This window comes from Condylostylus longicornis, unplaced genomic scaffold (genome assembly GCF_029603195.1).
Source record: "Condylostylus longicornis isolate FDR11 unplaced genomic scaffold, ASM2960319v2 ptg000091l, whole genome shotgun sequence".
In the NCBI taxonomy this organism is placed as follows: Eukaryota; Metazoa; Arthropoda; class Insecta; order Diptera; family Dolichopodidae; genus Condylostylus; species Condylostylus longicornis.
Window position 1 is genome coordinate 798,375 of NW_026578059.1, and position 144,179 is coordinate 942,553.

At 26.1% G+C, this 144,179-nt stretch overlaps 6 protein-coding genes across 13 annotated transcripts; 2 read left to right on the top strand and 4 right to left on the bottom strand.

The window, feature by feature from the left end:
• Nucleotides 1–11,462: 11,462 nt before the first annotated feature.
• LOC129613717 (transcriptional activator protein Pur-alpha) lies at nt 11,463–22,988 on the bottom strand. Of its 7 annotated transcripts, XM_055527897.1 has the most exons (10): nt 17,163–17,180; nt 17,002–17,053; nt 14,104–14,223; nt 13,964–14,017; nt 13,710–13,828; nt 13,542–13,644; nt 12,714–12,832; nt 12,517–12,638; nt 12,344–12,449; nt 11,463–11,744 (listed from the first exon to the last, which is right to left on the bottom strand). In XM_055527897.1, exons 3-10 carry the CDS (start codon nt 14,144–14,146, stop codon nt 11,586–11,588), a joined length of 825 nt encoding a protein of 274 aa, XP_055383872.1. In that variant the 5' UTR covers nt 14,147–14,223; nt 17,002–17,053; nt 17,163–17,180; the 3' UTR covers nt 11,463–11,585. The 7 variants fall into 7 exon arrangements, with proteins under 7 accessions (XP_055383872.1, XP_055383874.1, XP_055383877.1 ...); XM_055527899.1 differs by lacking the exons at nt 17,002–17,053; nt 17,163–17,180 and adding an exon at nt 22,736–22,988; XM_055527902.1 differs by lacking the exons at nt 17,002–17,053; nt 17,163–17,180 and adding an exon at nt 22,736–22,753 and having other exon boundaries at nt 14,104–14,213.
• Nucleotides 22,989–31,965: 8,977 nt separating this feature from the next.
• On the bottom strand, nt 31,966–48,268 carry LOC129613724 (protein PF3D7_1417600). Its single transcript, XM_055527911.1, has 7 exons — nt 48,126–48,268; nt 46,780–46,954; nt 43,507–46,495; nt 34,468–43,079; nt 32,863–34,200; nt 32,268–32,349; nt 31,966–32,105 (listed from the first exon to the last, which is right to left on the bottom strand). Exons 3-7 carry the CDS (start codon nt 46,475–46,477, stop codon nt 31,966–31,968), a joined length of 13,143 nt encoding a protein of 4,380 aa, XP_055383886.1. The 5' UTR covers nt 46,478–46,495; nt 46,780–46,954; nt 48,126–48,268.
• Nucleotides 48,269–54,967: 6,699 nt separating this feature from the next.
• On the top strand, nt 54,968–69,650 carry LOC129613772 (putative uncharacterized protein DDB_G0282133). Of its 2 annotated transcripts, XM_055527985.1 has the most exons (9): nt 54,968–55,263; nt 55,334–55,616; nt 56,351–56,452; nt 59,551–61,113; nt 61,206–62,742; nt 62,835–63,678; nt 63,937–64,199; nt 64,346–65,505; nt 65,747–69,650. In XM_055527985.1, the coding sequence occupies exons 3-9, from the start codon at nt 56,416–56,418 to the stop codon at nt 66,685–66,687; spliced, it is 6,345 nt and encodes a 2,114-aa protein (XP_055383960.1). In that variant the 5' UTR covers nt 54,968–55,263; nt 55,334–55,616; nt 56,351–56,415; the 3' UTR covers nt 66,688–69,650. The 2 variants fall into 2 exon arrangements, with proteins under 2 accessions (XP_055383960.1, XP_055383959.1); XM_055527984.1 differs by having other exon boundaries at nt 54,968–55,616.
• Nucleotides 69,651–69,789: 139 nt separating this feature from the next.
• Nucleotides 69,790–76,591, bottom strand: LOC129613773 (ubiquitin carboxyl-terminal hydrolase 7). The gene is made up of 9 exons (XM_055527986.1): nt 75,093–76,591; nt 74,349–75,031; nt 73,462–74,228; nt 73,297–73,404; nt 73,055–73,217; nt 72,653–72,842; nt 72,287–72,537; nt 72,115–72,211; nt 69,790–72,035 (listed from the first exon to the last, which is right to left on the bottom strand). The coding sequence occupies exons 1-9, from the start codon at nt 76,198–76,200 to the stop codon at nt 71,932–71,934; spliced, it is 3,471 nt and encodes a 1,156-aa protein (XP_055383961.1). The 5' UTR covers nt 76,201–76,591; the 3' UTR covers nt 69,790–71,931.
• A 5,762-nt stretch (nt 76,592–82,353) lies between these two features.
• Nucleotides 82,354–83,913, bottom strand: LOC129613761 (mitochondrial thiamine pyrophosphate carrier-like). Its single transcript, XM_055527974.1, has 2 exons — nt 83,113–83,913; nt 82,354–83,040 (listed from the first exon to the last, which is right to left on the bottom strand). Exons 1-2 carry the CDS (start codon nt 83,757–83,759, stop codon nt 82,740–82,742), a joined length of 948 nt encoding a protein of 315 aa, XP_055383949.1. The 5' UTR covers nt 83,760–83,913; the 3' UTR covers nt 82,354–82,739.
• Nucleotides 83,914–84,180: 267 nt separating this feature from the next.
• On the top strand, nt 84,181–114,459 carry LOC129613725 (mucin-2). The gene is made up of 6 exons (XM_055527912.1): nt 84,181–84,336; nt 104,829–105,046; nt 105,366–105,851; nt 105,958–106,289; nt 106,419–113,794; nt 113,909–114,459. Exons 1-6 carry the CDS (start codon nt 84,181–84,183, stop codon nt 114,422–114,424), a joined length of 9,084 nt encoding a protein of 3,027 aa, XP_055383887.1. The 3' UTR covers nt 114,425–114,459.
• Nucleotides 114,460–144,179: the final 29,720 nt, after the last annotated feature.

Here is a 144,179-nt window from a genome sequence, read left to right on the forward strand (position 1 = left end):
TTCAGAGAAATATTGTTTTAATTTTTAATTATTTTTTTTTAATTAAATATTTGCATAATTCCAGACCGTATATAATTTTTTTTTTGTTTTGTTATAATTTTCGAATTATTTATATATTAATTATAATTATTAAATTTAATAAAAATAATTATTGAAAGAAAATAATAACGAATACAATCGAAAGCGGCATTAATTGCAACCCCATTTAAAAAAAAAATACAACGCGATTAAAATTATGTAAACAATTTTGTTCCAGTTTTCTCAATTTTAAGATCAAGCAATTCCAACAAAGCGAGAATAATTGCAAAATTGCATTAAACGCAAATAATAATTTTAATTGCAAAGTACATGTTAATAACTAATATATATATATACATATATGTATTGAGTAAAAAATATGAGATAAGAACATAAAAATACAACCCGATTAATTGTCAATTCACAATGTAAAAAGAGTTCACATTTGAAAAAATCGGAACATCTATACGTATATTTATATTTTAAAATACCAAACTATTGTAATTTAATAACTATTGTAATAAGCTGCATGAGTATAAAATTAAAAATCGCGTACCTATTTAACGCAATTATATTGTAATTATAAATTGAGAAATGCAAAAAATTTTGCGAAATCATCCCTAGTGCCCTTTAATATATTGGCAAAAACCCGCTTAACTGCAGGAATTATTCTTGTTTTTATTTAGTTTTGCAATTATCCGGATTTCGACTGTATATGCATATAAATAAACTTTTGGTTTTTCACTGTGTATTCATTTACATATATAAATAATCAATTATTTTTAAATCTGTTAAGTAAAACGCTATCATTACTTAAATAAAAAATTTTACTTTTTTTATTAATTTTATAATTTTTTAAAATAAGATTCCCTGACTTCAAAAGTCGCATTAATATACCAGTGACATCCATTACAAATAAAGCACTTACAACAAGCATAATGCTTATATAAAACAATTTTGTTGCGTTTTTGTACAAAAATTTGTAATATACGAATTGCTTACAATTTGCATTTTTGGATCATAATTTTGAACTTTTCATATAAACGCCATAAAATTATTGTCAAATATAATTTTTATAATTTCAACAAAACAAATAAAATTCAAGTGGGTTTGATTTGAATAAAATTCAATCAAACACCTTGACACTTTAACAGTGTTGAAAGTGCAAATGAAAACACAAAAAATTTATTGTGCTGTGTATATTTTTTTTGCGTAAGCTACAAAACGTATAAACTTTACAACTTGAATGATATTCATGGCATTATTAAAAATAATTTGGTTCGCAACTTTAATCATGTAACATTGCTATGTACAGTTTGATGCTTTATTTGAAAAATGGATGTCACGGACGGATACTATTTTGTATTGATTACAAGATTCAGCAATTACATGTTATGTATATAAACCAGAAATTGTGTATTTAATACAGTAGTAGTTAGTGTTACTGCCAATTTGGAAGTCATGGATTATATTTTTTTTTTCAATATCTCTATATATAATTTAATTATATATTTCTCTAATTTATATATATAATTTGTAATTTGATATCTACATATACATAATATTTTTTTGTTATATTACATTTTTTTATTGATTAATTTTTAAACACGTTGAATTGACTAAACATTGTTTTTTTTTATATTTTATATATATATATTTATATATATATATGTATATGTATATTATTTTTATTGTGTGTTCTTCTTCTATCATTTTTGGATTTCAAACTTCATTCTGTGTAATTTTTTTTTTGCTTCTAACAATATTTATTTTTGTACACAAAATACATGGTAGGGGGGACGAGGGACTCGCACCTCTAGCGATTGTTAAAGAAAATCTGTTTGCAAAAATTTACTATAATCTGACAAATATTCATAATATATAGATTTGAAGTGGTTGCAACTCCTTTTTCTCAGTTAATATACACCTATATACGATTATATATACGATATAACTAACCATTGCGATTATGGTATTTTTGTTGACCGTTTTCGAGAAATAGCATAAGATTACTTACATATTTTATTTTAATTCTCTTTAACTGTTTAATTTTTTCAAAAAATTTTAAACTACGCTTACATTCAAATACGCATTTTTAAGTAATCTTAAATCACTTTAAACTATACTCTCAAAATTAATACACGGCTTCAATATATAGGGCATTTTTGCTTTATTCAGTTCTTCAGCTCTATCATGGATTCCACTCGTAGAATCGTGCGAATTACTAACATAACTACAACGTAGACTTTTGAATGATCACAAATTCCTTTCGCGAAGATTATTAATCACCAATGGCAGTATGATTTTTCGGAGTGTCAAAATTAGTATTTTATTTCAATTGTCAAGTGTAAATTAATATTTTGTTGTTGATATTTGAGTAAACAACTTTCATACAAAAGAATAGTTTTTATGAAAGTTTTGCAGTTTTTTTTTAGTTTTTTGTAAAGTAGGGAAAAAAATTTTGTACAATATGAACTCATTTAGTTTCATGGTAGCTGTGTTAGAGTAACTCAAACTCAAACAAAAAAATTTAAAACTTGAAAATTAAATACGACCATTCTCTTGTTCACAATTGCTTATTACGAACGTAATTTATGATAACTCCATTTCGAATATTCGGAGCAAAATTTTAGTAATTCGTAATTGACAATATGATATTCGTAATTTTCCGAATTTCAGAGCTATATACGAACGAAATTCGTGATAGGGTTGCATAATATTGTAATTATATCGAAGAAAAATATTATAATACTTTTGTGTATTGGTAATGATTAAAAAGACAGAGAGAGAAAGGGATAAAAAATTTTTTCTAGCTATAAGCATCTGAATTATAAAACTGCAAAAATCTGTTCTAAAAAAGTTTGCGACTCCGGTTCAAAAAACACCGACTTCAATAATCAAAAATTTTCCATTTGCGCGCAGCCCCAATTTAAGAATTTTCTTGAATTTTCTTGAATTAATGATTTTCTTTAAAAAATAAAATGCACTATGTATAGTTTCATGTATAGTATCAATTCACTTTTAAGCATATATGCTTGCAACACAAATAAAAACGTGAAAAATAAAAGTTAACTACAACCAAAAATAAAATATTAATATTAAATTTAATATTTATTGTATTTATTTTGATTTATTTAAATATGAAATTTCCTCAAAAATATATGTTGCTGACATCATTCGAATATCGAATACACATCAGAAATACTCTGACGTCGAAAAATTTCGTGGCTACAAAATAGTTGCTGTAACAATTAATTTACGGAACACGACACATTCAGAAAAATTTCCATTCAATAAGTTGCCAATTATTAACCGCAATTATAATTGCATAATTTTTAAGTTGGAGATTGTGTATATATATAATAATACTGGTCCTCCTGCATATTTTTTTGCTTATACATTGCGCTAGTTATTGAAATATTTAGTAATAAAAATATTACCACAATTCTAATAATTAGAATAAATTACAAGAGCTGAGAATTGCTTAAAAATATTATTTGATTTTTTTTATATATACACAAAAATATTGCATACTGTTGGGGATGAAAAAAAGAAAAAATATGTAAAAAGCGTTTATACCGAAATGAGTTGAATTGGACGGTTAAGTTAGTAAGTTTATTAAAATAATTATAGTTTTCAAAGGTATGATATTTATTGTTACCTTTTCGCTATTATAGAAATTTGGAAAAGCTTACGCAGTTTTGGAAATTGAACATTTTTTTGCTTATGCATGCATTAGTTACTGAAATAAGTATATAGTAATACAAATATTACTATATTTCTAATATTATTGGAATACTATATTTGTATTACAAGGGCTAATAATTGTTCATGTAGTAATTAACAAAATTAATATACGTAATTCTATATAACACGGTTTGGAAAAAATTATTTTTTATCTAAATAAGGACATTCTTGTGAGGTTTATTTTTTTTTTACTTTTTCTTTTTTTTTTTATTATCTTAATAATTAGTTAATTCATATCCATATACACAATAAATTAAAATTTAATTTAAACTAAAAATTAAAACAAAAAATAATTAATAATAATCATTAATAATAATAATAGAGATTTTCATAAACGCAATACTACAAAACAATAATTGCGAAACTCAATACTGCAGCAAACAAAATATAGTTCATGTATGATTTAACTGCGCTATACTCATACTATAATTAAGCTATTTTTGCAAAAAATTAGCCATGAATGTTTATAAATAAAATGCGCGAATTAAATGCGCGTATTGAATTCTTTTCTTGCATCTTAATTGTATATTTTAAGTTAATAGAAGCGCGTTGTAACTTTTAATGTTGTCAACATTATATACCAGATGTCTACATTTGTATTACTGAAGCATAGTATTGTCAACCGCAATTAAATGCAAAAGTTTGTATACGAAAGTTGATAAACAAAAAAGTTTTTTTTAGCAAAAATTTTTTGGTTGCCGGTATATTGATGACTATCATTAGATACAATTATTGTTTTCGACCACCATTATTATTATTATCGAATGCACTTGAACATAAATAAAGCGCAATTTTCGCTAAATATATCGCGATATATACTGCGCTTATGAAAAGACCTAATATAATAATAAGTAATGCAATTTTAATAATAATAACTTAATTATGGGGTTAGTATACTAAAATAAAATTTGTTCAAATATTTTAACGGATAACATTTTTTTTTTATATTTTATAATTACACGTTGGTTTCTTTAATTTATTTTCAACATAATTATACGAACCAATATAACTTTATACATTATAGAATAAACTACTTATATACACATATACATAGAAACTATATATTTTTATTCAATGAACTGTATAAATGAAATATTATATAAACAAAACAAAAACCATAATAAATTATTACAAAAAAAAATTAAAATATAAAATAGCAAAAAATAATATTCAAATCACCCATAGGGTGTCTGTACCAAAAAAAAAGAAAAATGCAGACCGAATATCAATTCGATTTATTAATCACAAATTAATATTAGATCTGCATTTTTTGGTAGATGCGCCCCCATTCTTTCTCTCTTTTATATCTACTTGTATATATATATATATATATATATTTATAAAACTTAATTTCATAGATATTAAAATTAAAAATAAAATAAGAAACAGTGAAATTTTTATGCATTTTTTAAAAAATTTCATTATATTTTGTTTAATAAATTTACAATATAAGAATAATCATTTTGGACTACATACATATATTTGTAACTTCCTCTTTTCCCTTTTAGTTTCTTCACATGTGCAGAACACTCTATTCCACCTAAACACAATATCTCCGTATTATAATACCCTATATATGCAGACAGGGTGGATACAGTATATTAACATGTATATAAATTAACATTATATAATGTACTATCGTTTTGGGAGGGCACATCAGAAATGGATAAAATTTTTGTTGTGGAACTATAATAATTATCAAATCTCAGCGTTTTCCGAGATAAATACATATTGATGATGCTAACAAATTTTTACGAAATTTCTACTTTTCCAAATTTTAAATTAAAATTCCCGTGGAGAGGGAAACCGGCCTCTTTCTTAGGTATAATTATCCGTATTTCAATACTTATATGTATTAATACGAATCAACGAGGCAGATATGGGAGGATCTATCATATTCTGCTGGCGAAAAAAAAAAAATAATCGCTAAATATAAAACGATGTTTTCAATGTTTATAAAATCTATATGCCCGAAAAAATTTTGATTGTACCTAATATCATTTATTTTGGCTATGTTACAAGTAGAAAATTTCTTACTATACTTTTAGGGATGAACAAAAGAAAATAAATTTAATAGAAACGTTAACATAATTAGGATTAAATTGGTCAGTTAAGCCAGTGAGTTAAGACAAGTAATTATGGTTTTCGATGTCATGGTATTTACCGTTATCCTTCCGCTTTTATAGAAGTTTGGAAAGACTTACAGTTTTGGAAATATTAAAGCGCCGTAAATTTAAAAAAATTGGGAAAAAATGCGTAAGGTGGGAAAAAATTTTTTCTAATGAATTGGAGCTTAAAAGTTGCTAAAAATTTCGAATCACCTACAAGTTGCCATCTATAAGAAAATGTCAGATATCAATATAGCAGAAGCATAAAAAAATAAATAATAAAAATAAGAAAAGTTTGAAAAAAGTGGGTTTTGAGTAACGGTTAATTTAACAACCACTTTGTATCCTTAATGTTCGAATGTGGTGTGTCGCGGTAATAGATAGATAAGTCGCTACCTTTCTGGGTTTGCGAAATTTAAAAAATGCTTGTTGTTTCGTTATAATGAATGCTAAAATTTACACAAATTTTAATTTTTGCTCTTTCGTGAAAATTACCAATAATCTATTTGTTTGACGATTATTGCTTTTTGCCACACATAAAATATTGTTAATCAAAAATATGAAATGTGATTTTTTAATCAAAAACTTATTCCACTAGATGAATAATAATTTTCTTTTTTATAAGTTTTCGCCCTTAAAAAGCAGAAGCTCAAAGTAATTATATAATAAACGACTACATCATTTTTTTTAACATATATATATATAAGTACATAACATTAAACAAAAATGTACAAAAACAAAAAAAAACGAAAAAAAATCTACGCACTTATCAATAAAGTAAACACATATACAAATTTTGTATGTAATTTCGTTCTTATATAAAAAAATATCAAACATTTTATTATTTAGAGACTTTAATTTGTTTAAAAATATTTGACATATAGAATTATTATAGTTAGCAAAGCGAATGTCATTATTCTCGGATCCACCTAAATTATATTTTCGCGAAGCGAAAAACTAATTTGGAGCTGTTCCAAAAATTTGTAGAACTACAAATCTTGTAATGTATGTGGTGGTATGAAGTTCGGACTCAATGTAAAAAAATATATTAAAGGAAATGTAGGTAAACTTTTTGTTATGGAGTTAAACTGCTTTCTTGGGACCTCCAATTGCGAAAAGGAAACGAGGTGAAACAAGGTACTATACTCCAAAATTATACCAAAAAATATGAAGAAGCAATCATAACTTGAATTTACACAATCCCCACCTTTTTCTTGCACAATCCTGACAAATCCCAACAATATATACAATAATAACACGAACCATATAATCCAATAGTAAAACAGTCCCCAAATAGTCCCATATAAACAATATGTATTCAATATATCAATCCCGACAATGAATTTATTATTATAACGTACATGTATATACACATTATTCACTTTTGCTTTACTTTTTTAATAAATTCAAAAATTGTCATTTTATATTAAAAATTTCGATAGCATAACGACATTTTCCTATATAAAATAAATTTAATATTTCATAAACCATAAAATATTGAATTTGGTGAATATTGGAAGCAAATTATTTTCACTTCGAATGCTTATTCGCTTCGCGAAATATAATAACCCTATAAAAATAATTAACATTTTGCAAACATAATAATTAACAGCAAATTTGCACAATTTCCATATACATATATATATATATATTTTAGTAATTTTACCAGGCGTTTAAATATATGTACATATATGTTATTTGTTGGCTGTTTTAATAATGTTAATTTGTGTGTCTTGTAAAAAATATTTTGTTTTGAAAATTTGGAAGTAAGTTCAATTTCTGTTTGCAATTTATATTTCTTTTTTTTTTGGTATTTTCCATAAGCAATCAAACATAATAATTAATTAATTAGTTTTATATATGTAAATAAAAATAGGATGCTTTCAAAATATTTTGTTATATACAGTGGGTGTGGATTTAGTATAATCAGTGTCTTAAAATATATATATGTGTATATATATACACTATCATTTACGAATTAAAAATGAGTAAAATTTTTGTTGTTCAGAGAACTAGGATGTCTCTGTATCTCAATTGAATTCCGTGACGCATTTGGATTTTACATACGAGAATTTTCATGAAACGTCTATACTTGCTCAAATATTTTTGTTTTTTTTTTTATTACATATTGTTTTTTGTTATTTAAACAAGCAAACGGGTATAAGTAGTAGAAGTACTTGTATATTTTGTATTTTATGCATACTTTCGGGAATTTAGCCAAACACTTTTTTTTTTAGAAGAATTCAAAAGAAAAGTTTTTCCTTTTTTTGGATTTCAAGTCCATATTTCATGCGAAATAGAAAATTTATTTAAATTCTTGATGTCTACACGTAAAGTTCTCTAAAAAAAAAAACAAAAATTTAACTCATTTTTGATGCCCTATAACTAAACGAAATGGTATGTGTGTATGTTAAGGCACTGATTATACTGAATTCACACCATATATATAAATATACATAAAAAGTGTTCATATAAATTTTAAATACATTTCTATTATGTAGTAAGTTTTTGATATATATTGATACATTTAGTATATAGATATATATATATAGATATAGATGTATATATTTAATATTTTCAATATTTTTTATAAAAAATAAATAGATTTTAATAAAGATTTCATAATATTTTTTCTGTTTTTTTTCCTGCTTTTATACTAACATCATTTTTACTTAAACAAAAAAAAAATTATTCTATTACAAATTATTTTCGTATTTCCTTACTTTTTCTAAATATTTTTTTTTAATTTTTTGATTTTTTTTGTTCTTTTTAATTTATACCCGATTTTTTTTCTTTTTTTAATTTTTGTTTGTGTGTAATGAGAATGAAGAGAGAAAAAAGTATATATATATTTATACACATATATACACATATATATACATTTATATACTGTATAATAACTATGCAAAATATGCATAAAACATAATGCAAGATATACAAATATATATACACATATATATTCATATATATATATATATATATATATATATATATATATATATATATATATATATATATATATATTGTATATATATATGATACGTCGTAAATATATGAGATATACGGTGTATATATGTCTCATAAATTTTAATATTTACACATATATGTATTTAATACATCTTATATTATTAATAAGTATCACATAAGTTTTTATTTATTTTTTTTCCAAATATATATAAATTATAAACAACAGATATATATCACATATATATGTATATATATAATATAAATGATGATATATATGATATATATACCAGAATAATAATATAAATTGAATATATATATATATATATATATATATATACATGTACATACCTATAGGATATGTCGTATCTTAGTTGCACTGCTACATACATCTTTATACTCTTTCATGAGTACACAAAACTTTTGTATGGCGGACATTGTTAACGTATAGCCCAAAAAGGTGTTTGGAGTTACAAGGAACTTGAAGCTTTTCTCGAATGATTTTATTCATAAATTATTCCTGAAATTAAAATTGAATTCGGGATTTTCTTTTTTTGCAAATATAAGAAAAATGCGCTTGTTTAGTATAACATATATTTGCACAAGACGAAGAAAGACACTATAGTAAACGGTTGCTATATATATCTTTAGTCATTGAGCAAAAAAAAATTGCTATAAATTAATATTTACAGCATACTTTAATTTTGTCAATAAGTGCTGCACGATATAACAGGTAGGGACTCATGTACCAAATGAAAGCTCAGTTCACAGCGTTGCCAACAGTGCTTAAATTTGAGAAAGCTACAACACTATACATTACGGTAAAAAATTAATCTTTTTTTTAAATGAAAAGATTTGAAAATTTTTCCGAACTTTAATGTTTTATAAGACTCCGAAATCTGAAAAAACTACAAATAATTTATAAATTATAATGAAGCAAGCCTTTTCGTGATCTGAGATTTTAATTCAAATTATATTTAATAGTGAGTCTATCAGACACAAGGAATCACAGGGTCATACATAAAATTTCAAAAAAAGGTATCAGTCGAGACTTTGATTTAAAGCATTTGCAGAAGTCGGAACGTACGTTGAACTATGTGAACTTCATCTTTATATACAAAAGCTTTGTCTAATTATGAGGTATACAACAGTATATAACAGTTCACTTAAATACTACACATTCTGTATATAAATATATATATAAATATATATACGAACCCACAAATATACAAATAGATACATGTATATATATTCATATACATATTCATATATAGAATGAGATTAAAATTACATATTATGTATTTTGGGTTTATTTTATATTTATATTATTGAGAGAAAAGCAATCACTTATCCTTTCATTATATTTAAAGTGATATTATACATATGTATATGTATGTATATATAAGTAGTTGAATTGATTTTTTATTTCGTTTATTTCTTTATATAGAATTCTTAAAACATAAGCATATATAATATATCGCTTTACGTTTTGTTGAAAAAAGATAAATGATTGGTTTTTAATAAAATTTTAAAGATATATATATATATATACATATATATATATATATATATATATTCATATATATATATATATATATATATATATATATATATTTCTTCAGTTTTGTATTTTCTTCCTTTTTTTGTAATTTTATCAGTTTTTTTTTGTTTTAAGAGCTCTTACTTAAGAACATTTATACCTTAGATATTCATCTTTGTATCTATGATGGTGTTTAATTATTATTTTTTTTTTATTCTTATACATATATATACATATATATATATATTATATATATTTATATTTTTTATATGATATATATACCTTTGTGTATATATATGAATGTGTTTTATGTTTGAATTTTGTAATCATTTTTTTTATTTATTTATTTTATTTTATTTGAATTTCATTTAATTTTTTTACATTAACCTAAATTTATATATTTAATTTTCATACATTTATATACATTTATATACATATATAGTGTATATGTACATATATGCATATATATAAGTAAATATAATTTTTTTATATATATTTTAAGAACTTTTTTCTACATACATCAAATTGAATTGAAAACATTTCTGCTCGAATTTTTTTTGTTTTTTGTTTTTTTTACTTCATTTTTTTTAATAATTTTTGTTCTATCAATTTATATTATATATATATAAATGTATATATATATATATATAATCCTTAAATTAAAAATGTTTTTTTTTTATTTTTCTTTCTCATTAATCAATTTTAAATTTAAAGTAAAATTTATTCATGTATTTAATTTTCATTTTTTTTTTTGTTAAACCATTTATTTTTTTACTTCTTTGCTTATTTTCTTTTTAATTTTTTATATATTTTTTATATACGTAATTGTAAGAATTTTAAAATTTCTATATATATATATATATTAATATATATGCAAATATATATGTATATTTATTTATTTATTTATTTATACATTTTTTTCTTCTCAACTTATTTACTTCTTTTTTTCCTTTTTATTTTTGTGAATTTTACATATAACTACAATACATGTATAAGTTTATATATATATATATATATATCATTTAAATATATTATATATATTTAAATTATGTATATATATATTATTTATAAATATATATATTATTTATATATATATATTGTTCATGTACATATACATACATATATATTTATTCTTTTTTTGTTTTCTTTAAATTATTTTAATTTATTTATATATATATAAATATATTTATATATATATATTATTTTTATTATTTTATATTATTTGAAGATGTTTGAATATTATTTTCGGCAGTGATTGACGAATCGGACGATTTTTTCATTTTCTCACAATAATCAGTTAATATATCACGAAAACGTGTCCAACATTTTTCTGGTACTGTTATTGCTGTACGAAAATTACTTTTAACCTACAAATAATAAATATAACAAAAAGAAAATGTAAAAAGTTTAAATAAAAAAGGAATTGTGTGTAAATCTTAACTTAAACCTATATCAAGAGATTTTTTAAAATATTCGTCGACGTGGGTAGTTATTTTAAGAACTCTCAATCTCTTTTTATGGGTTTCAAAATTAACACTGAGTAGTGCTGAACATGAAATAGTATGAAGGTACAGTGAGAGAGTATGAGAGTGTGAGAAAACAATGATAAAGAAATAATTACGAAATATTTATAAAATCTACATGCGCAAATCTGATGGAAATGACTCCATATATTTCGAAGAAAAATGTCTTATACATTTTAAATTAAAAAAAATCAGTTTTTAAAAAATATTCGATTTATTAATATTATGTATTTTTCATTAACACCTTTTTGGGCGGCGAGATGTCACCTGATTTATATAACAACAGTACCGTATCGAAAACACTTTCCCCTTTTTTATAATTAAAAATTTTAATTATAAATTTATTTTAAAATTGTACACTCTCAAGTCTAAATAAGTCGATTTGATATTTTTATACAAAGGCCGCTTAAAATAGCTGTTGCTAAAATACAAAAATTATTTACCTCACTAATTCGCATATAAATGCCTCTATTATTTTGTCCAATATCAAAATAAAAATTTTTATTATCAACTTTCATATGACGTTCTTCCGGTAGTTCACCTTTAAAACTAAAAATACCAAATATATAAATTGCATTTTATTTATAATTAAAGAAAAAAAAATTATAAATTTTACCCGCCATCACTGGTACCAAATTCTTCTAATAAATCTGTTAATGCATCTCTAAATTCAATCATACCTTGAGCAGGAATAGCAATTTGGGATCTGGGACCACCTCTAGTAATTGTTTGTGATACCTATGTTTGCAATTTTTATTTTTTATAACCGAAATGTTGCAATTTTTGGGATAAAATTTTTGTTAAAGCACTTACCCTTAAAAATCTACCCCTTGCATTCTCTTTCAAGTCTAAATAATACCTTCGGTTATCTTTTATCATCATCTCTGACTTTAGCTTTCCATCTTCTGGAACATTATCAGGATTCGGTGGTCCTATTAAATTTTTTATAATAAAATAAACATTTTGATTTTATTTAGTGTATTCTAAGAATGAAACTACGAAAAACATTTGCAAAATGAAGCAAAAGACAATCAGGTATCAGAAAGATATTGGCAGAAATTCTAAGCCTTGAAAGACCTCAAAAATAAATCGGTCTCGGGATGATAAAAAACATGCTCCTGGGAGCAAGAAATTAAAGATTATCAAGCTAGAGAAAAGCCAAACCTACGACATCAGGGCACTGGCAGAGAACGATGAACTAAGTTGTCCGCCACCATCTTCGACTTCGGGTTTTAAACATTTCTTTGCGATCGAAGGAAGGAATGTACTTAGTTTCGATTCTTTTGAAGTAGTCAGGAGGTGGTAGCGGATAATCAAATGCCAGAACCAGCTCTCGGGAGATTAAGTTTTTAGAAATCTCAGGAGATTTCATAAAAACACCGATTTGTATTTGAATAATGAAGGAGGACGGTAAACTTCTGAAAGTATTGAAGATAGCGGTTCCGGAGAGTGACTGGAAAGTCAGCAAAAAGCAGCAATACAGTCAAGTTACATCTTGCATTTAGTATAAGGTTTCGTACTAGTATAAGGTAAAAGTATAAGGTTTTATACTATGCTACATGTACTTTATCAAAATATAACACTATCATCAATACTGAGTAAAATTAGTATAGCAAACAAGAAAAAAAAAAATTCATTTACCTAGTGAAGCATAATAATCACTGAATGTTGATAAATGATCTCTAAACTCTGCTGCAGTTGATAACGCCAAATACACTTGACTCCGACGTCCATCTGCTCCGATCTAAATTTAAAAAAAAAATCTCTTTCTTACTTAATTTCTATTTAAAAATAAAGAAATTTCCTTACCTCTGCAACTTTTATAAATCGTCCTCTTCGGTTTTGCTTAACATCAAGATAAAATCTTTTTGATTGAATTTGAAGCATTTTAGTAGCTAGTTCTTGCTCTGTCTGCTGGCCCTGCTGACCTTAAGAGTATAAATCAAATTATTTTGAAAAATATTTTTCTTTGAAAAATAACTTTAATTTTGAATTTAAATTTTTTTTAAATTTATCAATTATAATAATATTATTATATGTAGTAATCAAAAAAATATATTTACTCTTGCCAGATTCGAATTCACCACCGCCTCCATCCATTCCTTGAACATTATATTCTATAAAATTAAAATTAATAATATAATAATGGCTTAAGTCGATTATTGAAAAAAATAATTATTTTGTATATTTTATGTAAACATACTTTGTCCGGAAACTCCTTCGTCACCGCTGCCGATATCGGACATCGCACCTCCAACCTACACTAAGCCACTTGCACCGTAGCTCCGCGCGTAACTCAATTTTTTGATTTTTCTATAATTTCCTTTTTGTATTGTATTTATATATGTATAGGTGCAATTATATTTACGTCAATTTTTTTTTTAGCAATTTGATTTTTCAATTTTATTAATTTTAAAAAAGTTAATTTTATTTTTTTTTAATTTATCATATTTATTATATTAGCGGCCGTGTTAACAAAGATTTCCAAAAAAGAGAAAAACAGATAAATAAATATTTATTAATTAAATACTAAAATTTTTTAAAAAGTATATAAATATATTTAAATATTAAGTAAAACCAAGCACATGAAGTTCGATTATGCCTTTTTTTACTATTTTTTAAAGGAACAACCTTTTATTCTTCTAACTTTCCTAAATAAACGACTATTTATTTGGACTATTGTTACTATTACTATCGAACCTGTGGGTTGATAACTGTTGCCATTACTGGCAGCTACTGGTATTTTAGAATTAGAAACTATATAGCTCTTGTAGAGTTGACAAATATGCTGTCGATAGGGCCGAAAATGTTATTGGTACTTTACGGCAACAGTAAGAATACATTAATCTCGATATTTTTTTTTTATTATATACGTATTTTAAAGGTATACTTCATAAAAATTCAAGGATATAATTAGAAAAATCGAGATTTTCAAGGCGAAAATCGAGATGGTGGAAAATTGTTAAAATCTATAACTGAAACCGAGATATCTGGCAATCGTATAAATAATGCTTCAACTTATAAAAAAGCTAATAAAAATTTCAATTTTTTTTATCCTTTTTCAATTTGATTTTTTTGTAGATAATTAGATATTTCTCTTGTAGAATTTCAGCAACACTTAGAGTCTATTTTGTATAAAATTCTTAGAGCTACTACATTGTTTGTTGAACCATAAAAATTTTGATTATGGTTTGTAAAGAAGCCTACTACATTATCGTTTAAATAACTTTTATTATTATACCAAAATTTATTGCATACTTTTAGGAAAGAGCAAAAAAAAAAAATTTGACGCGTTAACAAAATGAGTTACGAATGAATTGGACGGTTTAGTTAGTGAGTTAGTAAATTACACTATTTAGTGGCAAGACATTTACCGTTACCTGTTCGCTTTTAAAAAAAATTTGGAAAAGCTTACAGTTTCGGATATATAAAGTGCCGGAATTTCAAATGCTTTAAATTTCGTTAAGCGTCAACTTGAAAGGGAGGGTGGAGGAGAGGTTGAAAACAAATTTCTTCTAAAGAACTTAGACTTTATTTATTAGTGTCTAAAAGTTGGTAAAATTTCAAACTTCTACAAATTACCATATTTAAGATTCTAAAAAGAAAAGTGTTTTACTTTATTTAAGGAGATTTAAGCCTTTTAATGATTAATTTTGTTGACCCGTAAGCAGAACACTATCTTCTTCTGCTCATGGAATTTAAAAAATGTTTGTAGTTTCGTTACAATAAATAGTAAAAAAATAATATTTTTAGGATTTGAAAGTATGTATCTTTTGTAAAGAAAAATTTTCTTCTAGAAAAATAATTTTTGTACTAGAAAAATAAGTAATAACTAGATAAATCTATATTTTGCATATAAAATTTAAGTTTTGCATCCTAAAAGTTTTGTAAAGAGACACACATACGTATACAGACGGAGAGTCAAAGTGAAACTTTATTAGTTAGCACTTTTTTTTCTAATATTTGTTTTGCAAAAGTGCTCTAAAAAGAATATAAATTTTATGTCTGCATTTCTGTTAACATACACATATACATACAGCATGTACGTTTTAAAATATGAAAAAATTATTTTAAATATTATAAAAATTTTAAAATTTAAAATTATGCAAAAATATTAATCAAATGGGTAGATATAACACTCTTATATATTTTAATATTTTTGGTCAGGTAAATTAATTTATATACATAATATGTACATATATGAACAAAGGTAATAAAAAAAGTGCATACATTATGCTTATATGCATAATATATGTATATATGCATGCAATATATTTAATATACATTTATCAAGTAAAAATTCTCAAAATATGGTTAGGTACCTAATGTTATAGTTAAATATCTACATAATAAATGTATGTAGGTATACCTACAAACATGACCTAAAACAACACTATATATATATATATATATATATATTACAGAATTATATACACTATGTTGACTACAAAAAAAAAAATTCTTTTATTATCCTTGCAAATTATTGTCTCAATAATTTCAATTAAAAATATGGGTAATTAAGAGCACATTGTTATATATATGGATATGGCACTAAAAATATATATAGATTCTTCGTTAACACACTCTAACAATAAGGTTCAAAAAATAAAGAAGTTTTTCTTTAAATTTCAAAATTACATATATATACATATAAATGTATGTATGAGCATATTATCATGTTTTTTTAACTTTATTAAATCTATACCATTATCATTCTATACTCTAGTTAATTTTTTTAATAAAAAAATGGTATTATGTATACTTGGTAATTATTCAGAATCAAATATCACATCATTTTAGAATCACCTTTGTTTTTTTTTTTTAATAATGTGTACATATGTACATACAATACATATATTTTACTATAAACCAAAAAAAAATTAATATTATAATTTTTTCTCTTTTTATAATCACGATTTCAATACCATAGGGATATTGTATACGAAAACATATTGTATGTATGTATGTATGTATGTACATATGTACCACATATGATAATTTTTTTTTCTGCTATGTTACAATTAAATATTAAAAAATTTTTAATCGAAAATATTATATACTGAATATTGTATAAATTTTAATTAATAATATATTGTCTTACTATATATATGTATTTAAATTTATTTACTCATTTGAAGAATTGTGTAAATTTTCTATAAAACACAAAAAAAAATAAGAGAATATAACAATAAAATTTACAAAATAAAAATAAATTATATTTTATTAAAAATGAAAAACACAAATTTTTGTAAAATTACACACATTATGCACGCAAACATTTTATGCATATGTATATTTTTTTTTTAAATCCACTTAAATGACATTTGTTAAAATTTTGACAGATACATAGGAGTCTAATCCAATATATATACAAACATTTGCGTGTATGTACATATGTGTAGTTTACACATGGCGATTTTGAATCTTTTTTTTTGCTTGTTAATTATTATGGTATATGTGTGAATGCATAGGCATATTTTATGTTTGTATATACATATATAAATGCGCCTTCTATAAATATATATAGATATGTAAATTTTATTTTAAAACAAATATAAACTAAACATTTTCTTTATTTTTGTACTTTTTACATATGTACTTTCCTTTTTTTTTTTTGTTTTTTTAGATGATAACACACTCACTTTTTAACTGATATACATACTTGTACATATATATTAAAAACTTATACTATTCATATAACAGTGTAATTGTATATTATATATACATATATATATATATATATATATATATATATATATATATATATATATATATATAAATATACAAATTTATTAATAAAATACTTTAATTTTTTGTTATAATTATAAATTTATTTAAAAATTTATTAGACTTTAAACATAATATTAATAAAAAAAAATAACAAAAGAAAATAATTTTGTAGCAAAATTTACCTTGCCCTATTTGTTATATATATGTATACTAATATGCTAGTCATGTCAGCCAGTGTAATATTTATATGTCATGTAAAAAAAAAAATATATAAAAAAAAAATTTTTTCTTCCAACTATATTAAAATCTATTCTAGTAGTTGTGTGTAATTTTAATCTCTTTTTTTTTTACATTTGTTTTTGTCTTTTTTGTTTTTGGCTTTTTATAACATTTATAGCTGTCAAAAGCAATGTGTTATATTTATGTATAACACATAATATGTAACGCGCGCGCTCTGTCTTTACAAAATTATGCAAGTTAAAAGTTTTTTTGTTGTCATTTCAAGTTCTGCCATTAGTATGACAGTAGTACAATATATGCATTCATGACATTACAAGAATCATGACAGTCCATAACCATTATTTTATTTTATAATAAAGCAAAAGCAACAAACATATTATGTATTTCTCTTTTAATAGTGGACAAAATGCATTTTATATAAGTAAATAATATGTATGTATATACACGTACCTAAATCTCAAAAATATTTATTATGACTGTTATATATTATACTGTTATATGAAATGAAAAAGCAACGTTAATGTGTGTATACAGGTTGATTCGATATAGAGAACAATATTACATTATCATTGTTTAGGGCATGAAAAATTGTTAAAATTATTTTTTGGAACTTGAATTGCCAAATCTCAACGGTTTCTGAGATACAGGGATTTTAATGAATTTTCACGAAATTTTTACTTGCTTTATTGCTTATTATTCGAAAAGAGATAGGAGGTTCATAAAATCAATTCTTCGAAAAGGTGGTACAAAATTTGTAAGCAAGATATTACTTACCAAAAAAATCCTACGAAATTTTTTTTTAAAGAATTTAGGCCAGCTGCTTAAATCTTAAATTAAATCATTATATGACTTTTTTTAAAACTCGAATGTTTGGTATTCCGAAAATATCTTGTTTTCAAGCCCCTTGCTGAATTTTTTTTACATTTTCAAGAACTGTTTATATGAACCTTCTATCTTTTTCAGAATGGAAGTTATAAGCAAAAAAGCTGGACAACTAGAAATTTTATGAAAGTTCGCTAAAATCCTTGTATGTCGGAAAACGTTGATAACTAATTCACATCAAAAATTTTATCCATTATTGATGCTCTAAAACCATGTCTTATAATATTGTACTCTTTGCTGAATCACTCCGTATATATATGTTCATATACTAGTTTTAAAAAAAATTGAAGCTTTTTTAATATCTGATTTTATCATTATATAGCGTCAAATATCATTTTATAGCATAACTACACACACACACATGTTTTTTTCACATCAAAGATAGCATTTTTTGTATAAATGTGTATTTTAAAAAGATATAAATTCAATTTAGAATCAGAATCAGATACTTCGGTTGTGGAATTCGAGAGACAAAGAGTAATTGAAAAAAAATATTTTTTGAGGTAACTCTCTCAAAAAAAAGTATTGCGAAGTGAAACGAACAATTGAACTTGAGAGGTTAGAGCAGCAATCACTTATTGGAAAAAAATTAAATGTAAAAATTAATGTTAGGTGTGTGTATATTGTAAATACATACATCTCATATAATATAAAAATTGGTACTTGGAAAATTACTTGAAAATACTTGGTGACTAAAAAATTGAAGTACACCACAATGGAAATGCTCTGATTGTAGTATGTATACTCCTACTTGGTGTCTTACCCATTACCAGTACTCGTATTCGTTTTTCTTTTGTTTTATGTTTGCTTTCCTTTCATATTGTCTAATATAAACCAATATATTTAGCGCGCTAATTGTGCTTTGCTACGAAAGCTACGAAATGCAATTTCCAAAAGAGCATGGTTTATGGTACATTGATTGTATAACGATCATATACTCAATCTTACGATTTTTTCAATAATATACCAAATTATCACATTTGCCAAAATTTCATATGGCGAATTCTTGATACGTAATAAAAAGCCTTGCATATTAAATTTTTTGTTTTAATTCCCTTCGCTCTCCGCCTTTTTTCCTAGTTTCTCATAAGCAAGCCGTGCAGTAATAGATTGTAACATATGGTGTATTGAATAATATGTATATAGATGCCTATAATATAAATTTTCTGTAACAACATGCATGTATTGATATACATACATACACACATAGGTATTTAATATTATCATAAAATATTATACGTATATATAATTAAAATTATTATAGAATTTTTTAAGATTTCATAAAAACTTTTATTAATGGAAACTGCTAGTTTATGTATATTGTGAAAATTATACCCGATCCTTTATGATTTTTTTATTTTCTCTTGAGTCTCATTTCATAGTTCTCGACTTATATCAATACATTTCAAAAGTGTGTATGCGAACATATAGTAGCGAACTGCAGTTGTACCGCATTCTCTGCATAATTTCTGAAATCAGCGCATTATGCAAAAAATTTGATAGGCATCATCAGGTGTAATAAATATATCGAAGATCCTTACTCTCTTACAATAATTGTTGTTATACATAACAAATTTAAAAAAAAGGAATGAAATCTAATTTTTAACCCCTTTTTAACTACAGGAATTATTGCAGTACAGATGATTGTGCCAAAAAAAAATTGAAATTTGATTTTTGTAAGCAACTCTCTTAGACTGAAATTTACTTTATTAACAAATTATATACAGTTTAAATTCTCTTCTTTATTTCTTAATATGTGTTCTCATAATCTCATCACATATGGCTAGGTGATAACTGCGCGATGGCAAGGCAATGATGATGACGGTAACAATACTAAGAGTAAGACAACGACAAAATGACATTACATTTTGCTAATATAATATCAAAAGAGAGAGAATTTGCTTATTATACATATGTGTATGTATTCATAAAAGAAAATTGTTATTGTATAAAGGCGATGGTTATTCTGTAAATTCTACATTATATTTACAAATACAATTATTAACAGCGGTACCAAAATCAGAAATTTATCTTCAAAATAAAATGTTTTTTTGTAATAAGTTTTTTGTGCGGTAATGGACATGATACGTTAGTAACACTATTCCATCCATAACAAACCAAAATTTTTGATATTCTCCGATGTAATTAATTCTACATGTTATATTAAACGTTTTGGCGGCGCAATTAACTAAATGCATATGTACACGACTAATAACATCATATTATATGTATGCCATTTTGTGCATGTCATTAGTTTTTCTTTTTGGTTGAACTGATTTGAATTGAAATCTGGACATTTTTTTTAACGAACTATCTAAAATGGGCGCGTAGTGCTTATGTGAAAATCTTGTTATACCCGTTTACACATTTTAAATCAAGTGACTAAAATGACCTGTACTCCAATTGGAATTCGATCCCGCATTGGAATTGTTGATTTTGATAACGTACCGCATTTTTTTTTCTAATTTTTTGGTTGCTTTATTTTCTAATCAAATTTCAATTTTTATTCATTTATTTCTCACAAAATGTAATTTCACGAATTTAAAAATTTAACAAATATAAAGTTCTTTTAGGTGGAATAATTGAAAATGTAATTTCTACTCTCGATATATGGTTGGTGGTCAGTTAAAGCTTCTCACAATATAATCTGAATCTTATTAAATTAAGTAATAATATGTTGAACTCCTCCAGAGTATTCAGTTTGGTTTTCTAGATTTATAAACTGTTGTCAACTGTTTTAAGAAACCCAAAAGTTTCACAAGAAACAGATATAAGTCTCATTTTTTTTCTTCTTCCTTCAATAAGGATGGGCAATATCAACAAATCTTTCGCAATATCCACTTATTAAAATTCTTTATCCATATAAAATCCACAGTTTAATTTTTTCGTTACATGTAGTAAAAAAAATTATGCCCACATTATATATATATATATAAATATATATATATATACATATACATTTAACAAATTTTTGACAATTCGTAGTCTGTCAAATACGATATATGTTTGTTCAATTCACCGTTACCTTATGCATATACATATATACATATATGCCTACCTATACGTATATTCTACGTTCTATATGCGCGACGTAACGTATTGAATTATACAGCCTCATTATATGTGAAGATATCGAAGGGTTCATGAAAATTCGTTATATTTTTCTTTTTTTTTTTTGGTTATTAAATCTTCGAAAAGTAGGTATTTTTTTTTTGGGTTAATCTAATTTGGCAGCACTATATTTGGTACTATATGTAATATTATGATATTAATATAATTTATACACACTATATATAATATATTTTATTTGTATTATATACATATTGATACTAATATACATATGTAAACATATATACTTAATATATGTATGTTTACATATTATATATATGTATATATAATATGTATATATTTATTATCATATATATATTTTGTATATATATATATATATATACAAAATTAGCACATATATGCATATCACAGATTGTTTTTTTTTTTTTTAAATTCCAATATAACTAATGTTTTGGGTGGAATATTTGAAATAATATAGGAAAACAAAAAGAAATTAAAAAAAAAAAACAGAACAATATTATTATTACTCAAAGGTCACACTATTCTTATGTATGTGCTTTTATATACTAGTATATTTAGAAACATTTACTTTTACTATGTTTTTTTTCTTGTGTTTTTTTTTCTTTTGTTTGATTTTTTTTTCATACAATTATTAATTTCGACTTATTTTTTCGATTTTTTTCGAATTTAGAAATTTCGATTCTGTAATTTTTTTTTTTGTGTTTTCTTTTTTCTCAATTTCTTTTATAATTTTAAATGAAAAGAAATTATTATTTAAGAATTAAAAAAAAAAAAAAGATTTTTTTCTGAAGGTATAACAGTTTTCTCGTCTTATTCCTTTTTCTCTTTTTTAACTGTGTTAACCAAAAATAATAAATTCGAATATTTTAAATAGCCTTTTTTTTTGTTTGAACCTTTTGTGTGAAAATTGAATTTTGTTTTTTTTTTTACATTTTTGACTTAATATTTTTTGCTTTTTATTTTTAATTTGGATTACTTAATTTTTATTCCTCTTGTAATTAAATTTTAAATAAAAAATTTTATTTATCGTTGTATTTCATATTTTGTTATTTTCTTGTTTTTATTCTTGTATATAATAAATAAATATATTATTTCTTATTATTTTTATTATTTTTTTTTTCTTTTAGTTTTTTACACCATTATTATGTTCTGTCAATTTTTCATTTTTTTTTATTATATTTTTATCCTTGACAGATAAATATTTAAAAAAAATTTTTGAAATATGTATTTTTCATATATATTGTACACATACAAACACTAACTAAATCGCGTTTTGTATCTCGTCGTATTGTATGGATATTTACATACATTCATACATATTTTTTTCTATTCGTTCATATTTTATTATTGTACGAAATGTGCATTAATACAGCGAGCTCCGCGCTCGTATTTTAGATTTGTATGTGTATGTGTGTGTGTGTATTCATTTGTGAAGCTATATTGAGTATATATATTGATAAAAATAAAAAATAACAGTTTATATGACGGATGACAGAAATGCAGGCCTGGACATTAAAGAGAGAGTGACAGTTCACAGCTGACAAATTTAAACGTATTCTTATGGGATTGGGAATTATAGAGGGCTCTTTTTAACATTGTTAATCTCCTGCTAAAGTTGATCTTTCTTCAAATTTTCAATTTGTTAAAAATGTTAAAATTCAATCTTTTTCTACTTTACTTACATTCTTAAAGTTCTGTGTTATTAAAACATTAAAAAATTGATTTAAAAAAAAAATACCTTCCCGATTCTGTTCAATTTTTAAGATTTCAATGAATACTACACTATACAAGGAAAAAAACTAGTGTAATTTTTTTTCTCGATGTATTAAGTTGATTTTTGTGCATTTTTTCAAATTTGATAAAATGTACATTTGATAATAACAAGCTTGCTATTATTCATACCGCTTATATATAATTGCATATATAGTGGCTCCCATTCGTATTCGTACAGCGAAGCAAAATGTACAATTTGAAATTTTTTTGCAAATGAATTCGTACAATTTTTTCTTAATTTCATTTTTTTTTACAAAATTGGTTATTTATCATTAAAATTAAATCAAAACAAAGAAAAAAAAAAATTATTTTTGTTAAATGTAATTTAATTTTTAATTTTGTTTACTACTATTATTAAATAATAAAGCTTGATTAAAATATTTACAAAATATATTTCACATTTTCTGTTTTATTAAGTAGAATAAAAATATGATTGCTGTACGAATACGAGTGGGAGCCACTGTATATCTATATATTTTTAATGTGATTAAATTAATATGCTTCATAATTCATAAAAATGATTGCATGTGTGTATTTTTATTATATTAAAAGTCCACATAATTCTTATTATGTATGTACATATGTGATTTTAGCTATATTAGGAACTATTTTGTTTATTGAACATTTTTAGTAAGTCTAACACTTATTTACCTAAACTACCGTATTATGAACATCAAAAATACAAGTTTCTTTATAATATTTTTATTGTGTTTTTTTTAATATAGGGGACGCTTTTTTATAATGATTATAAAATTATAAAAGCGCTGTCCTAATTATAAAACTTAAAATGAAAATAGGCAAAAATTATAATTTTTCCAAAAAAACAAAAAAAAAAAAATGATTCTTCAGAAATGTCATTTTACCAAAAATTCATATGCAATTTTAACAAATGCATTCATAGAAAAAGCAGTGTCCAGGTCTTGATTTTTTATAGTGTCAAGATTTATATTCACGTAATATATACATTCATGTGTGTGAGTGCAAAGAGTATACGCACACATACACGCAGCCCAATGGATATTTGGATACAAAATATGCAAAAATACAAAAAATATATACTTATTATGTAATTAAAAAAAAAATTAAATTTTTTCGGTGACCAAAGAATTAATAAAAAAAATTATTGTTTTCTTTTAACAAGCGCCTCTTGTTAACATTTAAATGTTGTTCGCTTTTATATATACATATATGTATATATACATGCATATATGTATGCACACACATTACACATAAAAGACCAAAAGACAGTTTAAAAGTAGTGATAATAGAGAGGATGACAGTTTGCAAAGATAGTTCACACGCGTTTATAGCACTTTTCCAAAAAATTTTTTAAAAAAAAAGTGCTTATTAGTTTTACTCTGTCCGTCCAATCGTCTGTCCCTCCGTCTGTTCGTGTGTCTGTTTATAAAACTTCTACACCTTTGAAGATAGAAAGCTGAAATTTTATATGTGCTAGAAACTTATTTTCGTGGAATAAAATTTTTACCTATCTCCCTCCCGTTAAAAGTTATCCACCTACCCCCCCCCCCCCCCCAAATCCCTAAAAACACAATTTTTCAACTATTTATTTTAGTATTTTTTAAATTTTTCAAACGCTGGCTTGCTTTACTGCGGCATACTATACTTGAACTTTAAAAAAACAAAATGGCCGCTAAAATTGACCGTTATCTAAAATTTACCGTTTATTTACCATTTATTTTTTTCAAATTTCTGATCACGTTTTTCTTCTACACCGTACGTTGTAGTAGTGTAAAATCTATTCACATCTATTAGACACTAATAAATAGTTCATTTCATTAGAAGAATATTTTTTTCCACCTCCAAGTCATCGAATCTCGAAATTTGTAAGGAATTTTTGCAGGAAGGTAAAGGTAAACTCCATGCCATTAAAAAATATAAATATTTTTCTTAACTCACACAATTAACCCTTAAAATCGAGCATTATGTTAACCCTAATTAAATTAATTTTTGCTTTATTTCAAAGACTGCATATTTGCATCATCCTAAATATATGCAATCCTAGAAATAGTTTCGCATATGTATGAAAATAATTTTAATAGACTATTTAAAAGAAGTACTTTCACTTGTTGAAGGGAAAATATAACCTATCTGTAAAGTAAGTTCATAAAATTCTACAAATTATTGTAAAAAATATTTATTGTTTAATATTAATTTATGAGTGAAATAAACGAAACAAAAACAATTGGAGCATTACTAAAGGGATAGGAAAATTCAATTATTTTTGCAAAAAAACAAAAATGATGCACATATGTGTTGTGTTAACCTCATTATTTTCAGTAGGTTCTAAGATGTCTTGCGGTAGTAACATTCTGGATCTGGCAAATGAAAGCATTCGCCGATCATAATTTAAAATGTCATTCGATTAACCTAGCCATTCGCTTCACCAATCATAATAAATGTATAAATTATCGACTTATTTTCAAAAAACCCGAACTTAAATGCACTGAAATGCAGTGCGCATTTCACAAATGTCGTATTCTTGTAATATAGAAGATTTAAGTATAAAATACTTAAATACTTAAGATTGTATAGTCAAGCGTAATAGTATTGCAGTTATGACACAATGTGTTACACAGGGAACTAAATATTGACCAGTAAAACAATATTTGACGCGATTGTTAATTTATTGCAGTTCGACGACTACTTAAATTTACAAAAAAACCCAAACGCACGAATGAGCACTTTATGTAATATTTTATATGTTTTAAATATTTTTTCATAGTCATAACAGGATTGGTGGGTATATGTAGATTTCAGGTTATAGTGCAACAAAAAAGTCCTAATTTTTAAAATATTATGTGATAACGGTATATGAAATAAAAGAAAGTCACTTTTTTCAGGTTAAATTTTGTACCTTATTTTTGTTTTTATATTTTATTACATTCATACACAGAAACATTCACAAATATTTTTTTTGTTTTCTTTTTATAATTTTTAATTTTTAAAAAATATATAATTCAAATATTTTCTCTTTTTTTGCCATTAAATTGCAACCGGCAAATTTTATTCTTTTTTTTTTTTATTTTTTAACTTAGTTTTTATAAACATGTATTTATATATGAATATATATACGTATATATATAAGGTTATGAATATGTTTTACTTAATCATATCTTGAAATTTGGTGTTTTAGTTTTTGTTTTTTTTTTCTATATATTTTTACTTTTAATTCTTAGAAAATCCTTATAATTTAAAAACGTTTAAGTTATATATAATTTCATATTACTGATATATATATATACATATATATATATATATATATGTATATATATATATATATATATATATCATATATATATATATTATATGGATGCACATAATAATACTATATGTTTAAGAGCACATTTACGTAACATACATAGTTTTGTAAAATACGCTTATTTGCAAAACACATATGTATAAGCAAAAGTCCTTTATATATGCATTTTCCTATTTTGCCTACATGTGATTTTTCTAATCAAATAGGAAATGAATAACTTGCACAATACCGGATATATATGCACAAAAACCTTCTACCGAAGATAGGATACATATTATAAGTATGTTCGACTGTATATGCATTATATAGCGCTTTAGAACAGCAATAAAAAAAATTAATGTTTAAACTGCAAAGTTGCAATCATAAATATAAAACGTATATGTTTTGTATTCAATTTAAAAAAATGGGAGCCAAATCACAACATTTACATGGAAAAAAATAAACTTCAAGTACGTTGGCGGGATAATTGCTAAATTTTCAAAAATTATTTCTTTGACATAGTTCTTTTAGTACTCGTACTCTCATTAGTATGAGTTTTCTGCAAATTTAGTACTATAGAGAAGAACTGATGTATTATCAAAAATAATTATGTATATAATAGTTAAAACTGCGCTGTATTCATTATTTAAAAGGATGTACTACATACTAGTTTTACAACTAAATGCGATGTCAGAATTAAATTACAAAATTTGTTATTTTAGTAATATTCTCATCTTAATATACAAAATTCAATTGCTATACTCGTATTTACTTATTTATATGTATATATATATAGCTATTATTTTATATTGATAATTAATTAATATATTGATTATACTACATACATTAGTACTGCACAAGTTATTTTTACCATTACACATTAAATTTTATATTCATTATGTACATACATACGAATATATAGTAAATATAAAATATATAAAATAAAAACTAAAATTAACGAGTTAAATTAATAATTAGCAAAAATCGGAGGCTGATTTTCTAATTATTAATTAAGTCGTACAACTTGTCATACATAAAATATTTTAAGGTGTAATCGATAGTGTAAAATACCCGCGTTCAATCCTTTTCTTGCAATCTTTATATTCCAGGTTAACAAAAGCGCATTGTAACTTTTCATTTTCCAAACAACTGATGTGTATAATATCTTGTTTGATTAATGTTGAAAAAAAACCAATAATTCAAAAAAATCTAAATGTCACATTATAAACAATACCAATTGCTTGTCTAAAATATTTTTAAAATTTTTTGGAATTGTATTAAAAAAAAATCTTTGTTTAAATTGGAAAATTTTTGAAGAGAACAACTACCTAATTTTATTTGTCGATGCAACATGTATTGTTATCGAACGGCATTTTTGACATTATCGATTACAACTTCAAATTTTTTATAATATAAAATGTGTTCACGTACATAATATACAATTATGCGTACCTTACATTTTTTTTTCAATTTTAAATTGTTTAATTTGAATTTGATTTGAATTGGCTTTTGAATTTTTTTTTATTCTAAATATTTTGGCTAAATTTTAATAAAGAAAACAGAAAAATTCATCATTTTTGAATTATGCATGAGAAAATTTATTTGAAAAACCATAATTTTCATATAATTGGTAAAATTGTGTATATTTTTTTTACAGTTTTACACACATCTAAAATTATATAGTTTTAAGCATATGGTTGTATTTTATATATATGTATATTTGTAATTTTTAATATTTAACACATCACATGAAATATAACATTCAAAATTTATACAACCATAAGTAATGTATAAACCCACACTTTAGATCAAACCAATAATGAATAGTTTGTAAAGAAACAATTAATTTTTTTCTCTTAAACAATTAAAAATACTGCGTTTAATAACAGTCCACTGTACAATATATTTAAATTATACTTTTATTCATATACCAAAATATATTGCATACTTTTAGGAATGAGCAAGTAAAATTAAAAATTCAATTGTATCGTTATTATTGGATTGAATTTAACGATTTAGTTAGAGACAATAAATTATACTTTTTGATGGCATAACGTTTACCGTTATAATGTAAATGTTATAAATTTTTGTACAGTTAATATTGTGCAGTTCCGCGAAAGCGGAAGCATGACTTAACTATAACTTTCTGTGTTTACGGCATTCGAAAAATGTTTGTGTTTCGTTAAAATAATTAATGAAAAAATGGAACTTTTGAAAGACTTTGTGTGGTTAAAACTTTTAGTTGAGGGGTGGGGTCAATTTGTTGTAGAATAATTTTTTAAATTATTAAAACTTTTTATATTGCAACCAATTTTAATTATATATTTTACCAATAACATTTATATATTGTTTAAGAATTCATGGCAATAATTTGTTTATAAACAATAACAATTATTTTATTTATCGATTTTTCAATTAAAATTCAAATTTTCAATTGAAAAAATTAAGTATTAATTAAATTTGTACTTTAGAACTGTAAATTTCATATTAATTAAAATTTCTTTAACAAATAAAAAAAATGCAGGCAGCCCTTTATCATGAATTTCATTCGTTGAACCATTTTTTGAATTACGGACTTAGTTATGACGTATGTGTATAGATTCTTGAATGATTACAAATTCCACTCGCAGAGTTTATGAATCAGCAATGACGCAGTACCATTTTTCGGATTGTCAACATCAGTATTTTTATTTCAATAGTCAATATAAATATTTAGTATTCGGAATTGACAATATGACATTCACGATTTTCCGAACTTCAGGGCTGTGAACGGTCCGTGAAGGGTCTTACTATCTATTTGGATTTTTGTCTTTGTAAAAACGGAAATGTACTACATTAAAAATTGGTTGGTTTCTACCTTACCATTCTTTCGAATACGAAAGTCGTTTCACGAAAATCGAATTGCATAGTAGGGCCCCAAAATAGGGCTTTCATTCTTTCGTATAATATATAATAATTCTATTACGAATATTCGAACTAGAATTTTAGTAATCTGGCATTCACAATATGACATTCATATAACTTTCAGAATTTCAGTGTGACGAACGGAATTCATGAATAGAGCTCATAATGGTGAATTAATTGGTAAAAAAAAATATATATTAATAATATTAAAATTTTTTGGTTGACTTGAAATTTACAATCAATCCATATTAGGAGATTTTTTAAGAAAACTTTATTGTTTTTTCTTTAAAACTATATAAATTACGAAATTAATACCTTAATAATTATTACATATAGTTAAATATTTAATACTTTTTTCTTTTCTTCATTTAATTTTTACAATATAAATTTTTTAGAATTTTATCATTTTTCCAAAACATTAATAATATATAGAGAGTTTAGTTTTTTTGGTTTAATATTTTTTTATTTATATATATTTTTAACGATTTATATAATTTCAGAATTTTTGGAAAACAAAAATAATATGTATACGTACATATATAAACATTTTTTCATTTTCCAGATTTTTTCTTATATAAAAATAATTCCTTATAAAAAATTTTTGTTTTTGTACATTTAAAACAATAGTGTTAACAACTTTTTCACATAAAAAAAAAATTTATAAGAGCCAAAAATGCATAGTAGGATTTTTCATAAAAAAAATCTCAAATTTAAAAAAAAAAAAAATTATATTAAAAACATGTGATTCAATTTTTCAAAAAAATTCATTAATTTTCCATTAACATTGGAGAAAATATCATAATATGAAAGAAAATAGTCAAGAAAATTGAATTGTAATTAATTTATTTGATAATAATTATAACAGCCAACAAAATTTTTAAGTTTTGGGAGTCGAAAATTTTCACAATACAGTAACAAAATTCTCTCGGAAAACCTTCATACATAAATTTATACACACATCTTTATTTATACAAACAACTACATATATACATAGCTATCTTAAATTTTATTAAAATTAAGAACAAATTAACTAAATTAATTTAATAGTATTAAAAAAAATGTTATGATTATAAATATGTATATGTACAAGTGAATTTGAAAAATATTCATTATGAAATTTAATTTAAACATTCGACAAATTATCGTTATCGAATTTTATTTTACAAAGTTAGGTAATGTTATAATTAAACAAATTTATTGGTTAATTACACTATCATTTGTAATTAACGCAGAATACCTTATAAATGCAATATATATATATATATATATATATATATAAATATATGACTAATGGCAAAAAAGAAAACTAATCAAGGAGAACGAGTGCCTGCAGACCAGAGGTCCATATACGAGCTATCAATAATCCGAATGACCCTTTATAGCAAGATTCCAATTACAAAAGCTGCACTGGCAGAATTACAAAAAACGACAGAGATGTTAAACTTCCCGGCAGCAGAATGTGACAAAAATGCAGCTAAATACTAAATTCCAGATATATATCGCAAAATTAAAGCGTAAGATGCCGTTAATAAAATTAACTGATCCCAAATATAAGAGTTATAAGTCTTTCAGGTTCAGACATCATCATCTCACCAGAGCACCACAGACTCTATATATGTTACTGAATGTGAGCTCACTAAAAACATTACACACACACACAGAAAGATACACATCCGAAAAACAAAAAACCAAACACCATAAAACTCAAAAAGTCATACATTATAGGAAAAAAAAACTTCTAAACATTCAAGTTAACACACAACAAAAAACAGACAAACTTTACACACAGAAACCAAATACTAAAATAAATAAATATTGTCTAAAAACCAGGATTATTATCTGATAAAACGGTTGGGCAACAATTTTAAGCTATATACAATAACGTTTGCGTGGCTCGATGGGACTAGGTTTACGCGTCCGGATATCATTACAACTAATCCGAATGTCGTTAATAATAAAAAAAATCCAAATATGTGCAACAAAGCTCAATTATGACAAATTGTGAGCGCTGTTTGATCAACATTTTAAATATTTAAGATTTTAATTTGGAAATTTCTGAGATTGCAGTCTTTTTTTCTGAAATGAGTTCATATTTGTGTATATATGCGCATGATGTATATACCATGTGTAAGTATATATATAGATGTATGTATTTTATTCTTTCTTATTTAATATTATCCTTTTTTCTTAGATTTTTGAGTTTTCTAAACGTTTCAAATATAAACATAAAGCTCTATGTATCAATTCATATTGTTCAGAATTCTGAACCATACCACCACGTTGTAAGCGTAAATTACATACAATACCTAATACATCAACATTTATATCTAATAAATTTTTAATAATATTATTAGATTTTTTTATATTATTAATTATTGATAAATTATTAAATTTTTTATAATTAATTATATTTAATTTTTTTTTATTCACATCATTATTTTCATCATCATTACTATTAATAATAATTTTATATAAATTTGATGTTTTACGCATTTGCCTAATACCATTTAGTATTGCAATTAAACAACCGGTACGACCGATACCAGCTGAGCAATGTATTATTGGTAATGGCTGATATTCAAAATTTAAGTAATTATAATATGATATAATATCAATATTATTATCATTTATATAATTAATATTATTTCTATTATTATTATTATTATTATTATTATTATTATTATTATTATTATTGAATTCAATATCACAATCATTATCTAATAAATGTGTAGACATATTTAATAATACATCAATATTTGTTGGTGATTTATGATCTGGCCATTCCTTATACCAATAATGATAGCATATAAATTTATTAAATATTTTTATGCTATTACAATTATTATTATTATTAATATTATTATTATCATTATTATTACTATTATTACTACTATTATTATTGTTATTATTATTATTCATTATATTTTGTACATATAAACAATTTAATTTTCTAATTGTATAACCATCTTTTAGAATTTCTTTTGAATTTTTAATAACAAAAAAATTTGTTTTTGGTATATTATTAATAATACTATCATTATTAATTTTTATTATAAATTTTTGTGTTTTACTATAATCATTATTATTATCATCATTATTACTTACTAATTTTATATCATTATCAATTATAATATTATTATGATTTGTGCATAAATTATTATATGAATAATTGGTGTCATTAATAAAATTGAATTTATTCTCATCATTGATATTATTAGTATTATCATTATAATTATCATCATCATCATCATTATGAGTATTATTTTTTAATTCACTTGATATTGTTGTTAATTGTAATGTGTCATTTGATATTGCATTTGATGACGATGGATTTGATGATCCAATTGCTGATGATATTAATGGTAATATTAATGATGATGATGATGATGATTTTAATAATTTTTGATTATTTTCAATGAATAGCTCATTTGCTGAACTGTTATCATTTATTTCTGATGAAATTTTATTTAAATTTAATTTTTCAATAGAATTACTACTATCATTATCATTTATATTAATAATTTGTTTAGGTGTTGTTGCTAAAGCTGTAGTTGTTGTTGTTTCTATTGTTAAATCATTTACAGGTTTTGGTACATGATTTTCTAATACTTTATTTTCATCAATATCAATTATTATATTATTATCATCACTAATTATAATACTATTATTATTATTATTATTAGTATTATTATTATTATTTAAATTGATTAAATTAAAATTTAAATATTTTTCAAAAAATATTCTACAATCATCTGTTATATTATCAATGTAATCATTATGTAATGTTATAAAAATAATTTCATTTAATTTAGTTGGAAAATATTGGCTACATTTTGGACGTTTTGATTCAACAAAATCAGTTAACATAATTATTTTTTGACTATAATTTAAAAGTGAATTAAAATTACTTGATGACATTGATGATGATTCATTTAAAATTTCATTTTTATGATCTAAAACTATATTATCATTGATTTTTAATATACTAGAATTAGTTTTTGTAGTATTTTTTGTATTAGTTGTGATTAATGTGGAATCAATAGGAATATTAATATTAGTTGAATTAGAAGTAGTTGTAATTGTGGTATTTTTATCATTAATAATATTAGAATATATTATATCATTTGATTTAGAATTATCATTTTGTACTGATTTTATATCTGTTATCATTTGATGTTGGTTTAATTCATCATCATCATTATATTTCTCTTGTCGTTGTTGTTGTTCTTGTTGTTGTTGTTTATTTTGTTCTTTACAAATTGTTGATTGATATTGTTGTTTTTCTTTTATTTGAAATTGTTCCATTAAAATTGTTTCATTATATTTAATAATATTTTGATAAATCATTAACCAATGCTCATATAATGTATTCGATAGTGGGCCTTGTGCTGCTATATAATTATTTCGATTATAGTCCGGGCCCTAAAGGGATAAAAAATATTATATTTATTTATTAAATAAGGAAGCAATGAATAAAATTAAATATTATTAATATATTACGTATTTAAGTATATGTGTTTTTGTGAAATTTTAATTTTAAATTTACTCTCAATACTTCATAAAAATTAATAAAATGTAAATAAATACGAATGATTTGCTTTTCTCACCATTAAAACGGGAAAAGTATTTTAGTATAATGCATATATCAATGAATGACTATATATATAAATATATCAAAATTATACTCACTTTAATATAATTTGCATTGATATATGGTTCCCCTAATACATTATTATCGTTTTTCAATATAACTCTCGAATGTTCATTTGGTAGTATAGTGCGATATCGATTTTTACTTTGCGATCCAAATACAAAAGGTTTCTCTTGAAAATTTGTTGGTAGATCCCAAAATTCTTGGTGTAATTTACAAATTAACATTTTCTTTTCAATATCATCAGGTATATCAAAATTTATTGTTATATCTAATATTTCAGTTGATTCATCATCATTTATATTATCTATGACATTATTATGATTATCGTTATCATTCAAATTTAATATGTTATCATTTTCCAAATTTAGATTATTTGATTCATCATTAACATTTTCATCTGCTATTTTAATTTCTTTAGAACAATCTCCAGTTGATTTATTACTGTTGCTATTATTATCATTAGTATTGTTAATATTATTGTTATTATTATGTTTATAATGAGATTGTTGTAGTTTTAATGATGAATTATTATTTTCATTATTATTTGATGATGAATTTTTATGTAACACTTCAATATATGTTTCCGTAATACTGATACGTCTATTTGGTAATAACATTGAATTTGACAATACAGGATGTGCGATATCATTTGTTAAATCAGTCGATGTTGTTGGTGTTATTATTGATGTTGTAGATAATAATGGAATTAAAACGGTTTCTTTTAATATGGAATTATTATCATCATTACATATTTTAGATTTTGTGTTATTTTCATTAATAATAATAGTTGATGGTTGATCTTGATCATGTTTTATGGTTTGCTGTTCTTCCTCTTGAACTTGTTTTGGTTGTTCTTCTTGATGATTTCGATCTTGCTTCTGAAAATCTTCTTCTTCTTGTTTTGTTTTTTGAATGTCATTTGATCTTTCTTGTTGACTTTGTTTCATTTTAATTTGATCAACATTATTATCAAATTGATGTGCTAATTGTAAATCATCACTTTCATTAAAACTACTATCAAATATGTAATTGAGTTTTCTTAATTGTTGTATATTTAATATATTTGATGCATTTTGTAATAACTGTATATTAGCCAAATATATTTTAAAATCTTCAGAAGTTGATTGTGGTGACAATGGCCTTGTTGTTATATTTCGAACACCAGTACATGAACATAAATTACTTTCGCCAATAAATAATGGCATTTTTGATGAATCGTTTAATGCTGAAAAGTGCTGCTGCGTTTGTTGTTGATGATTTTGAGAATTAATCAATAATGTATTTTGATATTGTTGTGCAATTGGTGCCATATTACTATTATACACTTTACCTAATAAAATATTATTTGTAGTGAAATTTTGTTGCGGATATAGTGAAAATTCTGATTGCTGCTGTTGTTGTTGTTGTTGCATTGTTGAATTATAATACAAATTTTTATATGGTTTTAAATCTGAGACAGAACCAAAACATGTTTTTGATATATTTCTTAAATGAGTTTGATTAATTTTTGAATATTGTGAATAATTATTTAAATTTTCTGAACTTAAAAATTTTCTTTGATATTGTGCTGCTGTACCCATTGTAGTACTATTTATTACATCACAATTATTTTTCAAGACATCATCGTCATCGTTTATATTATCTTTATTTTGTTCATAATTGATATTTTGTGTATGTTGTTGTTGCTGTTGTTGTAATAATAAATTCTCATAACTATTTTTATCTCTATAATTTGTGTTGATACTATTTAAACTGCATGCTGATGATCTTAAATTAATATTTGATATACTCAAACAATTATCAATATTAAAATCATTTTCAGTACTATTCATATGCGTATTAGTATTATTAATATTATAAGTACTATTATTAGTACTATTACCATATATATTTAATGTTAACGATGCATTTGAATTTCGTCTTTCTAATAAACCTTTTTTACTACCCATATTATTATTCAATTTTATCACATTTTTACCATTTGTGGGCGAATTTTTATTATTGCTATTAAAAATGGCATATGTACTATTACTATTACATATACCTGATGATAAATTAATTGATGATGATGTTATATGTTTTAAATTGTGATGCTGATGGTGATTTTGATTATGTAACTGATTTGTATTTATAATATTTAATGAACTATGACTATTAAAACGATTTAAATTCATACATGATAAAGCATTATTACTATTATTTCCACCATGTATATTTAAAGTTAAACTTGTATTAGAACCACGACGTTGTAATAAATTTTTTGTTGTCGTTGTGGTTGTTGTTGTTGTCGATGACGCTTTTACTGTCGTTACCCCAATCATACTTGTAGATATATCAGCTGTTGGATTATAATTTTGTTGTTGCGTAAATGAAAATGATGATGATGATGATGGTACATTATTGTAACCAGTAATTAATAAATTACTACCAGAAATTGAATTACTAAATTTACATTTAATATCATTGTCAGCATAATTACTGATATTATTATAGTTATTATAACAATATAAAGATGAAGATTGATTTTGATTATCATTACAATTGTTTTTGTTGTTATTATATTGTAAATTATTATTTGATTTTGACAAATTATATTGTGAATTACTATTATTTAAATAATAGTTAGATATACTTAATGTATTCGCTAAATTACCTAATGAACCTGTACTATTAAGATTAAGCGTTAAACTTTGATTTGAACCACGTCTTTGTAATAAACTATTAGTACGTTGCTCATAATTATATTTAATAATATTCTTATTATTATGATTTATATTATCATTATTATAACCAATATCACTGTTGTTACAATCAATATTAATACCAATAATATCGGTAGCATTACTATTATTAGTTTTGCCATTATAATTTATGCCATGAATTTGCGAATATTGATGTTGAAATTGTTGTTGTTGTTGCTGTTGTTGAAAATTTAAATTACTACAACTACTTGTTACTGATATTTTACAATTATTCTTTTTATTGAATGAATTTTTAATCGAATTACTGCCATAATTTTTATTATTTTCGACATTATTTAAATCAAATTGTGTAGTAAAGTCACTTAATGGCATAACTTCTGGTAACGTTTTTAAATTATTATTTGACAAACTTAATGCTGTATATTTTTGTAATTGTAATGTATTACCAAAAATGCTATTATAATATGAGCTATTATATTGTACGGACATTGAACGTACTTGTTGCTGTTGTTGATATTGATAATTTAGTTGCTGTTGTGATTGTTGATGTATTTGTGATTGTTGTTGCTGTGACACACATTCTTTATTTTGTTGTGCTTTACTTTTGTGTTCTTCTTTATTATTTTCCTGTTGTTGTGTAACAGGAGTATTTGTTATTGATTTTATATTTTTGTTGAATGTTGTCGTAGTTGTTTTTGATGATGCTCCTGTTGTTGTTGTCGTTGTTGAAACTCCTTCTGTTAATGCTGCTGCAGTTGTTTTTGCACTTACTGATTCTATAGGTGATTTATTTTCTTTGGCGTAATCAACATTTTCTTCATATGGTGTCATCATCATATCAGCTGATGATTGTACATTATAACAATGATGATTAATTTTTTTTCTCTTCTTTTTATTTAAAGATGTTAATGATGATGATGATGATGAAAATGTTTTGTTGATATTTGAATTACATTTTTTCTTGCATATATGACATACATTATTTTCATAGTTTTTATTTACATAACTATTAAATTGCATTTTATTATTGATACAATTACAATAAATTATTTTATTATCATCTAAAACATCAATGATATCATCTTCACTGTTATATGATGTGTTAGCAATACTATTACAATATAAATTACTATCGGATATTGTATTCGGTTTCGCAATTATAACATTTAAATACAAATGATCGCTATTATGCTCATCATCATCGTCATCATTATTCTCGTTATCTTCAATTAATTGTTCAATATTACAATCAACTTCATAATCGTCATCTAATGTATTTTCATTGAAACTACTTAATTTTGATTGAAAACTAGAATGTCGATCAGTCGTTGTTGTTGTTGTTGCTGAGCTACGACTACTATGATCGAGTGATGTTGATGGTGATAACATTCCATTCAAATATTTATTTGTTATTGGTAATGTTGTTGTAGATATTGGTGTCGCAGTTGTTGCTATTGTTGTTGTTGTTATCGTACTATTTGGATAACACGTTACACCACAATTAATTATTGATTTATTTGAAGTACTTATGTAATTACCATCACATACAGTTAATAAATTACTCTTTGATGATGGTATTATTTTATTATGGAAAGTTTTATGTTTCATATTAGAGTTGTTATTATTTTTATAACATTGATTATGATAATTTATTTTGAAATTATTATCATTGTGTATGCTGTTATCGCAATTATCCAACATTATTTCAATGTTATCATCTTCATTACCACCACCATCATCATCATCATCATCATCATCATTAACATCTTCATTATCATCCATATCGTCATCATCATCATCTATAAAATTTGGTTCTTCACTATTTCGTTGTGACCGTCGCTGCTGCTGATTATGAAAATAATTATGATGATGATGACTATTATTATTAGAGTGTATTTTATGATAAAAATGATTATAATGATAGTTATTATGGTGTAATTTTTGTAATTGTATCATTGAACTTGATGATTTCTTCTTAGTAATTAATTTTTTATTTCTAATTTCTGGTGATAAATAATTATAAGATGTTATTTGTGAACTATCATTATCATCATCGTCAAACTGATCATTATTTTGATTATGATGATGATGATCGTCATCGTTTTTCAAGTAAAAATTATCTGATGAATCTAATGATATAGCTTTTGGTTTTGACCATAATGTTGGTGTTTTTTGTTGTATGAATGTTGATGATGATGCGTTATGCATTTTGTCAATCTTTGGTAAAATTTCTTGATACTCAATATCAGTTACTTTTCCTCCAGCTGCAGTATTTTTTGCTATTTTGGTTACTTCTTTTTCAATTTCATTTAAAGCATAATTAAATTGATGATTATATTCTACTGAATTATCTAAATTTTGATTACTGTTATATGATTTTAATGATTTTTCATTTAGCATTGATTTAAATTTTTTATTTAATTTATCATAATAAATATTTGTTGATATTTGATTTATTTTATAGGATATTTGATTAGTTTCATCATTAATATCCTCACAATTATTATCATAATTATTTATTAACAATGATGACGACGATGATGATGATGATGGTGACAAATTTGTTTTTATATTATTTTTTTTATGCACTAATAACTTTGTTTTATTATAATCATTATCAGAATTATTGAAGTACTTAATATCAGGTTGATTAGCAATTTCAATTAGTTCTTCAACTGGTACACCTAAATTATCTTCAACTAAACGTGCACCATCTGAATCCAATGATATTGATTTTAATCTTGCTCTTCTAATAGCTGATGATGGTGGTTGTGATTGTATTTGCAATTCTTGTTTTTGTACTTGTTCTTCATTTACATCCAAGTTCGTCGTTGACATTTGTGTCTCAATTGGTTCATATAAATTATCGATACAATCAATAGAAAAATTAAATATACTATCATTTTTCATTAACGATTTCTCAACTGATTTTATAGAATTTTTCCCATTTTTATATGGTTCATTAATTAATTTTGTTTGAATTCTAGATAAATTTTGTTTTGTGTTTTGTGCGTTTTCCGGAATTATTTGTTGCGTTTCAAGATTATCATCATTAAGATTTACATTTGGTAATTCAATTATTGACACAAAATTTTCATAATTTTTTTCCTCATAACAAGAATTATTATCATTTTCACTTTTTTGTTGTAATAATTGTAATTGTAGTTGTAACTGATCTTGTTTTGATTGTTTTATTTCTAATTGTTGTTGTTCTTCTTCCAGTAATCGATTCCCTTGTTGCAATTCGGGGTGCAATTGTAAGTTTATTTTATTTTGTTGGTGGTGTAGTATTGACTTTTGTGAAGTTCGTATTGGAAGTTGTTCTTCTAGTTGCTGTTCTTTCTTTTGTTTCTTTTCATCTATTAATGTTAGTTTTGATGGTGATAAGATATCTTCTTCTGACACTTTTATACTTTGTGCATTCTCATTATTATATTTGTGAAATACGTCGATTTTGGGTTCGATTATTATTTTTAATTTATTTTCATTAATTTGTGATTGTGAATTTAATGAAGATATACAATCAACTTCTGGAAATTTGAAATAATTACCATAACTGTATGTGGCAGGGCTATATTCAAAATTTTTATTATTTAGAAATGGTGATATTGTTGCCGTTGTTCCTCCAAAGCTTGTTGTTGTTACCGTTGTTGTAGCTAAAGCGGTATTTCCTACTGTTGTTATTTTTGTTATTTCTTCTTTTTCTAAAAATTCTGATGATAAGGGAACCTCAATATTATATTTTAATTTACAATTTTCAATCATAATATTTTCAGTTTCAGTTTCTGGTATATTTAATATAATGGCAGAATTATTATCAAGTAAATTAATTTGTTCATGATAATTATTTCTAGTATCTAACAGTAAATCATTTTTATTATGTTCATTATAATTTGTTTCATTTTTTTCAAATGTTTGATTATCAATTATTAAATTGTTACATTCCCTACAATAAAATTGATTTAAATTATTATTACCATTATTATGAAGTAAATTATTTGAACAGCTAAGATTGTCATCAATTTTAATTATGAATTTTGTATTTTCACTATTATTATGATCATTTTTTGAATCTGTATCATTATTTGTATTACTATTATTATTATTAAAAATTGTGTTATCGTCATTAATAATATAATAATTAGAATTATTCAATTTATCATTATTAATTAAAATATTTCCGCTTACTGCATTCATGGATTTAGTATGGATATCAGTTTGATTGGTGTTTGATTTTAATTTAATATTATTTGGATTTATATTGTTAAATGAATTTTGTTGTAATAATTCTTCATAATTATTAAATTTAAATATATTTTTACTATTAGAGCATTTACTACAATATTTATTCATATTATTAGATGATATTGTTATTGGTTTTGGTGTTAAACTTGGCATTGCTGTCATTGTTACATTTGTGTTTGTAGTTTTTGTTGTTTGATTTGATGAAGTTGATGATATTGTTATTGCTGTTGAATTTATTGTTGGTGCTTCCTCTGTTGTTTTAAATATTGATGATGAAGGACATGATAATACTTGTGTTGTTGATAAAGACGATAATAATGAATTTGTTGTTTCTGATTTCGGTGTAATCAAATTTGATGAATAAAATAATGATGTGAGTGTTGCTTGCGGTGATGATGATGGTAATGATATTTGTGATGGTAATAATAATGATTTTGTTTCTAATTTCGATTGTGTTGGTATTGTTTTTTCTGTTGTTTTTTCTATTACTGATGTTGCTTTTATTAAATCATCATTAATATAATAACTTTTTAAATCATTAGATATTGATTTTGATTTGTTGGAGTTTACAGATATTCTTGGTGAATATTTTGGTACAAAACAAGTTGTTATTTTAGAATTACTTAATGTATCAATATTTTCAAATGTAAATTTTAATATGTCATCATTTTTATTAGATAGTAAGCTTTTATTTGATGACAATATTGATGATGATGATTGTGTTGATGTTGTTATATGTTTATCATCAATATTTGTGTTAGATAGTTTAATTTTTTCTAATTCTTTTATATTGAAATCTTTTATTAAATCATTATTTTTATTTGATTTACACGGCAAATCGCAATTAGTAGATGGACAACTATAACGTCTTACTTTATTTTTACTATAACTATTATTTTTTTCATTAAATTGTTTATGTTTATCTAAACTATAATAAATTTGGTTATTCGAATTATATTGATTCGATATTTGTTTATTATTTAATTGCTTTTCTTTATTCATATATGAAGATTTTGTTGTTGAAGACATTGATGACATTGATGACAATGAATTGAAGAATAAGATTTGTTGCTGTGACTGTTGTTGTAATTGTTGTGATGATAACGATTCTGATGATTTATAATAAATATTAGCACTTGATGGCGGCGGCGGTGGTGGAGATATCATTTTATTAATTGAATAATTATTTATTTGATCATTATCAGATGATATTGATTTTATTAATAAAGATTTAATTTTTTTTGGTTTCTTTTTTGTAATATTATTAGTGTTCTGATTTATTTTTATTATACTATTATGATCATATTCATTATTATAATTACCATTGTCATTATTGCCAATATTAAGTTTATTATCCTTATTTTTATTTATTATAGCGTTACTTGATTTATTATTATCTATAGCTATACCAATTGATGATGACAATGGTAGTGTTGGTGATTTCGGAATAAAATTCAATAATTCACTATCATAAGATCTGCGTATTAATTTATAATCAATATTTCTATATAATGAATCATCATTTTCAGGTAATATTGTTTCTTGTTTTTCTAATCGATTTCTTATTGCTAATGATGATGACATTGATAACGACGATTGTGAACGTTCTATTGATGCTGTTGTTGATGTTACGGCGGTTGTTGTTGCATCGATTCCGGTTATTGTTTCAATATTGTTATCACTAATTTTTGACTCTATAACTATAGTTTTAATATAAAAAAAAAGGAAAATAAAATTTAAATTAATCAATTATACTTAAAGTAGATTTAAAAAAAAACAAGTAAATTAAAACAATACTACCCTAAAAAAAATTTAATTGAATTCGAACAATTTTAAAACTGGTAATTATTAAAATGAAACAGGCGTTTCCTCCAGTCTTTAGAGTTATTAGAAAGACATAATAATAATTTTATTTCAAAGTCTTTAAGTTAATATTGGTTGGTTGGTTGACGAGGCCGATGGTGCAGCATGTCTACCGCACTCCAATAAATACCAATGTACAATTTGGCTACCACCATCATCCCACGAATACCATTGCCGTTATTTGCCCGAAACCACAAATTTATATAGTTATTTATAGGTAGTTTTGTTTTATTATCATAAAAAATTTATTTTATATTTACTTACCTGGAATTTTATTTATTTTATGAGACCGATTTTTATATTTTTTATTTTTACACCCAATTTTTATTTCATTATCATTCATATTTTTATCGTTTTGCATATTCCTTACCCCTTCTCCTTTTACAATTTCTTTTTTTGTTGTTCCATTAATATTTTTAGTTGAAACTTTATTTGTTATTGAATTATCTTTAATTTTAGAAATATCATTATTGATTAAAAAATTACTTTTATTTTCATAATTATTTATTAATTTATTACAAATAGTTTGATTAATAGAATTACTACAACTAGGAATAAATTTAGTAGTAGTAGTAGTATTAGTAGTGATAGTACTAGTAGCATTAGTAGTACTAGTACTAGTAGTAGTAGTGGTAGTAGAACTACTGCAAGTAGTATTAGTAATTATAGTATTAAATTTATTATTAGTATTTTCCATAATACTTCTTGTTATTGGTTTCTCATTATCATTATTATTAATTTTTGTTGTATTATTATGTGATGATGATGATGACGCTGATAATAATATTTCACTTTTATCATTTTTATTATCGTTGTCATTAATATTATTACTATTATTATTATTGTTATTATTGTTATGTAGTGATATATCAGTTAATTTTGTTATTAATGAATTTGTTTTGAAATTTGATATTAAATTTACTTTTAAATTAAATAATTTAAAATTGTTATTAATATTTTTATTGCTATTATTATTATTCTTTTCTTTATTTTTATCAATTGTTTTTTGTAGTTGTTGATTTTGTACTTCCTGCTGATGTTGTTGCTGCTGTTGTTGTTGATCCTTTTTAGAATTAGAAATGTCTTTTTGATTTAAATTTTTTATTTTTGTATTATTTGATAAATATTTAATCAAATAAAATATTAATATAAAAATAAATATCAAACTAGTTAATGCTACTGTTACTAAAACACTTGAAAATTGTATTAATGATTTTGATACATCATTTTCTAATGATACAACATTAATATGATCAAATTGTGTTATTGATTGTTCCTGTTGATGATTAATATGTTGTTGTTGCTGTTGTTGTAGTTGTTGTTGCTGTTGGTGAAGATTATGTTGTTTATATAAATAATGATGTGGTTGTTTTTTTAATAAATTTTTGTTATCAAAATTATTTTTCATATCATTTACAACATTCGGATAAAAATTATTTGAAAATTGTTGATAATTAATTAATGAATCACCAACATCAAAAGGCGATGATGGTGAAGGTGATAAAACTGATAAAGCGTTATTTGTTTTTAATATATTATTATTATTATTATTATTATTTAATTTTATTTTTTGTTGTCTTTTAATGAATTTTTCATTATTATGTCTAATATGTAATTTATTTTTATTAATATTTTTTAATTTATCATCATCACTATTATTAATATTTAATAATTTATATTGATTATGATTTTCATTTTCTTTATTACTACTATCAAATAAATTATAATTATTATCTTTATTATTTATTTGTTTTTGTAGTTCTTGTGCCTTAATTGTTGAGAAAATAGAAGGCGAAAAAGAAAAAGAAGAAGATGATGAAATTTCTTTATTATTATTAGATTTAGATGATTGTGATGATATTTCAAGATCTGGTGATGGTAACTGTGAGTTTTTTAGCGTTTGCTTGCGATTAATTGGTTCAATTTGTAGAACAGCTGGTAATTTTACTTTTGTAGATTTATATAATCTTTCTGATGATGCAATTGATGCTAATGATGATGATGATGGTAGTGATAATGATGACAATGATGATATGAAACCGTTATTAATCGATGTTTTTGAATTTATATCATCGTTTTTATTTAAATCATCTTTTACTTCAAAATTTTGTTGTTTTTGAAACAAATTCTGTTTGTGTTGTTGTTGTTGTTTATCAATTGGGTTCTTATTTAATTTAATATTATTACTAGCTGAACTTCTTAAATTTAATTTTTTAAATGTATTAGTCCTTCTTTCTTCTAAAGATGGTAGTACTTTTCTCTGATTATTCTGTTGATAATTATTTTGTTGTTGTTGTTGTTGAATATGATATTGATTGAAATGATGATTAAGATAATGATAATGTGGTGGTGCAGGTTGATTTTGAGAAGAAGATTCTAGTGATAAACGATTTTCGAAATTTTTTTTTTGTTGTTGTTGCTGTTGTTGAACTAATTGAGATTCTATTTCTATATAATTTTGTTTTTGATCTTCTTGTTGCTGTTTTTCTAATAATTGTTGAGTTTCTAATTGTTTTATTTGATTGTTTTCTTGTTGACTGTTTCTGAAATTTTGGTTTTTTTGTTGCCATTGTAAATTTGAATTTCGTTCTTGTGTTGGCGATAATGATGATAAAAAATTTGATGAAGATAATAATGATGATGTTGATGGTTGATCGTTTAATTGTTGCTGTTGTTGTTGTTGAATTGAATCAATTAATTTTGAATTAATAAAAGAGTTATACGATGATGGTAATGATAAAGAAAATTGTAATGTTGAAGTTGGTGATATTTTTGAAATTGATTCACGTCTTATATTATTATTATTATTTAAATAATGATCCTGATGATATGATCCTGAGAATCTTGTATAAATTGCTGGAAATAAATTTTGTTGTTGTAACTGTTCTTTTTGTAATAATTGATTTTCTTGTAGTTTTTCTTTATTTTCCTGTTCATTAGATGTTATTTCTTTAATTTTTTCAATAAAATCTTCTTTTTCTAATATTTTTTCATTATTTTCACCTTTATTATTTATTAATTCAATATTTTCTTGGTTACTATCAATTTTATCATTATCAATATCATCTTTTATTTCATCTTTATCCTCATAATTACTATTATATATTGATATATCATCTTCATAATTATTTTTATCATTTATTAGTTGTTCTTCTTCATATTTGCCATTATTATCGTCATCATCATGTTCTATAGATTTTTCATCGTCTTCACTACTTTGTAATTTTGATGCCATAATAATTTACTCGATTACCTAAATTTTATATAGATCTATTTTAAATAAAATCTATTTTATATAACAGGATAATATAAATTATGATTTGGATTTAAGGAAAGTAAAATTTCGTTAATCTCGCGTTATTCCGAAGCTTTCAAAATATTTGTTTCTTTTCTCTATACGTATACATATTTTTCTATACCCCTCTCCTATACACTTATTATAGTTAAGGTATAGGGTGGATATTTTGAGCCTACCACAACCTATTTATTTTACAAACGAAATTTTACTTTAGATTACATATTCTAAAATTAACTTACATTTTATAACATTTATTTTGTTTTTGCCTTTTTTTCTTCAACAATTAAAATTTTTGAATTTTCTAAAAAAAATTGAATAGGAGAAGGGGATGTCAATATATAGTTTCTTTACTTTTTTTTGCTTTACTTTTTTTTTCTTTATATGACTTGGATTTTAAAAGATGTGTGACTATATCTGTAAATTAATATAAAATATATATGTATAGGTACAATATGTAAATATAATTAAAAAAATGTAACGCGAATTTTTAGTTTATGCGAATGAATTTTTCGTGTTATAATTTTGTTTTTATGTTAAATATGTTGTTGATTTGTTTCACAAATTATTTTTTTTTTATTATTTTTATATTTTACTATATGTATTTTGTAATTCAACTAGGATTTAGTATTGAATACAATCAAAACATATGAAATATACAATTGGAATCGGAATTTAGATAATAAATTCATTAAAAGATACAAAATATTAAAAAAGAAAATATAAAAATTCAAAATTCAAAATTGAGGAAACATAAATTCACATTATCCAAAATTATATGAATTAATAAAATAATTGCATGTAGTAATTTTTAATATTTTTAAATAAGAATACTCAACAGTTCATTTGACTACGGAATAGTCAAAGTTAAAAAGCCACAATTTAATATTTTTGAGGAACCCACATCTTAGAGTCTGAGTTCTAACTGTAAACGGTTATTTATTAAAAAATCGCGGAATGGAGAATGATTGACATATGCTTATTATTTCCTTAACAATATTTAAATATTTTTTTTTAATTCTGAAATTTTGTAAACGCAGTTAAATACATTATACATAGTGAATTGTTTACTTCTGCAAGTACTGCGAAATATTGCATACTTTTCCATAAAAAACGTTGTAATAAGTGAAGATATCGTTTAAATCAACAGTGTTTTTCGTGTACCACCCTATTTTTGTCACTCCTTGTCCCTAAAATCTTAAATCTTCACAAAAAATTTTTTAAATTTTCGGAGTAAATGGGTGGAAGGGGTATAAACTAAACACAAAATTTCTCTGTTTTTTTTTTAATTTATTTCAATTTTAATGTTTTGTCATATATAGCATATTTTTAAAGAAAATCTTTTATACACACATGGAATAATATAATTATAATGTGTGTATACAAAGAATAGGTACACAAAAAATTAAAAAAAAATGTATATAAGTACCTACAATGTACCTACATGTTTTTTATTTTAAAATAATAAAATGATTTTATTTTAATTAAAAAAAAATTATTTTTAAGAATCACTATGAATTTTATAAAATTTTATAAAACAAAATAATATTTCACATAATTATTATGCACTACTTATACTTCCACATACAGAAATGCAAATACAATATTGTTATCCTTATGAGAGTCCTGGGGCAAAGAGAATTTATTACTAAGAAAATTCCTTCTTTGCAAAAATTTCAAAATACAAAATTTTAACTTTCCGTGATTTACGAAAGTTTTTTGTACTTGTATTTATTTTTTTAATTAAGAGATTTTTTTACCTTTTTAATATCCCGAATAATAACAACTTAAAAGGAAGTTAATTTTTCTATATAAAATATTTTGTTATTTTGATATTTTGTTTTTGTTTCGTCCTTTATTTTGAATACATACTTATAGTTTTTTAAATATTGTGTTTTCTTTTATAATTTTTTTGTTATATTTTAATTATTATTAATTTTTTCAAAACATGATTAAATTATTTTTCATTTTATTCCAAATTTTTACTTTTTATTATTTTGTAATGTTTTATTGTAGATTTATTTTGTCTATATAAGTTATTTTTTTTATTTTATAATTTCTTTAAAAATGAAATTGTGTATGTATATGTTGTGTTTTTTATTCTTTTCTGTTTTTTTTTTCTATGATTTTCTTCTTTTCAGTAAAGTTTTGCCAAAGAAATTTGAAAAGCAACAAAACAACAAAACTAAAATATACATATTTAGAAAATTATATTTATATGTACGTACATACAAATAATATACTTTCTGGTATACAACACATATTTATCTATATATATATATATATATATATATACATTAAAAGTCAATGCCTCTATATTATTTTAAGCCAAGATATTTCAATTCAAAAATTTGTATATACTTAATATGTATTTATTACAGGGTTGCCGCCACTCAGAAAAAAAAAATTTTTATAGAAACAAATGAAAACGACCTATACTAAAACGACCGGACAAAATAAAATGTGATACAAAATTTTGCTATACAAATTAAACAAAATTGAAAAATATTATTTCAATTTTTCAGGCAGTCTCAAAAAAAAAATAGAATCCAATTTTCTAAGAAATTTCTGACACTTATTTATAAATAAATACTATAATATATATATATATAGTTTACGACAACGTATTTGACAGTAAATAGCTTTTGTATTCAGCAATGTCAACATACCATCAGAATAATTAATAATATGCCGCTTATATACGGACAGAATTTCTTATGTCTTATTTGTTCGAACTATTTTTGGGTTGTACGACGTCTCGCCAAAAGATTAATTCATTAGTTATAGAACTCATTTTTCATCTTGACCCTGATCTATTACTAATTCAACTTCCATTCTACGTTTTGCTATATTTGCCATTCTACGACTTTAATAAAATTTAAACAAAATGTACTCACAAGATACAGAAATATTTTGAATAATAAAATACTATAAGTGAACACAAGAATTTGACACACAATATTTCTACAGCAGTGTTATATAAAAATGGAATTACTATAAAAATGTTATATATTATGTATTAATGATTACAACATCGATGATGCAATTCGGATTGAACAAGAAATGACACTTAATTTTAAAAATAAAAAGTTATTGTAGGTCCTTGAAGGTTTTAAGTCGTAATGACTCTTCATTTTAATTTACATATTTTAATTATTGTTCTTTATTAAGATAGTAGAATCAAAACCCATAAATTTACAGATTAATTAGTTTTGAGTTAAATAAAAAAAATGCTTTGGGAGTAATTCCGCTCTCATATTTCAAATTATATTATTTATACTCGTGAAAAAAATGATCTTAAGCCTTTTTGTAAAGTAATATTAATGATAAACAAGACATTTTGAATAAAAAACGTAATTTAAGCATGCAAATGTGGGATTTTGTTGTAATTATAGGCAAATAATGGTTTCAAAACGTTTTTCAACTTCATTTAAACAATAATATAAATTAAATTTGTTATGTATTGTATAAACAAATTTAAAAAATTGCAATTTTCTCTAACGTTATATTGTAACAGATTATAAATTTGTCCTAAACTTGTTTCATAAGAAATTTGTCTTATAAAAACTATTAAAAACCTTTTTCATTCAAGTTAAGTATAAGTAAATTATTTTTAATGCCAGTATAACTTGATTTGTTTAAGTAGTTGTATTATAAATGAGGAAGTTTTCTCTTGTAAACTGAGCTAAACGGTTACATACTCTCAAAAGCCTTACCGATCTTTGAAATCCGCCAATTAGTACTGCGTTTCACGATAAAAGTAAATTATGTCAAACTTTAAATCTGCGAATAATGTATTTTGAAACAACATTTTACGGCTATTAAAACTACAATTCAAGCAAACATGGAATTTTATTACAAAAATTTTTTTTTTTTGATTCTACTATCTTCATTCCTATTTAACTGAACCGCTAGTAATAAAATATATTTTTGTGTTTCTGTAGAATATAGAGTAACTTATATCAGAAATTATTTTATGTATAACAGAAATTTAACTTTTATACTATGTATATGTACATTTAAATAATATTGCATATGCATGTACATGAAGAAACAGCTACATATGGTTGTTTATTTTATGTATAAAATAATGTCAATTAATATTACAATAAGATGATACCAGATCCAGGATATATATTATAGTTATAAGTAAATGATTCTTTTCTATAAAGCCTGGAATAAATTCTATTCTATGTTAGACCTGGCTTCAATCATTATAAAAAATGTACAATGTAGGTACCTACCTCCATACAGATCTGCAAGTTATCTACTGACAGTTCACAGCTGACGAATTTAACGTATTATTATCAACTTTTTTCAAATTTTTAATTAGAAAAAGTTAAAATTCAAGTTTTTTTCTACTAGTGCTTACATTTCTAAGATGTAGTGTTAATAAACCATGAAAAAATTTATATAAAAAAAATCTATACGCTACACTACAAGAAAAAAATATCTGTAAATTCGTTTTTTTCTCGAAGTATTAAGTTTATTTTTGCACACTTTTTTCAAATTTGAGAAAATGTATATTTGACAAGGTTGCTATTATGCATACCGCTTATATATAATTACATATACTTATTTCTATGTATTTTTATTGTAAATACTATATTAATTAAATTAATATGCTTCATAATTCATAAAAATTATTTCATATGTGTATTTTTTTTATATTAAAAGTCCATATAATTCTTATTAGGTACGTATGTAATTTTAGTTATTATATTAGGAAATATTTTCATATTGTTAGTAAGTCTAATTCACTGATTAACCTAAACTACCGTATCATGAACATCAAAATTACAAGTTTCTTTATAATATTTTTATTGTGTTTCTTTTCTTTAGGGGATTTCTTGAAACGACGCTTTTTTTATATAGATTATAAAATTATAAAAGCACTGTCCTAGTTATTAAACTTAAAATCAAATAATTACAAACTTAAATTCTAAATTAAAATCTAATCAAATTTTTATGAACTTAATTTTAAGTCATATATTCTGGACTAAAATTTATAACACCAAATTTTTTTTATTCAGTGTATTATCATTTTTTACTCTCAATTCTCTCAGATATGTTGCCTGACATGGCGGTACAAAAAAATGCAGAAAAATTATTTGCAATTTGAATTTTTAATACCTATGTTGCTCAGAAAACTCCAAACTTCATTTCATAAAAATGTTATGATTTCAATCAACTTTTCGCATAGAAAACTCGAAATGAAAATAAGCCAAAATCATCATTTTTCCAAAAAAAACAACAAAAAAAAAAGGGAGTTTTCAGAAATGTCATTTCGCTTAAAATACATAATATGTAATTGCATTCACAAAAAAAGCAGTGTCCAGGCCTTGATTTTTTATAATGTCAAGGAAGAACACGAAAAAAAAATCATTCATTTACGACGCTTGCGCGTTTTTCGTTTTATATTGGAGGGCTTTTTAGATAGATACCAATTTTTTTCGTTTTGTTCTTCTTTTATAATATTAAAGCAAAAATTTCTATTTACAACGGAATTTTTAAAAATATGGAATACACTCTACAAAAGATTCTAAATTAATCTTAAACTTAAATAAAATATTTTGATGTAGGTATACCTACATATTTAAATGTAGGCACATATACCTATTTGCTATAGGTGCATATGTTATAATCAACCATTTGATTAATTTCTATATAAATAAGAAATTGCAAATTTGACGGTAAAGATGAGACAGAGAGATAACGAATTGAATATCAAATCAAATCAATTTTGATATTCAATAATATTGCTTCTGATAATATATGTTGTATAGCTATAGTACCGTGTATGCATATAAATGGTTTCATATAACATTTTAATAAAGAAATACTAAAAACAGATCATGACCAACTATCAGTAATTTACACGGGGTCGCTGTTTATCATTAAAATCACACAGGCTCCTCTCCCCTTTCTTTTATAAGATCTTGCCTACTAAATTCATATATGTAGATACAGTTCAGTTGTATTTTTTGTGTAACGAAAAATGTATTTAGTTAAATATATGTATGTAGGTAGATAGGTCGGGTCAATCCATCTTTTTTTAAAAGGTAGGAATAATATCATAAATATATATTTTGGTATATAGGTAAATATATATTGGGTATTTAGGTATATGAACATACTTACATCTACGCAATGTGTATAACAATTGTATAATTTCCACATCAGGATACTATATGAATAAAATGAATTGATACGGATCTAGTGATTGTGTTTAAATATGAATTGTGTAGAGTATATTTATATAATAAAAACCGAAATCTTATCTTAACACCATCCTATACACAAATTATTATGTTTATAATGTTTATGCATAATATACTTGATTATACATATCTATATATGTTTATGTATTATGTAGAGTAATACTAAAGGACTTGAAAAATTCAGTTTCATAAAAACAATCACCCACATTTTGTTAGTCACATCCTACTTGACATGAGAAGGGTACTTAATAAGATTTAATTTTTAAATTTGAAATTTCTAAATGAAAACTAAAATATTTTTCAATTGTATCCCAATCCCTTTGAGTGAGCCGAACAAAATTATGGGTGAATACTTTTATGTTGTTTATAATTTTATTTTGATTAGTAATTAACCAATTACATATTTTTATTAAGGGAAACATTTTATTTTTTTTTAATTATTATTCGAAGATCGTTTAGAAATTTTCTAATTACATGTTTTAGTTGATATTTGGATTCTTGCACCATTGTGTATACAAAAATTTTTCTTATTACACTTATTGTATATACAAAATTTTTTTACATATGTACATACATGTATGCCTGTAAATATACTTACAACAAATTGTTCGACGATTTTTTTTGTACTACGATAATGCGAATTTCAATATCGATTTTCGGTAAACAAAAAATTCAACTTTTTGTAGTTTTTTTCAAATAAACTTAATTGTTTTTAGCTAACTTTTTTATTTTGTTACAACATAAATTTTCAAATGAAATAACAAATTTATTTACAAAAAAAAAACTATATTCTTCCAACTTTTCCAAAAAAAAAACCCCGTTGTTTTAATTCTCACTTTTTTATTTTGTGTTATCTACTACTACTGAGTCAAATATTTTTGACACTTTAATAAAACAAAAAAAAACAAATTATATTTATGAAAAATTATTGAAATGTCATAAATGACAATTCTGTATTATTACATTGACGGCTGACAGAAATAGCAATGATTTTTTGTAATGTCAAGCTACGATTATTTATTAATGTTCAAAAATTTATATATGTAGTAACTTTACAACATTTTTCAAGGATGACAAAATGGATGGATAGCGCGTAGTGTGTAAATACGCTTATACGCATAGTGTAAGCGCATTGAACACACCGCGCAGTATATTATTTAATGTTAATAATTTGTTATATTATGTAATTTTATGTGGGTATAAAATTTTTTGCTAGTAATAACAAAGAAAAAAACTTTTTTGCAAATTTAAATAATGAATGACCAATTTGATATGAAAGATTTGTTATTTTGATTTGCTATTATTAAAGGAAGTTTATATTGTTAAATTTCAAGTTCGCGCTTTACATTATGTCAATTGACAATAATAAGAAAACTCAGTTTGACAAAAATAAAAATAATTAAAAAAAACAGTACCTACCTTGTTGTCAAAATCAAAAATTCCAACACGTTGCGTAGGTCCGTAGCTAATTTATAGTTTACTTAATTTAAAATGTACGGGTATAAGTTATAACATTTTAACACTGAATACAGTTTTAAAATGTTTATAACATTTGAATACAGGTTTTGAAGTTTAATGAATTAAAAAGAAAATATAAACAAAAGAATCATCATTTCTTGCTTTCAAAAATTCATCTTTGACATTTTCAATGACAACATTTCCCACATAATGGTACAATTGATAAGAACTGCGTATAATATATTTTGTTATATTATTTATAGTTTTATGCCGTAGACATTTTTTGTATATCTATTGTTTTATATTATGTTTTGATTATTCACGGCTGACAGTTGTGTTGTATATACATACATATCATATTTTATATATTAGCTTATATAGCTGACAGAATTTTTGTCACCCCGTGGTGGTATTATCATAATATTGTTGGTAGTATTGCATGATCAATACGTCATATTATTATAAAAAAAAGATCTTTTAATATTTTTTCTTATTGTTGTTATAACACGTCACGAATGTCATACTTAAAACTACATAATATAGTACATAATAAAGAATTGATAAATGCCAAAACAGAGATTTATTTAAGCAGTAATTAAATGTAAAACATATATATATGTATATATGATTATATTACAGAAAAAAAAATATTTTGTTTTAAAAATTTTAATCTACAAAAAATTATTTCGGCTGATTTTTTCTTTCTGTTTTTTTCGCTTCCATTGTTCATAAATAGAGAAGTTTTTTTTTTGGATTGCGATCTTCAAACTGTAAAAATTAATAATAAAAAAAAATAATTTGTTTTTTTTTAAGAAGTTTTTTAGTCATATAATTGTATACACAGCCAAACACACAAACAATATTTGTTCCCATTGTTTTCATTTTTTTATTATTGGGAATGAATTTTGAATTTGGATTGTAGAAGAGAAGATTGTAATAAAAAAAACAACAATATGATCTTTAAAAATGAAGAATAAAAATATGATCTAAGGAAAAAAATGGATTAAAAGTAAAAAACATCTAGTATTTAGTAGGAGAAAAAAATATGTATGTTAGAAATTAAGAAAAAATATCAAGAAAAAAAAATTAGAAATCAATTACGAATTTGCATTTGCAGAGATGTGGAATTGCTGTTATTTTGTTGTTTTTATTTTAATGTGTAATATTAATAAAAATCTGGGCTGAGAACACACAGAATCTCCAATAATTTATGAAGATAAAAAAAAATAAATTAAAAAAAAAAGGAAGAAAGTCATATATATTTGCAATATTAACTACCAAAACTGGCTAACCAAGCTGTAAAAGAAAAAAAAATAAGTAAAATAAATTAGAAAACAAAAAAAGGAAAAATAATAAAAGCACGTTCAAAAGTCTTATTTCTTATTAAAAGTAAATAAAAGGTAATATTTTATGCATAAACAAAATTTAATTGGTTTATTTAAATAAATTTAGTTAAATTTACAATATTTTAGAAATAAATAAGAAAAGAAGTAAAAATATTTACGAATATTCCTCTTACAATCATCAGTATTCTCATCATGACCTTAGGTCCTATTGACCTTATAATTGGTGCATTTTAACTTAAATATTGGATAAATGTTTTTTATACTCTATGTTTTTTTGCATGAAAGTATACCAACTATCTAAATTTTGTATTTATGTATATAAATATAGACGGCTTCAAATATATAGAGCTATATTCTAAAAGGGAACTTACAATAAAAGTTTTCACTGCTTCTTAAATGATGAATGTCTTTAAACTATGCACGCATGTACATATGTAAATATGTAACTTTATTAGAAATTTCAAATCGATTACATCAAATATAGAATTATATTCTAAGTAGAAATCAAATTTAAATCAAAAAATTAAACTTTTGTTTTAAATTAGTTGAAAGACACTATTAAATATTGTGTATTTGTATACCTATTTAGAGGAGCGTTAGGTTTATGTAAATATTATTTTAAACGACCTTTTACCTAAAATTGTTACATTCTTTTTAAAACTTAAAAATTGAAAATTATGTTAAATTAAATATAAAATCGTAGTTACTTTTTTTGATAAATTAGTAAAGTTAATTTGAAATAGTAACAAATTTCTTATTGTTGAATTTATTTATTTTTTTTTTTACAGTTTAAATGAAATTCAATATGGAAATCTTTTAGAAAACAAAATCAAAACTCAACATAAATTTAGTTATGGATTTTCTGACAGATACAATATTTTCAGAATTTGGTAAGTTTAATTTTTTATTTAATTTTTTTGCTTCAAATTTATCCTGTATATTCCTTATTTTTCATATCATATACATTTTAAAATTAATTTTTAATATTTTTATATCGAATATAATATTAGAGATTTTCATAAACCCAATATATTGTAAAATAATAACTGCGAAACGCTATACTTACTGCAAAACTACATAATATGATGAATATGCAATTTAACTATGTAAATTCTAGAAAATCAAAACAGTTCATTATGATTTAACTGTAGTATAACATACTACTTTTGCTATATTGCAAAAAAATTAGCTATGCACATTTATGAACAAACTAGGTTAGCAATATTTTTGTTTATGAATACAAAATATAGCGCAGTTTGAGCATTATATTATCGCGATATACTGCGTTTATGAAAATTAAAACTATTTAACATAAAATGGTAAGCACCATTATACAACAAAAAATTTTTGACCATACTATTACCGGTTTTCGTTTTTGAATATCTTATATATTTTTCATGTAAAAGTTCTAGTCATTTCAAAAATTCATGTAGTTCTTTTCAATAAATAGTAAAAAATATCGTAAATCAAAAAAGTGATTAATATTAGTAACAAAATACTTTTGTTATACTATTATTATCCTTTTTCCCTATTTAATTATGTTAAAACACATTGGCTCTTAAATTTTTTTTTTGTTATTTGTATATTGTTATTGTCGGCATTGACAACCTATAAGTTGTTTTTCTACCGACCGCATTGCATACAATAAAGCAGGTTATCGGATGGCATCAAATTTCATATGCTGAGCTTTCGCCGGAAATGCATTTTTCCACATTAGGAAAACGTAAATAAACTATTTTTGTAGACTCTTTTTCTGCCTGTAAAGATCAGTACCTAAAGTTCGGCTGAACCGATCGATTTTCGCGAAAATTAAAAAGTCTGAATTTACTTTGAGTCAGTTTGCGTCGATATTGGAATATGTCAGGTTTTCGAAACTGGATCTTTACTATACATGTCGATTTGACATTTTTGACTATTTTAAAGAAAATAGTTAAGGATTTTACTGATATTTAATATACATGTACAAGCTCCGTAACTAACAATTTAACAAATTTAACAAACCACCTAATTATTGAGGAAATGATGTGTCGCAATAACTGAACTTTTACTATAGGGGTAAATTAGACAATAAATTTTGCAGTTAGTTATGTGTTGACCATGTTGTTATGTTATTGTCGGCATTGACAACATCTGAGTTGATTTTTTTTCTATGTGTTCTAATGTGTTTAAATTTTGTTTGATCGATAATTTGTGTGTGATAATTTATACAGTAAAATTCAGAGATATTCGAAGTGGCATATTGATATTGAAAAAATTTTTGTTTTTGATTTACATATATAAATTAATTAAAGAGAAAAAGAGAAGAATATTAGTTTCAAATAAATTTTTAGTCTTATAAATATAATTTTGCAGAATTAATTAAAAATTAATATGATTATGTGAATAAATTAAAAATAAAAGTAAAATTAAATAAATAATTTTTGGAATATTTTTTAACAAACAATTACTGAAAACTATTAAAAAAAAATTCAAATAATTTTTTTTTTTGATTCATTCAAAAATAAGTTGTGTCTATGTGTGTAAATTAAAAATTAAAAATATCGTGTATTTTTTGAATTCATAACAATTACCAAAAAATAATTAGGATTTAATAAGATTTTATTTTAATAATGAATAACAAATAAGTACGAAAATTAAGAATTATATAATTGTATACGAAAAAAATTAATGAGCTATAAAAAGTCGCCCAATATGTTTGTATTTTGTACATGCAAATAAAAATCTTCGTATATCGTATAAGAATTATTTCGTAGGGTTGGTTGAGAGGTTTTCAAGAATTTTGTATTTAGACGCACAAAATGCGACTTCTCAATTATGGTGATTGCCTATAGCAAAATCACCACCATTTAATACAAGGGAAAGTGTGAAGAGTGAGTTAGGAGTTAAAAATTGTCAAGAGTTAGAGTTAAAAAAAAAGTTGAGCTACAAATACTGTTCTACAGCCCATAAACCCATAGTTAAATATATATTTTAAATTTCTAGAAAATATACAGGCCTTAAAGCACCTTTACTACTTAGATCAAAATAACTAGAATTAGAATTTATAGTTAGAATTGACTTTTATCCCCATTTTTTTGTGTTTATTTTGAAAGTGGCCTCAGTTCATTTTGCAATTTCAAAACTCTTGATTTCCAAAGTAATATGATAATGGCAATGTTGTTGGAATTGGAATTTATATTGTTAAATATAAGGATACTTTAAAGGAAATAACGATAGTTTAACTTAAAAGTTGTGGTTATTTTAAACCCAAACGGAGAATATGGACTTAGAGGAGTCGCTTTCAAAAAAAGCAATTCACTAATATTACAGTATTTTAGATTTCCATGTTGCATTTTTTATAAACATACGATAATGTTATACATCATAGTGTTAAATATGGTACACCTTGCTATGAATTCAAAATGATTTTGAGCTTAATGATTTAATTTTTTGAAATCTACATATAATTAAATTGAAATATTGACAAAAATTTAAAGTTTCATATAATTAGTATTAAAAAGTTTACATAATATACAACATTAGTACACCATATATATAAAATGGAGTATGCCAGAAATATTACAGGTAATTGTAAAAAAAATTAAATATATACCTAGTATTGGCATATTTATTTTTTAACAGAATAATTGAATATTTTATAATATTGTTGGGTTTCCAAAGAAAGTAATAATCATGGTTCTAACCCTCAACTAAATGATTTATTTTAACGTAAAGACTTTTCGCAATATTGAACTACATTGCATATAGGAAAATTAAGCTGTATTCTTTTAATAAATTAGAAATTCGGTTTTTTTCTTTTCTTCTATTGAAAATACTGAGAAGTTACTGACGTTTTTAGTACTTAAATGCGAATTCTAAAATTTAAAATCTAAAATACTTTACAAAATATTTAGATATGAACCTATTATCTTTTATATTTTCTTAAATTTATTTTAAATTTTAAATAATATATTTATATTTTCTAATTATTTCATTTTTAATTCCGCAGAAAAATCGGATTTTATTAATGGAATTGATAATGAAGCATTAGATTTTTGTCATTTAGAACAATTTATGCATGATACATCATCAACGACAGTTGATTTAGATGCAAATGTTCAATCAAACAATCAACAAAATCAGCATCAGCATCATAATCATCAACAACAACAGCAACAACAACCTCAATCAAATCATTGTATTCCGAATAATCAAATATTACAAGAAAATTTTATTTACACAAATTCAAATTCAACTAGTTTAAATAGCAATAACAATAATAATAGTAATAGTAATAATAATAATAATAAAACTAATATTCAAAATAATAAAAGTAATATTAATTGTAAATATAAAAATAATAGTAATAATACAAATAGTATAATAAATAATAATTACAACAATAAAAAAAATTCAAATTGTGAAAAAAATAATATAGAAACTAATGATTGTGTAAATAATAATAATAATAATATTAAATTTAATTGTAAAAATAAAAGTAATAGTTCAAAAGACGATAGTAAAAATATTAATACTGTTAATAATAATAATATTAATACCTTTAAAGATAAAGGTAATAATATGAAAATTGTAGACATTCCAAATATTATTAATCATAGTAATAATATTGATAATAATACATCACGTTTAATAAGTCTTCCAAATTCTTTAAATTATCAAAAAGATCAGTGTGACAATACAGTCAATAATAATAATAACAATGATGTTAACAATAGTAACAACATAAAAAGCGATTTAAAAATAAATTGTAATAATAGTAATAATAATAATAAAAATATGAAAAATTGTAAAGTATCAAAAATAGCAACAACATCAACTTTAACATCAAATAGTAGTACACCAATTTCATCTTCATCATCATCATCTTCTTCATCAACTGTACCTATGCTAACAGTATCATCGATAATGAGTTCATCATCATCATCGTCATCATCATCTGCATCATTATTATCAAATCAATCACATTTACCTGAAAGTCCACCAGATTCTGGTTCTGAACCGCCCTTTAGTCCGACCGATATGAATAGTTTAAACCCAGGAACAAATTTAACATCAAGAAATATAATTGCAACATCTATAAAATTTCCAATCAATACCGTCCATACTGTACAACAACAACAAACGAATTGCCATTATCATCAACAACAACAGAGATCGCAACATCAATCTGATAATGTAAATTTTAATAATAATAATAATAATAATAATAATAGTAATAATAATAATAGTAATAAAAATAATAAAAATAATAATAACAATAATAATAATAATAATAATAAACGATTAAATTTAATGAATTTTTCGCAACCTCCAACTCCTGGTCAACAAATTGGTGATTTAACAAATGATATTACAACGTTATCACGTATAACACACAATAACTTACATCACAATAATAATATGTCATATAATATTGAACAACAACAGCAGCAACCACAAGAACTAAAGCAGACTAATACGCAAACTTTGTTAATGAGCTCAACAAATAATGATTCCGGCTATAATAATGATCAATTAACTAATTCATTTTATAATATAAGATCTGATAATCGTAAGTACTTACAAAAAAATTAGTTGCAACTTAGAATTCTAAAATATATGTATTCAAGTATTTAAATGTTTTTTTTTTTATTTTTAAATAAGATTCACAAGATTCTTCTATACTTGATCAATCAGTTTTAATATCGAAATCGGAAGATGTTTTATTAACAAATGAATTTCAATTATTACACCAGCAACAACAAATTCTTGATTTAGAAAGAACATATCGAAATGATATTTTAAATAATGGTAGTTCACCGATCGGAACAGTAAATAATATACTAAATAGTGGTGGTATACACCCAGTACAATCAACGCTTGTTTCACAACAACATGAACATAATAATAGTTTAAATAGTTCTAGTAACAATAATAGTAATAATAACAATACTAATGATGATAATATTGTTAATGGTGATAATAATTTAAATATATGTCAATCAAATATTATGAATTTAGTTGGTATATCAACTACAACAGTAACAGTAGCACCATCAGCATCTGGTGATGATATAAATCGCTTATTACCTGATGTATACTCAACACAATTATTATCAACTTCAGATACAACAAATGATACGGATATAATTGGTGTAGGAACTTTATCACAAAATGGTCATATTGGGCAAATTTCTGTAACAAATCAATTATCGTCGCCTTTAATTAATCCTCAACAACAATCCCAGCAATCTATGCATCAATTACCTTCACCTTTGATGTCATATAACAACGGAGGTCGTAAAAGAAAATTATCGCAACTTAGTTCAAATGGGTATTCGTTACAATCACCTCCACCATCTCACCCGCAACGACAACATCCACAACAAAATAATACGTCTTCACAAAAACAGCAAAATCATCACAACCATCATAATCTTAATCAACCCCTTAACCACCATAACCAACCATCACAGGAGGAAAATGTACAACAACATATTGAGCAATCACCGCAACAACAATCTCAACAACATCTTAATCACGTTTCAATAATAAAACCTGAACCAAATGTAATAAATGATACGTTGAGTCCAATAATACAATCGACAAATTCGGATTATCAACAGCAAAGTCCGAGTAATGATTATAATTTAAATTTGTCACAACAATCGTCGTCCTCAGTTTGTCCAAATTTATTAAATTTAAATTCAATTAATGGAAAATTATCAATTCAATCATTAGATAATGGAATCGATTCTCAAATTATACAACCTCAACAAAATATACAACACCAACAACAAGACTCTAATCAAACACAACAACAAAATAATTCTGATCTATCAGATGCCTGCCCACTACAATGTATAAGGTTTTCACCATTTCAGCAACATAATTGGCATATATTGGTTGATCAAAATTTACAAGAATTGCCAGTACCACATTTTAGAGTTGATGCTGATAAAGGTTTTAACTTCAGCAATTCTGATGATGCATTTGTATGCCAAAAAAAAAATCATTTTCAAATAACATGTCATGCACAATTACAAGGCAATCCTGTCTTTATAAAAACAACAAGTGGTCTTGAAAAAATTAAATCATTTCACATACATTTTTATGGGGTTAAAGTTGAAGCAACAAATCAAATAATACGAGTTGAACAAAGTCAGTCAGACCGATCAAAAAAACCATTTCATCCAGTCCCGTAAGTAAATTAATTTTTTTAATTAGGTTAAATCATTATAATATACTGCCTAAACTCTAATACTTAATATTACTTTGGATATACTTTTTCAGAGTTGATTTACAAAATCGTATTGTCAGTAAAATAACTGTTGGACGTTTACATTTCTCTGAAACTACAAGTAATAATATGCGGAAGAAAGGTCGTCCAAATCCAGAGCAAAGATATTTTCAATTAGTTGTTGGATTACATGCTCATACACATACTGGTCAGTATGCTGTTGTAGTTCAAGGAAGTGAACGTATCATTGTGAGAGCATCAAATCCCGGTCAATTTGAAAGTGATGTAGAATTATGTTGGCAACGTGGTTTGACACAAGATTCAATATGTCACGCTGGCCGAGTTGGAATTAATACAGATAGGCCAGATGAAAGTTTAGTTATACATGGTAATTTAAAGGTATCGGGTCATATTGTACAACCAAGTGATAGTAGAGCAAAACGTGAAATAAGCGAATTAGACACAGCTGAACAATTAAAAAATTTGCAAAAAATTCGTGTCGTTAAATATCGTTATGAACCAGAATTTGCAAAACATTCTGGTTTAAAAAAGTCACCAGGCTATAATTGTTACAATAACCATATTCAGAGCAGTTGCTTTAATGATCATAATAGTTTTGAAAGTAATTCTAATGATAATATGAAAAATAGTTATGATGATAATAATAAATATTCCAAAAATAATAATTCCACTGATTTTAATGCTGCATTAAACAATGAAAGTTTTATGTCTAATAATACTTATGTTGAGGATGATGACGATGATAATTCAGAAATAATTGATACTGGTGTTATAGCACAAGAAGTACGGGAAGTTTTACCGGATGCTGTTAAGGAAGCTGGGAGTATTGTATTACCTAGCGGTCAAGTTATAGAAAATTTTTTACTGGTTAATAAGGTATTTATTTTCTTTAAACTTTTATATTGTTTTTAATCAGAGGCGATATTTGTCAAACTGCTTGTTTCTTATTTTTGTACGTTTGTATATGTATCTTATAATGAAAAATTGTTCCAATTTGTTGTAATCTCTTAAAGACTAATTACTAAAAATGTGCCATTGTTACATGCTCAAGGACTGTAGAACAAGAACTGAATTAGCTTGTTTTCTTTAATATAATAATTACGAAGAAAACATTGAATTTTTTGTTTATTATAGGATCGAATTTTGATGGAGAATATTGGAGCAGTTAAGGAATTGTGTAAAGTAACTGGATCATTGGAAACTCGAATAGAACAGTTAGAAAAAATTAATTCTAAAATTTTACATATACAACAAATGGATCGAAATCATAATTGTTCAAAAAACTCTTATAAATATTTACTAAATGATTACTATAATAAGAAAACTCACGATGAGTTATGTTCAAATGCAACAATACAAATGATAATTATTGTTTTAGTCATTATAATGGCAGTATGGTATGTAATAAATTTTTTTATAAAATTACGGGGATTTTTCTATAATTCAGACAATGATCTAAGTTATGAGTTAAATTTTCAAAAATCCCCTATGTATTAATCAAAACTGCTTATATGATTTCTACTATATAAATTTTTTTTTGCAGCCTCACAGCAATTTCAACTCTTTATTTTGTTGAAAGAGCAAAAAGAAGCTATTCAGATCATACACTACACAATCATGAATTAATATCAAATAAAAACCGTATTGAAGATAGAAATTTCAAATATTTTGATAGTAGCGGTATAATTAATGCTGATCAGAATAATAATAACATAAATATTACAAATATTAATAACGATTACAATAATAAAAATGATCGAGATTTTATTCATCAACAACAATATCATCAGCAATTATTACAACAAAAGTTTCAGCAACAACAGCAACCATATGAACTATCAACAATACGTTTTAAAAATTTTACAACAAAATTTCCAAATATACAGCAAGAATATTATTCAATATCACTAATTAATAATAGTATGTCAACAACAATTTCACCGATTATAACAATAACAAAACAAGATCATGCGGAACAAAAATATTTTAATTTAAATAGTAAAAGTATTAGAAAAATTTTAAATAACCACGACAGTCATAAAATAAAATTTGATACTAATACTAATAATAATATAAGCAAAAATATTGTTAATAATGAGAATAATAATAATGGTGTTGAGCATGGAGATAACCATACTGATAATAACAATTCATATAATGATGATAATAGTAAAAATAGTAACATTAATTATAATTTAAATGAAAATAAAGAAATTAATAACAAAAATGAAAATAATCAAAATGATAATAATAGTTATGAAAATATTAATAGCAGAAGTAATAAAATAAAAAATGATAATGGTAATTATAATGAAAACGATAAAAAAACTGGCAAGGCAATTAAAAATGATAATGATAATAATTATAATAATAGTAATAATAAGAAAGATAACCATGATAGTAACAATGATGAAATAGAAAATAATAATAATAATAATAAAAATGATCACCTTGTTGATGATATCAATGACAATATTTCCAATATGAATAGTGGCAATAGTGGAGGAGATGGTGATACTGATGTTAAAAGTCGTAATAATAGTAATAAAAATAATAATGGTAACAATAATACCAACAATAATAATCGTGTTGATACAAATAATAGTATGTCATCTATTGAAGTTACTGTCCCACAAGATGTTGAAAATAATTCAATTGACAGTGATCTAATACAAAAACAATTACAAAAGCCATCTTCAAATGGTAATATTTTAATATTTGATAATTTTATTAACTTTATATATAAATATACAATACATTTTTAACATGTAAAATAAATGTTCGCTGTTTAATTGATAAATAATGAAGTAACACTTTCAGAAACTTAAACAGTGTTCTATTTTTATACTATATTGATGGTTTTAATTTTTAACTTAAATTCTTTATTTTTTATATTTGTTTTTTAAATAAATTTCCTATTTTTTTTTTTTTGTTTTTAATATAGGGAAATCTATAAAAACATATAACAAGGAAACTATTAAATGCGAAAGTAAAATAGGAACAACAACAGCGAGCAATAAAACAGAACAGCAAATTCATCATTCGAATTACAAAAATGATAATAAACAAATTAACATTTACATTAATAACAATAATCAAAATGAGAATGATAATCATGGTGATGGGAACGATAATAATAATAATAATGATAACAATAATAACAATAGTAGTAGTAGTAGTAGTAGTATTAGTTACAATAATAATAATAATGATAATAATAACAATGATAGCAATAACTATAATTATAACAATAACACTGTTAGTTATAATGGTAACAGTAATAGAGATGATAATATTAATGTTAAAAATGATAACGAAGAGGAAGAAAGTTGTAATGATCATGTTATAGTATGTAAAAATAATAATAATAACAAAAATAATAGTAATAATAATAATAATAAAAGTAGTGATGATGATGATGATGTTGATAATAATGATGATAATAATAATAATAATAATAAAAATAATAATAATAATAATATCAATAACAGCAATATTGATAATAATAATAATAGCAACAATAAATATAGCAATATTAATGTCAGTTACAATATGAATAATAAAGACAATAATAAAAATGAGGATAAAAATGTTGAAAATAATAACATGAACAATAATAATACAAATACAAGTAATAATAATAATAATAAGAATAATAATAATAATGACAATAATGATGATAGCAATAACAATAAGAGGAATGGTAATATTGATAATGAAGAAGGGGATAATAATGATGATGATATTAAAAATAAAAAAATTAACGATGAAATTGTTATTATAGACAAAGGAAAAAATAGGAACATTGATAATGAAAATGATAATAATAATAATTTTAATGATAATATAACTATTGATAATAATAATGATAGCAATGAACAATAAAAATAAATATTTTATTTTGGGTATTTTATAATATAATAAATATATGTAATTTATATACATAATAAATATATGTATATAAATATATATTGATATTTTTGTGAAAAAAAAAGAAAATTTTTAATAATTATGTGATAAAATAACGGAAAAGTAAAATATAATTATGCACAGTTTTTGACACAAAATTTAAGGAAAAATGTCATCGCAATTTATTTTACATACATTGTTTCACTTTTTTTGTTCATATAATAGCTTCCACGTTTCTTAAATTTGAAATGGATTTGATAACGATAATATGGTGTGTAATATATAAGAGTTAGAATATTTTTGGTGTTGATGCTTTCATCATATGCTAATATGGTTATTGTTTAAAATATATTGTTTTTTGCTACGTTATTCCATACGAAATCTGCTAATATTCACTCTTCAAATTTATACCGTATGTGCCTATAAAAAAGTTTAATTTGATTATGAAAATGAATTATGAATTAATTGACTGCTATGTCAGCATTTTGTTTTACCGGCTACTTACTATAGTAGGAAGCTAGCATGCTAAGAGGAACAGTTTTTATTTTAAAATAGTTATCATGTTTAGATGAACAGTTTAGTGATTATGTATACACGAATCCAGTTAGAATAGAATTTTCAAAGCATTTTAGAGTTGAAATATTTAATAGCTTATAATATACATACATAAATTAAATTTAATAGTAAAATAAATCATGTTTATTATATACATATAATATTTTAGAGCAAATTTAATATAATAAAATAATTAAAAGATCATTATTATTATTATTATTAATGTTATCATTATCATATTTATCGATTAAACACCAAATCACGAACTATAATTATTAAGTATTACTCTCACATCTTTATGAACTAAAATTATAATCTTAAATGTAATTGCCAGTATTGGTATAACAAGCCAGAATTTGGTATAACATTAACAAAAAAAAAAAATATTTCACTATATGAATACTTGTTCTCCTATTAATATTTTCCATTTTTTTATGTCAACCTAATTATATTTCATTCATATAATGAAATTTGATATGAATAAAAATTTATGAACTTGTATTTATATATATTTATGATCAAAACGTAAATGTATACAAAAAATGTAAAGTAGAAAAAACAAGAAATAAGTGTATCCAATAATGCAATTTCCATTTCTCGAACTAGCAAAAATGTCAGTTTGCAGTAAGTATTCCTAAGTTCTTGAAACGCAACATATTCTCTTTTGTCAATACTTAACATGCTGCACCTTATCAAAAAAACCAACCAAAAATGTAGTAGTATACTAAGTTAAAACAGAATTTTCAAAAGCGTACCCAAAATAAATTTTAAACAAAAAAAAAAAGGAAGAGTAGCAGTAGTAGTAACCAACAGTGTACCATTCCTTTTCAATACCCCATATAGCACCATAAACCCATCACCTGCTCTCGTAACATATTACAACTCCTAGAATTACAAAGGGATTTTGCGTAAACTATTTTTTCCATTCTTAATATAAGACAAGAGAGCACTCACAGAATATATTGCATAATGACTTCCATTAAACACATTCTGGAAATTAATGTTGGCACACTTCTGACCTATGCGCAATACTTCCAAAGCCTCTTGGCTTATTTTATCAAATACTCAAATCTACATATACACAAATCTATTGTAAATATTAATTGTGCGATAACTTTTCTGTTTTAAAAAGAATATGAGCAACAGTTATAATATAAGTATTTTTTCAATATTAAGATAAAATCCTTATATTCATATTATGTAAAAAAATCATAAATTGTTTAAAAATTTAACAATAAATAAAGAGAAATAATTAAATAATAATTGAAATATTCTTTTATATATATATTAGCAAAAGTAAAAAATTAATAAATAAAAGTAAAATGTGCACATACAAAAAGACAAATAACTTTTTCTTCTCTCATCAATTTTAAGTATTAAAAAATATCTTTATGTATTATTCGAACAAAACAAAATAAAATTTAGTAATTTTATTTTATTATGTATAAAAAAAAAATAATAAATTGAAACTTATATTTAATCTATACATTAAATTTTTATATATAATATTATGTAGGTGTAATCGATAATATAAAATGCAGGTTGAAGATTTTGTCAACAACTGAGTTGTATTGCTAAAGCATAACTATCTTAATTATCAACCACAGTTGTATAAGTTATTTACGAATTTTGATATGCAAAAAGTTTTCTTTGGCATAAATTGTTGATTGACCGTCAGATGCAATATTGTTGTCGACCGGCATTATTGACATTATCGATTTTACTCCTTGTAATTGATAAAACACACATAATATTGTAAATTTAAAATTAAAAAGAAAGTGGTTACTTTTTAATATATATAATTTAACATGTATTTAAATATTATAAATCTTTGTTTTTTAAGGGACATATAAACTATTTTGCAAATATTTTATTTTTTGCACAAATATTCAATTATATTAAAATAAAAATATAAATAATTTTATTTTACTTTTTTTCAATTAGTGAAGATTTTAAATAAAATTTTGAAATTGTGTGATCACAATTCTATTCACAGTGTGCAAATAATTTATTTAAATAATGGAAAATATCAGTTGGCTATTTCAATATTTGATTTGGAAATATTGAAAGTTTTTCTAATTAATTACTATAGTGCTGTAATTTAATTCCGTATTTAAACTATTGTATTATTGTTTAAGTAAGCAAAAATTATAGTGTGTCATAATACGAGTATATATAAAAAAATTGACTTCAAAAATAAAATAAAGCCGGCATTTTTTGTCTTTACAAAATATTGCAATATCTACAAATTAAAAACTACAGTCTTTATTTTACAATCGAATATATACATTCCCTGACTTGAAAATTGCATCAAAACTGTATTCATACACAATTCTACTTTATGATGTGTAATTACAAAATTGTGTATTAATACTGTGTTACTCTTTGCATAACAAAAATATTTAAAATAAATAAATTTCTATCAGCCGTAGTATTACTGCAATTTTGAAGTCAGAAATTGCTCATGTATATGTAATACACAAAAATAGTTGTGTATTGAAAGCATACATACGTTAAAAATTGTTTTAATTATGAGATGTTTTTTATTTTTTGTGAAATAATTAAAGAAAAATTTATTAAGTATCCAATATTGTTATTGTACAAATAATATTAAATTCTTAAGTGAAAACAAAAATCTTTTCGATTTTTAAATAAATTTAAAACAAAAAACATAAAATCTTTTATTTTTTTCAATATTGTTTTATGTCAGATTGTAGATTTATTTACCAGGGTAAGAGGGCTTCGTAACAAGATCCAGTATTATCCTTTAATCTCTTTCACAATAATATGGGATGCCGACAGTTCCAACTTATATATATTAATGCTTAGTAATAAGCAGTATTTTTAAAAAAGGCAAGGACTTGAAAAAACAAAAAAACAAATAAGATTATAGGAGTATTATATAAATTTACTTACAAGTTTACACTTATATATTATTAGCGAGTTTATTGTATAATTATGTATCAGTATAGTATAACAGTTTTTCTACATACACATATATATTTTATGTAGACGAGCGACTTTAATATGCTACACAACATATTCTGACAAACTTTTTTTAGTTACGTTTTTTTTCAAATCAAAGCAAACGTAATTAAAGGAATGAGTTTAAGGGGAAAAATTAAAGTTAGTAGCGCTTTCTAGACGGACGCTACTAACTGAGCTACAGAGTTATAAAGAAATTGCCGACGAAATGTTCTTCACAATGCTTTATACTGCTTTATACTAACTTAATGATTATTAAGTATTGTTTACATTGAGATCTTCTATTTGAAATACTATCACAAGAACATAATAATAGGTATAGCCATAATACGTTTTTGAACAAATTAAGTTAGCAAAACTTTGTTTTGCAACACAAAAAATATGTTATTTTAGCACTATATATTATATTATGATATGAAATATCATAATATAATATATAGCTTCTTTTGAAAATAAAAACATTCATTCCCTTTTCTGGCGAACGATAATGCGATTTTTATATTATCAAATAAAATAAAATGTGATGTATAGTTTTTGGAGAGGGGAACGAGAGTGCTACTTTTTTTCCTATTTATTTTACTAATGTTTTGAAGAGAAAAATTTTTTGTTTTAATTTTGTTTTAGTTTATTTACATTCATATAATGTATTTGTTATATATAGGATATCATAATGGGGGATTTCTATTCAAATTTTTTTTATTATTTTTTATTTATTTTGTTCATTTATTCATTTTTTAAGATAAACATCAACATTTATTTTTTATGGTAGTAGGTAATTCAATATGATCAAATTTTTTAATTAGCTTTTTTCTAAATTTCAAAAATTAATATTTTTTGAAAAAATATAAAAAATTATTCTTAACAAATCAAATTTTTTTCTTTCTTAAAAACTTATTACAACATTTTGAGAAAATATAATAAATTATTCATGACAAATCAAATTTTTTTCTTTCTTAAAAACTTATTACAACATTTTGATAAAATATAAGAAATTATACACGACCAAGTAAATTTTTTGAAAAATCAAATAGAAAAGAGGTACAGAGGAGAAAAAATTAAGTTTTCAAATTTGATTGAATATTTTATTTTTTAATTCATTTTTTAAATTTATTTTTGTATTTATGAAAAAAATATTTATCAGTTGTTATTTTCTTATCTTCTTCTTATCCATTTGAAAGCAAAATATTTATTTTTCGTAAATAATAAAATTCTAAAAGGGATCTTTTATAAGGATCTTTAAAAAATATTCTCTTCTTTTTCATTTTGTTTTTGTTACAAAAAAAAAAAATTTTTTATTCTTAATCTTTTTTTAAATTAATGCGAATGATTAATTTAATAGATATACCTTAAATGTATGTATGTTTCAGGCTAACAAAAAAAATTAAATACAAAAATCCTTAAAACTAAAAATATAAGAACCATTTTTCAACAAATTTACAACTAGAATTCTTTTCTACCGTAATATGTTCATTACTTTAGAAATCAGCAAATTTTTTTTTGTTTTTTCTTAGCTGATAATTGCTTAATTATTGAAAATTTAACCTAAACCATAACATTTGATGATTCGGAGTTGTAATAGATAAGGTAAAAATATCTAAAGATATATCTATTTTTTTCGTCTTCATATTTTGCAAAAGTTTTATAGTTTAGTTTTTACTTTAATATTTTTTTTTTGAAATCTTAATTATAAATTTTGATAGCTTTCTCCAAATACGTATATCGAGATCTTTTTTGTGATTTATTAATGTGATCTAGACCCAAATAAGGGAGTGTTGTTGGACCAGCTAAAAAAGAAAAAAAAGTAAATTATAAACTAATCCGGAATAGAAAAAGAAAAAAAAAATTAAAAACGAAATGATTTACGTTGTGTTGAAGTCTGTTTAAAAATTTTAATATCAATCGGATCATTATCACTTTGAAAGTATTCAACACGACCCATAGAAACAATCGCAAATTTATACTGTAAATTATAATAATATTCAAGGTTTTATTAGTGTGTATACATTAACTACAAATACAAAAATAAAATAATTACTTTTTCAAATTCCTTTTCTGGAACATTCAATTTCTTTTGTATACTCTTTTTAGCTGCGCCAATAGTTTCAAATTCTTTTACTTTTATATAAAATGGAATCCCAAATGAACTATAGATTTCTTTGCTGAAATGTGAGACTGGTATTAGAGCTTCATTATCATTAATTACTAATTCATCCCGAGGTATTTCTTCAATGCGATACAATTTTTGATTTGATTGATTGGCCAAAGAATCTGATACGCATTGTAAATCTTTAAATAAAAAATAAATACATTTATATATATATTTACTGAAAGTTAATATACTGTCATTAAATTTATTAATTTATTTTATGCAATTATATTTTATTCGCAGTCAAATATATACTTTCTAATGGAGTATCTTCACGTAGAGGTGGAAATACTTTGTGATTAGCTACTTCCAATAATCTTAATTTCCTGGTACTATCGTCACTAAACTCGATTTGTTTGGTTGCCTCTTCTAATAAATTCTTTACAGTTCCACTTTTATTAGGATATAATACTAGTTCTTTTTCATCTTTCATGTTTGGTGATAACTATAATTAAAGTATAAGTTTGATATTTTTTTAAATAAATACAAAACATTTATTTTATTTCAAAAATGTGAGTAATAATATGTAATTTTTTAGATCATGATTGTACATAATCGATTCTAAAATAATTAGCGAGAGCATTAGTATTCTTGTTTTACACATATATAATAAAATTCAATTATTAATTTTTTTAAAGTTTATGGAAATTGACTTACATAGAGGCACTTAAACTGCTTTTTATTTTCTAATTCATTAATACTCATGGAGAGTCTTTGATAGAATATTTTCTTTGTTGTCCTGGGCTTGTTATATGCCAACAAATCTTTTAAAATACCATCATATACGCAACGTAAAGGATTTCCAGGCTGATCTTTATAACTATAATATATATATCAAAAATATATATATTGTATTTATACAATAATATAAAACAAATTGAAATTTTTAATATTTTTACCCCAGGCATTTGAAAAATTGGATTTTGTTTGGATCTGTATTAATTTTTTTCGCTACAGCTTGGGCCATTTGATCATATGTATATCGATGAGATAGTTCGAGTGTAAAGCTGGAAAAAGAAAAGAAAACTGAAAGTAAGCTTTAAATATTCATCCTATGCAGTTACCCTGAATCATTTGGATTAGATTTTTCAATAAACGTGACTTCAAACCGATATAAAAGATCTCTAAAATAATCATCACAAGTTGGTAATTCTAATTTTTCATCTTGATGTTTTTTCTCAAATATCAGCACATTACCATGTACATCATCGGATCGATTATTTTGTCTTAAGACTTTTTCGATAGTTTCTTGCATATTTGTTATTTTTGATACAACGTTTGGCCCTTGTTCTTCATAAATTGATAATTCTGTATCAATTGGAAATCCTAATTCTTTGTTTAATAATGGAACTAAATCACATATTTTCATTGATAATTGATATTGATCAGATCCTATATAATTCAATCGTTTATATATTGGATCGTAATATTTGAAAAATAGTAATATATCACGGTTTTTTTCAAATGGTGGTAATGGACCCTGATGATCTGGTGATGCTAATTGTAAATAAATTGACCATGGTGATTGTGTTTCAATAACATGTTGTAAATTTCTGGTATACTCTTCATTAAAATCGAAATACACAGGACGAGTTAATTGTGAACGTGAAACTAGTGACCATATACGCATACGACTGGCGTCATATTTAAATGTTTCAACAAACACTTGCATTAATTCATCGACAGTTTGGGTCTTTTTTAATTTAAAAACACGTGGATGAATTTTTTCGTTGTCAAATAAATCAGTTGATTGGTGACCATCAAAATATTCTTCAAGCATAACATGAATAAAAACATAAGTGTTGACTTCAGAACGTTCTCGACGTCTTACCTATTTTATTTAGTTAAATTAAATTTTTTACTTACATTAAAAAAAATAATCATTGCTATCCTTGTATTAAGTTTATAATTACTAAATATTTGAGTATAGCTTTGCTATTTCAATCCATACCTGTTCCATGCGCTTTTCTTCGCCTAACTTTTCTATTAATTCACTTGGTATATCAGAGTTTGCAATATTTTCTAATATTTTTGGTATTGCAGATACCCTTATATATACTAACATATATGCGTTACTACAATGCTTAGCATTTATTGTCATTTCGTCATCTATTCCTCCGTAATTGTGATCGATTGCATCTATTTTACTACAACTTGCCACAACATCATCATCAAATTTACACCATTTACCATCGGCTTTTGGATTTATATAAACTACATAGTGCCCGCCATGATTATCGCCACTATGCACTAATACAGCATGCAGTTTATAATCAGCCGGTGTGTTTTCTTCCTCAGCCAAATACTTATCTAAATTAATATGCTCGTAGAATTCAAAACGATCATTGAATTTGACGGAATTATCGGTGACTGGATCGTATTGAAACCTCATTAAATGCAAGTGTAATACCGGTGGAAAGGATTTAAATATTACACCTTTTTCTGCTTCTTGAAAACCATGTATTCCAGCATCATATTTATTATCTCCCTCTAGTGTTTCCGGTTTAATATAATCATTAAAGCTTTCCTCAATGTTTTTCTTTCCCTTAATGTTCAGTTGAATATCATAAAAGGTCTCAATACGTTTACTGGTATAATCAATATTTTTGCATTTAATATAAGACGACATTTTTCCTAAAAAATATATGGAAACATTTTATTATGAGTTTTATACACATAAAAATCGAATACACACCTTCAAATAACGATGGAATAGTTCCTTCAACGCATGTTCCTTTCATTTTCGATTCTAATTTATCCAAAAGAACTCTTAAAAATTCTTGAACATCATGTTGCATAAATGAATCCAATGTTTCCCATCCAAAACTTTTTGTTAGTTTTTTCGTGCCAACTGGTTTATCAGATGTTTGTAATTCGTGAAATACCCTTTGTAATGCTAAAGCAACTGATTTACTACTATCATCAGCTTCAGTTGGCATTTTATAAACAGCTTTTCGTAAAATATTTGTAAAAAATAATGTTTGTAATAATGAATTCATATAACAAGTTGCACCTTGATTTTTTAAACCAACATAACCCGTATGTTTTTTTGAATCCCAAAATACACCATGCGGTGCTTCAGCTACAACATGTACCTCTAATACAATTGTATCATTTTGTGAATAACCTTTTTCTGGATCAAATATTTCATTCCATGACATAAAATATGAAAAACCCCAATCATTTTCTTTTGAATAAAATAAATGTTTGATTTTCCTAACAAATGGATCTTGACCTGGTTTAAATGATTTTAAACGTAACTCTGCAGCAGCATTACAAGACCATGATGATGATTCACTATCACCATTACATTGCAAAAAGAAACCCAATGACTTTGCATCCGGTTGATTACGATCAGTACGTGGCATTACCATTATTTTCCATGGTAAATTTCTTACAAAACATGGTGGTGATAAAACTGATTCCTTTAGTTTTGATAAATTATCAACAACAAATGAAAATGTTGCTTCAGATCTTATTTCTTCATCAGAACCATCATTACAACCAACGGTTGTTGATGTTACTTCAGACGTCGATGTTGCATCCATACTCATTGCTGTTGTCGTTGAATCAATTTGCGGTGGTGCTATTTGCATTTGAGTGTCACCATTATTTGATAAATTATCGATGTCATTTTGATCAGTTATCATATCACTTTCTTGTGTATCCATAGCTTCAACAATTTGATGATCTGAATTATCAATGATTTTTTGTTGTAATTGTTGTGCACTTAAAACAACTGGTAAATTTCCTTTATTTGTTAATAGTGATTTCTGTAATTGTGGACTTCCATCTGTTTCCATTTTTTATATTTAAATTTATTTTTTTATTTTAAATTATTTTCTTTGTTTGTATTAACGTCTCTCAAAAAAACAAAAAAAAAAAAAAAAAAAACAAAAAAAAAGATTTTACCTAATATATATATATATATATATTTGTATATATATCTTTTTGGTTTCGTTCTTTATTGTTTTTGTGAATTTTAAATCAACAAAAACTAATATGGAAAACACTTTTTCAAATTTTCAAAAATTCTGGAGTTATTTTGTGTGATTGTTATTTTTTAATTATAAAAAGTATTTAAATTTACACAATGAAGAGACGTTTTTTTTTTCAGTTTTTTTTTTTATCACAAAACTAGTGCATCTACTTTTAAATCAAAATTAAAAATTCAATATTCTTTTAATTTTCACACTGAAAAAGAAAAAAAAAAGAGTAATATTATCATTATTATAGTTATAAATTTATAGATTAGAGCCATATTTTATGAAGATGTAAACTATATACGGGTCTCAAATTTACAGTAGTATGATATGAATACAAAATTCAGCAACTGCAGCTCATAAAGCTAAATTGTGTATCAATATCGTTTTAATTGAATTTTATAAAGCCAGTGCGCCGGGATCAAATTGATGTTAGATCTTTATTTTGAGTTCGACGCCCGCCATAGGCATTTCTTGGAAATTTGAATAAAAACTTTTCTATTTCTTTCCATGTTTCTGATTTGGTAAATAACAATTACGAAACTAAAAAAAGAATAGTGTAAACTATGGTAAATAATAGACTTTATATAAATAAATTCCTTTTGTTATAACGTTTTCTTATTTAGATTAAAGATTATGCATTATTTTATCTACATTCTTGGGTCTTAATGTACAAAATTTAAATAACTTATGAACAAATTTGATTTAATTTTAATTAAACTTTATGTTCTGTGTAAGAAAAAAGAATGAATTTGTTACACACTTAAAAACCAAATTTTGAATAATAAACTTTTGTAGTAAACAATAGCACACTGCCATCTTTTTGGATGATAGTTGTCCAAGATGTGGAAAAGCATCAAAAAAATACTAGATTAGCTAATTGAGTTTTTTTTTTAAAGTAGGTACCTACAAGTAAAGTAGTTTTAGTACTTCAAATCTTTTGGATGTTATTAAGAAATCAAGTATAGAATAAATTATAAACTTCGTGAGGAAAACATGCCCAAAATGATAAAAAAAAAACAGCACTGTAAATATCCGAGGGCTTATGGGAGAATGCATTTATTCTACATTGTAAAAATTCAAAACATATTTAGGAAAATCTTTAAAAATTTACTATTCGTTACTATGTAATTGATTCTGCACAAATATACAGACTATACTTAAATTAAAAGAAAGAGATTTAGGTAGGTATACCTACTTTGTTTTCTGAAATATGGCAGTGCAATTAGTAGTATAAATTTGGTATATGTATATAAGTTTTCCTATTAAATTAAAAATATTTTGAAATTTTCTTATGTTGGTAGAAGGTTTTCTCCCAAAAGCCATCGATATATTATATACAATAACATAATAATTATGGTGACATAAATAAATAGTCTTATCGGATGTTCTAAGATTTTATCCTTTTTGAATATTTGAACAAGAAGGGGGCGGTGCAGTTCTTATATATAGTGTTTCTAACTTTAATACGTTTGTCAGTTACCTATTTATCTATATTAATTGACATTTATTTAAAGGAACTTTTTGTTGAACAGATAAAGTTACAAAAATCTTTTCAATAAAAAAAAAAGAGGCCAAAAAAGAAAAAAAAATTTGCTCTATATATAAGTGCTTGTCTGTAATATCAGAACAGAACTCTTGAATCATCGCCCTAAGCTCTCACTCAAAACATCGTTTTTTTTTTCAACAATAATTAGAATTACAGTATCTTTTCTTAGAATTATTTATAATTGTACGTATGTACTATATGTATATATTTGGTATGTAATTTATACATACATATGGATACTATTTATTTATAAACATACATAAAATTATAAAATTATGGTATTTGTTTAAGAAAAAGATTTTAAAATTTTGTTGATACTTTTTGTCATTATTTTTCCATATTTTGAATAATTGATCTGTATATATAAAGTCATATATGTATATATATATATATATAAATGTAGATATGTATTGTATTAAAAGTCTAATATGATGCATCTACATATATATACATATATATGAACTGAAAATATGTGAAATTTTCATATACAATCAGCACTACCAAAAGTGAAGGTTTCTCTTCAAAAAGAAGGTGTTTTAGTCATATTTTTAGAATAAGAATTTCTTACAGTTTCTTTTCAATTTTCCAAAATTTGCAAAAAAAAAAACATTTTGACCAAAAAATCAATTTAAATGGCAACGCATGGTAATGTTACTTCCAAATTTTTCACATTTTCGACGGCAATTAATTCTATATAAATCGACTTAGCGCGTTATCTAAATGCACATACGGTTCATATGTCATTGATTTTTCTTTTGTGGTGTCTGACTTGATTCGTTTGTGAAATTTTGGCTTCCTACTTTTTCCCATTGAACTTCTACTGAAGATCTTGAATGATTCGTGAAACTTTTTGCAATGAGGATTTATTCTAAAAAAATTAAGATATTTAAGATATTTTGGCTAATCTATTTGGCAACACTGTATACAGCAATTATAAATGTCATGAAAATTCATTTTTTTTTTATTTTTTTGTTTTCATTCTCATGTTGTTTCGTCTTTTTTTCAATCAATCAAAATCTCTGATTGTATTTTTCTTCATACAAAAATATAAAATCAATTTATAGCGTTCTCTCTTTCTCCCCTTTTATTTTCTCATCTTAAAACTTATAAGAGAACAGTGCAATATTAAGGTGTTGTTGTTTTTATAGGAACTTTTATTCTTTCATTTTAGATTTACGCGTGGATGTTCATTTGAGAAAAAAATTTCAAATGCTTGGTATTTCGAAAGCACATAAAATACAAAATTAACTAATATGTTGCTTTAAAGCCCTTTCAGAAACTTCATTTGAAGCATCTATCTTTTTCGGAAGGGAAAAACGCTTGAGCAAGTTAAAATTTCATTAAAATCCGTGTATTTCGGAAACCGTTGAGTTTTAACAATTGTTCCAAACAAAAAATTTACTCATTTTTGATACGCTAAACAATATTATATTATTGTACTCTTTACTGAATTACGGTATGTATATATATATATAGGTTTATATATGTATGAATATATGTATATATATTTTGTACATATTTAAAATTAAAGGTTATGTACACACTTTTTTTTTAATAATTTATGAAAAATTTTTGTCTCATTTTCCAATCTGTCTGTCTTTTCCTCTATCTCTCTCTGTTCTTTTTTTTTAATGCCTGGCATAGGGTTGCCACTTATGACAAAATAATGGGAAAAATTTAAAAATAATTCCAAATTAAGCAAAATGTCGAAATTGACATGGTAATGAATTCAAGAAATAAACATTTATTTATTATCTTCAATAGTTTTTCTATATCAAATTTAACATTATGTTATTATGAGAGTCTGCTGTATAAAAAAATATGACCGTGAGATCAAAAATGATTTTAAAGAAATATGTTTTGTAATGTTTGGTGTGGCAGCACTGTGATTCCGCATTTTCTTTTTCTTTAATTTTTATTTAATGCCGTTTTGAAAAATATATACGTTTGAATGCAAATGTGTTCTTATGCATGCGTATCTACATATCTATGTATACATTGTGTTCTTATATATATATATTGTAACATTACTTGTGCAAAAAAACAAAATATAGGTAACAACAATTTCGCATTTTGTTTTTTTTTTAATATGAATGTTGTATACATGTATGTACATATATATTTAAATTGTACAAAATATAGATTTTCAAATTATAATAATAACAATAGAATACATGTATATATGTATGTATTAAACATGATTATTTTTTACCGAATAACTATTTTTATATTTTGTATAGTGACTCTAACTAAACACACTATTTTTTTCTGCGCCTGGAATATACACTTTAAAGCACACATTTACTAAACATATATATTATATATGAATATATATATAAACATATATATGTACATACATATATATTTAAATATTTTTAATTTACGCACAAAAAAAACTATATGTATAAAATTTCTTTTTTAATTTCACACATTGAAAAAATATTTAAGAATTTTCCATTTATTCATTATTAATTTAAAAATTTTGGTTTAAAATTCTTACTTTTTTCAAAAATTATTAATAATTAAAAAAATGCATTTTAATTGTAAGCACAAATTTCCAACTAAAAAAAAATAAAAATCACCTTTCCAAATTTTTTTCTAAAAAAACTTTCTTTCTCTTTCTTTCTCTTAATAAAAAATTTATATTATTTATTACACATATAACAATGTGTGTGTGCGCGCAAATGTATAACACACAATTTTACTATTTGAATGCCATTATTGCCATATTCAAAAAAAAAATCACAAAAAGAGCACTTTTAATTTTTCGTTCATTTCTAAAACTGTATATAACTACATATGTACATATATACAATATACACATGTGTGTACAATAGAATTCTATATTTTTAAAATCAGAAAATCAAAAACTGACAATTTGCTTTATATTTTTCTAGTTTTTTTTTTTTTACTAAATCTTCTATAATTTTTTTTTGTTAAAATGCTCTTAATTACTTTCTCCTCTCCAAAATATTTAATTTTATTTATATTATAAACTGGAATAATGAAAAATTAAAAAAAACAACAATTTTTTTAAAAATATTCTTACTTTTTTCTTATTGTTCAAAATTTTTATAATTAAAATTGATATATTTTTAATTATTCGCTGTTTGCTACTATTTTTGAAAGCCGATTGGGAGGAAAAATATATATGTATATACATATATGTAGTAAAATAATAATAACAAATAAAAAAAAATGACATCACGAAAATACAATTATGACAAATACGATTGAATGATGGACGACAGACACGAATGCGATTTTATTGCAATGCGATAAAAATAAAATCGATTACGTACCAGTTCAATTATATATATTTCGCAAGCGCTGATATTTTTATAGTTTTTTTTAATATTTTATTTCCTATCTATTTAATCCTTATTTCCTATTTATTTAATAGGAAAGTTCGTATTGATAATTGCATCTAGTTCACTTAATCTGATATTGGCCTTTTAAATTGATTAGCTGATCTAGTGTTATGAAAACGAATTAACCACGTTAACAAAACGTAGACATTTCGATTTTTATATAGACGGCGTACTTTGATTTTGTGATTAGTTAAACTGCTGTGCTGATCAAAAGAAAACCAGGTCAAAAAAAAACGAACTCATATCGCATTATTTGATATCAAGGCGCGTCAAGAATTTCGTTTTGATTTCTTAATATCGGTTTTTTAGATTGCAAGTATTTAAAATATTGCTGTCAAAAGTTTAACATTAAGCCTAAAATAAATCCGAATGCTCATCACATTTTATCTTAAATTATGTCATAGATATATTCTCATGTTTAATCTGGCATGGCACATAAATATCTGAATCTTTTTTCAAATCCTTTGTTGCTGCAAATCAAATCAAATGCCAAATATTGGAAATAATAAATTGTCATACATTACTAAGTGAGAAGGAAATTTCAATCGATGAAAAAATATCAATCGCTTTACGATTGGGCATATTACGTAGTTAGTTCGTCTAGTTATCTTTTGACAACGTCAAAGTATACATGATGCTAAACTTAAAAAACAACCCTTATTGCTTCTTAATAAAATAGTTGATTTAATTCTGTAGGTGAAGGGAGCTTGTTTTATAAGATGCAAAAGTTTTAAAGCATTTTAGTTAAGAGCTGCTATTAGCAAGTAACTACTCCTTTAAACCATTTAATAATTTTTAAGCGCTTTATTGGTTACTTAAATCAACACTGTATACGGTTTTCAAGATTAAATTTTTTCTATTTAGTTAAACGTATATTTCGAAAATTGCACGCAAGCCGCGCATTGTAGATAAAAGATGAAGAATTTTATCTAATTATATTTACATTGTGGAATGGAGAATCATTGGTGGATATGAGAAAGAACCTAAGTTTCTTACACGCGTTTTTTAGAGAATTTCGTTCTGTAAAACAAAGTAAAACTTGCATTTAAAATATGAAAAAGAAGTTTATATTCAGCATGTACTTCGATATTTAAATAAAATTAATTTACATATTTTTGATTGGAAATTTGTTTTCATACATAAGCATGTAGGAATGTACTTAGGTTACCAAACTAAATTTTATAGAAGTTGGTAGTTTGATATGTGCATATGTCTATCATTTACCTAGTAGATGAGCATAAAATAATTTTTTGAATTATGACAGAAATAATTTATGATGTACTAACCTAAATATACACCTAAGTATGTACCTACATACTTAATACAAAAATTTGTGCAGTTCAAAATACAACAAATTATAATTTCAAAATTTTTAAATAACTAATTCAGGTTACACTTAAAAAATGTTTATAAAAATATTACAGAAATTTGTTCTTTTTTTAATTAATCAGTTTACTAATTTTGTCATAAACACAAAAATGAATAGCTGTTGTATAACCAGATTTCATTAAAGTTGGCACCATTCCTTTATATAACCCACGTATACCCTCTTCTTTTATTGTGGTTTTCATACAATGTAATATCCCAGATGTAACAATGTGTTTACCAAAAGTTTTACGATGCAAACCAAAACCTTGTATTTGAAGTCGCTTTTTAACTAAATCGAATGGATAAACTAATGTTTTTGACATAGTACCACTCCAAGCTCCCATCAATAACAAAGCCCATGTTGGAAGTAATCTTATAAAAAAAGTTATAATTAAATACATGTAATAACATATATAATCTAATAAATTTTTTTTTAACATTTACCTCCTATCTTCTAACTTTAAACCTTTGGCAACAAATCCACTAGAAAATCTATATAACATAAAATTGGATCCCATTAATGGCATAATTTGACAAAGTGCCGATGACATTCCTCTATATAAACCCCTAACACCTTCACTTTTTATAATATTACCAACAGCAATTGTAGCATTTCTATAACCCTTTTGTTCATCTTGAGCTATTAGACGCGTTCTAATTACATCAAATGGTGTCGATAATAATATAGCAAAACCTCCTGCACCAGCTCCACTTACAAAATTGCTTAAATTTGGTGAATCTTTTAAATAATTAATTTGTTTTGCTAATAAATGTAATTGCTCATATGACCAAAATTGCGTTACGCCATATATTATACTTAATATTTGTGCTGGATTATGACCTTTCCAGAAAGCTAATAAACCTTCTTCTTTATATATTAATTTAACAGCATGCGGAATTGATTTATATTTTGAATTAATATCTGCTTTTTTATGTCCTAAAGGTTCTATTTGTAGTTGAAAACGTATTTTAAGAACATCTAGTGGTTGTGAAGCAAAGCGTGTAATAGCACCAGATAAACCGCCAGCAAATGCAGTTTTTATTTGTTCATTTGATGAGTATGTCTTCAATATATTTTCTTTGGATTCCATTTTTGTAATTTTACTAATTTATCTAATCGAATAATTTTGTTTAATAAAATCAACAATTTTTATTTTTTTACTTGACATAAAAAACGTTGATTATTTTTTTTTTATTTTTGTCATCTAAATCTAAACATACTGTTCTTATTCTGATTTTTGTATTTTGAAATGACATTGACATTTTACACATATTATTTACATGTTATTATAGTCTAAAAATTTACAAACTCTGTTGGACAATTATGACGTCATTTTAAGAGATCTGACGTCATCGGGAAGAAGTTTTTATATGGGATGAAATAAATAAGTTCTTCCTTTCTCCAAATACATTTCCAGCTGACAAAATCACATTTTCAAAATAATCTAAGAGGTTGTATACTTTTGGATTGTGCAAAAATTAATAATTAGTGGCTTTAAGTTTCGCAAAATAATGTTTTTATTAACTTACACTGAAAATTGTGGTATTTCATATTTATTTACATTCTTGTTACCAAAAGCTGGTCAAGTTGATTGCTTAGCAAAGATGTCAAGTTGTATTTATATATATAAGCATGTAGCTATGTCTGAAGCTCTTTCTGTCACAGCCGTACTAACTTATAATTTGTTTAAAAATTACATACGACTTTTTATGCTATTGTGTAAAAATGAATGAAGTTTTAATGTAAACAAAAATATTTCATAACCTGTTTTAGTTGTACCACTCGCCGCTAGATGTCCATAACAATTGCTAATTGAAATATCTATTTTAGGTACATACGATCTAACGAATATTAGAATAGTTAATAGTCTTTCAGTATTTTAGGATAGAGTTTTCTCTATCAAAATCCAGATCTACCGAAAAAACTATTGTACTTTAGAGATAGCGCTACTTTCTATTATACTAACTAGAAAATTATTTTAGAATAGAATCAATTAGAATTTAGAATTAGAATCGACATAGCATTCTTTTTATTAACCACCGAATTTCATACAATAAGGGAGGTGTTTTAAATGAGTTTACCTTCGTTAGGTCACGGTTTGATCAATTTTTTGGAAATTTCGGGAACTGGCTCTTGACTACGGGCCGATCTTATATTTTTGGTCAGTAAATAGACTTTTACTCCCGGAAAAATTTACATTTTTGCGCATATAAAGAGAAATAATCAACCAATTTCCTTGAAATTGAAATTCAGGGTCTTAAAACAAAGAACTTATAAATATTTTGAGAATATCAGAGCTCAAACCAGAAGTCGAATTTACATTTTATATTATAACCACGGAAGTAATTGAGGGAATTGCTTGAAATTTAATATTTAATTTCTATTTGCTACCACAATCAATTGACCAACATTTCAGGGAATTTGTTAGCCATAAAGTGAGCATCTACTAAGAGTCAAATTTACATTTTTCTGGATATGTTAACATAAAGTTTATTAGCATCTTTGAAATTTAAAAGAAGTGTTTTTAAGACATTTTTATAATTTTTTGCAACATTTTCGTTAACTAGTCAATGCCTTGCAGTCGTTATGTGTTGGTCACATCAGGTTTTTTGTTTAAAGCTTATAATGTACGTATATATGTACTCGAATAAATTATTTATGTAGGAGTTTACATCACCTTTTTGTATTATCTTTTTTATAATAGTAAAGATAAAGTTTTTTTCAAGTTCAACGTAAATAGGTGAAGAAAAAATCAGAATAAGAAGTAGATATAAACTAAAAGCAAGGAAACATAATAGAAGAAGATAAGAATGTAAGGAATCCTAGATAGAAGGAAAAAAAAACAATGTTACGCGCTTTAAATGAACACAAAAAAAGAACTAACAAAAAAAGATACAAGGTCATTTGGTAAAAAATAAAAATTTTCGTTATTATGAACTGGTTTTGAGTTCTTTTTTTGTTTTTGTTCAAATTAAATAACCGCAAGATTAACATTTCTTTTGTTTAGAAATTTGCATCACAGCTTCTTACTAAAAAAAAAAATTAAATACAAACATACATACATACATTTACATATAGATGTATTATATACATACATACATATATGTACTTATAATATATTATTTTAATAAATTATAATAACAGTAAAACTTTTATTAAACGATTTTATTTTAATTATACACTCTTAAATAATATGAAATTAAATAAGAATTTTAAGTGCTTTAGTCCTCATTAATATAGAATAAACTGACCTGGTGCGGCACTGTGGCGCTCAAGCATAACCTTAGCAGGACGACCGTTGTGCCCTTCACTAGGTGAAGAAAACTGGAGTGTCAGCGCACAATTCAGTTATGCGGAGAAGTAGTAGAAAGGAAAACGGAGGTGAAATACCTGGGTGCGATATTTGACAACAAGCAGAAGACACGAGAAAGTGGCAAGGGTGAAGGCTACCCGGATACTCATGGTGCGTAGGGCCATCTCAGGTAGGACGTGGAGATGCTCCTCGTCTATCATGAGGTGGGTGTATACCATGATGGTGGTGCCGCTCCTATCTTGGGGTAGAAGGATGCCATTTAATCTACATTTCTGACGCTATGAGGACGTATTTAATTGCGGCAATTTAGGTGATTTTGGGATTAGCCTCACTGCATCTTGTTGTCAAGATGGCGGCGAAAGCTGACATTTTGAGGTTGGGAAAGAATGAGGTAGGAACGTTCCGAGTAAAAAATCGGAAGCATCTCACCAGTGAGGTTCTTCTCCATGCACTGCCTAGGGATGGTATGGTTATAAAACAGACATAGCTTCGAGAAACACCTCACCTCACCACTGAAAATTAATACAGCGCTTTAATGGCAATCTGACATTCCGATATGATCAAGATCTTAAAAAATCAAAAGAATCAAAAAATCTTGATCATATCGGAATGTTAGGTTGCCATTAAAGCGTTGTATTCATTTTCAGTATCCTCCGAGGTAATGTTGGGTGGCCTTGAGAAGCTTAATAAATTGGGTAAATACATTTGAGTCACACTGAAAGGGAACGAGGTGGTCGATGAGTTGGCGAAGAAGGGGGCCAACACATCTCTTATTAGGGGTCCTTCTGCGAAATCTGACCACATACTGTTCGTTGAGAACTAATAAAGGTATCAAAGAAGGGGCGATCGGAGCGCTGGAGAAACCTGCCGGAGCTGCTGCAAGTCAAGAAACTCTTATTTAGGTAACAAGATTATAGGGTTAGGTAACAATCAGGTGATGGTCCTAACTGATATCTTGACGGGACACTGCAGGTCTAGGGGTCGCTAGGGGTCGTTAGGAGGTTGGGCCTAGAAAGCGAGAAACCTTGCCGATTTTTCGGGGAAGATGAAGAGACCATACCGTACCTTCTGTGATATTTCGGGGTGCTCACCCACAGAAGAAGGCAAATACTGGGGAACTACGGGCTCACAAGAAGATCCGTCGGACTTTTCAAGATAATCGAATTCATCAACAGTGTGGGTGTTGTAGGTTCGTGTCTCACAGTATGGGGGTGGTTGGCGGGCTACAATAGATCCCTATATGCTGGTCGCGGTGCACTGTTATCCCACCTGTACAATCTATAGTCTTCAATTGATTTTTGCTTTTTGCTTTCTCCTCACACTGTCTTTTAAAAATCATATATAGGCTCGGTAGGTTTAGAAATATTTTATACATATGTTTTAAAACAGATTTTACTGTTATACAGGGTGTTTTGCACATGGTGGCAAGTATTTTCAGGGATGATTCTTTGACGAATTTGCAGTAAAAAATGGTATGAGTGGTGGAGGGTGCAGATATACTCGTTTTCGAGCTACAGCCTGTTGAAAAAAAAACGTACTGGACTTTTCCTGCATATAAATAAATTCTTATTACTCAGGAGCCATACAATATAGAGTTATCATTAGAAACTTGTTTTACATGCGATTGATTCCTTTTTATTTTTAGTCTGGCAATTAATTTGATTTGAGTCATAGTTTTCGAGATACAGCTTGTAAAAGTTGTGCGTCGAAAAAAAAGCAAAAAAAAGTTCTTTTTTTTGCTTTTTTTTCGACGTACTACGATGAAATCTAAAACTTAAATCATATAACATTTTCGGTTATCTCTCATAGTTTTTGCAGTAAAACGTGTATCACGAGTATATCCGCAATCTTCTCCGCCCCCTCCCCGTACAATTTTTTGCATTAAAATGATAAAATTATTTGCCACCTTATTATTTGCCGAAACACCATGTATGTGTGATATGCAATGTGTTATTTCTTTAATATCTTGATGTTTGTTTTTTTTTCATATTGAAAACATTATATAATAAATTGTAATAATTAATGTACATATACATTATATATATTATGTATACATATACATATGTATTATATGTATGTGGGTTTGTATAACAAGATATTCAGGAATTTGTTATTAATCTTCCATCTGAGATACTTTTATGTTTGTACATGGATTGACTATCTTTTATATTAGATAATCAATTTTAAATATAGGAGGATTATAGAACAGATGCTTTTTTTCTTAATTTTTTTCGAAATTCTTTAAGTTTAATAATAGACATTTATTATTTTATTATAATAATTATTTATATTATATATACACATGTAAGTACAAAATAAGTTATTTATTTATAAACATTAATTACAATAAAGCCACAAGGCTATCGACTCGCAATTTTAAAAAAGGAATTTTAGTTTTAATTTGTTTAAATTACGAATTATTCAATATATAAAATAAGGACAATATGGTATAAGAGAGAGAGAAAAAGGATTATGATTTATTTGTGGAGTAAAATTGAAAACTGAATTTCGTGAGAGAAACTGACATTCTGTAAGAATTTAATTGACAGATATGAATTAGCATATATGCAGGCTGAGTCTTCTCTGTTCCATTAAGTCACATTGGTATGACTCATTCATATAGTTAATGGAACATTTAACTTTTGTATATATTAGTGTTAACATTTTTATATATGCGTGATTATAATTGTTCTCTAAATCTTTAGAAAATTTCCTCTTTTAAGTCTTATATAGTCGAATGAGCTACTTTATCTGCGTGAGTGATAACTTTGGTGATAACAAGCGTGTCAAGAGACATATTTTTCTAGAGTGTCTTAATTTGCAAAAGAAATAGCCCATAAAAAAATATTTTCGAATTTGCGTACATTCCTTCCTTCTATTTTAGCTGCAACAAATAATTTTTCAAGAAGATAATAATAAAATATGAAAATAAACAAAAAAAAATCTTTTATTTTTACATTTTCTCTTATAGTAAAAATTACTTTGCACCCTATACAACAATACTCATACAAATTAAAAAATTTTTCACACGAAATTTGTTGTATATTGAGGGATCTGTCTAAATGGGCGTGAAGCGCTTGATACTTGTGTCAAAATATTCTCATACCCGTATGCAATTTAAATCAAGTTAAATATACAATTAAAGCGATATTTCAACACCCAAGTATTACGCGTCTCGCCTTTCCAAATAGTTCAAATTCAAAACAAAAAAAATAAGAGTTGGTGGCCTTTGGTGCGAAGATAATGAAAATTTCATTTTTGGTACTATACCATCTCGTATTATGGTATTCTTATTCAACTTTCGGTGCAAATTCATACCTAGAAATCAGTACTTTTTTTTAATGAAATTGTGTGTATACGTAATTTATATTTCAATTAGCTATACACATTGGGAATTCCATGGCAAATGAAATCAAATTTTAAAAACTTCTTTTTTCTTATATAAGACGCAATATTAAAAATACATATTTAACAATTAAACAACTTAATTTTGTTTTAGTTTTTTTAGTGAAAAGATGGTTCCAGATAGTTTGTATATACATAGTATCATAGCCTAGACAAAAAATGTTCTATTATTTTTGGGTAAAACGAACTGCCTTTGTTTCCCAAAAGAAATTTTGTTTCTTTGCCAAAAGAAATTTTGTCTTTTAAGATTCCTTAACATCATAACTTCAAGTTAAGGAATCTTAAAAGGCAAAATTTTTTTTAATTTTGAATTTCGTCTATATGCATATTTTTGACTACGCGTATTAATCTATTAAACATAAGTATGACACGAAGATTAAGATGGAATCCCCGGCATATTTACAAAAAAAAAATAAAAATAAACAAAAATCAAATAATTTTCAATTTATCACAAGGCAATAATCTATAATAATGAATAAAATTTAATATTTATAGTCCAAAAATTATTTTTAACCTAATTAGTTGGTTGTATTTGAAAATAAAAGAAAAAAAATGCCAGAAGCAAAATTTTACACATTGCATAAATGTAATAATATGCCTAAAGCAAAGAAAAAAACTTATAGCATGCTAAATATAAATGTATACGAAAAAAAAACGCAACAAATAAAAATGAGAATAAAAGAGTTTTTAATAACGTTTTGAAAGTATGTAGTTACATATGTACATACATGCATAGATTATTAATATATTAGATGGTGTTACAACATTAGCAGTATTCCGTATTGTAAAAAAAAACCCGCATACTTTGACGATCTTTATCACGTTCCGTATTGTATTAAAAAAAAAACAATTTGCAATGTAAAGCTTTCCGAATTGCATATAATGAGCTTTCAAATCCCAGAGACAAGGAAATGGCGCACCCTAAAAAAAATCTCGATGCTTTTTTTTTTTAAATTTGGCGATACCCGAATGTTCCTTTAATTTTTGCCCTTTTTAAGTTGATTTTTCGATGTAAAAAATTACAAATAGGCTGGAAATTTTAATGATGATGGTATTTTATACTTATGTAATACATAATCAAGAAATCACAAATTTTGATTTCCGAAATGTAAAAAAAAGAAACTCTTTGTTTTGGTTTGACACTGTACTTATAGTTTTAAATTTAAATACAATGCGGTTACAAGACTTTTGTTTTTGAAAATACGGAATACTGTCATTATTAAAATATTTTATTTTCTCTTTCTCTCGCCGTGCTGTGCTGTCTGTCTGTCAAACACTCCAAAAACATTAAATAGATTTATTTATTTTTTCTTCTCTTATATAAGATTAATTCTTCTTTTATTATTGCAAGTAAATCTTTTACTTTTTTTTTATTTTTCTTTCTGAATAATTTTTTTGTAAGAAAAATAAACTTCTTTTTCTCATCAATAGAAATTTATTAAAAATTTTACAAAAATAAAAATAATTAAAACTCTTAAGTTACAGTGTATTGTATTTTTTTGTAAAGTATCCTAATTTTAAAATTATATCTATCTGACTGAGATTTTTGTATAGAAAACTGTTGAAGTGTCAATCTCTTGTGTTCACTTATAGCGCAATCAAGGTTTAATAGATTAAATAATAAAATAAATAGATTTAAAATATAAAATAAAAAAAAAATTTAAAATTTAAAATACAAAATGAGAATATGGGAGAGTTGACCGTCTCAATTCTATGACTTATTCTATTAATTCTATTAAATTAGCTGACTTCTAAATGACAGCTAATTTAATATAAACGAACTGTAATTGCTTAAATTTTGTATCAAATTTAAATCATATACATATGTATTATATTATAAAAGTATTTGTCATAATTCAATTTAAATATAAGAATTTATTAGAGATAAGGGAAAATGTTAAGATGTCATAGTTGTCCATCGAAAAAAAAAATAACAAAAATTTTTAAGAAATTTCGGGGTTTGTTAAAAAAATTAAAAAAAAAAACAAAAATTTCGACTTTGACCAGTTGTATTTTAAAAACTGTGTTTCAAATCTATTTAGACCAAAAATAAAGACAAATTAATCGTCTATAAAACAAGCTACTTATGATAAATGTACTCGTATTTTATATGGTTTCGAAGTTATAATCATTTATTTTTATGCAGGAGTTCGGTATCTTTTCTTTTCAACAGGCTGTACCTCGAAAACGAGTATATATGCCCCCCGACCTCACCCCCTGCAATTTTTTGCTGGAAATTGATCAAAGAATCGTCCCTGAAATTATTTGCCACCTTATGCGAAACACTCTGTTTAGAATAGAAGAACGGATTTGAAGATTAAATTGATTGTAGCATATAGGATTAAAAAATAATATTTTAGGTTATGTAAGTACATCAGAGTATTATTTCTTATATAATATAGTATTAAAAATTGATCTTGTGAGAATAAAATATCCTTACTAATATATGATTATCGGTACTTCTAGCATAATATTATTAAATAATCACTTACATCTCACCTGTATATATGTATATATATACATTTACAAGATAAATATTTATAGTCAGTAAAAATTATATTCGAAAACACTTACCTAGGGTCTACCATTATGCCTTTTTATGATACAAACATAAATATTTAAATAAATATACATATATGTATGTATATTTATTAGACGATTATTTAAAAAAAAAATTGATAAATTCTATTTTTAAGAATGATAATAAAAAGCCAAAAAAGAAATATCCTTCAATTTAATTTGAAAAAATATACATATGTTATAATATTTCCTCTATATTATATTCTATATAATTTACGTATATTTATATGTATTTATATTATTCTAAAACATATCATTACCATAATAAGATACTTATAACGCGATCTGTGAAATTTATATACACCTGCATGCACCCTGATTTGTGATTTTTATTTATGCAAATGTGTATAACTCTTTGAGTGTTGTTGAACGGTCATATTTGTGGCTACACACAATATAGAGTTTATGTTATACTCTTAAATTTCTTTGTATATAATAAACGAATTGTGAAATTACTTTCTGTCTGATGTATAACAGCAATATATGTATGTATTCATGATTGCCACCATCAGTTGAATTGTCACAATATTTATAATAGAAAACTAAATAAAAAATAAATGAAAAAAAAAACAACGCATTATATGTCAAATCATCTCAGTCATTATATGTCAGTTCATCTGTCAGATTATTGGATTATTTTTATTAACTTCTGCATGTCCGTACGCTAATCAATTGAAAAAAATTATACATACATATGTATATATTTTATACTAAATGATTTTCGATAGTTCAGTTCTAATTTAGGCCTTATATTAAAAAACATTTTCGATAAATTCAAGTTGCAAAATCTGTAAAAAACGAAATTTGAAGTTTTTTTTTTTTAATAATTACTGCAAAAAAATTTTTGTACACGAAGCTACAATTATATCGTCTAAGAGTACAAATAAAAAAATAAATTTTAATTTTAATAAAAAAAAATCTTATCGGAATCAAGTTTTCAAATCGAATTTTAAAAAGCCGAATTAAAAAAAGCGTATTTCAACCTTATAAACGTAATAATTTACTTTTATACTATCATCACCACCACCAAATCGTTATCATAATAACAATACAGTAAACCACGGTTAAGTGCTCCCCTTCCCATGATTATTGTGAACTTATAAAAGCCTGTAATCACTTATCCATTCATTAAATTCATTTAAGTGAATTCGTTTCAGGGAATAAATGTCCCCAGTGGGATATCCCCAGTTCGGGATATCCGAATTTATAAATAAAAATAAAAATAAAAATTTCGTTATTGTATTTGAAAAGATTAAATGGATTCATTAGAGAATAACAAAGAGAATTTACACTTCCCAATAAAACATTTACAATAAATTTTTTTGTGATTTTCAAACCCACTCACTAAAACGAAAAAAAAAAACAATCACTTAAATGTGGCTGACGTGGCGCATTTAAGCGTGGTTGACTGTAAAAAAAAATATTTTTTTTTCAAATACACTCAAACATATACATATATTATAAAGGAGAGGTACATTTTTTGGATTATTTTCTATATATACATTTACAAATTCATGTACATATATACAGGGTGATCAATAATCAATAAGCTTTAATATAATCCCATTGATTTAGTTATAAGTGTCAAATTTTAATGGTTTCCGTATTTATTACATGAATTTTAAAATAATCTTTACGACATTTACGAAATATTTCACGTTCATTTGAATTCTTCTTAAATTAGAATGCTTCGGTATTTCAAAACTATATATAAAATACAAAATGAAAATAATATGTTGACTTCAAGTAAGCCTTTAGCAGAGCCCTCTTAAAAAATTTATTTTTTGAAACACCTATCTTTTTGATGAAAGATAAGTTTTTAAGCAAAAATATTTGAAAATTTATTAAAATCTGAGCGAAAATTTTAATTCTGCTCGTTCCCATTATGTATATGACATTAAGGGATTACGCTTACTGAGTCAACCTGTACTTATGTGTATGATATCATTGCGGGATGCAAAATTTTTTAAAATATGATATATGAAAAAAAAAAATGGTCATTTATTTTTTTTTTTTTTGGATTCTTGAGGAGGTTTTTTATTTACAAAAAAAAAAAAATATAAAAGTTATTTTTTGCATCACAAGAGAAACATAAACAACAACAAAAATTTTAACAGCAATAATATAGATAGTAATGCGAATAAAACAACAATAACATCCATAACAGTAAAAGATGAAAAAAAAATAGTATTTAAGCCATAGTTAAAATAATTTTAAGTTTAGTTTTTAGTTAACATTTATTGAAAATCATTAGTTTTTTTTGTTTTTGTTTTTTTTTTTAAATTTTCATTGATTTGAAATTAATCTCGCGCACTTGTTTTTTTTTAATTATCCTTTTTGAAAAAAAAGTAAAAAAAAAACAAAACTAAAATAAAAGAAAAAAAAAATATGATCAAAATATTCATCATAACAGTAATAACGGTATAATTAAAGAATTTTTAAAAATTATTTTTAAAATTAAAATTAATTGCTTTTTTTTTTTTTTTATAAAAAAAAAGGTGTTTTAACTAAACAGTTAATTTTACAATTAAGTTTTTATTATTAAAAAAATCTTCAAAATTTTATTGTACAATGTGATTCAGTAATCATAGTGCCTCAAGATATAATACTATTGTTTAGCTAGGGCATCTAAAATAAGTAAAATTTTCAAGAGTTCAGAGAACTCAGTGGCAAATCTCAATGGGTGTTTTCGTGATACAAGGATTTTATTGAAGTTTCATGGTATATATGTTAAGACACTGTCAATAACTGGAATCACCACTTTATATAAAATGTATACATTTTGTATGCATCTTTTTTAATGCGGTAGAATCCTTAAGTATATATATTGGGCGTACACTCAATTACATAAAATATGGGCCACTATATTTGGATTATTATAATTAAAAATTTAAATAAAATAAAAATTAAACTCAATTTTAATAAAAACAAATTGGAATAATTTTCGAAATTCCGTAATTTTGCGCAAAAAAAACAAAAAAAAAAAAATTTTAAAATGAAACTCTTGTGTAATAAAATAGAAAATGGATAAACTCACTATATGGATATACATACATACATACATATATGTATGCACTTAAAATTCTGCCCGAAAGGGTTGTTCATGGTTTATAGTACATATAATTATGTACAGTCGAACACGTACATATACAGTAATATATGTTAATAACATCAGGAAAGTGATTAATTTTTATATGAGAATACGCTTGACAAAAAATAATACTTAGTTCCATTAATTTTTTTTTTTTTAATTTTAAATATTATCTGTATATATGTATATGATAAAAAATATGTAAAGACAATTTGAAAATTTTATATTTTATTATATAATAATGCCAATCTATTCTCAATGATAATCTAATTAAAATATCCTTGCATGACATCATTTTATTTACTTGTGTTGAAACACTAAAAATCTCTACTTTGAGGGATTCAAAAGTAACTATGGTTATTCATATAGAAAAAGAAGAAGACTCGTTGCTCATAAAATACTCCATACACAAAATCTTTCATATTGTACACGTCTTGTAACCTAGTATTATTTTTGTTATAATATGGTTAATAGAATATAATCGCAGAATGTATGTGAGATTCGTATTAAAATTTTTTTTATATGTTATGTTGTTGGTGTTTAGGTGAGGTTATTAAAACGTGTGATGTTTTTTAATTATTACATTTAAATATTGTACTTTTGTGTATTAAGTGGAAAGAATTAACGAATTTTTTTTTTTTGTTTTTACTTTTAAACACTATTTCAATTATTTATTTATTTTAGTTGTATAAATTAAAATTTAAAATTTTAGTTGGAATTAGCGTTAACGTTATATATTACAAAATTAAATACATATACTCGTATATATAGTTTTACATAAATACATAAATTTTTTTTAAATGAGTGTTTTTAAGTTGCATTTCTTGCATAATATACGCAATTAAATTTCTCTGTCTTTTCATTCAAGACTTTATTATAGACCTTACATATTTTATTTGTAGATAATAAAATGTAGGTATGTAGCAGTGGTGGAAATAAAAAAAAAATTTTAGTACTACCACAAGTTTTCTGAGCGTACCAAATCAGAACAGCGAGTACCACTTTATCAATCTGTGTAATATCCATACATATGTCTATTATATTATAGTCATAAAAACGTTAGTGTTAGGCAGTTTCTATTTTCTTGCAATTTTAATTAAATTTTGTTCATTACTGTTAATGGTCTCTTTTTTGTGGTTTTTTGTAAAAATATGAATTGGCATTTGTTTAAATTTGAGAAACATTTCCAGCAATCGGAATTATACATATATTACACTTCTTATATTGGGATAAAGGATTATCTAATTCTAACTAGGGCTTTGTTTTTGAAATGGAAGGTTGCTGGAATTTGCTTGGGCACCATTAACGACATATAGGTTCTGAAGTATTCGCGATCTTTAAATCTAATGTAGTATTTTGTGCCGCTACATCACATCTATATTTTTTTTTATGTCTTAGATTTTAGGTTATAGCTACATTATTAATTTTCAAAAACTTGAAATATGGAGTTGAAGTTTCCGATACATTACTTATAAGCTGATCTATTCAAAAAAAAAAAATGTGTTTTCAAAATTCAAATATCTACAAACAGCAAATTTTTCGGCAAATTTTTGGTATTAATGACAAATTTTTAATGGCTGGGTTTACATGTGCAATAAATAATAGTAGCAAAGTTTTTAAACAAAATAAATTTTTGTGTTCAATATAATGCAAGAAGGATTTCGGACTTTATTCCTTATAAAACAAAATATACATTTACAGAAAGTATCGCATTTCAAATGAGCGTACCACCGTAAATATCACATTTGGTACAATAGTATCACATTTTCCACCCCTGGTATGTAGTTACAAATATTTACATATAAGTACTACATGCATACATATATATAATTTATACAGGATGTTTCGTATCCGTAAAATGCACAGTTACGTTATATGCCATATTGTATAGACCCTGATGAGTAAACAAAACTTTTGTATGAAGACGATGTTCACAGTAGAAACATTATTTTTATCAATAATTCCTGAACCATAATAGGTAGGAAGATATTTCACTTACTGAATTAAAGCTTAGTTGACAGGATTGCCAGCTGTGCTAAAATCTAGAAAAAGTTGCAATATTACGTCATTTAGAAAATTATGTTGTTTCTTAAAATGAAAATTTAAATATTAAAATTTTACAAACCTTATTGGGTCATACGAAATTCCAAAATGCTGAAAAGATTAGGTTATAATCCTGATATTCATAAGCATGGTATGATCCCATATTCAGAACTTTCCAAATCATGGACATAGGCACGGACTTATATTTAAAGTTTCAAAAAGTTAAAAATGATCGAGATTGATTTTAAGCCTCTACATAACTCGCAACCTGTACAATGGAATATAGCAGTCCACTTATAGATACGAGGGGATACCATGTATATGGTATACCTTTTGTTCTTTTGAATTTTTCAATACCTATATATTATACCTAAGAGGTGAAAGTGAAGTGTATGTTGTTGAAAAGTGAGTTTTATTTATTTATTTATTAATTTTGCTTTGTAATATTTTTTTTTTCTTTATCTGCGTTTCTTCTTAATTTTTTTTAATATGTGCCCTGTTCTTAGACAAAACGACAGGTAATAAAAAAAACTTTTTTTTTTTTTTTTCATTTTTTAATTTTTTCCAAGTTTTTGTCATAAAAAATTATAAAATATTTTCGAAATATTTATTTTTACCTATAATATTATTATCTAATATTTTTCTTACAAAAAAAAAAAAGTAAAAAAAAAAATAAATAAATAAATAAACAAAAAAGTTTCATAATAAAAAAAACCGTCTTCATTATCGTCATCTTTCGCTGTTAATCATCATCATCATCACTTACCATTATTATCATCATTATTATCATAATATTACAAATATTCAATAACGGTTTAAAAACTATTATTGTATATGTAGGTAATAGGTATGCGCACATATATGTTTGTGTGTATAATAACCCATCAGCTCTCTTAAACGATGCTGCTGCTGCACATTAAGTATTTAAAAATAATCTTTTTCTGTTATTGCTATTTTTATTATTGCTATTAGTAATTTTTATACCCTGCACCTTTCGTGAAAGTGTACAACTAAAGTGATTTACATATATAGCTGTACATTGGAGATTCGGGTGGCTGTAATATAATCCCGAAGAGGTAACACTGGATACAGTTGAAAAAATGATAAAGTTTATATCTGCGAGAAAATTTGGCAGTCGGTTGTCCAATTACAGCCCATAGATAGATTCGTGAAATTTTCATGGAATGGGTTGGCAGTTCGGGTCGCTGGCATTCAATTATACAAAAATTAAAACTACGATTTTAATTGTAATACTCAGATTGTCGTAAGGTGCATGCAGGGTATATAATTTAGTCGGAGTAGACTGACTGAAACGTTTTTACTTGTTATTATTGCTATTAGTTTTTCTTTTGTTTTTTTTTCTTTTTTGTTATATTGCTTACACGACTTTAAAAAGAAAAGGTTATTTTTTTTTTTTTAATTTTTTTTTAATTTCTTGTATACAAATTTTTTTAAACCTGTATACAGTTGAACTCGGTGTTATATGCCCGCCTTCTCCAATATATCATTTTAATTAACACATAATATGTGTAATTGGTTGTGGCATCGCATGCTACAACAATAAGTAAAACGTTTACATTTATACGTCTCAATCTCGTATACGTTTCATTTATATGTTCCTCAGTTCTGTGTTTTTTTTTTGTCTACCTGTCTGTCTCTTTTTACAATATAATTTATTTGGAAATGAGAGGAGAGCCAGATAGAAACTGTTTTAATTTGATGCACAAAAACGCTTATGTCTTATTTGTATTTGAAGATTGCTGATAATGAGGCAATCTGATAGTAAGATTATTTAAAAAAATGCATATGTATCGTTAAAATAATGGATAAATTTACAGCTTAATCGTTTTTTCATCTCACTTTCAATTAATTAACTTTCAAATTAGAATTTTCCGTTTTTCTGATGGATATGGTTGAGTTCATGTTGGCAGACTTTACTTAGATCTGAAAATGTGGTGCGTTTTTGTGATAAAAAGCAGATCGTTTTCGTGTAAGAACTTTGAAAGATCTACTCTAATATTGTCAACATGAAAATTAATACTGCCAATAATCAGAAGCTGACATAACCTAAAAATACAATTGAAAAGCTATATAATTATAAAGTAAAGATTGAGTAATCAGTGTTAGTAATTAATATTTTAATTATGTTAAAAAAAATTTTAAAGTCATTATTTAATATCAAAAATTTATTATTATGCGGTGCTGTCAACTGTTTTCAAAAGTAGAGCTGATTCCTACAGTTTTAAATTTTCTGCTTTAGAATAACGTTGAAAGAAATAGAATCAAGTTTTAAGATCTGCCAACATGAAGTTAGCCTATTTCATTTTTTCAATAAGATTATTCAATTTTTCAATTTTATTTTTGCATTTCTTCTTAAATTATCGAATAAACGTCTGATTTTCAGAAACAAAGTGAATAATTTTTGTTATACATTTTAGAAAAAAACGAGATACGGAATAATTCTTCTTATTTCAAAGTACATGATAGCTACTCATTGTTTTCTCAATTGGCGAGTAAAATAGCGAGATAGATAATCGGGCTCTGAAAAATTCTGAATTTTTTAAATAAACATCAAAACAAGTTTCAGATAAAAACGTTTCACTGTATTTATGTGTATATTAAATATATTTCTGAAAAGACGGCGGCCGGCAGTAGAGTTTTTATTTTTTTTTCTTTCATATTTTAATATTTTTTATAAATATAAATGGAGGAATTAGGTCAAAAGAGCATGTCTCATAAGATTATCTTATATATTAAAGTTTAAATAGGTAAAATCATATTATGTTGTATACATACATACATATATACTTATTCGAACACAACTGCCTGTAATTGTGTGTATAATTACAATCATAATAACAATAATTAAGTAATATTACTTTGAAAGAATTTATAGTTAAAATATACATGATATACAGGTCGCATCAAATGCATGCACAATGAATGTACTTATTAATATGATGGAAATTGGAATCTATAACTAAGTACATCAGGACTGTACTTCAAAAAAAAAAATACCAAATTAAGAAAAATGTTAACAAAATAACTGTTAACCCCGTTCATAGCCTATTTTTTATCTATATAAAAGTTACTAATTGAATTAAAACCCGCTTCCCTTAAGTCAATCAAAAACATTTTGACTTGAAATATAATAGCTAAACGTTTTTTAAGGCTGTCGAGCTGACAAAAGCACAGTTTGAATTTCGAGATGATTTTAAGTCGAGTACTCAAACGGCATATATGTAAATGATGCGCTCTTTTGTAGGCACAATTAAAAAAAAAAACTGATATGGACCATTACACACAACTGAGCGCAAAATGTATTTTTTTGGTGAAAGTATCCTACAAAACAGTCTGAAATTTTTTACCATCACATAATCTTCCTTATATAAATATCAGCTGCTGACTGAATTATATAAGAAGTGTTACAATGTAACAAAACGAACTATACAAACATATTATTTATGTATGTGTATGTACGTAAAAATATTTTGGTTTTAAAAATTATTAAGATTTACTTTTGAACATGTATATATATATATACATATGTACATACAACCATTTAATAATTATTCATATTTTTAAACTTCATCTTCTCCTCCTCCCCCTCATTTTTTTTTTTTTGAAAAATGCTAATTTTTTTCTTTTAAATTTTAATTTATTATTTAAACAATTTAATTAACAGTTTAATATTTCTAAGAATTCTTAGATCATTCATGTTCACTCTTTAAAAATTAAATTTTTTAATTTACAGTCGAATCCATAGCTATGTTTCGTAATCGCGTTAAGGCTAAACTCCTTTATTATAAAGTACAAGTTAAAAAACTAAAATCTAACATTACAGTTTTCATATGAATTATATTTTAATATAATCAGTAACAACTTGTTTATATGTATGTGCATAAGAAAATAAACCAAATGTAAAAATAAAAAATTATAGTTTGTACGATGGTGGTTATAAGCAAATTCGACTGTAAATATCTTTTGATTATTATAACAGGAAAAAATAAAGAAAAGAGTAAAAGAAAAAAACACATCTGATGGCATAATATAATAAATTGATTAAGGTTTTTTGAAAGACCACATTTAAATTTTAACAATAGTTACATACTTACATACCATATGTTAAATAAATTTGTAACCATATTCATTTTGCAAAACGATGATGCTTTTATTTTAAATAACACATTTTTTACACATTTCGTGAAAATTTTGTGAGATATTGACTTTGGTATGGAGTTTTTAATTACTTGAAGTAGTCATCTGAGGTATTTCATGTATATATGTTTATTAGTAATCAGTGTAAAATTCTCTGTTTATTTCATGAAATATCCGTCCGCTCGTTCGATCGCAAAATGATAACTCAAAAACGATAACACCAATACCACTTTTAAAAATTACTTGTTTTCTGTCAAGGACGGACCCTACATTTTAATTAAATCAATTCGGGAAATGGATTCGCGTAACTGTTATACAACAATATGAAAACTATAATTTTAAATATTTCAGAAACATGATTTGGTATACTCACAGGTTGTAAAGGTGCAAGGGTATATAATTCAGTCAATTTTCTCAGTTAGACTGAAGTGTTTTTAATATATCACTTATCAGCTTAAATTAGTGAATTTAATAGTTAATTGTACGAAATCTTGATTGTTTTAAAATAAAACAGAGAGAAAGACAGACAGACAAAATTAACGAAAAACAGTTTATATAAGTATTTGAAATTTGTTTTCACCGAAAGCAAAATTATATTTTTTAATGAGTTATAAATATCAATAAATTTAATTTAATTTTTTTACAGAACAGAAAATTATTACTACTATTATTTTTAATGATTTTTTATTAATGTAAATTATTAATTTTTATGGATAATTTTTCTCTTACCAATACTTTGTAAAAAAAAAATATTAATTTTTGGTGTAAAGCAGTGTAAAGACTGAATTTTTGTAATACAAGATCAATAATTTGGGAAGCGTTGTGAAGGAAAAATTATTTTCTCTATATATAAAGGTTCGTTGACCCGATCGTATTTTACTTATAATTATCTTACGCAAATAAGTTCCCTGACTAATCCCAAAAAAAAAAAATGTGCATATAATAAAGACCTATGCATATAAGAAATGATTTATTGTTGACTTGCAGGGTATACGCAGGGTATGTTTTACAATTCAGCTCGATTTTACTGCTACGAATTCGGAATTTATCAGAATATTGTACCAATTATTTATGATGTTAAAAATTTCAATATCATTACATGTTTTAGGGGCAGTGTTGAAACGCACAGAGATTAATATAGAGTAAATAGCCCATATCATGTCTTATTTTGGAATATCCAACTATATAATGAATATATTTCTTTGCAACAGCTTTAATATTTTTATTTCAATAAAATATCTATTATATAGTTTCTAATAAAATTGCTGGCGCAAAATGTATACGATTTATTAAATTGCACTTAAAAAATTTTGAAGGACAAAATATTCATACTTAATTAAAAATTGTGAAAAATTTTGATAATTAGTTTTATGATTTTAAAAAAATTCTAAAATAAAATAACATTTATTTCACAGTTATGGATTCAATTAAAAACGATGATTCATGGACTTGACGTGACGGTGTTAAGTTTAGTACTATATAGTAAGAGACTATTACAAGAATATTTTTATAAGTTCACAATTAATGAATATACAATTATTATTGATTTTAATCATCATATCACCTCGCCCTGAAAATCTTCTTTTCTTTATTTTTTTATTTTTATTTGTTTTTCTTGTTTTTTGTATAGTTTTACCGCGAGTTTGATATTAAATTTCATTTTATTTTTATTTCTATTTAAAAAATATATATATATATATACATATATATTGTTTTTATTTATGGAAAATTTTTTTCCCACACAATTCAATATGTTCTTATGCCATCAATAGAAAAATGAAATTAGAAAGATAAATAGCCATCAGCCTTTGAGGAAAAAAAAAAAACCAAAAAAAAAAAAAGAAACATAAGTATATAGACAGAGGTGAATTACAAAGATCAAACGGATGTCTTGGTTGCATGAGAAAGATTAAAATTGTGTTCGTGGTTATGCCATCTCTTCTGTATGTACATATACATATAGCTTATGTTATCTTATTATAAATTTCATTTGTTTTTTACAAGTAACCTTCCTGTAGGCAGTCTATGTGGAATTGATCCATATATAGTATTTATAATTAAATATTTATCTGGATTTATTCTATTACCCTTAAAAAAATTCAAGAATCATTGTAATAGTGAGTTTCGATATCAAAACTGTCTTTAGAGAAATATGACACTATATAGACTTTTAGAGGCGGCTATTTATTTATTAATAATAAACATATTTCTTAATTTGAACACAAAGTTATCAAAACTATATAACACCAAATCTGGTAATTTTGAAAAAAAATTGCATACTTTTAGGTTTTTGAATGTTTTCATATTTTTTTTTGGTTTTCGTTAATATTGAATACAATATCAATTATTACGTAAGTACCTACTTCTAATGTCTATCTTCTTATTTTATAAAAATAAATAGCCTTCAAATATTTTCATTGCAATTTCACATTTTATAGTCATTTTAATATTTTTATTATTTTTATTTAGTTTGTTATTTCAATGAATTTTTAATGATGAACGAATCGATTTTATTGTATATATAGTGGTGGCTATTACGAAATAAAAGTATGGAAAACAAAGAAAAAAGAATACATATGATATATAAATATATACATACATATATGTGTGTACACACTCTACAATGTATTTTCATTATTATCATTAAGTAAAATGTATATGTACGATCTTGTTATCGTTATATATAACTAATGTAATATATAGAATTAATAAACCATTGTGTTATATATACTATCGTATAGTAATATAATTAAACAGGGAACTTTATAAACTTATATTTTCACAAGTTTAGAATTTACTAAGATTCTTATATAAAGTGCTTGTTGCTCCGTGATACTGCTGAAGATATGAATGTATATATGTACTTCCAAAAAAGCTAAAAAAAAGGTAACCAAATTCTATTTAAAATTTCCTATAGCTCAGTGTTCTTGAGAATGTTCAGTGGAATGTTCAGTGATTCTTGACAGTGATGAGAGATCGCGTCATACAAATCTTCTATACAATCAAGATCGCGCGTTTTGTTCTGAGAGATGATAAGCATCTGACATATGGCCCCGTGACACTGATTTCGTTAACATCCTGTATATAGAAATATTTGAAAATTTTCTTGAAATGTAAATGAATTTAGAAAAAAAACAAAAAACTATGAAGCCATCTGTTAATTTTGATATACATTGAACTTTATAAAAGAAATATAGTTTGAAAATATTATATATCTTGAAATAACTGTAATAAGAGTTGAATGTTAAAACACAAAATTTGAAATGAGGAAAGAAACGACAAAGTTACTGAGGAGCACCTTTTTGTTTTAATCATAAGCCCGCAGTTAATAAGCAATTAATCACTGTAATAAAATAATCAAGCTTGTCACAATAAAACAGTTGTTCTGATTTTACATATAAAAAAAAATAGCCCAAATTATTCATTTATTAGATTAGATCGCAATAAAAAAAATTTTGACGTTCGATTATTTTTGGATTTTTTTGAATTAAAAATTTAATTAAAACAAGGAAAACACTTTTAAACTAAAAAATTATTTTTTAATTTTGTTATTTTTCAAATATAAAAAGATTGCTGTTGCTAATTGTCAAAGAGGTTCACCATTTAGAAATCAATTAATACAACGGAATATAATTGATGGCAATAATGAAAATAATGAGCATTTACATATTGAAATGATTGATGTTAAATGCGATGGTGAAGCTCATATGACTGTCACTGTAAATTTTGAAGAGCCATTTAACGGTTTAATATACAGTCAAGGTTATTTCAAAGACCCAAAATGTAGGTAAGTATTATTATTTCTATTATAATGTATGTATAAAGAATTGAGATTTGCTTAAAATTAATTAATCATATAACAAAAAAGAAAAAGAATGTAATTATAATCAGTTATTAATATTAAAACTTAACCAAGATTATTAAATTAAATTTTGAAAAATAATATAATAATGATTCCTCTCTCTCTCTCTTTTTCTCTTAAAACCTTGTCTTTTCTTCTATTATTTTTAAAATAAAATGAAAACATTGATTTTTTTTTCCATTTATCTTTGTAATTTTGGTCTTTATATAATAACGCATATAATAACTATGATCGCATATAATAGATATGTTCAAGAAGGTAGCAACAATAATATATTCACTTTTAATATACCATATAATGGATGTGGCACAAAACCATCATGTACAATTTGTTCATCTTATGATAATATTATTGTTATACAAAGTGATGAAAATATTCAAGAAAAATGGGACATCGCCAGAAAAATAACATGTAGTGGTGGACCAAAACAAGAAGAAAAACGTATTATATTTAAACCATTTATTGTTGATATGTTAGAAGTTATAAGTGTACCAACATTATCTGGAAATATCGAATGTTGGATGGATATTCAACAAGGTTCTTATCCAAATATATATCCAATAACAAATATTATAAAAATTGGTGAAATATTAACCGTATTAATATATTTGCGTGACCCAAACAAGGAATATGATATTATTGTCAAGGATTGTTATGCATTTGACAATGATAATTTTGATGACACTAATACAAATCGCCTACAATTAAGTGATAAAAATGGATGTTCTAGGTAGAGTATTTAAAAATTGAAAATGTTTACATGAATAGTAAATATGGTTTAATAATAACAATTTTGATAAAACAATGTAAATATTTTTTTTTTATTTTTTAATTAGAAAAAAAAATGTTTTTGGGCAATGGACTAAAATTGACGAGAATACGCAATTTAATACAACAAAATTAATTTATAATACCCTAAATGCATTTAGATTTCCGGATAAATCACAAGTCTATTTAAAATGTGATATTGAATTATGTAAAGATAAATGTATAGAATATAATTGTGAAGATAATATTAATACTCAGAAATTTATATATAAAAAACCTATAAAAACAATTTCGCCAATAACAAAGATAAGTGTAATTGATACTGAGACAACTGCAATTGACATTCCAGTGACAACAAGTGATAATATAATATTATCATCATCATCAGTTCGATATAGGGGTACAAGACCATCGCAATTTAATAAAATTACTTCAGAACCATTTAAAAAATTAACAACGGAATATAATGAAAATAAAATACCATTTGGACCAATTATTGTACCCGAATTATGTGAACCAAATTCATTAGATTCAAATTGTCAACCAACAAATAATATATTATCCACACATAAACCATATGATTTAAATAAGATATGTGATCCAGACTCAAATAATATTAACTGCATTAAATCTACAACGCTACGTCCAGCAACTATTTTACAAGAAAATTGTTTACCTGGTTCAATTGATCCAAAATGTCTTACAAAATTTACCCCTTTAAATAATATTGGTAAAACAAAATGTTATAAGGGATCAAATGATCCAGAATGCTTACAAATTAAATCCACAACAGGATCTTCCTATTTACCACCATACATTTACTCAGAAAGAACTACCGAAGAACCAATAACAACAACCAATTTGAACTGTTATCCTGGATCAAGTGATCAAAGATGTTTACCTAAAACAACACTGACTCCAATATTTTTCCCTACAACAACAGTATATCCTGCTACTGTAAAAAAATCAAGTTGCTATCCTGGTTCAACCGACCCTGAATGTTTCCGGTACACTTCTACAACAGCTGTGCCTTATTTACCACCAGGATCCGATAAGTGTTACAATAATCCTAACGATCCAAATTGCAAAAAAAAATATACAACATCGCACTCCGAAACTACAAAAAAAGTGCAGTGTTATTCTGGATCGACAGATCCCAAGTGTCTTGAAACAACAACAACACGCACTACAAAACAATTCGAATGCTATCCAGGCTCTAAAAATCCAAAATGTTTTTCACAAACCCAGAGTCCATTTATCACTACCGAAAAACCAACATGCCATGAGCATAGCAAAGATCCAAGGTGCCGAACACCAACAGCATCCCGTTCTTTAACAACAACAAGAATCCCTTGCAACGAAAAATCTACCGATCCACGTTGTATGCAAAAAACAACTAAATCAATTTGTTATCCATTGTCGACCGATCCTAGTTGCCTGAAAGCCACAACAGTTCGAAAATCTACAAAAGGCCCTACATATTTGCCGCCCACTACCGCAAAACCCACGACTAATTTAAATTGCTACCCTGGTTCCACTGACCCAAGATGTTCAAAACCAAAAACATCTCCAACAATTTGCTACCAAGGTTCTGTAGATCCTAGTTGTGTCCAATCAACAACAAAATTCAATTGTTATCCTGGTTCAAATGACTATCGATGTAATCAAGTTACAACAGCTCGACCAATTTGCTACGAAGGTTCCACAGATCCTAGTTGTCCACAAAAAACAACAAAGCTCAACTGTTATCCAGGATCAACTGATCCTAGTTGTCCGAAACTAACAACAGTTCGACCGCTCTGTTATGAAGGCTCTACAGAACCAGGTTGTCCGAAACTAACAACAAAACTTAATTGTTACCCAGGATCAACTGATCCAAGGTGCCCTAAGGCAACAACACCGCGAGCGATAGTTTATTCTACATCAACAAAAGGCCCAGCGTATTTGCCTCCTACTACTAGCAAAACTATCTCAAAACTTAATTGCTTCCCAGGCTCAACTGATCCAGGGTGTCCGAAAACAACAACAGCTCGACCAATTTGCTATGAAGGTTCCACAGATCCTAGTTGTCCCCAAAAAAATACAAAATTAAATTGTTATCCAGGCTCAACAGATCCAAAATGTCCGAAGCCAACAACAGCTCGACCAATTTGTTATGAAGGTTCCACAGATCCTAGTTGTCCACAAAAAACAACAAAACTCAACTGTTATCCAGGATCAACTGATCCTAGTTGTCCGAAACCAACAACGGTTCGACCACTCTGTTATGAAGGCTCCACAGATCCGGGCTGCCCTAACCTAACAACAAAACTTAATTGTTACCCAGGATCAACTGATCCAAGATGTCTGAAACAAACAACAGCACGACCGATTTGCTACGAAGGTTCCACAGATCCTAGGTGTCCACAACAAACAACAAAACTCAAATGTTTCCCGGGATCAAGCGATCCTAGATGTCCGAAACCAACCACGTCTCGACCAATTTGTTATGAAGGTTCTACAGATCCGGGGTGCCCGAAACCGACGACACAACTCAATTGTTACCCAGGATCGACTGATCCAAGGTGTTCAAAAGGAACAACTAAAGTCAGGTGCTACCCAGGATCAACTGACCCAAGATGCCCTAAGACAACAACACCGCGAGCGACAGTTGCTTCAACACCATCAACAAAAGGTCCGACGTACTTGCCACCTACTACTATTAAAACTGTTACAAAACCTAATTGCTACCCAGGCTCAACCGATCCAAGATGTCCGAAACCAACAACAGCTCGACCAATTTGCTACGAGGGTTCTACAGATCCTAATTGTACACAAAAAACAACAAAACTCAATTGTTACCCAGGCTCAACAGACCCAAGATGCCCCAAAACAACAACACCTCGACCAATTTGCTATGAAGGTTCCACAGATCCACGTTGCCTGAAACTAACAACAAAACTCAATTGCTACCCAGGGTCAACCGATCCAAAATGTCCGAAACCGACAACAGGTCGACCAAACTGTTACGAAGGTTCCAAAGATCCAGGATGTCCGACACTAGCAACAAAACTCAATTGTTACCCAGGATCAACTGATCCAAAATGTCCAAAACCAACAACAGGTCGACCAATCTGTTATGAAGGTTCCACAGATCCGGGTTGCTCGAAACCACAAACAAAACTCAATTGTTCCCCAGGGTCAACCAATCCTAAATGTCCGAAGATAACAACATCTAGACCAATCTGTTATGAAGGTTCCACAGATGCAGGCTGCCCGAAACCACCAGCAAAACTCAATTGTTACCCAGGATCAACCAATCCAAAATGTCCGAAACCGACAACAGGTCGACCAAACTGTTATGAAGGTTCCACAGATCCGGGATGCCCGAACCCAACAACGAAACTCAATTGTTACCCAGGATCGGCTGATCCCAGGTGTCCACAAGCAACAACTAAAATTAGTTGCTACTCAGGGTCAACTGATCCAAGATGCCCGAAAACAACAACACCACGAGCGATAGTTTCTTTTACACCATCAACAAAAGGGCCACCGTATTTGCCACCTACTACTATTAAAACTACCACAAAACTTGATTGCTACCCAGGGTCAACCGATTCAAAATGTCCGAAACCAACAACAAGTCGACCAATCTGTTATGAAGGTTCCACAGATCCAGGTTGCCCGAAACCACCAACAAAACTCAATTGTTACCCAGGCTCAACGGATCCAAAATGTCCGAAACCAACAACATCTCGACCAATCTGTTATGAAGGTTCCACAGATCCAGGTTGCCCGAAACCACCAACAAAACTCAATTGCTACCCAGGATCAACTGATCCAAAATGTCCGAAACCAACAACAGGTCGGCCAATCTGTTATGAAGGTTCCACTGATCCAGGTTGCCCGAAACCACCAACAAAACTCAATTGTTACCCAGGCTCAACGGATCCAAAATGTCCGAAACCAACAACATCTCGACCAATCTGTTACGAAGGTTCCACAGATCCAGGATGTCCGACACTAGCAACAAAACGCAATTGTTACCCAGGATCAACTGATCCAAAATGTCCGAAACCAACAACAGGTCGGCCAATCTGTTATGAAGGTTCCACTGATCCAGGTTGCCCGAAACCACCAACAAAACTCAATTGTTACCCAGGCTCAACGGATCCAAAATGTCCGAAACCAACAACATCTCGACCAATCTGTTATGAAGGTTCTACAGATCCGGAGTGCCCGAAACCAATGACACAACTCAATTGTTACACAGGATCGACTGATCCAAGGTGTTCAAAAGGAACAACTAAAGTCAGGTGCTACCCAGGATCAACTGATCCAAAATGCACGAAAACAACACCGCGAGCGATAGTTTCTTTTACACCATCAACAAAAGGGCCAACGTACTTGCCACCTACCACTATTAAAACTACCACAAAACTTGATTGCTACCCAGGGTCAACCGATCCAAAATGTCCGAAACCGGCAACATCTCGACCTATCTGTTACGAAGGTTCCACAGATCCTGGATGTCCGACACTAGCAACAAAACTCAATTGTTACCCAGGATCAACTGATCCAAAATGTCCGAAACCAACAACAAGTCGACCAATCTGTTATGAAGGTTCCACAGATCCAGGTTGCCCGAAACCACCAGCAAAGCTCAATTGTTACCCAGGCTCAACGGATCCAAAATGTCCGAAACCAACAACAAGTCGACCAATCTGTTATGAAGGTTCCACAGATCCAGGTTGCCCGAAACCACCAACAAAACTCAATTGTTACCCAGGCTCAACGGATCCAAAATGTCCGAAACCAACAACATCTCGACCAATCTGTTATGAAGGTTCCACCGATCCAGGTTGCCCGAAACCACCAACAAAACTCAATTGTTACCCAGGATCAACTGATCCAAAATGTCCGAAACCAACAACAATTCGACCAGTCTGTTACGAAGGTTCCACAGATCCGGGTTGCCCGAAACCACAAACAAAACTGAATTGTTACCCAGGTTCAACCGATCCAAGATGTCCGAAACCAACAACAAGTCGACCAATCTGTTATGAAGGTTCCACAGATCCAGGTTGCCCGAAACCACCAACAAAACTCAATTGTTACCCAGGTTCAACCGATCCAAGGTGTCCGAAACCAACAACAATTCGACCAGTCTGTTACGAAGGTTCCACAGATCCGGGTTGCCCGAAACCACAAACAAAACTGAATTGTTATCCAGGGTCAACCGATCCAAAATGTCCGAAGGCAACAACATCTCGACCAGTCTGTTATGAAGGTTCCACAGATCCGGGTTGCCCGAAACCACAAACAAAACTCAATTGTTACCCAGGGTCAACCGATCCAAAATGTCCGAAGGCAACAACATCTCGACCAATCTGTTATGAAGGTTCCACAGATCCGAGATGCCCGAACCCAACAACGAAACTCAATTGTTACCCAGGATCGGCTGATCCAAGGTGTACACAAACAACAACTAAAATTAGTTGCTATTCAGGGTCAACTGATCCAAGATGCCCGAAAGCAACAACACCGCGAGCGATAGTTTCTTTTACACCATCAACAAAAGGGCCAACGTACTTGCCACCTACTACTATTAAAACTACCACAAAACTTGATTGCTACCCAGGGTCAACCGATCCGAAATGTTCGAAACCAGCAACATCTCGACCAATCTGTTATGAAGGTTCCACAGATCCAGACTGCCCGAAACCACCAACAAAAGTCAATTGTTACCCAGGTTCAACCGATCCAAAATGTCCGAAGGCAACAACATCTCGACCAGTCTGTTATGAAGGTTCCACAGATCCGGGTTGCCCGAAACCACAAACAAAACTCAATTGTTACCCAGGGTCACCCGATCCAAGATGTCCGAAACCGACAACATCTCAACCAATCTGTTATGAAGGTTCCACAGATCCGAGATGCCCGAACCCAACAACGAAACTCAATTGTTCTCCAGGATCGGCTGATCCTAGGTGCCCACAAGCAACAACTAAAATTAGTTGCTACTCAGGGTCAACTGATCCAAGATGCCCGAAAACAACAACACCACGAGCGATAGTTTTTTCAACACCATCAACAAAAGGCCCAACGTACTTGCCACCTACTACTATCAAAACTACCACAAAACTTGATTGCTACCCAGGGTCAACCGATTCAAGATGTCCAAAACCAACAACATCTCCACCTATCTGTTATGAAGGTTCCACAAATCCCGGATGCGCCAAACCAACAACAAAACTCTCTTGTTCTCCAGGGTCAACCGATCCAAAATGTCCGAAACCGGCAACATCTCAACCAATCTGCTATGAAGGTTCCACAGATCCGAGATGCTCGCAACCAACAACAAAACTCAATTGTTATCCAGGGTCAACCGATCCAAAATGTCCGAAAACAACAACTTCTCGACCAATCTGTTATGAAGGTTCCAGAGATCCGAGATGCCCGCAGCCAACTACACAACTTAATTGTTACCCAGGGTCAACCGATCCAAGATGTCCGGAACCAACAACCTCTCGACCAATCTGTTATGAAGGTTCCACAGATCCGAGATGCTCGCAACCAACTACACAACTAAATTGTTACCCAGGGTCAACCGATCCAAGATGTCCACAACCAACAACTAAAGCCAGCTGTTACCCAGGATCAACTGATCAAAGATGCGCTAAAACAACAACACCACGATCGATAGTTTCTTCCACACCCTCAACAAAAGGCCCAACGTACTTACCACCTACTACTATCAAAACTACCACAAAAATTGATTGCTACCAAGGGTCAACCGATCCAAGATGTCCGAAGCCAACAACATCTCGACCAATCTGTTATGAAGGTTCCACAGATCCGAGATGCCCGCAACCAGCTACACAACTTAATTGTTACCCAGGGTCAACTGATCCAAGATGTCCGAAACCGACAATATCTCAACCAATCTGTGATGAAGGTTCCACAGATCCGAGATGCCCGCAACCAACAACAAAAATCAATTGTTATCCAGGGTCAACCGATCCAAAATGTCCGAAACCAACAACAGGTCGGCCAATCTGTTATGAAGGCTCCACAGATCCGAGATGCCCGCAACCAACAACAAAAATCAATTGTTATCCAGGGTCAACCGATCCAAAATGTCCGAAACCAACAACAGGTCGGCCAATCTGTTATGAAGGCTCCACAGATCCGAGATGCCCGCAACCAACAACAAAACTCAATTGTTATCCAGGGTCAACCGATCCAAGATGTCCGGAACCAACAACGTCTCGACCAATCTGTTATGAAGGTTCCACAGATCCGAGATGCCCGCAGCCAACTACACAACTTAATTGTTACCCAGGGTCAACTGATCCAAGATGTCCGGAACCAACAACCTCTCGACCAATCTGTTATGAAGGTTCCACAGATCCGAGATGCCCGCAACCAACTACACAACTGAATTGTTACCCAGGATCAACCGATCCAAGATGTCCGAAACCGACAACATCTCAACCAATCTGTTATGAAGGTTCCACAGATCCGAGATGCCCGCAACCAACAACAAAAATCAATTGTTATCCAGGGTCAACCGATCCAAAATGTCCGAAACCAACAACAGGTCGGCCAATCTGTTATGAAGGCTCCACAGATCCGAGATGCCCGCAACCAACAACAAAACTCAATTGTTATCCAGGGTCAACCGATCCAAGATGTCCGGAACCAACAACGTCTCGACCAATCTGTTATGAAGGTTCCGCAGATCCGAGATGCCCGCAACCAACAACAAAACTCAATTGTTATCCAGGGTCAACCGATCCAAGATGTCCGGAACCAACAACCTCTCGACCAATCTGTTATGAAGGTTCCACAGATCCGAGATGCCCGAAACCAACTACACAACTAAATTGTTACCCAGGGTCAACCGATCGAAGATGTCCACAACCAACAACTAAACGCAGCTGTTACCCAGGATCAACTGATCAAAGATGCGCTAAAATAACAACAACACAGCGAACAAGTGCTTACTCGACTTTATCAACAAAAGCCCCAAAATACTTGCCACCTACAACTACTGTCATTACGTCATCAAAACCGAAATGCTATCCAGGATCAGCGGATCCAAATTGTAATGAAATTTTAACTACAAAAATACCATTTTCATGTTACCCTGGTTCAATTGATCCAAACTGCCCGCAATACAATAAAACACCATTTGTTGGACCGACTTATTTACCACCATTTAAAGCATTAGATTTCAATAATATTAATAATAATTTAATAAGTGCTGAAACAACAAATATATTAAATGAAATAAATCAATTAGCATTATCTGATAGTTCCTCAGCTCATAATATCGAGGAGAATAATGAAGATGATAGTGATTACAGAGATGAAAATTTAAATAAAAGAAAGAAACGTAGTTTAAGAGAAAATAAAAATGTAATTAAAAGTGATAACATGAGAACAAATTCTTTAAGCAGTAAATCCAATGATAATAATAACAATATAAACGGACAGAGAAACGAAATTATTTCTATAACATTAAAATTTCAAGGATATAAATTAGAATAAAATACATTTTGTTTACAATATGTATTATTGTATATAAAAACTTACTACATTATTACTTTTATTGTTTTTTGTATTATAAATATTTCTTATTATTTAAAATTTTTTTATTAATTATTTGCATAAGTGTTTTAATTATATTGAATTGCTTATAATATCCATGTGTTAAATATAATATTATGTAGCTGTAAGATTAAAAAATTTTATATAATAATATTTTGTAATCTATGTGTTATTATTTTTCTTAAATTTCTTATATAAATTAATGTATATAATAACTTTACTAGCATGTTCAATATGGATATGCCTCAAATTATGTATATGTATATAAAAGTGATCTTTATTATTATATAGATAAAAATTCAGTAGTTTCAGAGATATTTTTGTTCGATATATTATGTAAAAATTTCATTGATAAAATATTTATATTTCATTTGCATAAATTGCTACAAGAATAGTTCTATGTTGATTTTATATTTATTTGTAATTTGGAATAAAACTACAAAATATTTTGATTTTATTGATTTTCGAAAATTTTTATTTTAATTGATACAAATCTGAATTTTAAAGGAAACAAAAAACTACATACATACCTCGTACTCACCATACTATAATAAGTATTATGCCACGACAATGTAAGTAATGTTTAGAAATAAAATCTTCAAAAATTTCAATTTCCAAATTTATGGAGTGCATTTTGTTTATATTCCGGATAATAACGTATCTGAGAACTCCAGTAAATCTAAATTTATAATTTTTATATGTGTATGAAGGTATTTAATAGGATGATAACCTTTTATAATATAAACAGGTTTCAAAAAAGGAGGGAAGACCAAAAATAAAAATTGATTTTAATAATTTTTTCCCTTACAAAAAATATAAAAATTATTTCATTGTTCTTTAAAACAAAAAAAGAGTTTTTTTGTTTTGAAAAAAAAAAATGTTTTTTTTTTTTTGTTTTGAAGAACAATGAAATCATAATATCCCCCAGTGGGCAGAGCGTTAAATGTGAAAAAGAAGAAGACGATAAGATGGCAACAGCACATACACAAATAAGAAATAAGGATTTACGTGTATGTATTGGAAGGACTTTTCGATATTTTCTTCAACACAAAATCTAAACCAAAAAATAAAAAAAAAGTAATAAGAAAATATTGAAAAACGTCAATACAGTAACAACAAATTAAATTTTAAGTTTGCAACAAATTAAATTTAAATTTAGCATATTTTTAATTAAACAAAAAACAACTTGAAATTCATGTCATATTTTATGTCCTGATAGTATTTTAATAGATTGACCCAGTATATCAAAGATTAACGATTATTATGATCGGGCAAGACATTCGCTTAATTTTTGCAAATCATCGGCAATTTTAAAGAATTTAATGACATTTTAAAAAATTGTTTTCTTCGTCATTCATTTTGCCATATACATACATATGTAAATATCACTTATGACGCATAACTTTAAAAATAAAAAACTAAAATTTATAATCAGTTGCGCTGACAACGTACCATATAATATAAAATGAAATTTGTGATGCACATATACATCATGTCGCGTTGGAATTCATGACGAACACGTCAGTTACACGCATTTGATATACTGGGAAACGGTCATTATTGTTTTACATTGCAGAGTATTTTGAATTTGAAAATTAAAATTTTTAAATATTAAATTAAATTCGATAAATTTTGTTGTCTTGCAATATTATATTAATAAGTTGATGGAATTACCAATTACCGCAATAATATTATATATCAATGAATATAGTTGAAATGTGCTTCTTTACTTGACCATATTTAAATAAAATTCTGAAATCATTAAAATATAAAACAAATTGCTTTTTTTTTTTTATTTAAATTTAATACTAATGTACATATATACATACATGCATGCATATATCGGGGTAGAATTACAAAAAAAAAAAAAAATTATGTTCTCAGTACATAACCGACCGCATTGTATATTGTCTAGTTAAATGAAAGTGTTACAGAATATTATAAAAATGTCTTTTAAATACTTCTTTCCAATTTTTAAGACATTAGTAAGCTTATAGTTAACATGCCTAGAAAAATGTAAATTTGGCTCTTAGAAGAGTTTCGTTTTATGCTACCCGAATTCCCAGAAATGCTCGCTAGTTAATCAGAACTCAAATATTAAATTTCAAGAAATTTCATCAATTCGTTCCGTAGATATGGTGAAAAATGTAAAATCGGGCCGCAAATCAGTTTTCGAGCCCTGATCTTTCCAAAAAATTTATATGTTCATTGTTTTAATACGAGGAATTCAAATATTAAATTTCAATGAAATCACATATAAAATTTCATCAAAATCGGTTTAGCAGAACTTGAGATACACGCGTGCACATACAGACCGACAGGTTGCTAAAAATAGTTTACTTACACTTCCCTACTATGAAGAAGTGCATTCCCACCGAAAACTCGATATGCAAAATTTGTTGCCATCACATAACCTACCTATTGTTTACACAATACAGTCGGTAAAAAAAACTCACAAGTTTATCATTACCAAGTTGTGTAAATTTTTTTTAGCAATTTTTTGCAGTTTGCAATCTATCTATCACATTTTATTAATATAAGACCTAAGTTAGAACTGAATTATAAAAAAATCACCAAAAGTTAAAATGTGATAATTGTTTTTCTGTTTTTTTTCTATGGAATTCTGGTAATACTCCTAAATTAATATACAAACACATATCGTTATATTGGTAATGGAAAATATGAATCCATATATGTATATATATAAGGACACAGAAACACAACAACGAATTCCATTTACTATTTTGGTATATAACAGCGAGGGAGAAAAGAGAAAAATCCATGTGTCAATATACTTTTTTTTTTACTCTGTCCTCTCTCCGTTTTTTCTCCCTCCTTCTTTTTTTTTCGCCATACAAATATATAATAAATAGTTTCACGAAATTAAAATTTTGAGAACCACCCTTTTTCTAAGAAATAAAAATTTTTTTTATGTTTTTTTATACTTTTGAATTTTTTTAAATAAAATTTTTTTTTTTTTTTCTTATGTATAAAATTTTCTAATACTTATATACTCTTGTGATTGTTTCCTCTCTTTTTTTTTATTTTTAACAACGAATAATTATTTTTTTTCTTCTTTTATTTTTTTTTTTCTTTGAAATACATACATATATACTTTTATGTGTAAGAGTGTGTTGTATATGGACAAGGACGAATAAAAAAAAATTTATAGCTGGAAAAGGGATGGATTTTTTTTTCCTTTTATAGAAAAGGCACTGAAAGGAGTTTGAAGATTTTTTATATTGATTTGAAGATTGTGTACTTTATTGCGTCATTTATATTGTTAAGTAAATAGAAAAAAAAATAAGAATAACAAAAAAAAAAAAAGACAGAAAGCAGAAAAAAGCATTATATACATATATAATTAAAATCATGGTGCTGTTTACTGAGTGAAAGTGGTATTGGGTTAAAATTTTTGAAAATTTTATTTGATTAAATGAAGAACAGATTTTTAAGGAAATCGCCTCACATTCAAAATTCATTTACGTATACACGCCGCCATCATCAAACACAAATATCGCAACTGATCAGATATATGACTGATATGAAAAATTTGCATTTCATCATATGATCACAATTAAGTTAAATCAATATATTTGAAACTGTTTTGATTTTCGGAACCCTATATATTTATGCCAACTTGCTAAATTTAAATAATTTCTTGAAATTTAACATGTTAATTTAATAGTTTGTAGTATTATAGAAAATTCTGCGATGTAGTGATTATAGAGGAAGAGGATATAACTGGATCACAATAATTTTGATGTAACTGCCACCGCATCTTTTACAGCTCATATATGAAATTCAAAAAAAATTTTAAACTATATACTTATTATTGTATGTACGAGTACATGTTTAAATACTGTATTATAAAATATTATTAAAAGCAATATTTTCAAATGTACAGGATGAATTAATAAGAACAAATGCATTTTTTTACGATGTTATTAATTATTTTATTGCACCATTTAGTTAAAACTAAAGATTTTTTTCATGCGCATTATAAAAATGTAAGTTAAAAAAAATATTAAAAAGTTTTACGACGTTATAAAAGTTTATTAAATGTATAAATCCGCACTTTAAAATAATTGTTGCAGAAACTTAGCTTGTGTAAGTAGGTGTACAAGTACACAATATTTGAAAGTTTTTACTTTCGAACAACTTACAAGAAAATTTTATTTTGAAATTTCTATATTAAAGCTAAGTGTATAACAATATTTATAGGTAGGTACATGCACGCATGGCTCCATGTAGAGCATTCACAGAAGAAACAGGGAAAACTTTTATTGTAAATCTACTTAGAATATAATTTTATTCGGAGCCGTCGATATTGTGGTTTTAGAATATTTTGCTGTTTTATATAAGTATACAGTCCTTCTTTAAGTAGAAAAAAAGATTTCTCAAAAACTTCTTCCTTTATAAGAATAATTATTAACTAGAATCTTTCAGGGAGACAGAAGCACCTGTCTTTAGTATTTACGTAGTTGATAGATGATTTTTTTAAGTACTTCTTTTCTGAATATTTGTTGGTTTTTTCTTTAACTAAAACACATATACATACGTTATACTTCAAAAACTTAAATAATTAAAAACAAAAATTCGTTGTATATTGAAGCATTTTAAGAAGTTAGCAAATCTTTTCACATAATATAAATATAAATGCGTGTAATTAACGCAGAAACATTTTGGTCATTTAAGTTCATGAATAAAAATAATAAAAAAAACAAAAATATTTCAGTTAATTCTCTTATTTAAGTGTTCATTTCATATGCGTGCACTAATTTCTTTACTGATTTAATTAAGTTTGCAGAAAAATGTACAATTACATTATAACAAGGTTAAGAATGAATTTCACTATATTCATATTCAATCACCGTGGATCTAATAATACAGGGATAGCTGGCAAATAATAATTTTCAAAGCCAACAAAGAAAGGTGCTGCCAGAAACGATTTGAAAGCGTGGTTAGGAAATATGAATATAGTTAGAAATTTATGTGAGTTATTATGTAATACATACGCATATATTTATTTTAGACATACATAATTATTTCTTTCAAATCAAAAAAAAAATTATGTTTACTTAACATTTCTGTATATATAATTGACCAGAAAACTAATAATTCTGTAAATTATTGACCAGAAAACAAAATAGCTTTTGTTATATATCTAATGTTAATCATTTTCCTTCATGATAAAGTCTACTTTTCACATACTCAGATGCTATTATTCTTATTAAACTTAATCTTGATTGAAGTCAAGAAATCTGTAAATTAGTAATTCATTTATTATTAATATTATTTTAAATAAATAAATATTAATTTTTACTTGGATGTATATTTACTTATAAAATGTTACATCTGAGTTTTTAATACACAAAGTCGTGCACCTTTAACACAACAAACTCTTCCCATACTAATTATAATAATAAATTCAATTCAACAGCACTGGATTTTCTTAAGTTCTTTAATAATTTATGTGACACTTGTCACTGTCAGAGCTCAGCTATAATAATTCTGTGACATTTTAAGAACAAAGGCAAATATGCCTACCAATGCATTTTGAAAATTTACCTTCTTTAAACGAATTGTTGTTGCGGTTTATAGTAAACAGAACAAACAGGCAGTTATCATTGTTAAAAAAATTACTTTTGCGTTTACCTGTACAGTTATGAGTTATCTGTACAGCGTATTATAGCATATTATAAGCTTTCCATTTTCATAAAACGTATAAGAATTCAATCGTATAATTTTGTGTTCATTTATCGTTGTTGTTAATTATTTTTAAAATATTAACAACAACGATAAATGGAGAAATTAAATATTTGTGCAACAATAGGCTATTTCTAAGATGTTTAAAGCAAAATATTTGAACTGTAAAAAATGTGAAACACTATTTTTTTTGTTCAGAAAATTTGTCTTTGTATAATTCCCAAAAAAAAAATCTAAATTTAAACATTTTTCATTTTTACAAAAACGAAAATTTTAATAATAACTTAAAACAGCCTACAATTTGGTTGCATTGAAAACAAGTCATTATGGTAATCCTAAAATTTGCAAAACATGAAATTTGACGTTATCAATTTGTCGTAAAGATACACTGCGTTATATGAAACTGTACTTTGACTTGGCTTCATTTTTTTATAGTTCATTAAGAAATATATAAGCGCTAGCTATCCGTGTATTATTAGATAAATGGTAATTGCTTTTGCTACCTTATTATATTTAACTTATGAGAAATTGAACATAACACGAAAATTAAAAAGTTGTGCAGAATATGTGCAGAATTTAGAATATACAAATTCTTTTCATTTTCTTTTTTTCTTTTTCTTTAAATTTAATATTTTCCTAACTTTCTGCAGAATCTGTGCAGCATTTTCACGTATCAGTTTTTAGGCTTTTATATTATATATGTATAAATAAACACTTTAAAATAATTGTTGCAGAAACTTAGGTTGTGCAAGTAGGTGTACAAATACACAATATTTAAAAGTTATTACTTTCGAACAACTTAGAACAAAAGTTTTTTTATATTTGAAATTTCTATATTAAAGCTAGGTGTATAACAATATTTATAGGTAGGTACATGCGCGCTTAGTTCCATATAAAGCATTCACAAAAGAAACAGAGAGAATCTTTACTGCAAATCTTCTTAGAATATAATGCTATTCAGAGCCATCGATATAGTTTTAGAATCTTCCGCTGTTTTGTACAGGTATATAGTCCTTATTAAGGTAGAAAGGTAGATTTCCCAAAAACTTTCTCCTATAAGAATATTAATTAATTTTCATTATTAGAAAAATATATATTATTTTAAAAAATATATCAATTACATAATATGTGTTATAAAAATTTTATTTTATTATTTGTTAATTAATTTAAAAATGTTTTTTTGCTTAGAAAATATACCCTTCAATTTTATTGTCACACATAACAAAAAGGTTTGATAACTTATTCTTATATTAAATAAAATTTTTAATAATAAAAAAATATCATTCACCCGTCGGCAAAATACAGAATTTTCATTCAAAAAAAATTAACACTTAAATTTTATTGAAATTTACGATGCTCATGCTACTACTATTAAATGTTTAATATTACTATTAACTCAAGGTTTTTATTTTTGTAATGAATACAGAATTTCCAAATAAAATAAAAACTAAAGTAAATTTCATTTCAAAACTTGACTTGTAGAACAGATTATTTTATTTCAAACTGACATATGGTGTCATTTTATAATGATGCCGATTTAAGAATTTGCAGAGGAACAATGTGAAGATGCAATATGCTCTGCGACATTATAATATATCATGTTGATGATGTAGATTTTAATCGTTTGTTACACTTACATATTGTGTGAAAGGTGCAGATTTAAGAATTGCCCCAGGAATAACGTAGAAATGCAATATACTGTTTGAGACTTACATATGTATGGAAAATTTGAATCTAAAAATTTTACACAGCAACAATGTGAAGCACTATCCTATGTGACACTTACAAATATATCGAAAATTTAGATTTAAGAATTAACGGCTCCCACTTAAATATATATCGAAAATTTAGATTTAAGAATTAACTGAGAATTAAGTGTGAGACTTATATATTTATATACATATATATATATATATATATAAATGGAAGATGTAGATCTAAAAATTTACGCAGCAACAATGTAAAGATGCAATATGCTGTATAACACTTAAATATTATGTGAAAAATGTAGATTTAAAAATTTATTTTTTGTTTAATTTTAATTTTTGTTTTCGTTTTGTTGTTTAAATTATGAATTTTTTAACTCCGCGAAAATTATAAATTTTCAATATTATTTTTGTTGTAAAGTTTTATTTAACTATTATATTAGAATTATTTGGGTGTTCTTTTCTTAATTTAATATACATTATTTTAAAAATATGAATTGAAATTTTATTTAAAAAAAAATTCTTGAAATTTTTTATTTATTTATATTAAAAAGGAAAGACAAATCCACTTAGGTGCTATGCATTGCAACAAAAAGCGGCAGTTAATTTGCATAAAATTGAATTTAATATTTTAATTTTTTTTTAATTATTGTTATATAATACTTTGCGGATTTCACCTTTTAACCAAAATGCAATAACTGCAAATATGAATGTTTAGAACTTTTTTTTCTGAATAACAAAAACTTTAACATTGCTGCATACTTGCCACACAACTTGTGAGTTTTGATTCTACTGTATACTAATATATACACACACATATATATATGTATATACATATATATCTAATAATAAATTTATAATTTTATAATTTAAAATAATTTCAATTTAAAAGTAAAAAAATAAAATATATACTTTCTTTATGATTGAAAGTTTTGATCAGACTGAAAATCTTAAATTTTTATCTTAAATATAAACATTACGTATGTGAATTTTTTTCACATATGTATGCCAAATTACCCCCAAATTACTTACATATACACAAAAAATAGAATATTTTTTAATATTCGTCGTATATTTTTATTTACTATAAAATACTACCAACAACCGTTATTTTTTTGTTCTTTTTTTACACATATGAATTTTAAAACATTACACATATGTATGTATTTATGGCAGGCATATTATGATAACAAAAGCAGTATATTTATACAGGGTGTTTCGCATAAGATGGCAAATGATTTCAGGAATGATTTTTTTATCAATTTCCAGCAAAAAACAGTATGGATGGGCAGGGGGTGGGAGCAGATATATTCGTTTTCGAGCTACAGCCTTTTGAAAAAAAAGGGTATCGGATTATTCCTGCATATAAATAATTGCTTATAACTTCGGAACTATACAACATAGAGTTATCATTAGGAGCTTTCGCATGTTTTTTGAATTCATTCAACACGTTTTACTGACAAAACTGTGAGAGATAGAGGAAAATGTTATATGGATTAACTTTTAGATCTCACTGTAGCGAAACGAAAAAAAGAAATAACAAAAATTTTCGAGAAACTTTGAGTTTTGTAAAAAAAAATTAAAAAAAAAAAACAAGCTTTGACTTTGTAAAAACAAGTTTTTGACGAACTGTATCCCGAAAACTATGGCTCAAATCAATTTAATTGTAAAACCAAGAATAAAGAACAATTGCGACGATATTATTTTCGTTTTCAAGTTTTATTTAACTATTATATAAGAATTATTTGCGTATTCTTTTCTTAATTTAAGATAACTCTATGTTGTATGGTTCCGAAGTTATAAGCATTTATTTATATGCAGGGCTAGTATACGGTACCTTTTTTTCATCAGACTGTATCTCGAAAACGAGTATAATCTGCACCCCCCTCCCCATCCATACAATTTTTTACTGAAAATTGATCAAAGAATCATCCCTAAAATTATTTGCCACCTTATGCGAAACACCCTGTATAATGTATATATATACCATGCACGTCTATACTGTAAAAAATCGGTTAAGAACTGCTAAATATAGTAATTCTTGCTACAACTAATGCAGTATGTATATATATATATATATATATACATGCGCTATATAGCATATCAAATTTTACTTTGATTTGAAAGGAGAATTTTGAAGTTTACTCATGTTACCGAGTCTAGTTCGGTTTCCAAGCTCTGTTCTTTTCAAAAAAATTTCAAATAAATTTTTTTCAAATTTATTATCCCAAATTTAAGTATTCAATTTCAAGGAAATTGGTTAATTATTCCTCTTTATATGCGCAAAAATGTAAAATTAGGGTTTGCAAAGGTTTAGTTCCTCATATATATCAAAAGTAAAAATAAACTCATGTATAAAATTTCATCAAAACGGTTCAGCCCAACTTGTAATACACGCGTGCACATAAAACCGATATCTTTGGTTTTATGTTCGGTTGAAGTTCGCTCCCACCCACCTAAAACTCTACATTCGATATTAAGTGCAATCACACTGCACACAACTTCTATTCTAGGTACCTACTCTAGTTACTTTTTTCTAGGTAAAGTAAATTATTCCTCTGATAGGAAGAATAAATCGCTGTAATACTTGAATGTAATAACACTACTTATTCAAAAAATTAAATTACGTAGCTCAGGTCATTTATTATTCATTGATGAGTAGATTGCAGAGTGTAGAATGGGGCGATGATGCACTGCGACCTAAAAGATCTATTGTGCCCTCCATCGAGAACGCCCAGTGTCCCACCTAGAGCACCTAGAGCAAGACCCACACTTTTGATGAATCTGAGCAACTTTTCTGCAGGGATTTCCCACAACGGTCACTGATGAGTAATTTTTGTACTCTTTAAATTATGTAAAAAATAGTAAAATTATTATTTACTATACAAATAGTAAAATAGAAATCGTATAATATTTTACAGTCATCGAGTATATTTTTACTACAATATTATACAAGAGATTCAAATTACTAGTATTATTTCTAGTAATTTTACACCATTTTCTTTTACAGTATATATATACAAATAAAGCACAATATATTTTTCATATTTTATTCATATATATTATGCTATATGAAAAACAAAAATCCATAAAAGTATATATGTATATCAAAAAACATATGTTAGAAAAAATTAGAGTTTTTTCGGGTTTTCAGTGTCAGTCCATCACCAATTAATATCACCAAATAATTTCCTTCTTAAGTATATAGCAAATTACTCAAGTATGTCGCTGTTTTAAACGCAACTTATAAATTTCTAGCGTAAATATCTTATAGCTTTAACATATTTTTGTCGTCAATTGCTGCTTCTGGCAACATTGAAACACACATATGTATGTATATATTATGTGTTATATAGACATATTATTATCATATGTATGTGAAGTTTAGTGTGTTTGCTAACAAAAACAAAATTTAAATTACATTTATGAAAAGAAAATATAATGAACAGAATTTATGAGACAAAACTTGAGAAGTTTTGAGACAAAAATAATTTTACATAAATAGATATTTATATTCACATATGAAAAAAACAATTTCATATTCATATACATATATGCTCATGATAATCTTATTAATATTAGCTTAAGTATACAAAGTAAACTTAAAGTAGATAAATAATATACAAAAAGGAAACGGAAAAAAATGTATTCTCAATTCTCATAACATCATTTTATGTACATCATGAAACAGCGCTGCCAGAAGTGAAGATTTATATTCAAAATTAAGGTTTTTTTTAATGCTGCTGAAGTTTTTCAATATTGGAACCTTGACAAATTGAATTGGAATAAAAGGCCACAGCCATGGCATAAAATTGTTGATATTCTCCAAAGCAAATAATTCTATATAAGTCGAGTTGACATTGCGCATGTCTTTAATTTATCTTTTTGATGTCTGATTTGGTTCGAAATGAAATCGTGATATTTTGGGTTCATACTTTCTTTAATTTAACTTCAATTGAAGATCTAGAAGAGTTTGTGAAGAATTTTTTTTATCAAATCTTTAAAATGAAAATTTTATCTTAAAAAAATGGATATTTCGGTTAATATATTTGGCAGCATTGCATGCACATATTATTATATCGTGTAGAATGTAAATCGATTTTCTACACAACTTATTAACTTTCGTTTTATTTTCATATTGTCATCAGTTGAATAAGCCTTAGCTTATTTAACCAACGCAGCATAAGTGACATGTGGATGTAGTTTAATTAGCGGCTTTCAGAGAAAATACCAGCCCTGGGGAACTGATATTTAGAGGCCCCAAAAATTTTTCAAACACAATGCATAAAAAAACAGAATGAAAGCAATATTCTAATATTTAGTTTACTTAATATTATTTTCAAATATTTCACAAAGGCTTTACGCGCTTTCATATCATCAAATTTAATAATTGAAGAGGTAAGTGGACAATTAATAACATAATTATTATGTTATCGAATAATCTTATTCTAATTTATAGCTGCTAGTCCATTTACTCTGTCCGGACCCATTGTCCATAAAAGATTTTAGTAATTCAATTTATTTCATGTTGAACTATTTCGTTGTGAATTACGCACAAATTAAAATATTTAACATTCTCTTCATTGAAAATATAATCTCCAATTGAAATATTTTGTTTAAAATATTAAGTTGTTCATTTGAGGCACCGCAGATAGTGAGTGCAAATGCCCCTCTTGTCCTCCCCACTGATAGAGCCTGAGTATAATTATTATTAATATTGTTATTTATTGTTGTAATGTAGTTATACTCGTACATTTTCTGCAAACTGAATTAAATTAGGAAAGAAATTAGTGGATGAATCATGTGCATGTCATGAAATGAATATTTAAAAAAGGGAATAGAGTAAAATATTTTTGTTTTTTTATTGTTGTTTTCATTTATGAGCTTAAATATCCATCAATGGTTCGGTCTTCTGCGTTAATTACATGCACTCATATTTATACTATATTAGAATAGGAAAAAAATATTTATGTGATGTGCATGTTTATACATACCTATGTATGTGTATAGTAAATAACATTCAATTTATTTACAGAATAGACGAACTTAAAATTTTTAACCATTCTCATATACATATAGAACAACAAAAAAAATCAATAGATTATGCTATACAAATTCAACACCATTTATTTTGTTTACACATGAAATGAATGCAAACTTATAATTTTTTACACGAACAGAACTCCTTCCTACAAACCGTTTAATGTAAGCAGTAACTATATTATTAGGCAAAAACATGTGCATCTGTTGTAATTATTATCTTCCATTTTATTTTTTTTTGTATGCTTGCGAAATTCGACATTATAACATGTTAGTAAGATTTAAGTTGAAAATAGAACAAGAGCCATGTTCTGCGGCGAAATATCAAAATTATATATAATATACTGCCCAGAAATGAACCGAAATTACCACCGCGGGTTTTAACGTTGGCGTTAAAATAGCCCATAATCCCGTTTTACCTATGGCCATGTTTTTTTTTGACAAAATCTGTTTCCATGTATGTGCGGTTTTATATGCAAAATATTGAACATTTGATTTTACCGTTCCGCTGTTGTTCTGGGCTAACAATAAAAATCATCCGCCGTTGTCGTTTACTGCCATATAAAATCGAACGTGCACATGACGAATATTTTATTTCAACAAGAATGTATTTTTGCAGAGCGTTGGTATACTCATGCCAAACATATTATATAGATGCCAGTGCAAGACCCTATGACATACACAACTGCAAGAATTTTGTAGTTTTGTTTTAAAATTTAAGTCCACGTTTATTTTAAATTATTACTTATTGATTGGTTACTGCTAGTATATAAACGTAATTTTTTAAATTTTGCAAGTCAACGGCTTATTTATACTTTCATTTTCCTTTCTTCCTTAATTTAAATATTTATATCCACAATGTGTATCCAGTCATACATTAAGACATTAAGTTCCAATGAATCAGCCCATGTTCAGCGGTAAGCACAATAAAACTAGTGTTAAATTTCAAAGTGAACTTTTTTAAAAATTTAAATTTTTTTTTTTTTTCAAGTTGAATAATTAGATAACAGAAAGATAAGTTTAGTTTCTTTCGAAGACGAAAGAACCTAATATTTTAAAGCTGTTTTTATTATTTAATTTTTAAATTTAAGAATTTCAGCTGGGATAGTAATTTAGAAGAACTGATTAAATAATTAGAAAAAAAATACATTCTTAAAAAAATTCTTCTTGCGATTGTATAATTACCGGAGACGGGTGCCTCTGTCGCCCTCAAACATGCTAGTGTCTTATATAATAATTGACAACATAAACCAAAACTTGAGAGAAACGTCTGTTTCTATGTCACATAACCTTAACTATATGTTTCTGTGCAATAAAAAGCTTTATATGTAATTAATTCATTTGCGAGTACTGCGTAGTAATCAATTGTTATCAAAAGATCTTAGTTTCATCAACGCTTTGTTCTAATAAAATTATAGGTTTTTGATAAATATTTCTTACATATATATAAGTAAAGTAGTTTTTAAACTCATTTCTGCGCTATATATAAATACAAATACATTCATGCGTATAGAATTTGTAAATTATTATAATAACGTACATATATTTACATAGGTATTGAACGGCCGGTGTACCAGTTTCCTGTTTTTCGTTACTTTAAAAAACAAAAAAAAAAAATTCAGGTTTTTTGAAACATACGTCCACTACCGTTTTAATAACATTATTCAAATTTATTTTTTATATTTTTGTTATTTTTTTAACAAATATAAAGGACGTTTAATATATAACGGACGGATATATTTTTATAGAAATTTGCATAACAGTACACGTAACGTATGTAAAATAAAAATTAAAAAAAAAAAGGTTAAAATTTACGGTTAATTTTTGTTTTGGTTTGTTTTGTTTTTTTCTTTCTCTGTTTTTGTTTGCTTGGACCGGATGGTGAATTAAGAAAGAGCTGACCTAACCTAACCGGTTTGACCAGATTTTTTCTCACACGAGATATTACAAAATATTTATACATTATATATACGTGTATATGTATGTGAATATTAAATATAATCTGAAAAACGTGAATCAAAACTATATTTTATCCTTTTTTTTTGTATTGGGTTAACGATGATGCTTGGCATTTTTATCCTTTTCGTCATTTTTGATACAATAGTAAGGGTTTGTACTTTTACGTATATTTTATGTATATAATTTTATTATTTTAATATCCTGAATATCCTGTTTTCATATTAAGTATGTACAAATATAATATGTAAACATATATGTACTTCAAATTTGATATAAATAATAAGAATATATAAAAAGTACAAGATGTCCAATTATCTTTTAATACCTACATAAAAATGTTGTCTATTGATAGGAAAATCCAAGTCCAAAGACATGGAAGATCAAAATATAACTGAATAATTTCGAATAATTTTGAATAACAGGCAATTCTTCCCATATATACATATGTATATGTAGATGCTCCGGTAGTATTGATGTGAATTGTTACTGATTTTAAGTACATATGGCGAAAAACTTTAATAATGTAGTTCAAAAATTTTCATTTGTCTTCATTAATTTCATGTAAATTGTGTAGTTGCCTATATTTTATATATTATTGAATACAACATGTTCGTTATTTGTTGCTATCGATTTGATGAACATAATATAGAACATGTTTGATTCGAAAAATAGAACATGTTTGCAATTACAACGCAAACATTTTAAAAATGATAATGAATTTTTCATTTGTTCTATATTATTATTGAATCAAACATGTTCGTCAACTGTTCTTCATTTAATTAAATAATAAAGAATATGTTTGATTCCAAAAATTAGGAGGTAAAAAGAAATCCTATTCCCATATACAGAAAACTATTTTATGTGAGAAAAGTTCCTTAATATTGTACACCTCGTTAAATTTATTCAACTTATAAAGTTATTTTATAAAGGTCAATATAACATATTTTTTGTTTTTGTTCATTTCTTTTCAGTAAATTTATGTACAATTCAATTATACATTTTTCTTTTCTACCTATCAAAAAAAAAAAAAAAACTAAAAAATCTTTTTATAGTAGATAATTTTTTAGTTTATTCAAAAAAACAAGAATTCATAATATTCTATGTATGGACATCATGTTTTGCAATATAAAAAAGGTTTCGTGAAATTTTTTTTCATATAAAACCATTGCACACTGAGAAAAAAAATTTAAAACAATATGAAAGTCATTAATAAATGAGGCTTTATTCTACTTGGCAGAAATATAGAGCCATAAATGCGTTTGTTACGGGTTGAATTTGAAATATTGAAAGTAGGAGCAAAACTGAAACAAAAGAGCTGTCCCTATAATGTTAAGCTTTTTGATCCTTAATCTTTACCAACCTCATTGTGTATTTGGTGCCATCACATAACATACACAATAAGGTATGTTATGTGATGGCACCAAATATACATTTCTGCGTATATAATATTTAAATTCAAGGTGTTAAAACAATAAACCTAAAAATTTTTTGCAAAAATCAAGGCTCGGAAACCAAACTGGGGCCCGATTTTACATTTTTTACCATATCTACGGAACGGATTGATAGAATTTCTTTAAATTTAATATTTGAGTTTTGGTTGTTACCAGAAGTTACTGATGAACGTTTCGTATAATTAGGACGGCACAAAATGAAACTCTACTAGGAGCCAAATTTACATTTTTCTAGGTATGTTAACTAAAAACATATTAGTTTCCTTAAAATTATAAAGAAGTTTTTAAAACACAGTTGTGGAATACTTTTACTAATCTCTAGAATATACATTGCGGTCGGTTATATCCTGATCACACCAGTTTTTTATTGTGTCTTTTTCAATTTCATCATAATACGGGAATACATGCAATATGAATCCCTAAACTAAAATGCAAAAATGACGACAATTAAAATAATAAAGAAGAAAAATGAAATTTTTGTTATTTTTCACACTTTTGTCGTTAATCGACAGCACTTGAATACCACATTCATAAACGATGTGACAGTGAAACCAACCAAAAATATAATACTAAATAACACCGACAATCAGAAGCTCATTTATACATACTAACACACACATGTATTACTGCGAGTTGCTTAACAAGCTTCCGTTAGTTATTTCAACATTTTTGTCATTTTTACAATAAAATTTTTCTTAGTTTATTACAAAACCGGACTTCATTAGTATTTTCAATGTAAATATTGTAAAGTAGGTACTATAGGGTAACTAATTTTTTTTTCGAAACTGGAATTCATTATTACATAATATGAATCATTAAAGTCCATAAATATTACGTCCTCATACCATATGAAACACACACACACAAATATTAATTTAGATATTTATTATAGAGATAGGCCCTTTAAAAATCTTAAAAAAAAAAACAATGAAATCTAAAACTTGTCTTCTTATTTAACTGTTTCAGTTTTTATACCCGAACAAGCCTATGTTCGAAGGGTATACTAAATTTGCCTTACCGTTTGTAACGCTAAAAAATAATGTTCTGAGATATAGACTCAAGCATATGTTTTTGATCAGCGTCGAATTCTGATTCGATTTAGCATTGTATGTCCGTCCGTTCGTCCGTCCCAACGATAACTCAAAAGCTAATTGAGCAAAATCCACCAAATTTCCACAAATGACTTATTATTAAATACCAGAACCCTATTGGTTATGATCAAGAACAACTTCCGAATTTATTTGGCTATATCTGGGAAATTATAGAAGCTATAGTATTGCAATTTCACAAAAGCGAATATATTATTAGGGCTATTTGATAAGTCTTTGAAATTGCTTTGCTCCTTCTGATATCTGCCATACAACTTAGAAAGTTATTTGGCATTGTCTCAGAAATTATTGGAGTTATTAGGGCTGTTATGTGTGGTAAAAATCCTTGAAATTCCTTGAATCCTTGTGGTAGCTGCCATACAACTTCAATAGTAGTTTGGCCATGTCTTAGAAAATATTGAAAACACAGTACCGAAATTTTGCATAAATTAAAATGGTAATACGGAAACTTAAAGTCATAGCCTGTCCCATAGTTAGTAATGGGATATTTACTAGTACATTGGATAACAAATTCGTACGGGTATCACAGAGTTGACACGATCAACTTTATTTTTTCTCGTGCTTTTTCTTTTTTTTATATATGTGCGCACGATATCCGATGAGAAAAACTAGTTTGACCAGATTTTTTTTAACCCTTTTAATTGTGCATCATCAACATCAGCATCATCATCATCTTTAGAATTATGCTGTTATCATTGTCTGGAGTTACTTTAAGAGATTTTCGGGGTTTCGAGTTCTTTATTTTAAAAAAATTGAAATCAATGAACCCAAAGAGGGAAAAATCTTCAAATTACAATGATGTTGATGATCATCGTATATATTGATGAATGATCATTTTTTCATATAGTTATATGAGAATATATGTAAGGGAGAATAAAATATTTAATAATAATATAAAAAGAAGAAAATTTTCATTCATTATTTCTGTTAAGAGGTTAAAAACAAAAACCTGAAATAGTTTCTTTTTTTTTTTTAATACTTGAGAGTAAAAATGGACCGAATGAACTTTACATTTGTAAAGGAATGAAAAATTTTTGGACATCTGCCAATTTACAAAAAAAAAAAATTTTATAAAAAAATATGAGAACAAAAAATTTTGATTTGGTTAATTCAAAGATTAACTTAAAACTAATAAACTATGTTCGGGATAAGTATGTATATGTAGTATATGATACTAAAATCAAAATTTTTAAAAAGTGTATTTTCTCCGACTTTAGTGAATTGAAGGTAATTAACTTTTAATTTTTTTGTTGTCCTTATGTAGGCATAAACATGATAACGTCGTACTTTTTTTTTTATATTTTTAATTAAATTTACTGTTATTTAGTAATAATAATAATATATATTTAGCCAACAATTTAATGATATACTTTCGAGAAGGACATTAACATCCATAAATATAAGTACATAAACAATTAAAATTGAATATGGGGTGGGACATTTATTCACAAAATAATAATTTTAACAAATAGTTTCAATTACAATTCAATCTTATTATACACATATGCATGTATATTTTCATTATAGGCGAAATTGCAAAATTTGTAATCTAATAACTGCGATTTCAACGGTAAGCTTTTTTTTTTCTGTAATTTATATAAATTTTATGAGAAAAATTTCGTATAAGTATTTAAATTTATTTATTAAATTTATTTAATTAATTTCATGGGATTTAAAAAGAAATACAAAATACGGCAAAATTTGCGAGTTATGATTCATTCGACTCGACTTCTAGCAAAACCTGTAATGAAACAGCAAAACACCAGCGGTTATGTTTTCAGCCTATTAGCCCACCCTATTAATTTCTCGTATATAATAGTAATTATAAAAGATGTTCATTTATACTCGTAGATAAGTACAAGAAAGAAGTTTCCATTTATATGCATGAATGTGCAAAATTAATATTAAATAAAGGGCGCCTTTTCTTTTAAGAATTTTTTTTTTTCAGAAAAAAAAAACAATAACAATAAGAAAAATGTCAAATAACCTGAAATATTTTAAATAACCGTACAAGAACCGCCGTATATATATAAATGTATATATGAGCCCCGTATACAAGTTGTTACAAAATATAGGGGTACTTTTTAAAAAATTAAATAACCCTTTCTTGTTGTTTCCTTGTTTTTTTTCTTCTTCTTCTTCAATCTTCTTCTCCTTCAATAATTATTTGTAATTGTTGAAACTAATAATAGGAAATTAAAATATTTTTTTAGCACTAATTTTCTCATTGTGTGCTTGGTTGGTCCTTTTTTTATCCATTTTTTGCTTATTTAATATTTTTGATTGTCATCATTATCATTATCATCAACATTAACATGTCACAAAACTCTGATCTTCATTTCATTTATCGTTCGTTATAATAATCGTCTTCCTTTTTTTATTCCCAATGTGAACTTAAAAAAAAATTAAACTGTGTATAAAAAAATTCTTCTTCCTTTCTGGAAAAACATATAATTTTTTATCATCTTCTTATATAATATGTGTTTATGTATATATAAGTGTCCGAGAAAAAAGGAAAGAACTGAAGAATTTTAAACTATCAAAAAAATTGTATTAATAACACAATGCTAAACTTTCCGTTTCCTTAGTACAGAAACTCACAAGTTATTGCATGAGTATGTATGCATGTATACATAATAAACTATTGTAAATATTTTGTGGCATATCAACTGCATTATAACTGTTGTAAAGCACCTAACAAGCAATTACATAACATCTTCAAGGTGTACTTTTCATTTAACAGTTATTTATTTGGTTATTTAAGGAAAAAATTAAAAAAAAAAACTAAAAGAAAAGGATATTGGTCTTTTAAGTATTTTTTTTTTCAATTTCCGCTTTTTATTAAATTAAAAAAAAATTACGTATAAAAAAGTATTAAAAATTTCATAATATTTTAATATCAAATATAAGAAAAATTATGTATAAATTTCGTACAAATATATATATATATATATATATATATATATATATATATATATATATATAGATAAAGTACACAACACGTAATTAGATTAAAGGGCACAAATAATTAAAGTGTATATATGTGTATAACTTATTATTATCAGACGAATTGTTTAGGCCAAGACCGCTTTTACGTAAACACTTACATATTCCACCGAAAGAGCCAAAAAAACAATCATCATTTGAACGCATACAAAATGCAGTCAAATCAGATTTCCACATCGATCGCTCAAGTTGATATCAGATAGACAACATCAAATCTGATACCAACTCTTATTCCAGACAGGCATAATATAAAATTCTTCAACAAAATAAAAAATATCAAAGGAAGTAAAAGCTGTACAGGCGAAAAAAGCCCGGGATTTAATTTAATCACCGCCGAAATATTAAAGCAATAACCTAAAAAAGCGATATCATTCCTAACCAAAATAATGAATGCTGTATAGTCAAACTGAAGCATTTTCCAGAAACTTGGAAAGTAGTCGAGATAATTAAGATACCAAAAGGAATCATAAGTAGCTGAGATAATTATGATAAATTAGGAATGCAGCTTACCGAAATGAAATTATACAAACCAATTACGTTACTTCCAGTTATTTCGAAGTTGTTTGAAAAACTATTCCTAAGAAGACTGCAACCTGTGATTGAAAATGGCAGTATAATTCCAGCGCATCAGTTGGGGTTCAGAAAGCAACACTTAACGATAGAACAAGTTCATCGAATAACGAATATGATTGAAAAAGCTCTAGAAGAAAAAACTATTTGTTCTTCAGTTTTTCTTGATGTGGCGCAAGCATTCGATAAAATATTGCACGAAGGTCTTGTTTACAAATTGCATAAGATTTTACCGAAAAACTTCGTTGAAATAATAGAATAGAGTCTTTTATATCAAGGAAGGAAAGATAGATCTGAGTTGAAAAACATTCAAGCAGGTGTGCCTCAAAGCAGTATCTTAAGACCAATTTTATATCTGCTGTTTACTAGTGATATCCCGAAGATGGTTGATATAACAATGGAAACTTTTGCGGGCACTGCAATTCTAGCTGTTGCAAAAAACATTAAAATAGAAAAACCTCTCCGGGTTTCAATAAATAACGTTACTATTCCACATGAAAATTCAGCCAAATACCTAGGAATGACACTAGATGCGAAATTAAGGTAGAAAGAGCATGTCAAGAAAAAGAAGACTGAACTGGAACTAAAGTATGCAGAGCTAAATTGGTCGTAAATCTTCGCTCTCCACACACAACAAAATTTTGATCTACAATCAAATATTAAAGCCGGTCTGGGTTTACGGTGTTTAGATATGGGGTTGTGCAAAGCAACTTCATATTCAAACTATTCAAACGTTTCGAAGTAGAGTATTACGCAATATTATCAGCGCCCCCCGGTACGTTCACAGGGATCTCAAGTTTTCTTTCATTACAGACGAAATAAGGAAAAGGGCTGCACGCCATAAAATTCCCAACATGCTACCGAAGAAATGGCACGTTTAGCTAACGATCAAAATTATGTTAGACGATTCAAACGAACGAAAGCCTTTGAACTGCGTTAGGATAATATGCTATTACCTATCATATATTCCCAATGGAATTTCGGTAGATCATAGAATTAAAAAAAAAAACAAAGTTTTTGGCCAAATTTATATTAATGGTTAGTCAGATGACTAATTCTAGTTTAAACAACAATCGAAGGTTTTAGTGACCTTAAAGTGGCACAGAATTTCAATCCACACCCCGGTAAGCGCCCACTGAATTCTCTTTCGAAGATTTTCTAAAAACAACTACAACCAAAGCGTATATACAACTTCTGCACGGTGAATTTATAGCACAATGAAATAAAGTATTATAAATACTAAGAATAAGCAGGAAATTGAACAAAATCAATGCTATTGTTAATGAGTCTGACTTTGTAAGTCACTCTTTCACTTATATTTGAACAAAAAAAAAACCGACTAATGCGCAGTTTTTTAATTTTAATTTCGCGTTATTGGTAATTTTGCAAAACATACTCATTGCATTAGTGGCTCACGTATAATACGTATATGATGCGAAACATTGAAAAACTCGATTGATCTGGTGGGATTCTCCCTGTTAAGAAATTCAAGCTAATAAAACAGTTACAATCAGGGAAAACTATTATTAGCAACCTAAACTAACTTAAAGCTGAAACCTATTTTCATATGTAATAAAACGCGATGAAATCGCAGAAAATAGCAAGAAAGAAACAAAAATATTAGAATTTTTCTTTTTTTTGTTTTTCCTTTTATTTTTTTTTTTGTTATTATATTTTTTTCGGAAAACGGGGGAAAACGGCACCCCATTTATAATTTTGATTTTTTTTTCCTTTGTCAATTTTTTCTTTAAGAAAAATTTTCATTTGCCTCCCATTCCCTCTGCCCATTTGCACAACACTCCGTTAAAAAACAAGTTCTTTTCACTTGATTCTTTTAAAATCATTAATTTTCGCCTTCATGACCGTTTTCCAAAATCAAAAAAAAAATAAAACAAAAAAAGTACGAAAAAATAGAAAAGGAAATTCAACAAAACGAAAATTTTAGAACCCCTCATATTTCTTATAAAATTTTTCTTTAAATATTTTACGTATACTTACATATTGTGTGTGTACTTTTAAAAAAAGGAGGTGGGAGAGTGGAAAGTGGTAGAAAAAGCGCTATATATTTTTTTCTTTATTATTTAACATTTTACAAAAGATACCCTCTTCCTAATGGGGCTTCATGCCGATGTGGCGCGGCGCGTATATTCAAGCAAAAAATAAAATAATAAATAAGAAAAATTTTATTTTTATTTTTTTTCTTCTATTCTCTCTTGATGTGCGATAGTGTTAAAAATGACGAGTGAATTTTTTCAAGTAAAAAAAAACAATAAAAAAAAGAAAAAGTAAAAAAAAAATGGGAAAAAAATGGAATTTAAAATTTTCTTCACTGCGAAAATCTTAAAATAGAAAAAAAAAACAAAATGTAATTTAAAACAATAAAAACTGAACGGCCACCCCATCCTTCTTAAATAATATGTATTTACATTTCAGTTGAAAACGCGCGCTATCAAGGCGCTATTTTAAAAATACAAAAAAAAAAAAATCTGATGTGGTCAGCACATAACCGACCGCATTGTGTATTGTCTAGTTAAATAAAAGTGTTACAGAATATTATAAAAATGTCTGTTAAATACTTCTTTCCAATTTTTAGGACATTAGTAAGCTTATAGTTAACATACCTAGAAAAATGTAAATTTGGCTCTTAGTAGAGTTTCGCTTTGTGCTACCCGAGTTCCCAGAAATGCTCGCCAGTTAACTAGAACTCAAGTATTAAATTTCAAGAAATACCATCAATTCATTCCGTAGATATGGTGAAAAATGTAAAATCGGCCCGCAAATCAGTTCTCGAGCCCTGATCTTTCCAAAAAATTTATATGTTCATTGTTTTAATACGAGGAATTCAAATATTAAATTTCAATGAAATCGGTCAATTATTTCTCCTTATATACGCAAAAATGTATATTTGGCCCGTAGTAAACGTCCAGTTGCTGATGCCTGACTTTTTCCAAAAGTTAGGAATTTTTGCGGATGGTCGAGAAAAGCTTATATATGAAATTTCAAGTAAATCGGTTGAATACTTTCTTCAAAATGTTCAAAATTGTTAAACAGGCCCGCTAAAAAGTGCAGTTTCCGAGGCCTGATATATACCAAAAGTTGATCGATCCGTGCCACGGTGGAAACAAACTTACATATAAAATTTCATCAAAATCGGTTCAGCCGAACTTGAGATACACGCGTGCACACACAGACCGACAGACGGACAGACCGACAGACCGACAGACCGACAGACCGACAGACCGACAGACCGACAGACCGACAGGTTGCTAAAAATAGTTTATTTACACTTCCCTACTATGGAGAAGTACGTTCCCACCGAAAACTCGATATGCAAAATTTGTTGCCATCACATAACCTACCTATTGTTTACACAATACGGTCGGTAAAAAAATGGAATAATAAAAATGTATAGATAGATAGTAGAAAAATCAATATACTTATTCACAACTATGTAAGGTGGTAGTTTGTAAGATGCTAAAGTTAAAGAACTTATACTCAATCATATATTTCGCTATACTTAGTGCCCGTTTTATTTTTTTAATAGTCCGAAAATCATAGCCCAAAATTTTTTCTATATAGATAATTCCTGTTTTAATGAATAGAGAATTCTCTTCTGAAATACATACAAATGTGTATATGAAAATATCTTATAGGGATAGATAATTTACTTGATCATCTTGTCTATATATATACGATATTCCATAATATCACAGACAACCTGATCATTTTCTTATTTTTACATAATTTAAGATTCCAGTAACAATTTAAAACAGTTTCCAATTGAAAACCTTCAAGAAAATGAAGGTTTAAATTCTAAATTGAAAATCGATCTTCAGGAAACTGAACAGAAGAAGTTTATTAGGACCTCAGAGCAACTCAGAGGCTAAATTACCAAAGAGGAAGCCTTTTATATCTTTAATAAAAATTAGAGACGACGATGCGTACGATATTCACAAGAATGCGTATAAAGAAAAAATAATAGACGGATGAAAAGAAATTCAATAAAGTCTATATTGCGAAACGGTAAATGCTTACGTTCGTCATCAGAAAAATTGGTCTTGCAATCTACTCTACATACTATATAAAGAATATATAAAGCACGGTGGAGAATTATTTATAATGATTTTAGAAAAGCTGTTCTTTTGGTATGGAGTCCAGCGAAAGCTATGTGAAAATAATTACCGTTATTAACCAATTAACGTATGTAAGTAAATATAGGTTGGATTCGCCTTTTGCATTTCTAACAAAGATCCGTAATGGTAACACGTTTTTGTAGTTTTCTTGAAAAAACATCCCATTTTTGTTGATAGAACTGCAAAAGATCGACAGCACACAATTTTTTTCTGCTTTTACGAGTATGTTCATAACCTGAATTAGTTAGAACTAAATTACTTAATAGAGAAAATAAATCAAATTTTTTGACACTAAAGTTTTCTTTGGTAGAGCTGTTTTAGTAGGTCTATTGCAATGCGGTTTTAACTATAATAAGATCCTTGGTAGTCAGAACTGTAAACGTGAAATAAACCAGATGTAGGTATAATCTTGTATAGAAGAAAAGCCTGTTTTTAACCGTCCGATTTTCTTTAACATTACAATATTGAAGGAATAAATTTAATATACTTACATATCCATACATACATACACGTTTTTATAAGTACATACATAGTTTAGATATAATTTTTATTAAGTACAGTTAAAGTAAAAAAAAAAAATAACGAGAAGAAAAAAAAAACAAATATATTGTTATTTATAAACCATAATCAATTCTTCTTCTACAACTTTTAAAAAAAAAAAATGATTGCAAACAAAAAAAAAAAAACCGACAAGAAAAAAAATTTTTTTTTTTTCACCGTTTTTATTCATCTGAATCAAAAAACATTTTTTTTTTTTAATGTTTAGTTCTGACTGAAATCAGCCAGCCGCCATTATTTTTTTATATTGAAATTTTCAACCCTATTATTTTTTCTACTTCTTTTAGAACATCAGTATATATATATATATATATGTTTATATCGTATATAAAATTTATTTTTCGGACATATTTTGAATTCCGCGTATTTGAAATAATAAAAAAAAATACCACCTTCTTTACCACTAACTTTCAACACTAATACAAATGCATTAGAATTGAATTGGAAATTCACTCTCCTCTGGTTAAGATTGCGAGAATTCAAAAAGATTTTCAAGATTTTTCCTCTTTTCATTTACATATTTTTTTTTTCAGCGCGTCTCTAATTTAAAATATGAAAATTATGAAGTAAAATTTCCCTTCTATACAAAATAAATAAATAAAGAAAAAAAAATATAAATTTCATCTTTTTTTCTTTAGTTTTCTTTTTCATTTTCGTTCCTTAAAGCGAATCAAATTTTTTAATTAAAAAATATTAAATAACAATTTTTTTTTTCGTTCTTTTAAATATAGATACATACATATGTACATATAAATATTTTTATCTAGGATTGAAAAAAATCCCAAGAGGGAGGACAGGATTAGAGAAAGATTAGGTATGTATTGAATTAAAGGAAGAGGATCAAATGAACAAGTCTATTTGGAAGAAGAAGCGGTGCGGAAATTTGGAGAAGAGAAATGATCATCAGATAAAGAAGAAAGTTGCAATAAAAAAAAAATAAGTATTGAGAATAAGTAAAAATATTTCAGCCGATATAAATCGATTGAATTATACCCTGCACCTTTCATTGTTGTATAACAATTAACCGAACCTGTAAAACCATTTTATAGAAACTTCACGAATATGTTTCACCTATAATTGGACACACGACTGCCATGTTTCATAAATCTGAATTTATTATTTTCCAAAATATTTAAAATTAGCTTATGGAGTTGTGTGGCAACCACCCGAACCGGTACAGTTACTCCATTAAAATTTTCAAAATATAAGTAGAATTTAACTAAACACACTCTTACAAAATTTGATATTGATTATTAGTTTTTGAAACATTTACAGTAAAATATTTGAGTTTTATGGCAGGTACCCGAACCCTTTATCCAATTTGATCCAATAACAAAAGCATCCGCCCTTGGCAGAAAAGAAACAACTTGTGAAAGTATGGTGTCAATTGCTTTAATCGTTTTTGATTTATCGTCCAACCGTACGGACAGACGGACATATCTAAATGAACGCAAAATTTTACGTTAAGCAAGAATATGTATGCATGTTCATACAGCAGACGACTCCTTCAAATGATTACAAGCTGAATACCAAAGTTAATATACCCTTCACGAAGTTACATGGTATAAAAAGTCTTCTTTTTAGTACAAGTATATTGTCTAGTTTAGTGTAAATGTTGCAGAATATTATAAAAATGTCCTTTAAATATTTATTACCAATTTTTGGGGCGTTAGTAAGCTTTAAGTTAACATACATAGAAAAATGAATATTTGGCTCTTATTAGAGTTCCGCTTTGTTCCATTCCAATTCCCTGAAAAGCTCGCCAGCTAGTTTCGGTAACAAGCACAGCTCAAATATCCAATTTTAAGAAATTCTATTAATCCGTCCCGTAGATATAGTAAAAAAAATAAAATCAATCCCCAGTTTGGTTTCCGAGCCCTGATCGTTCCAAAAAATCTATATATTCATTTAAAAATTTATACATATTCCAAATTTAAATATTAAATTTCAAGGAAATTGGTTGATTCCTCTTAAATTGGCAAAAACCTTATATTGGCTCGCAAAAAAGTCCAGTTGCCAAGGCCTGATATGTCACAAAAGTTGACTAGTCCGTCACAAAGCCAAAACAAATTCACATTTAAAATTTCATAAAAATCGGTTCAGCCGAACTTGAGATACGCGCGTGCAATGACAGGAAAACAGACAGACCGAAACTTCTCTAAAAATAGTTGAGAAATACGTTCTCATCGAAAAACTTGATATGCAAAATTTGTTGCCATCACATAAGCTCCCTTATTTTATGCAATGCGGTTGGTAAAAAACATATACACTATGCGTAATAGGTTCTATGCATTATTCGTCTGCTAATAAATTATTACCATTCAAATCGTTTATGATCGGAGCTACAAATTTACAATTTTTAACATTTGCGTGAATAAACACAAGGTGGTCCAGTCCAAGTGTTAAGTATCTCGAGAGCGGAAGCTGAAAACGGCAAATCTGACACCTATAATCGGTATATTGTTATGTAGCTCTATCAATTGAAAACCATACTCATGCGATTTTTTATGACATATAACTTCGTAAAAATCAACTTGATTTCAATATAAATGTCTTCAAGTGGAGATTAATACTAAACGTTTTACATATTCATGAAGATTATGCAGATGCTAAAACAAAACGATACGGTTTACAGAGCTGCAAGGTTTTTATATTTTGTGATGTAAAACTCAAGATTATTTTAAATCAACTGCAATGATTATTGCTGGGCTGGTATATCGATATAAATATTGATAGCTTGCGAGTTAAATTTAATTTTAAATTTTTCTTCCTACATTAAATTGATGATTTAAGTGATTTACACACATTCATGTCTTAATTTTGTTTCAATATTTCCGAACTATATTTGAACATAGTGCGATTCGCACTTCTAGTATTATAAAAATTACAACAAAATTTCTATTTATTTTTCAATTTTGTTAAATTTCGAGTATATTAATTTATAATAGCCCTCTCCCTCTTTCTCTGTCTCACATTTAACCATATACAAGTTATTTATATGTCATTTATTTTTATGTACGCATTCATATGTGTATGAATTGTAATAATTCATATTGTATTCTGAAATAAACAAGAAAAGTAACAATAATATTGGGATAGAGGGATCGATCGGGAGGTCCCGAGTATTTTTGAAAATACATATATAATTTGACAGATTAAAATTCAAAAATTTTCTAGAATTGTATTTCATAAAACAAATATTTAGATGGTTTTCAAAATGGACATAGACTTAAAAAAAAGAACTTTTCTCTATTTTAATTAAAAAAAAAAAACAAAAGATATTGAACACAAAAACTCAGGCGTCGTACACCCACGCAACGCACCATCATACCCTTTATGTAGAAATAGAAAGAAAAAAAAAATGATATTCATAACAAAAAAAAAAAAGTAATTTTAAGATAAAAAATGTTTTTTTTTTTTTTGAAGAAAAGAAGGAAAGATTAAGGGTAAGTATTAAATTAATGTTGAAAAGGGTGACTCGAGGGGAAAACACAACTGAAGGAAAGAAAACAAAAGCCGCGTAAAAAAAATTGCCACGAATAGATAAAAAAAAATTGTTATTTTTTTTTTTTTTTTTTGATAACAGCGAAAAGGAGTTGCGCAATATTTTTTATTTTTTTCATTGCGATTTTCATAATTTATTCAAAAATTATTTCGCTTTTTTTTCATTTTGTTTGATTTTTTTTTTTTGTTTGCTTAAAATAAATTATTTTCAAGACAGTAGAATAAATAATAATGGCAACAAAAAAAAAGAAGGAAAAAAATTAAAAAAAAAAAAAACAGTTAAGAAATGATATTTTTTTAACCACAATCACAGAATTAAGAAAAAATATTCTCCCTTTAACTAACAAGAATAACTTTTTTACACGAGAATTGTACTGTATATGTTTTTAATTGTACTATTGGGATCATATATGGGACATCTATACAAAACTCCGATATATGGACCGTGTCTTGCGCTAGTTGTGCATATATGCAATATTGTAGTAAAAATTTGATGCAGCCATCAAATACTCGAATTTTTATACCTATTGCAATTTTTATTACTCTATGCTTTCAGAATACTCATAATCTCTTCCAAATTCCAATTTTCCAGGAAGCCTGAGTCTATTTCTCCATATGTCTTTCAGCACACCCATTTCTCATTACTATATATATACGATATTTAATATAATACACATTTTGTTATTACTATGTACCATGCAGTATTACTTGCACTTATTTTTAGACATACATACTTTATTTTGCTCGTATTTATTATAGAAGACCAACTTTTGCATTATACACGTGTATTCGAAAAGGACGGTTATGTCATCTTCGTGTTCCCAGCCAATTTGTTACAGACTCCATTTTTCCCTGTATACTGAGCAGGTGAAAATCAACAGTTTACGATCGAGTCGTCCTTGATGAAATATTCTGCCAGCTTCGCATTCTCATGTATTATCTTGATTATG

What these genes read in the sequence shown, in the direction of transcription:
- LOC129613717 (XM_055527899.1), bottom strand. Translation starts at nt 14,146, where the DNA reads ATGTCCGATATCGGCAGCGGTGACGAAGGAGTTTCCGGACAAA. An exon ending in TGAATTCGAATCTGGCAAGA is followed by an intron (nt 13,829 to 13,963) that starts GTAAATATATTT and finishes TATACTCTTAAG; the next exon opens with GTCAGCAGGGCCAGCAGACA. An exon ending in CAAGGGGTAGATTTTTAAGG is followed by an intron (nt 12,639 to 12,713) that starts GTAAGTGCTTTA and finishes TTGCAAACATAG; the next exon opens with GTATCACAAACAATTACTAG.
- LOC129613724 (XM_055527911.1), bottom strand. Translation starts at nt 46,477, where the DNA reads ATGGCATCAAAATTACAAAGTAGTGAAGACGATGAAAAATCTATAGAA. An exon ending in TAAGTAATAATGATGATAAT is followed by an intron (nt 32,350 to 32,862) that starts AATAATGATTAT and finishes TTTGAATATCAG; the next exon opens with CCATTACCAATAATACATTG. An exon ending in AAATGGTATTAGGCAAATGC is followed by an intron (nt 32,106 to 32,267) that starts GTAAAACATCAA and finishes AAAATTTATTAG; the next exon opens with ATATAAATGTTGATGTATTA.
- LOC129613772 (XM_055527984.1), top strand. Translation starts at nt 56,416, where the DNA reads ATGGATTTTCTGACAGATACAATATTTTCAGAATTTG. An exon ending in TACAATATTTTCAGAATTTG is followed by an intron (nt 56,453 to 59,550) that starts GTAAGTTTAATT and finishes TTAATTCCGCAG; the next exon opens with AAAAATCGGATTTTATTAAT. An exon ending in ATTTTTTACTGGTTAATAAG is followed by an intron (nt 63,679 to 63,936) that starts GTATTTATTTTC and finishes TGTTTATTATAG; the next exon opens with GATCGAATTTTGATGGAGAA.
- LOC129613773 (XM_055527986.1), bottom strand. Translation starts at nt 76,200, where the DNA reads ATGGAAACAGATGGAAGTCCACAATTACAGAAATCACTATTAACAAAT. An exon ending in TGAAGATACTCCATTAGAAA is followed by an intron (nt 72,538 to 72,652) that starts GTATATATTTGA and finishes TTTTATTTAAAG; the next exon opens with ATTTACAATGCGTATCAGAT. An exon ending in TAAACAGACTTCAACACAAC is followed by an intron (nt 72,036 to 72,114) that starts GTAAATCATTTC and finishes TTTCTTTTTTAG; the next exon opens with CTGGTCCAACAACACTCCCT.
- LOC129613761 (XM_055527974.1), bottom strand. Translation starts at nt 83,759, where the DNA reads ATGGAATCCAAAGAAAATATATTGAAGACATACTCATCAAATGAACAA. An exon ending in TTAAAGTTAGAAGATAGGAG is followed by an intron (nt 83,041 to 83,112) that starts GTAAATGTTAAA and finishes TTTTTTTATAAG; the next exon opens with ATTACTTCCAACATGGGCTT.
- LOC129613725 (XM_055527912.1), top strand. Translation starts at nt 84,181, where the DNA reads ATGTTTTTATTAACTTACACTGAAAATTGTGGTATTTCATATTTATTT. An exon ending in TTCAAAGACCCAAAATGTAG is followed by an intron (nt 105,047 to 105,365) that starts GTAAGTATTATT and finishes CGCATATAATAG; the next exon opens with ATATGTTCAAGAAGGTAGCA. An exon ending in ATCATCAGTTCGATATAGGG is followed by an intron (nt 106,290 to 106,418) that starts GTACAAGACCAT and finishes CAAATTCATTAG; the next exon opens with ATTCAAATTGTCAACCAACA.